The sequence below is a fragment of the Mesoplodon densirostris genome, chromosome 16, assembly GCF_025265405.1.
Source record: "Mesoplodon densirostris isolate mMesDen1 chromosome 16, mMesDen1 primary haplotype, whole genome shotgun sequence".
In the NCBI taxonomy this organism is placed as follows: Eukaryota; Metazoa; Chordata; class Mammalia; order Artiodactyla; family Ziphiidae; genus Mesoplodon; species Mesoplodon densirostris.
Genome location: NC_082676.1, coordinates 72,109,090 through 72,221,590, shown reverse-complemented (window position 1 = coordinate 72,221,590; position 112,501 = coordinate 72,109,090). Strand labels below are relative to the sequence as shown.

General features: G+C 50.7%; 3 protein-coding genes across 11 annotated transcripts; 1 reads left to right on the top strand and 2 right to left on the bottom strand.

Annotated features, from left to right (window-relative positions):
• The first annotated feature begins 15,877 nt into the window (after positions 1-15,877).
• On the top strand, positions 15,878-56,731 carry NAPB (NSF attachment protein beta). Of its 3 annotated transcripts, none has more exons than XM_060078659.1 (11): positions 15,878-16,095; positions 32,704-32,783; positions 37,323-37,439; positions 39,119-39,196; positions 42,348-42,514; positions 43,534-43,589; positions 43,761-43,845; positions 51,405-51,509; positions 52,451-52,519; positions 52,855-52,905; positions 53,823-56,731. In XM_060078659.1, exons 1-11 carry the CDS (start codon positions 15,998-16,000, stop codon positions 53,931-53,933), a joined length of 1,017 nt encoding a protein of 338 aa, XP_059934642.1. In that variant the 5' UTR covers positions 15,878-15,997; the 3' UTR covers positions 53,934-56,731. The 3 variants fall into 3 exon arrangements, with proteins under 3 accessions (XP_059934642.1, XP_059934643.1, XP_059934644.1); XM_060078660.1 differs by lacking the exon at positions 42,348-42,514 and adding an exon at positions 38,981-39,027 and having other exon boundaries at positions 15,879-16,095; XM_060078661.1 differs by lacking the exons at positions 15,878-16,095; positions 32,704-32,783; positions 42,348-42,514 and having other exon boundaries at positions 37,380-37,439.
• A 1,414-nt stretch (positions 56,732-58,145) lies between these two features.
• Positions 58,146-67,682, bottom strand: GZF1 (GDNF inducible zinc finger protein 1). 6 transcript variants are annotated; one of them, XM_060078307.1, is made up of 6 exons: positions 67,604-67,682; positions 63,800-65,219; positions 62,565-62,659; positions 60,989-61,156; positions 60,398-60,555; positions 58,146-60,075 (listed from the first exon to the last, which is right to left on the bottom strand). In XM_060078307.1, the coding sequence occupies exons 2-6, from the start codon at positions 65,194-65,196 to the stop codon at positions 59,740-59,742; spliced, it is 2,154 nt and encodes a 717-aa protein (XP_059934290.1). In that variant the 5' UTR covers positions 65,197-65,219; positions 67,604-67,682; the 3' UTR covers positions 58,146-59,739. The 6 variants fall into 6 exon arrangements, with proteins under 6 accessions (XP_059934290.1, XP_059934287.1, XP_059934292.1 ...); XM_060078304.1 differs by lacking the exon at positions 67,604-67,682 and adding an exon at positions 66,105-66,346; XM_060078309.1 differs by lacking the exon at positions 67,604-67,682 and adding an exon at positions 66,293-66,336.
• Positions 67,683-75,499: 7,817 nt separating this feature from the next.
• On the bottom strand, positions 75,500-78,503 carry NXT1 (nuclear transport factor 2 like export factor 1). 2 transcript variants are annotated; one of them, XM_060077754.1, is made up of 2 exons: positions 78,192-78,503; positions 75,500-77,880 (listed from the first exon to the last, which is right to left on the bottom strand). In XM_060077754.1, exon 2 carries the CDS (start codon positions 76,208-76,210, stop codon positions 75,680-75,682), a length of 531 nt encoding a protein of 176 aa, XP_059933737.1. In that variant the 5' UTR covers positions 76,211-77,880; positions 78,192-78,503; the 3' UTR covers positions 75,500-75,679. The 2 variants fall into 2 exon arrangements, with proteins under 2 accessions (XP_059933737.1, XP_059933738.1); XM_060077755.1 differs by having other exon boundaries at positions 75,500-76,161.
• Positions 78,504-112,501: the final 33,998 nt, after the last annotated feature.

Genomic DNA, 112,501 nt, shown 5'->3' with positions numbered 1-112,501 from the left:
CTTCAGTGACTGAGGCAAGTGGGATTTCTAAACACCCACCAAGGCGGGCAAGACCCCCTCGTTACCTTCACACGCAGGGAGGACAAAAGCCCCCAGAGCAGACCCCACAGGCAAGAATTGCTGGTGTATCAGACAGAGAAGGGCCGTTTGTGGGACTCGGGGAAGGCCATGGAGAAGGTAATGTTTGACCTGGGATGCAAGGAATCAGAGACACTGAACAGGATACATTCCACATTACCTACAGTGGGTTCCAGTCGTCTAGCCCGGCCATCCACTATTCCATACTTCTTCTAGACGCTGGATCTCTGCCACCCACTCACCACAGAGTTCTACTGTTCCTGCACCCCAGCGCTAGCTCTTACCATCTTGGTGTGACCCCAGCGGAGCTTTGTGAGGTAACCCCAGCCTCTCTGTGGGGGAGGAATGAGCTGTGGGCCTTATTCAGAGATTAATCCTGCAGACCCCTGAAGGTTAGGTGCTGCCCATATAGGGAAGGGAAATGTCCTCTCCCCTCTTTGGGTCTCTGGCTGAGCCTAAGAATTAAACTGACAGAAGGCAGATGAACAGGAGACAAGTATACAAACTTTACTGGCTTTGACATGTACATGGGAGGCTTCACAAGAGAATGAAGACCCAGAGAAGTGACCAGAACAGGGACCATTCATACTTTGTTGATAGGGACACAATAAATCTGTGAAGTTGCCAAGACAAAGGGGTTGGGCTCAGGGTGCCCAGAGGTAAAGGGGTAACAAGTTAGTTTAAGCAGCCTCCTTGGCCCTGCCTTCCCGTCTCTGGTTACCAGGACATCCTCTATCTTCATGTGCAGAGAGGGGACCTTTCACTTGGGGCATTTATCTCCTGCTTCAGGGAGGAAGGGCCAGTGGGAGGTCAGAGTGACCTTCCTGCTTCTGCCATTTTTTCAGACTCCTCCAGCTTAAGACAGTCCATAAGCCAAGGTGCCATATTTTGGGGTAGCATGTCCTGAACCCCATCACCTGCACCCAGAAGCCTGTAAGAGCTCCCTATTTTTTGGGGGGCGGGTACGCGGGCCTCTCACTGTTGTGGCCTTTCCCGTTGTGGAGCACAGGCTCCGGACGCGCAGGCTCAGCGGCCATGGCTCACGGGCCCAGCCGCTCCGCGGCATGTGGGATCTTCCTGGACCGGGGCACGAACCCGTGTCCCCTGCATCAGCAGGCGGACTCTCAACCAATGCACCACCAGGGAAGCCCAGAGCTCCCTATTTTTAAGACACTCATTAAGGTGGGATCCTGAATGGGGTTCTGCTCCAGAAAAAGAACATTAGTGGGGCAATTGATGAAATGTGGATAAAGTCTGTAGATTAATAGCATAATACTGCTGATACAAATAATCAATAACCAATCTGTAATAGCAATAGAAAAGAGTTTTATTTGAGCCAAACTGAGGACTGTAGCCTGGGACTCAGCCTCTCAGATAACTCTGAAGAACTGCTTCGGAGAAGCATGGTCTTCAGCACAGTTTTATATCTTGTCAGAACAAAGAACATCAACAAGTCAGGGATACATTCCTTCAGGGTTTCAAAAAAAAAAAAAAACCGGATCAGAATGTATACAGAGAGTCAGTACAGCCTTGGAGCCTGGGAAGGGAGTCTTATTATCAAAGGAGTCCTAGCATTGATGTCCCAGGAAGGAAGGCATTTATCTCTACCTTCAGACATTCTTTACTTCTGGATAGCGTGCCTTTTTCTTTAATGATTAAAGCAGATATGCAATGTATGTTTGATGGGCCACAAACAGGCTGTTTTAATTAGCAGAAAATTCAAGTCAAGTCGTGTATAAGCCAGCATGACTACCTCTTACCTCAATATGTGAACATTTCTTCCAATAGTAAGTAAAATCCCTGGTTTCCACCGCTGTACTGGAGTTATGCAGGACGTTAGCATGAGGGGAAGCGGGGTACAGGGTATATGAGTACACTACGCTATTCTTGTAATCTTTTTGTACGTCTGAAATTATTTCAAAATAAAGGTTAAAATGTTCAAAAATAAATAAATAGGATCTTGGACTTTGAGAAGCAGCACGATATGGCGGGAGAGGCACAAGCCTTGCAATCTGGCTTTCCTGGGTTTTCGCTGGGTTCTGGGAGAGTTGGTTAGTCTCCCCAGCCTCAGTTTCTTCATCTGTAAGATGAGAACAGAGAAAACGACTAATCTTGGATTGGGGTGGAGACAGTCAACGTAGGCGAGGAATCTGTTTCTCAAGCCAGGCAAGAACACCCTCCATGTTATTCTGCTGTGACTCTGAACCCACACGCCGAAGCCCGTGGCCTGCCGGACCCCAAGGGTCCTGGAATCCTCTGGCATGAAAGTCTGCTAGGACCTGTCATGGTGTCCTCCCTGACCCCACGGCCTTGCAGGGCTTGTCCAGCTGGGGGAGGTGGCAGCTTTGGAATACCTGAGCCCGGGCGGCCGGAGTGCCATTATGAAACAGATATGGAAGGATTGAGAGTGATGGGCCGGATGCTTGGGCCTGGGTCAGCTCAGCCCGCCCTGGACATCTGGGTGGACAGCCACCCTGGACATGCCATCAGACTGTGGACCTGAGGAGGGGAAGGTGACGTCCGTGAGCTGTGTTAGAAAACCCGTGAACACAGGGCGACACACGCACCAAATAGATCTGCTTAAGAAATGTGGGCCTTGGCGACGCCCATAAATTAAGAGAAAATGGGACTCTGGTGATTTCTATGGAATGAGAGGAAAATATAGACCCTGGCTATGTCCGTAGAATAAAACTAAAAGAAGTCTTGTCGTGTCACTCCCGGAGTTCTTGGGCTCGTGGCAGTGTCACTCCAATCCATGCCTCCATCTTCACATTGCTTTCTCTGCCTCCCTTGGTCTCAAATCTGTCTCATCTTTCTCCTATAAGAACATCAGTCTTGGAGCTTACCTGGTGGCATAGTGGTTAAGAATCCGCCTGCCAATGCAGGGGACACGGGTTTGATCCCTGGTCCGGGAAGATCTCACCTGCCACAGAGCAACCAAGCCTGTGTGCCACAACTACTGAGCCCGCGCTCTACAGCCCGTGAGCCACAACTACTGAGCCCACGCTCTAGAGCCCGTGAGCCACAATAACTGAGCCTGCCTGCCACAACTACTGAAGCCCATGCACCTGGAGCCTGTGCTCCACGATAAGAGAAGCCACTGCAATGAGAAGCTCATGCACCGCAATGAAGAGTAGCCCCTGCTCGCCACAACTAGAGAAAGCCCATGCAGCAACGAAGACCCAATGCAGCCATAAATAAATAAATAAATTTTATTAAAAAGAACATCAGTCTTATATAATCTCATCTTAACATCCTTTACTTCATTAGATCTGTAAAGACTCTGTATCCAAGTCAGTTCCCATTCACAGGTACTAGGGGTCAGGACATGGCCATATATTTGGGGGGTAACACAATTCTACCCACTGAAGCGCCCATGGTATAAGAAGAAAATTGAGAGCACAGGGTCATGTGTATTCGTTTCTGTGCCTACTATAACACAGCACCACCAACTTGATGCCTTAAAACTATAGAAATGTATTCTTTTGCAGTTCTGGAGGCCAGAAGTCTGAAGTCATTTTCACTGGACCAGAATCAAGGTGCCGGCGGGGTCTGTTCTGCCCCAAAGGCTCCAGGGGAGAATCTGTTCCCTGGCTCCTCCAGCTTCTGGGGGCTGCCAGCGTCCTTGGCTCGTGGCCTCATCATGCCAATCTCTGCCCCTGTGGTCACGTGGCCTCCCTGCTCCTGTCTGCCTCCCTCTTATGAGGATAGAGACACTCAGAGCTTCACTGGAGAATCCAGGATGTCTGCCCACCTCAAGATCTGGAACTTCATCACTTCTGCAAAGTCCTTCTTTACCGTTTAAGATTATGTTCACAGGTTCCTGGGGTTAGGATGTGAATATCTTGTGGAGCGGTATTATTTAGCCTATCACACTATGACTAGGGGAAAGTCGGAGGCTGATTATATCCATGGAACAAGGGGAGGACAGGGGCCATGGTCACGTCCCAGGAAAGGGAGAAGGGGAATGAACACATCTGAGGAAACAGGAGGAAATGGGAGGATAGGAGGCCCCATCAGTTCTATACCTAAGGGAAAAGTAGGAGTCCCGGCCATGCCTGTGGAATGAGGAAAAAGCAGGGCTACGGTTCTCCCCAGGAGTAAGGATGCAGCAGGGCATGATCATGGACTAAGGGGAAAACGGCATCCTGGTCCCGTCCATGGAAAGGGAAGAATAGGGGCTGGATGACATCCATGGGGCAAGATGAATCAGGCAGCAGTGCTCCATCCATGAATCAGAGAGAAAATACAGAGGACAGATTGTTTCCATAGTTGAGGGGGAAATGGGGCCTTGGTCATGTCCACGGTAGAAGGGGAAACAGGGGCTTGGTTAAGATCATGGAATAAGGGAAAATAGCTGGAACACGCTGCGGGGGAAGGCAACAACTTAATGTCCATAAAATAAGGGGAAACCGTGGACCTGTCCTGTCCATGAAATACAGTGGGAATAGGTGCCTCTGTCCACAAATTTAGAGAAAAATATTGAGACTGATAAAATCCATAGAAAGGGAGAGTATGAGACCTGATCGCTTCGTGGAGTCATGGGACAGTGGAGCCCTTGGTGTCCAGCAGTGAGAAGAAAAGAGAAGACATGGCTATGTCTGGGGAATAAGGGGGAACCTACGGCCTGGGCAAGTCCATGAAGTCAGAGGAAGGGGCCTGATCACATCCATTAACAGGGCAAACAGGGAACCTGGGCGTACCTATGGGATTAGGGAAAGGAGGGTCTCTGGACCTTTCTCGGGAAAGGGGAAAAACGGTATAAAGGAAAAACTCAGCTCTCCACCTGTGCAGGAAAAACCCATTTCTCCCCGACTGTGTCTTTGTTTCCCATGAATCTCCTTTACTACTCCCACTAAACACACCTTCTGATACTTCTGGTTCCCAAATAGGTGGGTGTTTTCCCCACAACAAGCAACTCCCTGTGACACTGGCTGGATGTCCTACAATTCAACTCCAATCCGACACCATCTACCTGGAGACGGCATCAGACCCCACAGGGTAAGGGTTCAGGCCTGCAGGACGCCCCCCACCCCACACTTGTAGGACAACCACAAGTCCAGGTCATCACCTGTGCTTCTGACCAACCGGCTGGAGATTGGAGGTCACCATGACCCCCTCCTCGGGTTCGATTAATTTGCTAGTGAGGTTTAACAGAACTCAGGGAACCATTTACGTAGGTTTACCAGTTTATTATAAAAGGATATGATAAAGAATACAGACAACCATCCAGATGCAAGAGACGCGTAGGGCAGGTGTGTGCAGAGGGGCACGGAGCTTCCACGCCCCGCCCAGGCGCCACTCTCCCAGCACCTCCATGTGTGCACCAACCCCGATAGTCTCTGTATCCCATACTTTTGGGATTTTATGGCAGCTTCATCATGTAGACATGATTGAACTCCATTTTCAGCGCTTCTCCCTTCTCAAAAGAAAGCAGAGGTAGGGCTAAAAATCCCAAGCTTCCGATCATGGCCTGGTCTTTCTGGGGACCAGCTTCCATCCAGAAGCCACTCAGAGTCACGTCATTAGAACAGAAGACACCCTCATCACCCAGGAAGTTACAGGGTTCAAGGAGCCCTGGGCCAGGAACCAGGGGCAGACACGAGTATGTATATTTTCTATTATCTCACAGTAGGGAACTTGGTTATGTCCATGAAATAATTAACAGGGAACTAGAGGCCCTGGCTCCGTATCTGGCCCAATCATGTCCACAGAACAAGGGGAAAATAGAGGAGTATTTATTTCCATGGAATAATAGGAAAATATGTTGCTTGGTTACAGCCAAGGGGTAAGAGGAAAATAGGGAGCCTGACTATCTCCATGGAATAAGGGTACACTCGATGGTTATGTTCATGAAAAGTGAAAAATGGGAACACTGCTCTTGTCAATAGAAGAAGGGGAAAATATGGCCTGGTTATAGCATGAAACCATAGCAAATATGGGGCCTGTGTATGTCCATGGAACAAGGGTTGGGAAGGAGGGAATGCAAAGGGGCATGAGGAAACTTTGGGGGGTAGATGTGTTCATTTTTATGGATTGTACAGATGATCTCAAGGGAGATTCGTATGTCAAAGCTCATCAAAGTGTGAGTTTAAATATGTGAGTTCATTGTACGTCAATTATACCTCAAAAGAGCATTTTGGATGGATGGATGAGTGGGTGGGTGGAGAGGTGGATGGAAGGACAGATGGATGGATGAACAGATGGATGGATGGATGCATGGACAAATGGATGAATGAGTAAGTGGACAGGTGGATGGAAGGACAGGTGGATGAATGGACAGATGGGTGGATAGAAGGATGGATGGACAGTTGGGTGGATGGATGGATGGATGGATGGATGGATGGATGGATGAGTGAGTGGGTGGACAGGTGGATGGATGGATGGATGGATGAAGGGTGTGCAGGAATAAGCACAGAGCTTCCTGTGGAACAGGCACTCAGACTGGAGTCCCCCTCCTGCCACCACCCCTTTCCCTGACTGGTACCCGGGCCACTGAGTGGGAAAGGGCTGCCCCTGCAGAGCCTTGTGGGGGCAAGGATGAGAAGAGTGAGGTCTGCACCTTGGCCCCTTCCACCTGCCTGGACCCAGGCTACCTTCTCGTCTGCTGCCACGCCACCCAGAGGAAGACAATAGTTGGTTCTTAAGAAAGAGGAAGCACCTTTCCCAAGAGTCCAACAAACCTGACCTCCTGACTCACAGGCTGAACCTGGTAGCAGAGCCATGGCTGCACAAGTCACGGTGGCAAGAGGGTGGGATTCATCTCAGATGAGCCCTTGGCTGGTTGTGTGTGAGTCAAGTAGCAGGGATCCAAGGGGGGCCCCTCTGTGAGCTGCACAACTTCCTGGTTTTGCTGTTGCCAACCAGGCTTGGGCTTTCTTTATCAGCTGCTCCCAGGGGAAAATAAGCAGGAAATGAAACTGCCTTAGCACTCAGCAGAAAGGCTCTGCTTGTGAGGCTGGGGTCTGGAGACAGGAGTTTCCTAACTGTGGCTTTTAACCCACTCCCTGGTGCTACCTTGGTCATTGCTATGTCCCCCACCCCTGCTGCCCTCGTCCCATGAAGTTCTCAGGGCCTGCACAGATCACCCTGGACAAAAACTCTGCTCGTCGTGTTACACCCTGCCTGGACATATGAAGTGGGGTGCCATTGCTCCCCAAAGTGGGGGGGGGGAACTGGAGGTCCTGTAGCAGGTGGGAACCCATGCCCTAGGGTGCCCGGCATGCTCCAGGACAGGTAGCCAGGTAGAGCATCCCCTGCCCAGCCAGGCTGGGTCCAGACATCCGGGCTGGTCAGTGGTCAGTCTGGTCTCACTGTGTGGCCTGGGCTGCTGTGAAGGGGGGCGCTGCCCAGCAGGGGCCAATGTGGGGCAGCCTCACCACTGTGGCTTGGCCATTGCTTGACCTCCTGAGTCTCTTTCTGGGACTGTAAAATCGGTGTCATAGGAAGCTGACTGTGAAAGTTAAATGATAAAAGATACAGAAGTGCCAGCATGGTGCCTGGGGCAGGGCTTCAGCTGTTTTAATAAGAAGGAGGAGGTGAGGCAGGTGGACTGGCCCTGGGCTTCTGGCCACTTCCTCCCTCCATCCCTCTGCCAGTGCCGGCCTGGGCCTGGGACACGGGTCACAGTGTCACGCTCTCTTAGGGACCTGCGTCTGCTCCCGAGCCTCTTCTCCTCTATCTGGGGGAACAAATGAGCCCTTGCAAACAGCAGGCTGGCTTCCTCTGGGTTCTTCTCTCCACCGTCTTTTTGTTTTGTTTTGTTTGTGTTTGTGTTTGACAAGCTCCTCCTTTTCCCCTAAATAGTCCTGATCTGGCCTGGCTGCTGACCTGGATGTAACCCAGGCAGGATGCCAATCTATTTGAGGCTCACCCTGCCACCAGAACCCTTCAAAGAGAGCCCAGCAAGGAGCAGCCCCGGGATGGAGGGGTGGCTGCCCCGCACGCTCCGGGCGGAGGCTGCAGGGGACACTGCCAAGCTGCCAGTGGCAGCCCTGATCCCTGGGCCGCAGCAGAAGGACGTGGCTGACCCTGGCCGGAGAAGCCTGCTGGTCCCGGGGAGCAGGCCAGCAGCAGAAAGCCAGCCGTGACGAGGCGGAGCTCCAGATGGCTTGGAGCTGGCACCATCTCCAAAGGCCCAGCAGACGTTTGCTTTTGCCAGACTAGGACACCTGAGAAACCATGGGACTCAGAAGGTCAGAGAGGTCACAGGGCCTGGCATTCTGTCTCCATGGGACTTCCACCTGGGGACCGAGGGTGGCGGGTTTGTCACACGTCGTTGTCCTCTGTCACATTGCTTTTCTGCAGACGGTGTCCATAATCCTGCAATGTTGGTTTACCAGTTCCTAAGCAGGCTACTCCACTTAAACAGCCATCAGGCCCCATCCTGAAAGCAAAGAAAAGGCACCCATGCCCCACAGGCCTCTGGCTACTTCCCTGCTGTCTTTCTGGTTTTCTATGAACAAACTACTGTCCTCCTGAGGCAATGAACAGCAAAAGCTGAAGAGGACCCAGACTTTGCTGTAACCTTCAGTTCTTCAAGTCCTTTGTCCATGTTTTCTATTTGGTTGTTTGTCTTCCATTGATTTGTAGAATTTCTTTACCCTTAATAATAATTATCTGAGGGCAAATGTGCTGCAAATATCTTTTTCTGGGTTGTGGTTTTGTCTCTTCGTTGGAGTCATGCAAAGTTGGTGAAAATAAATCTTTAATCTTAAGGGAGTGAATGTATCGATTTTTTGTCTTACGGTTTGCAGTTTTGGTGTCTATTTAGGAAATCAAGGTCATAATGCTTCTTTCCTGTATTTTCACTTAAAACTTCTTAAAGTTTTAAAGTTTAGCATTTCACATTTATGTCCATAACCATCAAGACTTTTTTGCATGGTGTGTTTGCTAATGTTTGTTTAAAATTTTTGTGCTCATGTTCCTAAGTGAGACTGGCCTAAAATGGTCCTTTCTCACACTGACCTTTTCTGGTCTGGGTTTCAAGGTTATACCGTCTTCAGACAATGAGCTGGGGAGTCTGTTTGTCAGGGTCCCAGCAGTAAATAGGATACAGTAGCAATAGGAGGGCTTATTTATGGGGTTATCTACAATGCTGCAGGGGCAAGGGAGCCCAGGGCATAGGGCCATCATTTGCTACGGGATGAGGGGAGCCTCAGCTGGCCACCTGGTCAGGGGATGTCCCTTACCTTCTGCCCTCCACCACAGGCTGGGCACCTTTTTGGCCAGACACAACAGGAAGTCAGAGGTCAGGGCCCCATTGATGGAGTCCGTACAGGTCAGCACCACAGGACAGACACCTCACAGACGGGTGGTGAGTGGAGCTGGGGGCAACGTGATCTGACATGGGGAGATTTCTCTGTCTTAATTCTCAGGAAGAGTTGCTACGTTTTTACTTTATCCATTTCTTTTAGGGAGTGGGAAAGAGAGATTCCTTGATCTGACTTCATTTCATTGTCTTTACCAGATACCCTCCTATGTAGTCAATTCTCATCATTCGAGGTAGTTCTGTTCTGTAAAGTCAGCACAAACCCTAAATTAACAAAGACTGAACCATCGCCATCCCAGGGTAACATAGGTTTGCTTCCCGTGAGTGTCTGGTCACCCATCAGTATGTCACCATCTTGTATATGAAATATATCGTTTTATTTGACATCTCATTGACTCATTAACAGGGACTCACGGCCAACAGCCTTGTAACTCGTGCCTGAACGAAGCTTATCCAACAGGAGGGCATGGCCCACCTTCTCCCCTGAGGACGCTAGACAGCACTTCAGCACCAGGCTCGGGGGCCGGTTTAAATAGTGAAATCGCCAACAGAAAGTACAAAATGTGAAAAACATAGCACTAAATAGACTATGAGAAGGACAGTCATTTACAACACGAGACCATCGTGTGGACTCGTCCTTGTGTGCATCGAGCACGCCAATATCTCCTGCTCTGCACACGTCTGCAAATGACCGCAAAAGTGCCTTGGGTGTTGACTTTGGTTACAAATAAATGTTAGGGAATAGGCACAGTTGCAGGCACAGAATCCTTGGACAACAAGCATCACCAGTGTCTCCCGATCCCGTCACCAGTACAGAGGGGCGGAGTGTGAAGAGTGGGGCGGGCACCACACCCTAGAGAAGCTGAGTCCATGTGACAGCTGCTGGGAAAACCCTTCTTGCATTTTGGGACGGCCCTGAGTGTTTTGGTAATAGCCAGATGTGACAAAACCCAAATATGCCATAATGGGGAACGGATACGTTAAATTCAGTGCAGTGAACTATTACCCATGAACAATCAATTACAAAGACTTGTAGCAATGTAGAAAATGCTTCTTTCCTAAACAAAATACAAATATACACCCTAATAATTCCTGCATATTTGTAGGTTTAAAAGATAAAGATTTAAAATTTTTATTTTATTTTATTTTATTTATTTTTTTAACTCTTATATTAGAGTATAGTTGAGTAATAATGTCGTGATAGTTTCAGGTGTACAGCAAAGTGACTTAGTTATATATTTTCCCATTTAGGTTGTTACATAATATCCAGCAGAGGTCCCTGTGCTATATAGTAGGTCCTTGTTGGTCATCCATTTTAAATATAGCAGTGTAAAAGATAAAGATTTGATAGGAAAACATATTTGTGAAAAAGAAAGTCTCAGGTAGGTAGAAATATGGGTGAAAATTTTTTTCCTAAAATTTCCTTTAAGGTAGCATTAAATAATAATGTGAAAGGAGGGACTTCCCTGGTGGTCCAGTAGTTAAGACTGCACTCCCAACACAGGGGTCACGGGTTCAATCCCTGGTCAGAGAACTAAGACTCAGTGCAGCCAAAAAACAAAATAAATAAATATTAAAATAAACAAATTCCATTAAAAAATAATGTGAAAGGATATCAGAACAGTCCAGGAAATAAACTATTTTTTCCCTTTAAGCCATTGTGCCTGTAGCTCAGAACCATAACTTTGAAAAGAATTATATTAAGCCGAGAGAAAAGAGAGGTCTTTGAACATATCATATGAATAAAAGTTGTGTCATCTTCGTTTTTATGCCTATTTGCCATATTTAAAAGCATCAAGTTAATTTCAAAACACGTTTTAGAGTTTCATATAGATTAATTAGAAGAATAACATTAACAACAATACTATTTTTTCATGAGTATTTATTTTAACTTAAAATTTTCTATGTTTCCTATAACAGATATTGTGTATTAAATTAATTTAACCTTTCCTAATTCTTTGTTCTAAATTTTATAAAATAATTTCTTAAGGAAATGTTAAATAACATTAACAAAGTTGCCTTTGGGAATATTTCTAGAAATTTTGACATGGTGTGAAATGTCTAAAACATACACATACCCAAATGTTGTTTCGAAAAGTAAAACAATTGTAATAAAAAACACAGATCCAGTGATTCCTCTGAAGCTCCCCATTCAATTGCTCTTGCGTTTTGCAAGTCCTTGAGGAAAATGAAAAGAACCACTGGAAATAAAGTAATTAAACGCTATCCTTAATGCTGCAAAAAGTACAGAAGCCCAACCTCATCAACAAGAACGGAGAACATTTCTCGTCCTGAATTCGTTACTTTGATGCTTTTGGATGAAGGGCCTTCTGGAATGGCTTCCTTTTCCCCTCTGTCTAAAGGGGCCTGGCTTTGACTGGCTGCCTCTGAGCCACTCACGCTGCAGATGGAAGCGAGGTTGAGATGTCCTTGGAGGAGGCAGCTGAAGACGGGGCAGAGCCTCTCAGGGCTCCAGGGCCCTTGGAGGCAAGGGCGGCTCCCAGCTTGGGGGCTCCTGCTTCCCAGCTTTGTCAGCACAACCAGAGTGGACCAGAGTGGGGACTGTCTCCCTGGAACCTAACTGTGGAGGTTTTAACATGTCTGCAAAGCCTTTGAGACCCTCCCCTTGAACACAGGTGAGTGATTTCCTTCCGGGAAACGGAAGTGATGCCTGGAAACTTTGGAGACTAGGTTAAAGGTGATGGGGCTGCTGCCTGGGTGCCGGCCCCCAGCACCTTTGGCTCTTTGGCCACCACGTGAGTCCAGAGAGAGCCTGCGAGGGGCCACATGAGTCTTCCCACCCCCGGCACCAGTTGAGTGGGAAGAGTCAACCCCAGCTCTAGCTACACCCTCACTGAGAGACCCCGAGTGAGACGCCAGGCATCCCAGGCAGCGCCTCGACCACGGGGGATGACAGTGACAAATGGCTGTTGTGGTTTTATACCACGTTGGAAGTGGGAACCAGAGCCCTGCGTCTGCAGCGACCCACAGGTGAGAAACTCGGCTGATGAACTTGTGATGAGCATGGGGGCCGGAACGCACCTACTGGTCCTCAGCGCACACTCTCCCTGTCCAGGCTGGTGTCGTCCCAGAAACAGACCTCGAGACAAGGATTCTAGCGAGAGCAGTCTGTGGGGAGGTGACACCACTAGGCAGCGCCAGTAGGGGTGTGGGGACAGGGCGGGGAAGGAAGCCAATGCAGGGCACCAAACAAGCTGCCTTCTCCTTTTGGCAACAGGGGCTCATTCCCACTGAGCACCTCAGGGGAGAGTGTAGGACATTCCTCAGCTGTCCCACCAGAGGGGTATTTATCCTCCAACTTCTAACAGTCATTGATTGAGGGCTGCTCCCAGGAGGCAAAGGGGCGTGAATTCCCCTGTTCATGAGGTTAATTACCTCCCCCTTGCCTCGCGCAGCATCCAATCAGAGCAGGCTGAAAGGGCAGAGAGAACCCTCAGGAGAATTGCTGGTGCTGGCAGTTGGGAGCAGCAGGGACAGGAAGATAGTCACCGTCAGAAGTTTCCTACTGACTTTGGAACCAGAGGGTGACACTAGGTGAGCTGTACCTGGCAGCTGCCGCCTGGCCACTGAGCAGTCAGAGGCACCCTGAGGCAGGCCGCAAGGGCGCCCGCTGCCCCCACAGGTGCTGGCTCCACACGGGACCCCCATGCTGCAGCCCCTCTGCGAGCACATGCAGACACCACACCTAGATTCCCACGTGGGTCACGTCCTGACCCGCCTTTCCTAGAGCTGCAGCTGTCACAGGGCCTGTGTCTGCCTTTGCAGACCACCTCTCAGGTGGGTGGGTGGACACGACATTCCACCTACTCCTGTGTGTCCGTCACCTGACCTGCTCACAGGGATAGGCCTGCAGCTTCTGCCTGGTTCCGTCTCGTTCGGGGTGAAGCTCCTCTTTTCCAGCTCCATCTTCTCAGAAGCTCTGAAGCCGTCTTCCTCTTTTCTTCAAAGTGTCCAGAGCTGCCGAAAGGCAAGGTATGCACAGGCCAGTGTTGTCCACTAGAACTCTGTACAGTGATAAAACGGCAGCCACTAGCTACATGTGGCTGTTCAGCAGTTGACATGTGGCGTGACTGAGGGGTGAAATTTACATTTCATTTCATATTATCTGATCTAAATTTAAGTGGCCACCATCCTGGCTGGCACAGGTGTGGGCCACGGCTCCTTCGGACCTACTCCAGGGCCTCCTCCCCTCCCTGGTCCACTACAGCTCCTCCCTCCTGCTTTGAGGATCCCTCCTCCGTCCCTCTGGTCAGTGCTCATTCTGAGAGGTCTGTCCCTCTGCCCTGCCGGGAGAAGAAAACACGCACTTGACACAACAATGAAGGTTTGATGTTTTTTTCCCACAGGGGTGTGGTCTGGGGGGAAGGCTGGGAGTGCCCGTGAGAAAGAAGAGACTGAGCGAAATACCCAGAAACATCAAAACTGTCCAGATGTCCCCCCGCCACCCATCACGGCAAGTTCTGGTTTAGAGAAGGCAGTCCATCCTGCCTCCTTCTCTGCTGACTACAGATTTGAGAATCTAGAATTGCATGCTTCAGAATAGTGGTGTTCCTCCTTAAACGCACACTTCCTAGACTCCAGCTCCACGAGATGCCAATACAAAGAGCGAGGAGCTCAGGGCTCAGTATTTCTTGAACATCCTTTGGGAACTGCTTTAATCAACACACTCACGCTGCACTTGGAGTTTTCGAGTTGGACCCTCCACCAAATCCCCACAGACTGCTGTGCTCCTCAACTGCTCGTGTCCACTTTTTGCAGTTTTTCTCTTTACTCCTGCATTTACTTCCTCTAATTTCCTGCTTCCTTCTTCATCAATACTGCTCCAGATTAGCTTTTTTGAAGTTAGAATAATGCATGTAGTAAAAGTTAATAAACTCTGCCTGAGGATCTGAGGCTTCCTTCCGTCTCTAGAGTGGCTGCACTGTAGGGACTCTGTGACATATGCTTTAGTGACCTTTCTTTTTAGGAGTTTGACCCTTCTTGCCTTGCTCTCTCGGTTCAGGCTTCATTTGCTTAGATGTATTTTGTGTGCCAGTGCCCACAGTGTATTTATTAATAGTTTGAAACTCACAAGTTCTCATTTGGCAGCGATTTTCATATTTGCTTCACCACCTCTGCTTTAGCATTACCAATGTAAATGGCCTAGACTTTGCATTAAAAAATAACTCCCTCTGTCCTTCCAGGACAGGCCTGGAAATCGTTGGCACAGGGTAGCGTCTATCTACGGATACTTCTCCTAGGAGATTTTAAGTTCCTGGCAGGCAGAACTGTGTCCCAGGAGACCCACTCCACACTATAGCCAGCATTATGTAAAGAGTAAGAGAGCTCGGGCTTCCCTGGTGGCACAGTGGTTGAGAGTCCACCTGCCAATGCAGGGGACACGGGTTTGTGCACCGGTCCGGGAAGATCCCACATGCCAGGGAGCAGCTGGGCCCGTGAGCCATGGCCGCTGAGCCTGCGTGTCCGGAGCCTGGGCTCCGCAACGGGAGAAGCCACAACAGTGAGAGGCCCGCGTACCGCAAAAAAAAAAACCCAAAACAATAAGAGAGCTCAATGGCTCACATCCATTGAAAAGCATTCAGTCAATAAAAACAGAGGATTATGCACATATCCCATATATGCAAGTCTTCTTTAACCAAGGAGGAGGACCGACAGAAAGTTACAATATGCGGAGACTGAAAAACAACTCTGAATTAAAAAAATAATAAATTTATTTATTTATTTTTGGCTGCGTTAGGTCTTCTTTGCTGCACGAAGGCTTTCTCTAGTTGCGGCTAGTGGGGGTTACTCTTCCTTCTGGTGCACGGGCTTCTCACTGCGAGCACAGGCTCAGTAGTTGTGGTCCACAGGCTTAGTTGCTCCACAGCATGTGGGATCTTCCCAGACCAGGGTTTGAACCCGTGTCCCCTGCATTGGCTGGCAGATTCTTAACCACTGCGCCACCAGGGAAGCCCCAACTCTGAATTTATATTGGGGCAAACGTTTCCTTCTTAAATGCCTTGCTCTGAAGATAAACGTGGCTCCTCCTGCTGCTGGAGCTGGAGGGTGGGTGGGCGGGGCATGGCAAGGTTATTGCAGCTTCGTCCCTGGACGCCTTACATCACGCTCGCGGAATTCGCGTGCAGTGAAGCTTTCCAGCCTGCCACCCGCCGTGTCCTCATCCACCCCGTTGTCCCCGCGTCCCCGTCCATCCCCTGGCCACGGTCGTGCTGGACAGAGACTCCTGATCCAACGTGATGCTTGAGTTTGAGGCGGTCTTCTCTGGAAGCCACGGGCTCTTTTCCGTTCCCCACATCCTTAGAAGATTAACGTTCCCCTTCGCAGAGGGCCCTACAGAGGGTCAGGACCCCCGCCTCGAGACCCCCGACGCCCGCGGGCTCTGCAGCCTTCTGGGTATGGTAGTGGACGCCTCGCTCGCTCCCGCCGCCAGAGTGCGGCCTGGACTACAACTCCCGACAGGTTGCACGCCGCGCCTCCGCGCCCCGCAGCTGCGAGAGGACGGCCCGGGCGCGGCCTGGACTGCAACTCCCGACAGGCTGCGCGCCCCGCTGCTGCGAGAGGACCGGGAGGCGCGGGAGGCGCGCCCGACCCGGAGAGAAGGTTGTGGCGGCGGTCGCGGCTGGCGACATGGACAACGCGGGGAAGGAGCGAGAGGCGGTGCAACTCATGGCGGAGGCCGAGAAGCGAGTCAAGGCTTCCCACTCCTTTCTCCGAGGGCTCTTTGGGTGAGCGGGGGACCGCGCGTGCCCTGAGCGGGGGTCTCCGTCCCTGGCCGGCGGCCCCCCCAACTTCCCTCGGGGGCCCCCAGAATGCCCCAGGGGCCCTCAACCCTCACACGCCCTCCAGAGATTCCCCTAGGGCCCCTCGGCGCCCCCTGGAATCCCCAGAACGCCCCAGGCCGCCCCCACACTCTAGGGACCTCCTAGGACCCCCGGAGTCCCCCACCTGCCCTCCAGGGATCCCCTGAAACCCCCGGAGCCCTCCCCACGCACACCCTGGAACCCCACGGCGCTCCAGGGGCCCCCATGCGCACTCCAGGGATCCCCTAGGACCCCCGAAGGCCCCCACCCCCGCGCGGTGCGGTGTCCCACCGGCCGCGCGGGTGTGCGTGACCCTCCCCACGGCGGCCACACCGGTTTGTTATTTAGCCACGAGTGAGCCCACGCAGCTCGGGAGACCCGTGTGGGCGTGAGGCGCCGGGGAGTGGCGGGTCCCGGACCCCCAGCGCCTGGCCCGCGGTCTTTTGGGGGCGTCGGGCTGGCGGTGGGGCCGCGGCAGCCGCATTCCACCACCCGGTGCCCGTGCGTCTTGCGCCAAGTACAGGTTTAATAAATATCCGTGGGAGGAATGAGTACGTTTTCTCAAACTGGTGTCTTTTCCTTCACTGGAGATTGATGTGATACCCAGGGCCTCCTGTTGGATTAGGGATAACGCAACTCCTCTAAGTCTGCGTCATATGGGAATCCCGTTAATTTCCTATAATTCTTCTGTGCTCTCCTAGGGAAGGTCTTAAATTCGGATTTCCCAAAAAGCAGAGCCTGCATTGACAGTCCTTGGAAGAATTCTGGGCGGTTGACTATGTGAATGATTCAGCTGTTTAGGATGAGAGAGGCAGAAAGTTCGTGGTGGTTTACTCTTTTTCCTTTTGGAAGTGAAAGGTCCTCGGCCAACACCCAGAGCATGTTTTTATTCTGAGAAGGACCGGGGGTCCGTATTTAACTGTTGCACTATTAGACGCAGTTTTATTTCTGTACAAAATCGGTTTGGAATCTGCTAGTCTTGCCACCTTCGTTCTTTTGGTAATACTTTACCGTTGTTGATAATCTCCAGGAAATGCTCATATGCAGGTTTCATGCAGTGCACGTACTGCAGGGTGCAAAGATGCAGAAAGGTAAGGTTCCTGTCCTCAAAAATCTCTCGGGGCATTTATCCCAGCTGGTTTCTAAATTTCTCATGTGATGTGTGGTCTGCATTGTAGCAGTGAATTATAAATTTGTTCCCCTTTAAAAGTTATGGCAATACATAAGGAGCACTGCATGTCATAGCGCCTCAAGTTGGGAGGTGATCCTAAAGGCACAGCGTTTCAAGTCCAGATGTGCTTCCCTGGAAGAGAATCTGTAATTGGCAGAGGAAAAAAGCCGAGAGCACTTGATGCTTCTCAGGGGCGTGCTCCTTGCTGTGAAGAGGTGTTGCGTTATTGTTTTCGTGAAAGTAGGCCAGATCTTGAATCAGTAATCCTTAAGGGATTTTAAAAAGGCCTTTTGTCTTTTTTCTCCTTGGCTGTTGATCACCCGTTTCATTGGCAGGCTGTATAGGAAGACTTCATCCTCACCATTCACACTCAGTTTGCTTGAAAGTCATTGCATCCTAGGTCTGACCTGGATCCAGCAGGTCAGTTTATTATCCTCGCTTTGGGACCTCGGGCAAGTTCCTTAGCCCCTCTGTGCCTCAGTTTCCTCGGCTATGAAATGAGGGTAAGAGAAGTCTATCTCATAGTGAGTGAGGGTTTTGTGAGTATATGCTTGTAAAACATTTAGTCATTGAAGATGGGGATTATGAAATATTAATTAGTATCTTCATCAAAATTTTCAGGCCCAGTTATTTATCAAGGAAGCATCCGGACAGATCAAGTAACTTTGCCAGGATTTCGGAGCCAAAGACCTTTTGGACTGTATCATTGGTCTTTTAATGAAATAAAGTATTTGAAAGAGCTTTGCACCATGTAAGGGTTATTTATACTATGGACGACTGTGTTTTTAGTAATACTTGGCTCCAGAAAAACTTGGGGAAGAGGGTACTCAGAGTTCTGTGAGGTTTAATAGCGTTACATAATTCTTTGAAGCCAAAAACCAGGCCTAGTTTCTCTGTCAGTGACAGTGGGAAGACAGATTCTGTATCAGTTTCAGTTGTTCAGAATCTGATGTTACATCTAGCATCACTTGCACCTGTCATCACCCTTCTAAGCCTGGATATATGTTACTCCACCCTGTCCCCACTCCCTTAGCCAGAGAATTTTCCCATCTACGTGTTTTCCTTTATTTAAACCACAGTGTAATCTATCTTCATGTCAGGCTCCTTAATTAACAAAACATACCTGCATCAGTATCACCGAGCCCATCTGTTTAAGAGCTGACAGTGCTTTAAAGGGGGCTGGTGGTGCTGTCTGGGGCTCTGGCAGCCATTACAAGGTGCTCAGTGTACTTTACTGCAGATGTTTCACACCACGGACTCATTATCCCAGCTGCGGGTTAAAACCTGTTAGAAGTTGGTCCCCTTCACTCAGTGTTGATCCACCACCCACGCTAGTTTTGTGGCAATGCTGTATTCTCACTATTGTTCTGTAGCTCTTCCCTTTTGGTTGCTTTCAGTAAAATTAGATGAAAATATGCATTGTGTATTCCCGAGAAAAGGTCAGTCATGCGTTCTTCTGTGTGTAAGGCACAAGTCTAGGCTTGTCTGCAAGATGTCAGTGCTCCTTCCCCGCGTCCCACTGCAGGAAAGGAGCTGCTGGGATGCAGCCATCACAAGAAGCCACTGTTGTGGTGGTCTTTCTGTTTGACTGCCAGTTAAACAGTGATGTGTTTTTGTAGTTGTGTAATGAAATTAAAACTTATTCTTTTGCTGACTGAGCTTCGTATAGCAAAATTAACACCAAAAGAATTGTGTTTTGGTTTCATTTGTTTCCAGAGATGAGCTATTGAACTTTGTAGTTAATTTCAAATTTTAATTTAGCATCTTAACTACTGGTATGATGGTTAGCTGACCTGGGTCTGACAGCAAGATAGCTTTGCATTTCTCTTGTTATAGGAGACCACACTGGGTACACTGCCCAGCGCACATGGAGAGAGTGGATTAAGACTGACCGTGGGAAGATGTTCTGGAGGGTTAATGCTTCCTTCTCATGTTCTTGAATGTTCCCCAGTCTCAAAGCTTATAAGGAGCTGTAAATCTGGCAGTGTTGAAGTAAATTTAATGAAAGGCCCCGTAGGTTTATCTTGAAATAACTATAAGTTTATAATTTTTTAGCTAGTTGTGAAAATTGGGAATATTTCTTAAGCATTATAGGCCATTATCAGTATTCTTCACTCAGCTTTATTTTGTCAAAGATTGTGTTTAAATTTTGCCAAAATATGGTGGGGGCATGTGAAAGCATTTATAAAGCATTTAGGTCTGCCTCAGTTACAGTAGGTATTCAAATGCAGATTAAACTTTTAAGAAAAACATTAAGCTCAGATTTACTCAGAGACAGGTAGTATAGTATAAGAAATATATATGTATATTTACTCTTTATTTCCTATGTAATAAGAAATAGAGGACTTCCCTGGTGGCACAGTGGTGAAGAATCCGCCTGCCAACGCAGGGGACACGGGTTCGAGCCCTGGTCCGGGAAGATCCCACACGCCATGGAGCAACTAAGCCCATGGGGCACAACTACTGAGCCTTTGCTGTGCTCTAGGGCCCTCAAGCCACAACTACTGAGCCCGCACGCCACAGCTACTGAAGCCCGTGCACCTAGAGCCCATGCTCTGCAACAAGAAAAGCCACCACAATGAGAAGCCCGCACATGCAACGAAGAGTAGCCCCCGCTCGCCGCAACTAGAGAAAGCCTGCGTGCAGCAACAAAGACCCAACACAGCCCAATAAAAAGAAAAAAATAGAATAACCTATATGTTGAATAATTATATATTATAGAAGGTATATTATGTATGAACCATAATAATATATACTATTATATGTAAGAAGACCAAATATAGATTCTAGTTTACTAGCTTGGTGCCCCTGGCCAAGTAAATCATATTTGGAGCTTCTGTTTTTTTGGCTTTTGAATGGGCAGGGGGAAAGAATTTACTTGTCAGAGTTGTAAGGATTGAATGAGGTGTCAGAATGCTTATTAAGCTGCACAGAGCTATATTACTGGTACTTATAATCATTTGGTTTCCTAATTTGAGTGTCAATGTCAAGTTACGGTTTGTATATCAAGTGATAAACTCTCACAAGATTGGCCCTTTTCTGTCTGCATTTTTGCAGTGTTCACCATATATTCTCTCATTCTTGTGAGCCCTGCGAGGTGCAGAGTGCTTTACAAGAAGTAGGGAGGACTGGGGTGGCCTGTGGCTCTAGGATGTAAGGTCCTGGGGCGTCTGCCTTAGTTGGTGGCTTTGGCCCAGCACCTCCTGCAGCACGTGGCTGTGGCAGGCATGTGTGGACTCTGGTGGATGTGGATACAGATGTTGATTTGTTTTCTTGTACTCTTTTGTCTAGTTTCAAGAGCAAAGGTAACAAGGAGCAGGGGAGGAGTTCATGTCACTTTCTTCTGTTTTCTTAAATATGTGTTTGTAGTAAATCCATATATGGTAGGAAAATGCAAGGAGCACAGAAGGGTTTCAGTTGAAAAGTAAAATTTTCCCTGAGTCCTCACTCTCCTAAATCTTACTCAGCAGAAGTAACCATTTAACTTTCTTTTTGATTCTTTTGATGGTTACTGCCATAAGTCTCAGTAATTTTAGAATACTTCTACTACCAGATTTATTCATTTTAGATAATATTTGTCGATCCTGCCACATAGCTTAAGTGGCAGTGCATTTTCTCCTTCACCTCTTGATTTCAGTTAATTCTCAATCTCCAAATTTTATCTTTTATATGTAAGTAACATTTAAATTTATAATTCTACTTTAAAAAATTTTCAGATAGTTCCCTATTTCTGTGAGTTATAGAGTGGCCGTGAGTATCATGTCTAAACTGGGATATTTTTGAGTTGCCAAGAAAACGGGTATAACCTAGGAGTGTCCCCGCAACCAGGACGGAGGATCATCCTAGTTAAAGGCGACTCTATAATCTATTTTTATGCTTTCACTTTACATTCATTTGATTAGATGATAAAATGGGTAAAACTTCCATACCTCAAGTATTTTCAGTTAGTGATGCTTGTGAGTGCACAGTAAGGAGACTTTGAAAATAGAATCTCAGAGTGTTAATCACGTCTGTATTTGAATAGAGCTTAACGTAAGTAATGGTAATTTAATTAAAATCTAACAAAGTAATAGATCAATTCTTTCTTGGGTTAAAATATGTTTTTCACAGTAAGGAAGTATCTTCCAATTCGGTTTTAATGGGTGTTTTCATTAGGGATTGAATGAGGGCCTTTTCAGTAACGTCAGGTAAGCGTGACTTTTTTTCTTAGTTATTAGTATATTAACTAATGGATAGCCTCATACTGAACTCTGCTTGCATCCCTTGAATAACCCCTCTGGATTATAATGTATTATTTTTACTATGGGATTCTGTTTTTAAATATTTTACTTCAAATTCTTTTATTTACAATTCTTTTGTGTATAGTCTTTCTCAGATTGAAGTATTGATGTCACAGGCAGTCATGTCACAGGTACTCTCATAAAAAGAATTTGTAAGTTTTTCTTTTTTCCCATGCTCTGGTTTTTGGATTTTTAAATAGAATCCTCTTACAGTGATATCATCTTGGGCTTTTTGGTGGGTATTTCTTTGATAACTTTCTCTTTTTTCCCTCTGGAATTTATAATGTTTAAACTTTCTATCTCTGCTGAGGTCAGTTTTGGTAAATTGTATTTTACAAGGAAATTATTCATTTCATCCAAGTTTTAAAATTTATTTGCAGAGTTTTGCAAAGTAGTCTTTTTATGACTTTTAAAATGTTATTGCAGCAGTTATTTCCCTCTTTTTACTTCTTACTTATGTGTTAGTGCTTGTCCCCCTTTTTGTCTTGATTCTTTTTCTTTAAACAACTGATATTTTGACTTATGAGTTTTACTAGTTTCCTGTTTTCTACATTATTAATTTCTCTTTTGCCTTTATTACTTTCTTTTGTTTTTTTCCCTTGACTTTTTGGGGGGTGAGGGGTGGTATTTAATTCATTATTTCTATTTTATTTATATGGATCCAAATATGCATGGATGAATTTTCCTTTAAAACTGTATTACTGTTTTAATTGCATCCCATAGATACTGATATATAGTGTTTTTATTTTAATTTGTTTCATCTTTGACCCAGGAGTTCTTTGAGGGTTTTGTTCCAGGTAGAAGGGCCTTTTTTGTATATTATTAATTTCTAGCTTTATTTCATTATGGTCAGAGAACGTACTGAGGTTTTCTTTGCCACCTAATGTGTGATTGGTGTTCCTGAGTGATCCACGTGCCCTTAAGAAGTGGGTTTTCTCTTTTCAGAGTGTATGACTTGCTAGAGATCCCTGAGATCTGGTTACTGATTATGTTGTTTAGGTCTTTCATGTCTATATTTTTTGTCCACTTGACCTGTTTTGGACTAAAAGGGGTATATTAATATCTCCTTTTATGAGTGTATTTCTGTCTTCTTGGATCTATTGTAATTTTTTTAGTTCTTTTTTTTTATTGTAAAATAACATAACATTTACCATCGTAACCATTTTTAAGTGTAGAGTTCAGTAGTATTAAAGTACATTCATATTGTTGTGCAGCCGTCACCACCATCCCATAACTCTTGTCATCTTGTAAAACTGAAACTCTATACCCATTAATAACTCCCCATTCTCTGCTCCCCCAGCCCCTGGAAACCACCATATACTTTCTCCGTGATTTCAGCTATGCTGAGTACCTCATATAAGTGGAATCATACAGTATTTGTGTTTTTGTGATTGGCTTATTTCACCTAGCATAATGTCCTCAAGCTTCATCCATATTGTAGCATATTTCAGAATTTCTTTCCTTTATAAGGCTGAATAATCTGTCATATGTATATACCACATTTTGCTAATCCATTCATTCATTAATGGACACTAGGGTTGCCTCCACATTTTAGCTATTGTGAATAATGCTGCTATGAATATGATTGTACAAATATCTCTTCAAGACCCTGCGTTTCATTCTCTTGGGTATACACCCCAAAATGAAATTGCTGGATTATATGGTAATTCTACTTTTAATTTTTTGGGAACTGCCATACTGTTTTTCCACAGTAGCTGTACCATTTTACATTCCCACCAACAGTGCACACAGGTTCTAATTTCTGAACATGCTTGTCAGCACTAGTTATTTTCTGTTTTTTTTTTTTTTTAAATAATGGCCATTCTGACAGGTGTGAGTTGCTATCTCATTGTGGCTTTGACTTGCATTTCCCTAATGATTAGTGATGTTGAGCATCTTTTCATATGCCTATTGGCCGTTCATATATCTTCTTTGGAGAAATGTCTATTCAAGTCATTTGCCCATTTTTGAATTGGTTTGTTTTTTTGTTATTGTTGAGTTTTAGGAGTTCTCTTTATATTCTGGATATTAATCCCTTATCAGGTATGTGATTTGCAGATATTTTCTCCCATTCTGTATGGTGCCTTTTTACTCTGTGAATAGTGTCTGTGATGCATAAAATTTTTTAAATTTTCATGAAATGCAATTTGTCTATGTTTCTTTTCTAAGCTGTGCCTTTAGTGCCATATCGAAGATAATCATTGACAAATCCAGTGTCATGAAGCTTTTGCTGTTTGCTTCTAAGATTTTTTTGTTGTCCTAAGTATCCCATTTAGGTCCTTGATCCATTTTGAGTTAATTTTTCTATAAGGTGTTAGGCAAGGGTCCAGCTTTATTCTTTTGCAAGTCAGTATCCGGTTTTCCCAGCACCGTTTGTTGTAAAGACTGTCTTTTCCCTGTTGAATATTTTGGCACCCTTATCAAAAATCATTTGCCCATATGTGCAAAGATTTATTCATGCGTTCTCTATTCTAGTCCGTTGGTCTATATGTCTTTTTTTATGCCTGTACCACATTGTTTTGATTACTGTATCTTTGTAGTAAGTTTTGAAATCAGGAAGTATGAGCCCTCCAGTTTTGTTCTTCCTTCTCAAGATTATTTTGGCATTTAGGATTCCTGTAATTTCTGCCGTAGAAAGGTGGCTGCCAGGTTTTGGTACATAGATATTCACAATGAATATAATTTCATTTGAATCGTATCTTTAGCATTATGAAGTGAATTTCTTTATTTCATTTAATACTTTTGAGCCCCAATTCTACCTTGTCTGATGCCAGCAATCCCTGCTTTCTTGTTACTTGCGTTTGCCTGTTTTAGAGCTGTGTTAGGTAAGAGGATTATACCTGATGCCTGTTGCCGTGTGGCCTGTGCCGCCTCCCCCCAGGGAGAGGGCCGCTCCCCTCCCCGTTGAGTCCAGGCGCAGTGGCCTGAGTCCAGGCAACGTGGCCCGGACTGACTTTGAGGTAGGAAGTGAGAGCAGAAGCTGCAGGGGTCATCTGTGCTTCCCTCATGAGAGGAGTACACCCGATGGGGGCCGCATTCCAGAACAGAGAGAAGACCCACGGGGAAGGAGCCAGCAGGGGCACAACCAGCACGAGGTAGCGTGAGAGAGAGAGAGAAGCTTTGGGAAGACTTGGGGATATTTCTTTTTTTTTTTTTTTCTATTTTTTTTATTAGTTTCTGCTTTATAACAAAGTGAATCAGTCATACATATACATCTGTTCCCACATCCCCTCCCTCATGCATCTCCCTCCCTCCCACCCTCCCCATCCCTCCCCTCCAGGCAGTCACAAAGCACCGAGCGATCTCCCTGTGCTCTGCGGCTGCTTCCCACTATCTATCTAGCCTACGTTTGGTAGTGTATATATGTCCATGCCTCTCTTTCGCTTTGTCACAGCTTACCCTTCCCCCTCCCCATATCCTCAAGTCCATTCTCAAGTAGGTCTGTGTCTTTATTCCCGTTTTACCCCTAGGTTCTTCATGACATTTTTTTTTCTTATATTCCATATATATGTGTTAGCATACGGTATTTGTCTTGTTGCAATAAATCTAACAAACCCAGGTTGACATATTTGGCAAACTCCCGACCAGCTCTTTATCTTGAGGCTTTCAGAATCGCTTTATTTTAGTTGTGTCTGTCATATTGAGCACAGAGTTGGGCTTGGTTTGTTTAGATGTGTGAGCAGATCTAAAAATCTTCAGCACATTTACATTATTGGTATGACTGGCATATGGATGATTTTTTTTTTTTTTTGCGGTACGCGGGCCTCTCACTGCTGTGGCCTCTCCCGTTGCGGAGCACAGGCTCCGGACACGCAGGCTCAGCGGCCATGGCTCACGGGCCCAGCCGCTCCGCGGCATGTGGGATCTTCCCGGACCGGGGCACGAACCCGTGTCCCCTGCATCGGCAGGCGGACTCTCAACCACTGCGCCACCAGGGAAGCCCTGGATGATTTTTAATTCTGTCATTTTGTTATATGTGTTATGTACAGCTGACCCTTGAACAACATGGGTTGGAACTGCGTGGGTCCACTTACACGCAGGTTTTCTTCAGTAGTAGGTACTGCAGTGCTGCCCAGTCTGTGGAATGCGAGGATGTGCGCGGGCGTGTTTGGAGGGCTGGCTGCACCAGGGTCAGCGCACCAACCCCCCGCACTGTTCAAGGGTCAACCGCATTATGTTTTATTTGCAGTTTTTCTTCATGGGATCTCTTTTCTTTGCTTTTTATTTAGGAAATTTCATAATTTTATTTTACTGCCTACCTTTATGCCATGAATCTTTTTTAATATCCTTCGCTCAGTTTCCTTACTTAGGCATCTAGTATTTTGTCTGCCCTGGAAAAAATCCATTACCTACCTATGTGCCACTCAGAGAGGGTGTTCTACTTACCCCTTTATCCAGGGTGTGTGTGTATCGGAGAGGTTCAGTTATTCTTCCTCCGCTTACAGTGGGGTTATGTCCTGATAAACCCCTCGTAAGTTGAAAATGTATTTAATACACCTAACCTACCGAACATGATAGCTTAGCCTGGCCTTCCTTCAACATGCTCAGAACACTTCCATTAGCCTACAGTTGGGCAAAACAATCTAGCACAAGGCCTATTTTATAATAGTGTGGAATGTCTCTTGCTAGTCATTGAATAGGTACTGCAAGTGAAAAGCAGCGTGGGCATCTGGGTCCAGAATGGTTGTGAGTGTGTCGGTGATCACATGACTGACTGCGAGCGCAGCTGGTGTCCCTGCCAGACCCATCACAAGAGACGGTCTACTGCATATCGCTAACTTGGGGAAGGATCAGAATTCGAAGCCTGGCCTCTCCTGAACATTCCGCCTTCTATCAGGACGTTAGTGCGGCTTCGTTGATGACTAGGGTCGTGGGGGTGGGTGGGGCTTGCTGCCCCTCCAGTTCTGCCTCCTCCCGTTTCCTGAGACCCTGAGTTTATTTCCACCTCCGCCTTCTTCCCTTCACTGCCAAGCCTCCTCTCCCCCTCCCTCCCGCAGAAGCACGTCTTCTGGAGTCTGCCACCTCTAGCCAGGCCACCCTTCCAGCCCCCCAGTTGCTTCAGGTCTCATACCTGCCTCCTTGACCCCACTCTGTGGCTCCTCCTTGCTGGGGTCTTGTCGTCTGTGAGCTGCTTTTGCTGGGACCCTGCCGCACCTCCTCTTGTGTCCAGGCGTCCCCTCCTGATTTCTAGCAGGGGCTGTGTCCCTGGCTCTGCTAGTTCAGGGTCTTTATTTTCCCAGCTTTATTTAAATGAAGTCTTGTTGAATTCTGTCTGCTAGTTTTGCCATGAGTGTATTACGGGTGGTTGTATCTGCTCCTTGTTGATCTGTGTGGTTCTGGAGGATGCTGAGGACGCGCTTGTATTTAGGCAGCCATCATTGTCCTATGGGAATTACAAGTCTGAAAGATAAAATTCAGTTTAAAAATTGAATTTTTATAAAGATTGAAATTAAATATGGAAACTTCTCTTGGCAAGTCATGTTGTGTGTGTCATTTCTGAGTTTATCCAGTAATTCCTATTTTTGGCTTCCTTGTAATATTTAAGTATCTTGGTTTGTTTTACTAAAAGGTCCAATCTATACATATCTCTTCTCTTCAAGAGAGGTGACTCCCCATATCAAGTCAAGGCCTTAGGACTATTACCAAATAAAGTCCAAGTAGCTTTCTTTGCTGTACCTGTTCTTGTAACTTTATTTCAGCAAGTTATGCTTAAATGCAGCTACTTTTGTCAGACAGTCTTTAACTGTCTCAGATTGTTTCCTGTGTCTGAGAATCTGTGATTATTTTTTCTTACATAAATGGCAATAAAGTGAGATGGTCTCAGAAGATGGAATCCCAGGGTCCAGGGCAAAGCACTGAGGCCACCTGTCAAGTTTGAGGCCCCTGCTTGTCTTTTGCCAGCTGCTCTGGGGGCGGTGCCCTGGGGCTTGGAGCTGTGTCTGCTCTTGGGGGCGGGGGGAGCCGATAGATGCCTGCGTTTGTTGGTAGGCAGTCCGACTGACTCCAAAGCCTGCGTGCTTGCACTACTCCTCCAGTTACTGGTTTGTGAAAAAGCAGAGGACGTCAGTCAAGCAGTTACAGGCATTTGGGACAAGAATTCAGATGAGCACTAAGGAAAGTATCTCCCTGGGCCTCTGCATTCCACCTGCTGCAGGCGCCCTGCTTCCTCATCACGTGGAGGAACAGACATATTAAACCCAGACCGAAAATAACCCTGAAAGGGTTAAGTTTATCTAGGAAAACTCCCAAGTTTTAGAATCTGTGATTACAGATGTGACGTATCAGATGAAAGTAAATTGCTCGTTGGAGGGTAAAAAGTAGAATAAACAGTTGTATATGGCTGTGATGTTGTGATATATGAAATATATATTTGTTCTCCACCCTGGGTTCCTGGCACGGAGCTGGTAAAGGCTTGTAAGACCCTGAGTGGTGAGGGTGAGAGGGGCGTCTTGTTATTCATAAGAAGCCCCTTTCAACCCTACCTGGGTTATGCTGATGAGGTGACTCAAGGTGGGTCCTGATGGCTTCAGGATGGGGGCTGGTTGTCAGAGGAAGCAGCCAGTGATTAGAGGGCTGGAACTTTCAGTCCCACCCCCGAGGGGATTGAGTCGGTCACCAGGGTAGTCAGTCCCTCTGCCGTGAGCCTTGTAAAAACCCTACAGGACAGGGCTCAGAGAGCTTCCGGGTTGGAGACACATGGAGGTGCTGCTCCCAGGGAGAGGGTGCTCCCGGGGAGAGGGGGGCTGCGGGCGCCCTCCCAACATGCCTGCCCTGTGCCTCTCTCCCGTTTTGCTGTTTCTCAGCTGTGTCCTTGATAAGAAACCAGTGATAGGAGTGTGTTTCTCTGAGTTCTGTGAATCCTTCCAGCAAATTATCGAATTTGAGGAGGAGGTTGTGGGAACCCCTGATTTGTAGCCAGTCGGTCAGAAGAACGGGGGACCCGGCACTTGCAAAGGGCATCTGAAGTGCGGGTGCTCAACCTGTGGGGTCTGTGCGGAACTGAATTGAGTCGCAGGACATCCCGCTGGTGGCCGCAGGGAATTGGAGAGTTGCTTGGCATAGAAAACCCACGTTTGGTGTCAGAAGTGTTGTGAATAGAGAAACTGTTTCCTTTAATGGTAGAGGTATTTTAAACAGACTTTGAATTTTTCACTTCTTTTCGGGATGCTTTCTGTATTTGCTTGTTGTTTTGAGGGGCACGGGGGGAAACTTGCAGACCTGTGATGTGGGCTGTTTCTTCCATGCAGACGCTGGGTCTCCAGCCTCGTGATTGAGGCCTGTGAACCAGGCCCTGTGCTGGACCCTGTCCCGGCATCGGCCTGGTGGCTGGAGTGGTGTCACTGGTGAACGAGGAGGAGGAGCCCCTCCCAGGCCCGGGAAACTCAAAGTGATCCCTGTGTTCAGTCTTTCCACACGGTTTGACAGCCCTTCAGGGTGTTCTGGTGATGAAGCTGAATTTTTTTTTTTTTTTTCTGTACGCGGGCCTCTCACTGCTGTGGCCTCTCCCGTTGCGGAGCACAGGCTCCGGACACACAGGCTCCACGGCCATGGCTCGCGGGCCCAGCCGCTCCGCGGCATGTGGGATCCTCCGGGGTCGGGGCACGAACCCGTGTCCCCTGCATCGGCAGGCGGACTCTCAACCACTGCGCCACCAGGGAAGCCCTGATGAAGCTGAATTTTGTCTCTAGTCCTGCTTTGGCGTCATCACAGCTCTGTGATTGTCACGCGGTAGGACACTCCTGCTCCAGATCTCGTGGGTTAAGAGCAGCGTTCTTTCCGCCTCAGCAGTTGCCCCGCTTCTCTGGGGCATATCTCTTGGTGTGTGTCATTGGTCCCCACGGCTCTTGATTTGGTGTCTCTGGCCCCCACCTGCGCACATGCTCAGTTGCAGTTTCCCGCTGCTCCCAGGTAGCTCTCACTTACCACGAGGAAAATGCAAGACTTTGGATGAGAGGAGGATTAATAGGCTGGTCTGCGTGTAGATGTCATCGGAGCTCTTTGGAATAACGGGCTGTGATTTTTCCCAGGCTGATTTTTTTTTCCTCCTAAGCATTAAAACGGGAACAGGTGGGGGCCGGGGGGAGGTAGTGAAGAGAAGCAGAGGCTCGGGCCCAGCTCTGCTGCTCCTGGGGGCTGGGGGAGGCGTGTGACTCTCACCCCATCTCCTTGGAACCTGGGGCGGGGATGTTAGACACCCTCAGACTTCTCCAGCACTGAAGTTATATACTCTTCTTGGCATTCTGACCTCCTCCTGGGTAAGGACTTTGTTTTCTTAGTGATTTCTGGCAGGTCAGTGCCATGTACTGTACTGTATCACTTTATAATGTAGACTCCCTCAATGAAACTTGTTTCTGTTTTTGAGGGTCTTCTACCTCACTTATAGAGGCTCTGGGTAACAATCAGTTGAATATGTGAATGTGAATTCTGAATATTTGTCCTTAAAACTTATAAAAATCAACGTTCATGGGTGTAGAACACAGTAGGCATTTGGAGTGACTTAAAAGTATGCTTTTTTCATGAATTCTTTAAGTTATGTCTGTTTATGACACATGAGTTCTCTGGTGCTTTTAACATGAGAATTTTTCTGGTGATTCTGTTTTAGGAGAGGTGAGGCAGGGTTCATTCATTATTTTTATAAACATCGCTAAACCCGTTATCAGGTGTCAGCTCCACCACTGACCTTGGCTGGATGACCTTGGGCAAGCCATTGACCTCCAGGTACAGTTTTCTCTTCTGTAACATGGAGATCTTTTGTGGTCGTTGTAATAATGAAGATGACGTAAGGCGTGTGGAAATGTGCAGCATAAAACCTGGCATAATGTAGGTGTTCTATTATTCCTAGCTGAACCTGCTTCTGAAAATAATAGGATAAAGTACATTTTAATTAAGCTAGTTTTATTTGGAAACCTTTAATAAGAACGATTGCACTGGACTTCCCTGGTGGCGTAGTGGTTAAGAATCCGCCTGCCAGTGCAGGGGACAGGGGTTGAGCCCTGGTCTGGGAAGATCCCACGTGCTGCGGAGCAACTCAGGCCATGAGCCGCAACTACTGAGCCTGTGCTCTAGAGCCTGTGAGCCACAACTACTGAGCCCACGTGCCACAACTACTGCAGCCCACGCGCCTAGAGCCCGTGCTCTGCAACAAGAGAAGCCACCGCAATGAGAAGCCCGCACACCGCAACGAAGAGTAGGCCCTACTCGCCACAACTAGAGAAAGCCTGCGAGTAGCAACGAAGACCCAACGCAGCCAAAAATAAATTAAAAAAAAAAAAAAAGAATGATTGCACTATAATTACAGTTCAAGATGCCTGGTACATGTTAGAAAAATAAGATACAGAAAGTGGCAAGCCTCTGTTAGCTCCAAGGAGCTGTGGCTAGGATTGAAAGCTTTCTCAAGTTGAGGATTTTCCATTGGGATCATTAGCTTTTTTTTTTTTTTTTTTTTAATGTAGCTGTGAAGTAGAGAAAAAGGAACATGAAGGTGTGAGTGAGAGAAGGCGTTGCCTGTTCTGATGCTTCATTTTTGGTGTGGTTTGTTGCCATCCTATCATTGGCTGTGTGACATAGCTTCCAAAAGGGTTTTTTTTTTAGAGGGGAGAGGAACAGCTTTATTGAGATATAATTCACATACCATACAATTCACCCGTTTCAAGTGTCCAGTTGAGTAGTTTTAAGCATATTCACCAAGCTTTGCAGCTATCACAACAAGCAGTTTTAGAACATTTTCATCACCCCAGAAAGAAACTCTGCACCCTCCCCCCTCATTTTTCTCTAGCACTTCCAGCTCTAGGCAACCATCAGTCTGCTTTCTGTCTTTGTAGATTGGCCTGTTGTAGACCTTTCGTGTGAATGGTGTGTCCTCTGGGACTGGCTCTTCACTTCACATGATGTTTTTTGAAGGCTCGTCTACCTTGTAGTATGATCAGTACTTCATTCCTTTCTATTGTCTGATCTCCTCTATTGTGTGTGTACCTCCTTTATCATTTGATGGACCTTTGGGTTGTTTCCATTTTTGTCTGTCATGAATAATGCTGCTGTGAACATTTGTGTACAAGTTTTTGTGTGGACTAACATTTTCATTTCTCTTGGGTATGTACCTAGGAGTAGAATTTCTGGGTCATATAGTAACTATGTTTAACCTTTTGAGCAGCTGCCAAACTGTTATCCAAAGTGGCTTTTTATACAATTTGCCACTTGTACCAGCAGTATATGAGGGTTCCAGTTTCCGTACATCCTCCCTAACATTTGTTAGATCTGTCTTTTGATTCTAGCCAGCCTAGTGGGAGTGAAGTGATATGTCGTTTGTGGTTTGATTTGCATTTCTCTGATGGCTAATGATGTTGAGTATCATTCATTCATTCATTCATTTATATTTTTGGCTGCGTTGAGTCTTCGTTGCCACGTGCTGGCTTTCTCTAGATGCGGCGAGCGGGGGCTACTCTTTGTTGTGGTGCACGGGCTTCTCATTGCGGTGGCTTCTCTTGTTGCGGAGCGTGGGCTCTAGAGCGCAGGCTCAGTAATTGTGGCGCACGGGCTTAGTTGTTCTGCGGCATGTGGCATCTTCCCGGACCAGGGCTCGAGCCCGTGTCCCCTGCATTGGCAGGCGGATTCTTAACCACTGGGCCACCAGGGAAGCCCTGGGTTTTGTTTTTACTTTTAAGTCTGAATAAACATAGTGCTGAACTCTTGGATATTAAAAGTGTCAAGATGTCTTTATCCTAATTTCCCTTGAAAAATATACTTCTCATTTCTCAGAATGAGAAAGTGAGAAAGTGCTCCAGTTTTCATGCATGGAAAAGACTCTGGTTGAGGGTGTAAGCCCTGGGTCCTGCCACATCTGTATTTGAGTCTCAGTTCTGTGGCATCCTTGCTGTGTGGCTACTTTCTTATGCCTCAGTTTCCTCATCTGGACAACAGGGATAATTAGAGTAACTCCTTTGAACAGCTGTTAAGGTTCTCTAATGCTGGTCTGGCACATAATAAGTGCTCATTAAATGTTTATTATTTGAGGGAGGAGGGGAGGATTAGGGATGTGGATGGTTGGTATAGTAAAACTTAACCTCATTTTTAAATTTTTCTCAGAGGAAACACAAGAATAGAAGAAGCTTGTGAAATGTATACCAGAGCTGCAAATATGTTCAAGATGGCTAAGAATTGGAGCGGTATGTATACAGTTTTTGTTTGTTTGCTTTTTAGGCAAATAACTTAAAATCACTTTGAAGGAGGAAATGACTGTCTGCCTTCCCCTTAGAAAAACTGCTGGCTGTGGACCGGGAGAGGGGGTCCTTGATCCAAGGGAACAAAGCTTGAAATCCTGGCTAAAGTTTAAGCGTAGAGGCTGTGTCTGTTTTAGTGTCTGTAAACCACTTCATACAGTGGGCATGTGGTGATTTAAAAGACTTAAAGTTACTTGCATTTAAGAATAGTAATCTTTGCTTCTTATTAATGTGCTTAAATAAATTCAGTACCACAAGGAATGAAAGTTGTAGTAAAACTTATTGAAAACAAGTAGGATAAACAGGAGAGTCTGCTTTTGTTTACCTAAACCTTGGTGAAGAATTTCTAACCATTCCTTACTCTGATAACTGGTTGTGGTCCACTGAGAAATGCAGCAGTGGGAGGTGTTATTTCTGTAAACCCTGACAGACTCGTCAGTTTCTAACATAATGCTTTCTACCGGGGGAAATTACACAAAATAAAATCAGAATTCTTTTCATCGTTTTGAGAGGGGATGGCTCTTTCTAACACTGATTTGAGAAACAAATTTATCCTCTGCCCCTGGAGAAAGAAGTTCTGTGCTGGGGTTTTTCTGTAGTGCAGGTGGAGACAGCCTTTGACGGGGCAGGACATGGGTCTCCAGCCCCCTCGCACCTGCAGATGACCTGAGGCAGGGCCTTGCCCTCTCTAAGTGTGTTTCCCCGTGTGCTTTCCCAGCTTGATCGAGATGTCAGTGACACATCACATTGTGTAAGCGTGAGGTGTGCGGTGTGACGATTTTCCCCCTTGCTTCTAAGGCTGATACTTTAAAAATCATTTCAGTGAAGAAAATGCTGTTGAACTAGATGACCCTAAAAGGTCTTTTCTGGCTGTGAAATTCTTTTTCTAGGTTTAGTTGTAGGTTAAAAAGGTATGTTCTGTTTCCAAAGTGCATTTATACCTGAATTATAATGTATTTTAAAATGGAGGAGAAAACAGTATTAGCATTCACATCTTTTGTTTGGTTCAGGTCCTGTAATCATACGTAAAAAGTGACCTTATCTAAAAAGACCCTTTATTTATTTCATCTTTTGACCAGATGTTCTAAACTTTGGAAATTCCTTTCCGAGGGGCATTACTGGTTATGTAACTGAGGGGGACGTGTGGGCACTCCCCACCCCGACCCCAGTGATCTCTTGCCTGGACCGTCACCTCCCTGCTTCTTCACTTTCCTAGTGTGTTTTAATGAGGAAAACAAAGTAATCCCGTTAAATCTTAAGTCAGGTCATGTTATTTCAAATCAGAGCTACAGTTCTTCATGGTGCCCTTCAGGATCTACTCGATCTCCCATCCCCTCCCGACTCTGGATGCTTCTCCTGCCCACCCGCTCCTTCCCCGGCTCTTTCCTCTGAGCCTCTGCCTGTGCTGTGCCCTCCCTCTGGCACCCTCTTGCCTACAGTAGGGCGTGGCCAGTCCCTGTTTTTTCCAGGTCCTTCTACAAATGTCATCGTCGTCTTAGGTCTTTCCTGGCCGTTGCTTTTAAAGATAGCAGTCCTCTCTTCTGGGAAGCCCCGTTCCCTTTTCTCTGATGCCCTTACCACCATCTAGCAAAAATAAATGAAGTACATTTGTTCATTTGTATTGTCTGTGCTTTTATTATGTGCTGTCCCTCACTAGAACATAAACCTTAGAAAGCCAGGGTGTTTCTGGGCTTTATCTCTGCCCTACCTACAGGCCCTGGACCAGTATGTGCAACACGATAGATACTCAGCCTATTTGTGTAGTGAATTAATAAGTATTAGGTTCTTTGAACTTGGGATTAACAGATACACACCACTATACATAAAATAGATAAACAACAAGGACCTATTGTATGGCACAGGAAACTATACTCAATCTTTTGTAATAACCTGTAATGGGAAAGAATCTGAAAATGAATAGATATATATATAACTGAAACACTTTGCTGTACACCTGAAACTAACACAGCATTTGTAAATCAACTCTACTTCAATTTAAAAAATGGTTAAACAATGAAATAAACTGAAAAAAAATCAGGTTCTTTGCATTTACTTCCATGTCCTAGTGGTGGTGATCACGACACACACCGCATTTGTTTATAGTTTTAGAAGTTCTTTTATAAACGAATTCATCTGCTCCTCCGATTTTGAGAGGTCATCCTGGCAGGTATTAGATGTTTACAGTTGAGGAAATTGGGCCTGAGAAAGTGTGTAACTTTGTCTTTAAAGGAGCATGTATTAAACCACTTCCAAGTTCGGAGAGATGGAGCTGGCATTTGTTAATGATGGTGGGAGTGAGTGCTCAGACTGCAAAAGTGAGCCCGCACCTAGTTTTGGAAGGTGGGAGCGTGAAATTGTAAAATCAAAGCTCTTAATATTGTCTGGGGGAGGACTTCCCTGGTGGCGCAGTGGTTAAGAATCCGCCTGCCAGTGCAGGGGACACGGGTTTGATCCCTGGTCCGGGAAGATCCCACATACCACAGAGCAACTAAGCCCGTGCACCACCACTCCTGAGCCTGCGTGCCACAACTACTGAAGCTCGCATGCCTAGAGCCCATGCTCCACAATAAAGAGAAGCCACCACAATGAGAAGCCCGCGCACCACAACGAAGAGTAGCCCCTGCTCACCGCAACTAGAGAAAAGCCCGCGCGCAGTAACAAAGACCCAGCGCGGCCAAAAAATCAATCAAATCAATCAATCAGTTTATTAAAAGAAAAAAAATCATCAGGGGAAGTGGAGCCAACATGGCAGAGCCTGGATGCCCTGCTGTTACCCTCAGCCAGGGAAGGATGGACCACGATTGGTTCTGGGACGGCCAGCACAAATAAACTTTCAAAAACTAAATTATTGGTGGGAGAGGGAGGATTTGGTTGTAAGAGAAACGATGACATTTAAACACAGCAAGGCACAGGTGTTCTCTAAGGACAGATTTACGTGTGATAATGACAATGGCCAACACGCATGCACGTGCCTGGGGCCAGGCCGTTCCGAGCGTTTTGCCTAGAAGGTCCAAGTGATGGCTACACGCTTCTGAGGCCGAGCCCACCAGAGCCACTCTTTGGCCGCTACGTTCCTGAACTGCCACCGGGAAGTTCACAGCTGCCCGGAGGACCTGGGTGCCTGCCCACCACCCAAGGGGCTTGGCCCCTTCTCTGGGCCTCTGGGTTTGCGGTCCACCAAGGTAGGGGTCAAGGCCTGGCGGGCAGGCTTCTGCAGTTCCAGCTCCAGCCGCAGGCCAGTGTCTGCTTGGACTGGCAGGGCCCAGGCCACGCTGGTGGGTAACTATTTTCAGAAGTGCCTGGGTGCTCTTTTGTCTTGCACAGAGCAAGACGTGAATCTGGGCAGGCTGGCTCAGGGGATTGTGCTACCTCTTCTCCCTTGGGTGAAGGTCCAGAAACCGCAGTGGAAATTACGTAGTTTCCTCTGGGAGTGTGGTTGGGACACGGAGAGCCACTGAAGCTTCAGTGGAATTGACTGTTCTGTTTCTGAAAAGAAACTTAAAGTAAATGTTTAATACCATCAGGGTTCTTAGGCGTCTGTCACTATTTTTTATACTTTTCTGAATGTCTTTGAAACGTTTATGACTGAAAATTTTTTTTAAGTACCAGGAGGTTTTGTGATACTCTTGGTCGTGCCTTTCCTAACGGGGCGAGCTCTTCCCCCATCCCTGCTAGTCCTGACTTCCGACTCCAGACCCTCATGAGCCGCCCCCAGTCCTGGTTCTCCCCTGCACTTGAGGACCTCGTGGTGAAGTGGGTTCATCCTCGTCCAGGTCCCATGCTGACCTTCACAGCCTCCTGGGCGGGCCTGACCTCTTCCGCCCCAGCCCAGTCCTTCCTCCTTCGTTCCTCCATTTCAGCCACATTTCCTGATCCAGAACCTTTTCTGGAAAGGCTGAGCGCGTGAACCTCTCACGCTGTGCCCCCAGGCCGCACCCGTGTGACTGCGGGGAAGTGTGCCAGTTCCACACCAAGTGGGACATGCACAGTTCAACCCCATGGGTCTCTGTCAGACTTTGTCATAAACTTAGGAAAGAGCTTTGACTTTAGAGATTGTGGGCCTCATCTTCACTCCTTTTGAGCCTGCTCTACCTGGGTGCCTTTGTCGCTGTTTCTCCGGTGATGCCAGCTGAGCCAGTGGACACAGAGAGATGGGCGGTGCGCATCCTCGCCTGTGGACCCTCCCGGCCTCACGCCTCTGCGGAGATGCCCTGTTGGTGCGGGACCTGTGCCAGGGACAGAGCTGAACACCCGCCGCTGGGCAGTCAGTGTGGAAGGAGGCCTGGGGCTCAGAGGAGCCCTTGTTGCTGTCCCCCTGGGTCCTGGGCGTCTTCGTGGCCACCCGAGGTGCACTGGGTCACAGGCACGTGTGCTGCTGTCAGGGATGGGGCCTTCCCCAGGCGGACGTGGGCCGGGCTCCTGGAGCAGGGCCGCTCTGCAGGGTGCTTGCTCCTCTGTGCTAACTGAGTCATTTGTCTTCTTCAGCTGCAGGAAATGCGTTTTGTCAGGCAGCCAAGCTCCATATGCAGCTGCAGAGCAAACATGACTCCGCCACCAGCTTTGTGGATGCTGGGAACGCCTACAAGAAGGCAGACCCCCAAGGTGAGCCGCGCTCTGTCCCATGCCCCCCGGACCTCCCGCAGGTTGTGCTGCCAGAGCGAGATGCTCGCGCTTCAGGACGGTGGAGATTTGGGGATTTTTACCTGCAATCATCTGAAGCTTTTATGAGGAGAAAATCTGTTAAATTGATCCAGCTTAGTTCTCAACACCATTTTCTTGAACTCCATTGTGGAGTTGCATTGTGGACAGTGTTTTGGAAATTAGCGTTAATTTTATCTAAGTCTTACCTCAATTGTGTGAGTGTGTACGTCGCTCACTAAAGGAAACGAGTGTTCCCTCGCTCCCCAATAGTGTGTGTGGAGATCCAGTTAATGGGAGGTCGTAAAATCCTATAGTTGAAAACAGCTTATTCACACGGCATTCATGTGACTTCTTTAAAAAGTGTGTTTCAAACACTAGGTTTTGAGGAAAGAATGATCTTGGGTATTTGAAGAGGTGAAGTTTTGCAGACGTTCTTTCTTTTTGAGTTAGAGGAGTGCACACTTAGCGATTGAAGGCCTCATCTCCTCCCTCCACACGTGCACTGGTGGCCATGGAACCTCCCTCCTTGTTTCAGCAGCCCGTTTTAATACAGAAATCCCAGCTCTTGTGAACATATCACACTGACATAAGCTATTTCAAGGGCTGTGGTATAAGGACTAGCCACAGTTTATTTTCCAAAGGGGAAGAACTGGGCACAGCCTAAATGCACCGTAGAATCACCTCACATCAGTATTTCAGAGTGTGTTGCAGGCACTGAACCCCTGGCTTCAGGGCGTCTCACTGACCTGGGAAATGTTCTCACGGCAGCTGAGGAACCACGGAGAGCCGAAATCTGAAATTCACAATACGTCAGTGCTCATAGAAATGCATCCAGAAAACACAGGGAGAAAAAGTGCATCAAATTCCTAGCCGGAGGTTTGAGCGGGTTTTGTGGGTAGCTTTCCTATTTTTCTGTAGTTTTAAAGGCCTAACAATCCGCATTTCTTATGCAGCTTAGGGGGAATTTGCTTTTATTTTCACTAATCTACTTATCTTTCTGATCCTTCGGTCGGGCCTTTTTGCTCTCTTGCCTCTTTAGAGCAAAAGCAGTAAACTTGGAGCCGCCAACCGCTTGCCGGCCTTGTAAACGCCACCGTGTGGTGGGGAGCTGTCGGCCCACTGTTTCAGAAAATGAGTGTCATCAGCACTCTCGTTTATTAGATTTTTTTCTTCCTATTGGTATTTGTTAGTACACCGGAAGTTAGCGTCTTTTAACACTGTACAAAAAGTACTGTCTTTCAAAATTAATACATACACATGATAGCAGCGAGGAGTGCGCTGCACTTAAGGTTTTAGTGGATAGGTTGACAGGTGTTGATGACACTTCCGTGAACAGGCTCCCCGACGGGGCTGGATGTGTGTTTGCTTCTTGCCAACCACCCTGCCCCCGCCCCGCCCCAGCGGGGCCCCTTAGCCGTGTAGAAGCAGCCAGGAAGACAGGCTCAGCGAACCCTCTGACTGAATGGATTTTTCATTGTCTTTCTTGAATGCCTTCGCTTCAGAGGCTATCAACTGCTTAAATGCAGCCATCGACATTTACACAGACATGGTAAGACACGCCTTGCTTGAGCGGCCGTGGGGTGGAACCCTCGAGATAGCTCACAGTTAACCGGGATGTGACTGCTTTGTTTCCTCCCCAGGGAAGGTTCACGATCGCGGCCAAGCACCACATCACCATCGCGGAGATCTACGAGACGGAGCTGGTGGACATCGAGAAGGTGTGTGGACGGGGGGAGGCGGCGGGCAGGGACCCCAGGCGCCCCTGCAGTGGGCTCGTGAGGGCAGAGGGATGCGTGCGCAGACAGGGTCACGTGGAGACCTCGGGCTGGGGCGGGAGGGAAAGCCCTGCCAGCTCCCCAGGCTGCCTCCCTCCAACTGGGGACGGCGTTTATGTAAAACCGAGCGCCGTGGGAAGCAGGCGCGAGTCAGGGAGGAACGGCTTGCACGGTCTGGGGCGGACGCTGAGCTCTCAGAGGTCACCCTTCACCCCGTGCCTGCTGCTCGCGCTGGACCGTTGTCACTCTTGTCTCTCTTCCTCTCCCGTTTCACCTCTTCCCTCGGCCTCTGGAGCATGGCCCCCGCTTGGTTCTCTGCCCCCCACCCTCGGCTGGTTCCTCCTCTCTCCCCTTGGGGCTGGGCCCTCGTCCGCTCTCACTGCGCTCGCTCCCGTGGTCCTGTCTGTGCTCACGCAGCACCGCAGCTTGAAGGGTCCCGTGTATGCTGGCAACTCGCCATCCTCGTTCGCAGGAGATCAGATTGTTTCTCCGCTGCTTCCAACCTTGCAGGCGGCCTCCTGCGCCCCACGGATTGGCCCCTCACCCAGCGCCTTCCAGGCGCCCCTCTTCCTCGTCCCCCCTTGCTCTCCTGCTCCCCCTGCAGCAGCCACCCTGACCTCTGCCGACCCTCGCACACGTGGGCTCTGCCTCTGGGTCTCTGCGCTGCTTGTCCCTGTGCCCTGAGCTCTTCCCCCACACGTCAGTTGTCCTTCAGAGCTTTGCTCATTTGTAACTGTGATGAGAACTTTCACAGCCTCCTAGTTAAAATTGGGACCTCAGCCCTCGCGGGGACACACCCAGACGCCTCCCCCACCTCAGTGGCCCCTTGCAGGCGCTGTGATGGCTGCTCTCCGGCCCTGTGTTGCCGTCTCCCTCCACTGGAGTGGGTGCCCCGCGTCAGCCCGAACCTTCCTGTGGTTTACTGGTGTGTCCGAGAGCCCAGGCTCTGATGAGTGAGCACAGGATGCCCTCACTGTCACACTGCACCTGCCAGAGCAGACGGAGTCTCGGGCGGGGAGGCCCTCTCGGTACTGCAGTCAGACAGGCCTTGTTAACGTCTCCCTTTGACTTCATGCTGATGCCCCTTGTGGTCACGCGGCTCAGAACTCTCTGGCTCGTTTCATGGACTTGGCTTTGAGCCGTTTTTGTCATACTGTGCCGTGCTCTTCTGAGGCTGCCCTTAGACCTGGACTACATCAGGGCCGTATGCCCCGTCTCTGTGGGGAGCTTTTCTGCAGACCCAGGAGGAGGTGATGAGCCCCAGACCCGAGCCCTCCTTTGCCCCCGGGCGCAGAGTCGATGGCAGAGCAGGAGGAGCCGAGTCCGGGTGGCTGGGGTGGCTCCACATCTGTACTGAGCTGAACCACCTGGCGGGGGTGAGCGCCGCTGGGCAGAGCGTTTCTCCAGCCGAGGCCGCTGCGTCCGCTCCTGTCCTCGGTGGTCAGTCCTCTGTCTTCCAGGGTGGTCTTGGGCAGCCTCTTTACTACATGCGTCTCCAGAAGATTCAGGGCGGGTAAACGACCTGTGGCGAACTCTTGTTTTCCTTCTTGAACAAAGTTGACGGTTTGTCACGCACAGGAGCTTCTGCAGCCTGTCGCCCGCGGTGTTCCTGCCATTCTGCAGGTTGCCCATGGGCAGCACCTCCTGGCGCTTACGTGGGGCGTGTCACGGTGCGTCGTAAGACCCACATCACTTAGCACATGCGTGGGGCTCAGCTCATCTTGTTCCCTCATGTTTGGGCTCCTGTGTCTAGAAACGTCCTCACCCTCGCCTCCCTGGCGGGACTCTCCAGGTTGTGTTGGTGGCGCATGATGTTTGTTTGAAAAATCAGTTACACTGAGGCATCTTATATCTGATTCATTATGTTTCTTCCCAGTTAATGTGGCCACGATGTGTTCCCTGGTTCACTCAGATTTTAGCTGGTGAACAAGGAAATGTGAAGTTCTGTAAACTCACGATACTCCTTTGACTTCCAAGTAAAACATTAGTATAATAATAATCAGTAATATTCAGTGACCCAGAGGAGCTCTGACTCGTGTCCGTCTCAGCCCCTGGAGAACGTGATTTCGTGTTGTCTGTTAAAGTGTAGGGTAAGTGTCTATGGCAGGTTCTCAGGGTGTAGGTTCTGAAAGAATGATCCCATCTGAAGGCTGTTTAAGGCTGTTTGACCTACAAAGTGGACTCTTGAGCTTGACCCTTAGCTGTTGCGTTTGCCTTAAGACTCTGGTGGTGACCGCAGTCCTAGAGTCCAGTCTCTGCCTTCAGGGCCCAGTGTTCTCCAGCACCGTGACGCTTACCAGACTCCCCAAGGAGGAGTATTGTGATTCCTTTGTCACGCTACCCAAATTACAGGATAATAACTGATTTTTGTGTCTGGATTTATTGTTACATGTGCTGTTGTTATTGGCGGCTGTGTTCTACTTTTGATATTTATTATCATCCTTGAAATTGTAAGATACTCTGGGCTGAATTCTAACGTGTAAGGGTCGACTTGTGCCTGATTAATGTCACTACATGTTAAAATTCCACACTAGTGTGAACATCCAAAGATAACCCGTGCCCAACCTCTTTTCTCTGAAACTTCTCTGTTAAGCGCTAGGTGAGTTTTTTTTTCAACTGTTTTCTGTCAAAACTTGAGAATACCATGAAATTTGATGAGTGGTTTAATTAGCATTATTAATTATTAAAACCCAAACAAAATTTTTCTTTTACTATGATAAATCTAGCTGTAGTTTAGGGCTATAACGTCTTGATGAACCAGTGTCATTATTTACTACGTGTCAGGTTAAACCATATCATCCGCATTTGGCCTTTTTTTTTACCCTCCAAAACAGCAGTTCCACATGGTTCATTCAGCCCAGCACCGTTCCCTGAGTTCTGGGCGGTAAGAGCCAGGAAGGTGAGTAGTACGTACGCTCCCTCCCTGGGAAGAGGTTGTCCAGCCTGGTACCCTTTACACAGTGATTGGGTATTGTTTCCCATACTTAACCCCATTATTACGATGGGAAAGGGTGCAAAGTACTTCAGAGGATGAGGACAGCTCAGAGATAATGTTTGACTAATCAGAAATTCATGGGAAACCTTTCTTTGGTAGGCATTCCCATGAGTCGTGATGGTGCTGGTGGTATAATCCGGACCGCCTGTGAGATGCATCTGCCCACGTCCCCTCTGCACCTGTTTGCTGAGCACCCGCTGTGTGACAGGCGTCGCGCTGGGCTTGGGAGCAAAGCCATGTGGGCCTGCCTGCCCTCAGAGCTAATGGTGTAGTGGGAGAGTAAAGCATGTGTGCATGTGTGCGTGCGTGTGTGTGTGTGTGTGTGTGTCTGTGTGAGGGCTCTGACTGTGCTCCAAAAGGGTGGATTCCAGGTGTTTCCTCCACGTGTCTGGGTATTTGTATATACTCTTTTCTGGCTGTTTTGATTTACCATTTCATGAAGAACTTTCGTACTGATACTTTGTATCATTATTCTTCATCTTAGCCCTGGTAGCCCATTATGTTTAACCATGGGGTCACTGTTCCAGCAGGCACGATTCTGCTTTCTGAGCTGTCAGGTGCTTGATTTCACTAAGTCTTAAGCCACAGCATGACCAGGGCTTCTAGCTTTCCAGGCTGCAGCCTGTTTGCTCTCCACTTGATTGTTCACAGCTCCCCCCGTCTTAGGTGGAAGGCAACACCTTTCTCCTGGATGACCCTTGGGTATCCGTGAGGAACGTCTGTGCTGCTGCAGCAGGCCGTAGATTTGAATGGAATAGGGCCTCACACGTCTCTGAAATAACAGTCCACTGTCACTGCTTGGGGTTTGGCGGTGGTGGGGACATCGCTTGGGAACCAGGCTGACAGAAGAGCTGCCGTCTTCAGTTTGCGGCTTCCAGCATCACTAGACGTGGCCCTTGCCTTCCAGCTCACGGGAAGGGGACAGGCCTGGAGAAGGCTGCAGAGTCAGATGTGTGGGCCACATCTGGAGGTGGCCCACAGCGTGTCTGCTTACATCCCATTGGGAAGGACAGGTCACCTGGCTGCCCCTAACTGCAGCAGGCCTGGGGAGACGGGGTGGCAGTGCATTTGTCGGGTGGGAGGTAGGGAAGAAGAGATTTTGTTGGACAGCAAGCCATCTGCTGGAAACGCATGCTTTCTTGTGTTCCCAAAATAAAGCAGGCCGGGTTGTGAAAGATTTGCTGCTGGAAAAGGTTTATTTATAGGAAAAATATCTGTGCAAGTGTAGTTTTTAAATGCAACTCTTCAAACAGATAGTTTGAATAAAATGTGTGTGTGTTTGCAGGCTATCGCCCATTACGAACAGTCAGCTGATTATTACAAAGGGGAAGAATCCAACAGGCAAGTATTATTTTTCTTGATATAATTCAGTGGGTTTTGTTACATGTAATAAAAGACAGACCTTCACTCTGCTCTGGGAGCCCCTTGCATCATACCACGTGAAGGTGCACTGAGATGGCTTGTCATTTCTCTTTGGGAGTGTTTTCTCTCTGCTCTGGTTCTCGGTTTCAGCTCGGCTAACAAATGTCTGCTGAAAGTGGCCGCGTACGCCGCCCAGCTGGAGCAGTACCAGAAGGCCATTGAGATCTTCGAGCAGGTGAGGCTGCTGTCTGTGCAGCTTCTGGCAGAAGGCATTCTGAATCTTCTTTTTAAATTCAACGTTTTATTTAGTAATGATTTTTATTGAGATATAATTCACGTATCATGTAATTCAGCCTCTTAAAGAGTACGCATCAGTGAGTTTGCATATATTCACAAAGTTGTGTAATCAGCACCACTGCCTAGTTCTAGAATATTTCCATCATCGCACAAAGAAATCCCATCCTCCCCTCCTCCCAGTCCTGTGGTGTGTGAGTCCGTGGACATGGAACCTCGGATATGGGGGGCCGACTGTGGGATTTGAGCATCCATGGACACTGGTATCTCAGTGGTCCTGGAACCAGTCCCCCTTGGATACCACGGGGTGACTGTAATACTCCACAGTTTGGAGGGGTGACTCCAAACTGGATACCGAGGGGTGACTGTAATACTCCACAGTTTGTTTAACGGTTTATCAATTAATGGACATCTGGGCTGTTTGCATTTGGGGGTATTATGAATAATGCAGCTAAGAATATTTGTGTTCAGGTTTGGGGGGCATGTTTGCGGTTCTCTAGTTTATATACCTAGAATTGGGATTGTTGGGTCACGCATCAAGTCCCTTTTTAACTATCTGAGGAACTGCCAAATTGCACCATTTTACATTCCCTCTGTCAGTGTGCACATGTTCCAGCTCTCCATGCTTCACAAACACTTGTTTTCTGTTTTAACAATAGCTACCCTAATGTGTGAAGTGATACCCCATTGTGTTTTCGATACCATTTCCCTAGTGATTAGTGATGTTGGGAATCTTTTCATGTGCTTATTGGTCATTTGTATACCTTCATTGTAGAAATATTTGTTGAGTTTCTTTGTCCTTTTTTAAAAAAACAAATTTATTTATTTATTTATTTTTGGCTGCATTGGGTCTTCATTGCTGCACTCAGGCTTTCTCTAGTTGCGGCGAGCGGGGGCTGTCTTCGTTGTGGTGCACGGGCTTCTCATTGCGGTGGCTTCTCTTGTAGCGGAGCACGGGCTCTAGGCACATGGGCTTCAGTAGTTGGGGCGCACGGTCTCAGCTGCTCCGCGGCATGTGGGATCTTCCCGGACCAGGGCTCGAACCTGTGTCCCCTGCATTGGCAGACGGATTCTTAACCACTGTGCCACCAGGGAAGTCCCTCTTTGTCCCTTTTTGAATTAGGTTGTTTTTTTCTGTTGAGTTTTAGAAGTTCTTCATATATTCTGGATATTAATTTCTTATTAGATATGTGATTTGCAAATACTTTCTCCCATTCTGTGGGTTGCCTTTTTACTCTGTTATTAGTGTCGCTTGATGCATAAAGTTTTAAGTCCTGATGAAGTCTAATTTGCCTGCTTTTTCTCTTGTTGCCTGTGTTTTTCATGTCAGATCCAAGAAATCATTACCAAACCCAATGTCCTGAAGTGTTTCCCCGTGTTTTATTTTAAGAGTTTTATAGTTTTAGTTCTTAGGTTTATGTTTTTCATCCATTTTGAGTTAATTTTTGTATGTGGTGAAGGTAAAAGGTCCAACTTCATTCTTTTGCGTGTGCATGTCCAGTTTTCCCAGCACTGTTTGTTGAATACACTGTCTTTTTGCCATTGAAGGGTCTTGGCACCCTTGTTGAAAGTCATGTGGCCATACAAGTGAGGGTTTATTTCTGTGCTCTCTATTCTGTTCTGCTGGTTTTCTGTCTTTATGCCAGTACCACACTGTTTTGATTACTGTGTCTTTGTGTGGTAAGTTTTAAAATCAGGAGATGTGAGTCCTCAACTTGGTCCTTTTTTTCCAAGATTGTTTTGGCTATTTGGGGGTCCCTTGCATTTCTACATGAATTTTAGGATCAAGCTTGTCAATCTCTGCTAAAAAGTCAGCTGGGATTTTGATGAAAGTATTGTCATTTTGACATTGTCTTATAATCTGTGAATTCAGGGTGCTTTTGCATTTATTTAGATCATCTTTAATTTTGTTCAACAATGTTTTAGAGTTTTGTAGTGTGCAAGTCTGGCATTTCTTTGGTTAAATGTACTCCTCTAAGTATTTTATTCTTTTTGATGCTATGTAAATGAAATTGTTTTCTCAATTTCTTTTCTGATTTTAATTGCTAATTTTATATACTGCAACTTTGCTGAACTTGTTGACTAGCTCTAATGAGTTTTTATGGATTCCTTAAGATTTTCTTTATACAAAATCATGTCCTCTGCAAGTAGCGATAGTTTTATTTCTCTGATCTGTGTGCCTTTTACTTCATTTTCCTGTCATTTGCTCTGGCTTGATCCTCCAGAACGATGATCAGTAGAAGTAGTAAGAGGAGACATCCTTGTTTTGTTCCTGTCTTAGAAGGAATACATTCAGTCTTCCACCATTGAGTGTATGTCAGCTGTGGGTTTTTGCAGATGCCTTTTATCAGTTTGAGGAAGTTCCCTTCTCCCAGTTTGTTGTTTTTATCATCAAAGCGTATTTGTTTTTGTCAGGTGCTTTTTCTGCATCTTTTGAGATGATCATGTGGTTTTTGTCCTTTATTCTGTTAACATGGTGTCTTTCATTTGGTTGATTTTTATCTGTTGGCCCAACCTTCCATCCCTGGGATAGATCCTGCTTGGTTGTTGAAAAGTTTCAGGGTCTCCAAGAGCACCTTCAGGTTTGATAATTCTCTGGAAGGACTCACAGAACTCAATGAAAGCTGCTATATCACAGTTATGGTTTATTATAGCAGAAGGATGCTGACCCAAATCAGCCAAAGGAAGAGGTACAGGGAGGAGGTCAGGAGAGCCCTGTGTGTGAGCTTCCTGTTGTCCTGCCCAGACTGGGACTGTGGAACTGTGCAGACAGCACTGACTTCTCCCAGCAGTGATGTGTGAAAGCATGTGTAGGGTATTGCCACCGGGGAAGAAACTCACCTGAACATGGTTGGCCTTATTCTGCAGTCCCTCCATAGGTTGAGCTAAACTACATGGTCTAAGACCCCTGGGTAAACAAAAACACTCTTTCAGGCAGGACATTCCAGGGGCTTAGAGATTATCTACCAGGAATCATGGGCAAAGGCACTTTGGACAAAATTAATCCTTTACTATATAGTTATGGTGTGTAATCCTTTTTGTAAGTTGCCGGACTTAGTTTGCTAGTGTTTTTGTTCAGGATTTTGCATCTGTATTTGTAAGGGATATTGACCTTTAATTTTCTCTTGTAATGTCTGTCTGGCTTTGGTAGCCAGGTAATACTGGCCTCAGAATGAGTTAGAAAGTGTTCCCTCCTCTTCCTTTTCTGGAAGAGTTTGTAAAGGATTGGTGTTAATTCTTTAGACATTTGGTAGAATTCAGTGATTTTGCTCCATCGTTCTGTTTTCAGTTTCATTAATTCCTCTTGTTATCCTGATTTCTATCCTATTTTCTTCAGATTTATTTTGCTCTTCTTTTTTAGGGCACTGAGGGTAGAAGCTTAGCTAATTGATTTTCCTCTTTGCTGTGTGGGCATTTTTAGTGCTTTCAATTTCCCTCTAAGTGCTGCTTTGACTGTGTCTCACAGTTCTGTTACACTGTTTTATTTTTATTTTATTTATTGATTTCCATGGATTATTTATCAGTGTTGTGTTTAATTCCCAAGTGTTTGGAGGTGTTCCTGTTATCTTTCTGTTGTTGATTTCTAGTTTGATTCTGTTGTGGCTGGAAAATACACTCTGTGTGATTTCAATTCTTAGAAGTTTGTTTTATGGCCCAGAATATGGTTTTGGCATATATTCTGTGGTTCTGCTGTTGCTGGGTGGTATGTTCTATAAATGTTGATCAGCTCCTCTTGGTTGATGGCGTTGTTGAGTTCTTCTGTATACTTGCTGATTTTCTGTCTATTTCTGTTGTTGAGAGTGGAGTGTTACAGTCTCTAACTGTCACTGTGGATTTGTTTATCTCTCATTTCTGTCAGTCTTTGCTTCACAATATTTTGCAGCTCTGTTTGGTGCATACATATTTAGGATTGCTGTGTCTTCTTGTTGGGCTGACCCTTTTATCATTATATAGTGTCCCCCTCTGTCTCTGGTAATTTTCTTTGCTCTGAAGTCTGTCTGATACCAATATAGCCTCTCCTGCTTTCTTTTGATTAATGTTTACATGATATATCTTTATGCATCCTTTTTCTTTCAGCCTGCCGATATTGTTATAATTGAAGTGCGTTTGTTGTAAACAGCATAGAGTTAGGTCATATTTTTAATCTACTCTGCCAGTTTCTGTCTTTTAATTGGTATGTTTAGACCATTCACATTTAATGTAATTATTGATGTATTAGAACTGAAGTCTGCCATTTTATTTTTTTGTTTTCTGTTTATCCTCTGTGTTTTGTTCTTCTGTTTCCTTTTTCCTACCTTCCAGGGGGTTTTTGATTACCTATAGTATTTTTGGGTGTATCTCTTTAAATAGCTTTTGTAGTGATTGCTATAGGTATTATATTTACATAAAGTATCACTGGCTAATGATGTCATCATTTTTTCAGTTTCAGTGAAATACAGAAATCTTATCTTACTTTCTGTTCCTTTATCCTCCCCCATTCAATATATAATTGTCTTTAATATTTCCTCTACACACTTTTAGAAACACATCAGTCACTGTTACAATTTTTACTTCAATCATCCAACTTAATTGAGAAAACTCAGGAGGAGGAGAAAAGCCCATTGTATTTTCCCATATTTTGCTTAATGTGCTTTCTTCCTGATGTTCCAGGATTCCTTCCTGTATTTTGTTCTACTTAGAGAACAACCTTTTGCTATTCTTTTAGGGTAGGTCTGCTGGCTAAGCATTCTCTTGATGTTCCTTCATTTGGGAATGTTTTGATTTCCCCTTCATTCCTAAAGCATATCTTCCCTGGGTATACAATTCTGGGTTGACAGCTCTTTTCTTTCAGTGCTTGAAAAATGTGCCCTTACGACCAGCGTGGTTTCTAATGACAAGTTTGCTCTCATTCAAGCTGTTTTCCCTATAGGTGAGGTGGTGTTTCTTTCTGCTACTTTTTTTTTTTTTTTTTTTTGCTGTGTGCGGGCTTCTCACCATTGTGGCCTCTCCCCTTGCGGAGCACAGGCTCCGGATGCGCAGGCTCAGCGGCCAAGGCTCACGGGCCTAGCCGTTCCGCGGCATGTGGGATCTTCCCGGACCGGGGCTCGAACCCGTGTCCCCTGCATCGGCAGGCGGACTCTCAACCACTGCGCTACCAGGGAAGCCCTCTTTCTGCTACTTTCAAAAAGTTTTTCCTTGGTCTTCAGTTTTCAGAAGTTCATGTGGCTTAGCATGGGTGTCTTTGCTTTTATGCTGTTTGGATTTCAGTAAACTTCTGGAATCTGTAGGTTTATATTTGTTTCTTGCCAAATTTAGGAAATTTTCAGCCGTTATTTCTTCAAGTGCTTTTTTAGGCACTCCCTCTTTCTCTCCCCTTCTGTGGCTCAGACAGCCCAGCTGTTAGGCTTTGTTTTATCATCCGATATGTCCCAATGCTCTGCTTCTCTTCTCTGGGTCTGTCTGCTCTCTGTTGTTCAGACTGAGGAATTTCTGATGTTCTACCATCAGTTCACTGAGTCCTTCCTCTGTTCCATGGGATCTGCTGTTGAACCCATCCACTTTTTATGTCAGTTATTGTGTATTTCAGTTCTGAAGTTTCCACTCATTTCTTCTTTGTATCTTCTGGGGTTTCTTTTTTTTTTTTTTTTTTTTTTTTTTTGTGGTACGCGGGCCTCGCACTGTTGTGGCCTCTCCCGTTGCGGAGCACAGGCTCCGGACGCGCAGGCTCAGCGGCCATGGCTCACGGGCCCAGCCGCTCCGCGGCATGTGGGATCCTCCCGGACCGGGGCACGAACCCGTATCCCTTGCGTCGGCAGGCAGACTCTCAACCACTGCGCCACCAGGGAAGCCCCTTCTGGGGTTTCTTACTGAGAATTTTTCTTCATTGATGCTTTGGTTTTCCTCTGGTGTCAAGCAATTTTCTAATGGCTTGTGGAAGCATTTTAGAAAGGCCCCTTTAAAATCTGTTAGATAAGTCTCACATCTCTGCTATGTGACAGCTGTCATTTATTAGTTGTCTTTTTTTTTTTTTTTTTTTTTTTTGCTGTACGCGGGCCTCTCACTGCTGTGGCCTCCCCCGCCGCGGAGCACAGGCTCCGGACACACAGGCTCCGCGGCCATGGCTCGCGGGCCCAGCCGCTCCGCGGCACGTGGGATCCTCCGGGATCGGGGCACGAACCCGTGTCCCCTGCATCGGCAGGCGGACTCTCAACCACTGCGCCACCAGGGAAGCCCTATTAGTTGTCTTTTATTAAATTTAATTTTATTTATTTTTTTTATACAGAAGGTTCTTATTAGTCATCCATTTTATCCACGTCAGTGTACACATGTCAATCCCAATCTCCCAATTCATCACACCACCACCACCACCCCACCGCTTTCCTCCCTTGGTGTCCATACATTTGTTCTCTACATCTGTGTCTCAATTTCTTCCCTGAAAACCGGTTCATCTGTACCGTTTTTCTAGGTTCCACATATATGCGTTAATATACGAGATTTGTTTTTCTCTTTCTGACTTACTTCACTCTGATTAGTTGTCTTTTTTTCATTCGACTTGAGATGTTCCCTTTTCTTGGTATTGCAAGTGAGTTTTAATTAAAAACTGGATATTCTCACATCGTGTTATAAGACAGGGTCTTGTTTAAACCTCCTCTCTCAGCTGGTTTGCTTTGGCACTGAAGGGGTGTGGCCTCGCTGCTGCCAGGTGGAGGTAGGGTTCGAGCTCCCCACCCGACCGCCTGGTTACCATCAGGTAAAGGTGAATCCATGCCCGCTGGGAGATGAGGGGGCCTCTTTCCCACTGGGAGGAGGTGACGCAGTCCCCACGTGGTCTCCAGTGCCTCTGTGATGGGGGCACAGGCTGGCTCCTGCTCTGGCCTCCTTGGCAGGAGAGTGGGGCTCTCCCAGGAGGATGGGTGTCTTGTCTTCCTCTTTGGCTTTTGCTGCTGTGAGTGGGGTGGATCAGAGCAGGTGTCATCTAAATATTTTCTGTCTTGCTAGCTGCCCCTCTCCTGGTCCTCTGGCTGGAGAAAGCAGGCTTTCATCTATTCTCTCTCTTTCTTTCGCTGCACCCACCGGCATTTATGGGTTGCTGGCTTTTTCTGTTCCAAGTCAGGGATTTATGCAAGAAAAAGAAAAACCAGGGAACTCCCTGCTGTGTTTGCCCTGTGTCCCTGGCTGGTCTGCTGTTCTCTCCACCTTTCAGTCTCCCTGCGTTAGTTTCATATCAAAGATCCAGGGCTTTTAGTTGTGCTTAGCAGGAGGGATAGAGGACAGCACGTCTGTTCCATCCTCCTGGACGTGGAATTCTGCTGAGTCGTTTCTAACAGGTCAGCACTTTATGTCTTGAATATTGGTTTTTTGTCTAGTAACATTTCTGGTACATGGCTTTGGGTTAAAAGAATGGATTTCATAGCTTAACTAACCTAAGATGCAGAGTACTTGCTAAAGAGTAGCTGAGGGTCAGCATGCCTAGTGTAGGAGGGCAAACCTTTTCACTCTGACCCCACTTTCTGTGCCTAGGTTGGGGCCAACACCATGGATAACCCTTTGTTGAAGTACAGTGCAAAGGATTACTTCTTCAAAGCTGCTCTCTGTCACTTCATAGTGGATGAGCTGAATGCCAAGGTGAGGGGCCCTGCGATGTGGGTTCTGATGCGCTTCACCCCAAGCACAGGTGCCCAGCCGTTGTCCGCGATACCAGCTCGGAGCAAGACTGTGCTGCGTACGTGAAAAGCAACATGGAGGGTGATACTCTGGCCCTGTCCTGGCTGTACTACCGCAGCTGGAGTGACAGCGGCTGAGGCTCTTCTCTTAAGTGAACGCCCCCTGGGGACCACACTTCCTTCAGTAGTTTTGGTTTAAAGAAATTAGGGGCTGAGGGGAGACAGTAAAAGCAGAATCGCATCTTTTTTTTTTTTTTTTTTTTTTTTTGCGTTATGCGGGCCTCTCGCTGTTGTCACTGTTGTGGCCTCTCGCGTTGTGGAGCACAGGCTCCGGACGCGCAGGCTCAGCGGCCACGGCTCACGGGCCCAGCCACTCCGCGGCATGTGGGATCTTCCCGGACCGGGGCACGAACCCGTGTCCCCTGCATCGGCAGGCGGACTCTCAACCACTGCGCCACCAGGGAAGCCCCAGAATTGTGTCTTTTTTTAAACTCAGGAATGGAGTTGGGGTGAGGGTTGGGAGAAAAGCAAAGAGAGAGCTGGAGGTGGAGGCAGGGACAGGGCAGCCTCGGTGTCCTCGGGGTCAGGGTTTAGGGCCCCGGGCTCCGGGCAGAGCCTCCTCCAGCGCGTGAAAGTAGACGCCTGCTCTGGGAGGTCCGAACGTTGGATCTGGCTCACGTGGTCTTCCCCACAGCAACCTCATTCGGAAAAACTGGTTTAGAAGTTTATTCTTAGCTGAAATTGAAATTCACAATCAACAGGTTTGATCAACACAGGTTGATTTTGATGTTGAGTCTGATAATTAAGTAGGATGTAAATAAATCGTACTGAAGTTAGTAGAATGTCAAAGCTTCGTTTCCTGGTTCGGTGACTCAGATGTTAACGAGTGGTTTTCTTTCCCAGCTTGCTCTGGAGAAATACGAGGAAATGTTTCCGGCGTTCACTGATTCGAGAGAATGCAAGTTATTGAAAGTAAGTAGGTGGGGCTGGGATACAGTGACGTTTTCGTCCTGTGAATCTGCCCACTGAGCCGCCCCCGTGCCTTCCTGCTCTTGCACACTAGGCCTCAGGTGCCGTTAGGGTCAGGCGCGCACTGCTCTTAACCTGGCGGGTCAGGCACGTGAGCACAAGGCTGGATCCCTGACTCGGGGTAACTCTTGACTTGTATTTGAAAATTTCCCCAGTTTTGTAAGTCATTTGGCAACATCAGTTAGTGTGATACGAAGGCTATTTCGTATTTAAAGTATCCGTTCACAGATGGAACTTTTTAGCCTACCAAACTAATTTTTCTGTATTTATGTTCCCAGAAACTTCTAGAAGCTCATGAAGAGCAGAACAGTGAAGCTTACACGGAAGCAGTACGTTCGCTTTTGGGATTTAGCATGTTCTCTGAAAGTTTACTTTACAGAAACAACTCCTTGTCAACATTTATTTGGACATTCTTGCACCACACCTACGTTGTATTTTCCAAAGGCGTGTTTTTAGATCCCACCAGCCTTCACAATTAGACAGTTCTATGAGCTCTGCTGAATTTAGCTGTGAGGCAAATATATATCACATAATGTTGTGACTTGTTTGGATGTTTTCTGTGGAAAATAATCTGATCCATAAATAAGTGTCAAGTAAAATCAGCGAAATCTAATCACTTAAATTTAAAACATAAAAACAAAGCAATGAGAGTTTGTTATATTCTTGGCATAAAGTAAATGGGAAAATTATTTTTACATTCATCAATTTCCTGTTTTCCCATCTTTTTCCATCTTATGTTTATAATCAAGCGAATTTCTTAGTGTCCTTCATTAAGTCATTCATCCTGGCTTTGAAGCAATAGTGGAAAGGCGAGGTTTCCCCTTTAACTTTTGCTGCCAAACCCTTTTCATCCTATGAAAGTCCATTCTTCGATAACTTGTGGAAATGAGTTAAAGGAATTCTGCTTCCACATGTTCCCTCGCTGCAAATACGTTTGTTTGAGTTCAGTGGATACTGGAGCCGCATTAATTTTCCATGTCCCCTTGTTCTCATGCAGGGTCTCATGTCCTTTGTCACGCTAAACGTGCTCTTCGTCCAGTAGGCTGTTACGGAGTTTTGCCGTTGCATGTTAGCATAAGAGCAATATAAAAAAAGGTTTGAATGAAGAAAGTTGTAAACTGGAATGAATGATTTTAAATGAAGAAAGCTAGTGGATGTGTAAATGTTTCAGCAGTGTGGGGCAGTGTAGCTCCGTGTTTGATTGTATTTCCATGGGATGATTCCTGTTCCTCTTCCCTTAAACCAGGTGAAGGAATTTGACTCGATATCCCGCCTGGACCAGTGGCTCACCACCATGCTGCTGCGCATCAAGAAGTCCATCCAGGGGGATGGGGAAGGAGATGGAGACCTCAAGTGAAGCGCTATGTCTCCGTGGCATGCCGCTGAGTCCTCTTTAGTTTCGGGTTAGGGCCAGTGATCACTATGGGATGCCCATTCAATGGCTTCATTTTCTTGCACACGAGCCTGATGATGTGTGAGTGTTTAAGCCGCCACGTTGGTCACCATGCGGCGGACGGGTGGGCAGCTCCTGTATGTGTTGCGAGTGTGACAGGCTGTTTCCCGCTTGTCAGTCCCCAGCGTTTTCCGAGAACTGCTTCCGGATCTTACTCCTGCTACTTTGATACGTGCAGAGCTCCTGTTTAATTTTGCCACATATTTTTATGTCCTTTTTCCTGGACCTGAGTACCCAACCCAGTTCTAATAGATGCTTTGCATGTTCTCCGTGAACTTGCACCTGGATGGACTCTCTAAATGTGTGTGTTTAGTGTAGGATCGTTGTTAGGAATGCGTTTAGGACTTTCCTCGTGAGAAATTATTTATCCTTTTTGTCATCTTGTGATTCTTTTCATGGTGCTAGTGACCAGTTTCTTTGCTTTTTATATCGTTCTGTAGGTAATGTGCATGTGAGAATTCAGATCAGCCGGGCCTGCCAGCCGCTTACAGTGGGAAAAGAGGGAGCTTCCTGGCACTGCCTGGTTATGTGTGTGGACGCGTGTGGAGGTGGGTCTGATCTCACATACAAGTGCACACACACATAAGATCTAGAAGACTTGGGCGTTTTCCTTTCCTGGAGATGGTGTCCACTTTTAGTTGGGGTGGGACCCTTGCTTCACCTTCATAGGAAGGTGTTTGAACTGGCACATCCCTTTACTACTGTGTTCACACACTTTTCCACGCTGAGAGGGCACCTCGTGTGCCCTCTCGTGTACATGCTCACCGGGGCTGGGAGGTTATCTCAGTCGAAGCTTGTGTTTCATTAATTTTAATTTTTAATTGTGTGTCGTATTCATTTTATCCATTAATTGGATGTGATGGGCTTGGTAGGCTGAGTACGGTACAGAGGTTTACTGTGCTCAGTCAGGAAAAGAACCCCAACTAGCTTCTGAGGGGACCTGCGCTTAGCTGATGGAGTTGTCTTAGCTTGTGTGTTTGAATCCTGTCCTGTTATTTTGGCTTATACATGTGCTCTGTTGACCTGTGAACTTGATCCCTGCGCATTAGGTGATGTGCCGACATCGTACTTTAGACGTGATCTTGTGTCCTGAATCTCCTGTGTGCATATTTTTAGGCGTAAATGATCTATGTTTGATGTGTGTTAATTGCCAGGTAATGACAGTGTTGACGGATAAGTGGAATTTCCTGTGTCCTGTCAATGTCAGCTGGTATTTGAATGGTGTTTGCATTTTTGGATGGTCCTCGACTGGCATTGGTAGCTGCTGTTGGGCAGAAATAGCGGGTGTGCCCAGGCTGAGGGCGGAGCGGGGAGGAAGGCTTGGGGATGGGGAACAGGTCCGTCTGGGATGAAGCGGAAAGTGGCAGGAAAGGAGGCTGAGAAGGGCCGGCTGGGACCCGGTCATGGAGCAGCCCTGTGGGCAGCCGTGAGGATTCGGTGGCCGTAGTTGCAGGGTCACTTGTGCAGGCTGGGCTGGTGGAGAGGCAGGGCAGTGATGTCACAGTGTTGGCTGAGGGCAGCGGGAACGGACCAGGAGACGCAGGCACTCTGACCTTGGGCCCTGGCATCCGATGAGGATTCCTTCCTTCCTTCAGAGGTCTGGGATTCTTAAAAGAAAGCTGGCTGTCAGTTACGGTACATTTTGGGATGGAGCCGCTTGGTACTTCTTCACTTCCCGTTGGAACTATGAAAAAACGCTTAGAGAGAAAAGTGGGGTGTTGTTGCTCTACCTAATCCAGTGCCAACCGGCCAGAAGCACTTGGGTGAGATGAGCGTGGGGCCTGTGTCCTCCGGCCGCAGATCTGTCCCACCTGAGGGGCTGTAACCCTTGCCGCCAGCGTGTGCGCTCTGTTGTTAGTCTGGAAGGTTTGTTCCCACTTGTGAAAGGAACCTGGTCTGACCATGTAAAGTAAAAAGCAAGTGATGTCTTTTAAGGCAATTTGTTTATTAGCTTTTCATCCTGCACCCCTGACAGAAGACCTGTGGTTTTGAGAAATTGTATTGGCAGCGTTTTGTCACATCAGTTAGAGTTGTTTGTGTTGAAATGAACACTGGGATCAGTGCCTGGGTTAAGATGTTTTTGTTTTTAATATTTCACGTGAAAAAGAGTAAAATGTAATTGTAATGGCTAGAGCAGACCTGCCAGAACGTAACAGGAAAATGAGCAGAAAAAAGTCCCATTAACAGTATCCAGACTTTCTCCCTTGAAATGTTCCATCAAAGTGGGCAGTGCTGTGACTCAGAGCCCGGGTCAGGTTTCCAGGACTTTATATAGATCGTTATTTATGAACAAAGTATAATGACTATTTATGTTACAGTCCTTGTGTTTTAGCAGATCGTGTTTAGTTCATTGTCAGAATGAGTTAAAATTTCTTACAGGAAAGCTTTGCTTTTTGTGGCAACGTTTTTATAGCTTACGTGAATTCCTTTTTTATTTAATGATTTGAAAACAGTATTCTTGCAGTCGTGACCATGTGTGATGACGTCCCTGTAAACATTTATTGTTTCCTCTGATACTGTGCATTTAAGATGCCCAGAGGCAACCCCCGTGGCTTTCTCAGGGCCTGTGGCACGCAGCCTGCCTCCCGGGGCCCCGGCCTGGCGCGGCCTCTCCTCCCCCGCGCTGTCGGGGAGGGTGTATTATGAGAACTCATCCTGTGATGATAAATCCACCTTCGCAAAGAGTCTGTGTGTTTCATGTGAACCTGTACAGTAAATAAAGTCGAAGTTGTGAACGGTACGGTGAGTTTCCTGGTTGGTTTGCACAGGTCGGGAGTGGCTTCCTGTCCTGGAAGGTGTCCCCCCGGGTTCAGGGCAGTGGGCAGCAGCCGTCCGGGCTCTGCAGGCTCCCCGTTCCCATCCCTCCTGCTGCCTGGTCGGGGATCTCACTGGCAGGCTTGAAGGAGGAGTGGCCCCTAGGAGCCCTCAGAGTGGGAGGCCGGGGCCCGAAGCCCCATCTCCCTTCGTGGAGCCACGTTGACTTGGCGCTGTCAGAGGGCCTTGTTCAGGTCCCTCAAAGATCATTTGAGGCAAATTCAAAATGAATGGTCGAACAGGCCGTCCCATCTAGGAATTCTGCCAAGTTGTTGATACTCAAGGTTACTTTCTCATTCAAGTGTCTCTTCCGTTTCCTAACAGAAGCTCCCGTGGTGGGTTTTGCCAGCCTCGGTGAGGGGCCCCTGGTGAGGGTCCCAGAGGCCCGTGCAAACTGGTGGAGGGAAGTGGGCGGTTCCCGGGGTTCAGCTGGGGGGTGACGGATGTGCCAGGCGGCCCTGTGCCCGCATCCATCTGCCCATCTTGGTGCCTGTGGACAAATGGACTTTCGCCTGAAATAATGTTACTTAGAGTGACAGGAACACCATCAAGTTCAGTTAAGCAGACAGGCACTTGCTTGGTCTCAAAAAATGTCCCTGTGTGGCAAGATATACAACAGGTTAGAATTAAATGATAACTTACACTCAAATCGGTCAGTTTAGATGATCACCTTTGGCAAAACCACATTTCTGTGAAGGTCACCTTTAATAAAGGTTTTACCCCACCACCTGGCCAATTTTGTTTTCAAACTCTGTACAACAAATTTTGGTTAAAAGCAGAGGCAGGGGAGCTTTGGAGTCTGGGCCGAGAGCGTCTCCCACACGATGGTTGGAAGGCGCCCAATCGCCGCATTGGTGGCCTGACCTGAGCGTCTGGGGCTGACAGTCACGTGGCAACACAGCACCGGGATGGGGAGGAACGGAGACGCCCCACAAATCCCCGAGATGAGATGCATCTTTGGCAGGGTTTGGGGCGGCAGCCCTCCTGTCCCCTCCCGGGAAGCAGAGAAGTGACCGTAGATGGAGGAGCCTCTGAGGCGCAGAGTCACCGTGGCTGCGATGAGGCTGGGCCCCTCCGCGCCGCCTGGCACCAGCTACCGAGGCCGAGCGCGTGCAGGGGCAGGCCTGTCACGTGTCAGGAACACACGTGCAGTGCATGGAGGTGGCGAGACTCCAAGGACCAGGGAATTAAAGCAGCTACCTGTATGAATCAGGAATCTTATTTCTGTAGAACCTAAATTCTAATAATGGAAATAAACTTAGACTTGCAAAACTATTTTTACAAAACATTTATTAACACATTAAAGTTTTCTGTAGAATTTCTAAGGAAACAAATTCAACACAAATTATTCCAATAGGTAACAAAATAAACTATTATTTAAATTTCTTCTCATTAAGATGACTTTACCCTAAGAAACGGTTCATTAGCCAGGCAGGTTCCTTCTCCTTTCGAGAGTAAAATGTGTGTGAGTCACTGTTTTGTTCTGTGAACACAAGTGGGCGATGTTGTCACAGCTGGAGGTGGATTCGGTACTGCCGCCTGCAGCCCGTGTCAGCACCTGGGACGCCTTCGGCACCTTCGGTGTTGACGTCACCGCCTCACGGGGAAGAAAGCGTCCTCGGTCTTTTTCTGGCATCCCGTGCAGCTGTGTCTTCATCCCAGACAAGTACCCTTCCTCTTAGAAAACGAGCGTTTTCACAGCAAGTGTAATAAATTAAATGTAAGAAAAAGAGCAACTAGTGACAATTCCCCTTTATTACCTGGGTCACGTGTGAGTCAAAGCACTGTGTGCACGGCGACCCGCCCTCACCACTGGATCAAGAACCAGGCTGGGTAAGGACAGCAGAATTACCAAAGGCCAGCACGAGACAGAGGCACATTTAAGACGAGGTTGGCAGTTCCATGGTCCACTCTTAAGGTTCATCAGAGGAGTGTACGGAGGCTTTTGGTCCCCTTTGCCAAATTCGCTCATGCTCCCGGGGGAACGTGTGCGCCAGTGACTTGCCTGTGTCAGCAAGCGTCTTGACATGTTAATAAGAAATGCTGGGTTTCGGAAAATCACAGAAATTGTCAAAAAAACCCAGCAAAACTACCAGTACTCTGTGTTCTTAGATTGGCTACCACCACCTCACTGCTACTCGTGGATGAAATAACTACACTATGATTCAAGTGTTCTCAAGCCCCTGGCTTAATTTTTCACACCTCTTTGCAAAAACTACTATGCTGTTTTCTGCTAGTCTTTGGTAGGACAGCTTTTTTAAATTGGATTTTTAGAAATGAAACCTGTAGCCACATCTCAAGTCATTTTATGACAGACTTCCTAGTTGCATGTGTGCTGTGAGCAGCTACTTTACAAGTGTTGAGTTTAGTGCCTACGAACAGGGGGGTGGAAGGGGACAAGTGCAGTCATCTGTCTCTTTAGCCCCATTCCAGGGTCCCAGAGCACCTCTGACTGGCTTCAGTTCGACAGGAAAGAAACAGCTGAAAATAAATACACGGTCCCAGTTTTACTTCAGGTTGGTAGAAAAATAGCTTTAAAGCATCAGAAATAAACTTCCACGAAGAAGCTGAGCAGTAACCCCAGCCTCAGGAATGTCAAGGTCATCAAGCATTAGGATGATTCCACCAGAATTAAGTGAGGTTATGTTAAGTGCCTTGTTTGCTGATAAGGTGTGGCTGAGACCATGCAGATCAGGATTTCTAAGGGGAAGCATGAGAAATGGTTTGATAGAGACGTGCAAGTTAGCAGAAATTCAAGAAACTCTGGAAGCCATCCTTGCCCACTTCTTTGCCCACAGTTCTTGACCCCTGACGAACGCTCGCGTCCAGCCCTTATGCGTGCAGGTGCAAGGCTGGGACCGCGGGGCAGGTGACCCCGCGCTCCAGTCCGTGTGAGTCAGAGAGTGGAGCTGTGTGGGCCCGGGTCCGTCTGCGGCGTCAGCTCGCTAAGCTCGTTGATGGTGGTGGCCAGCAGCGTGTCCTGGGACCCCACAGGGCCGTCCGACTTACAGGCCGGGTCCGCAGGACTGTCATCGTGCACGACAGGCATGCTGCCCTGCACGGTGGCCAGGTTGTGAAAATGGCCATTTTCTGCGAAAGACAGCAATTTATCAGAGAGTTTGGATGGCGTGTACTCTTCATCGGGCTGCTCAGTCTTGTGCCCGTCGCCGTTCTTGGGAGAGCTGTCCACGATGACGAGGAAAGACTTCCACGGAGTGGTCTTATCATGGATCTGCGGGCCAAACGCAGAACAGAGAGGTCACCCACTGTGTCCCTGACCAGGATCTGCAGAGCCCCCAAGTCACAGCCACTCGTTACCAAGTACAACAGCCTTCTCCAACCGTCAGACACGTGTCTGCCACTGCAGTCCCTGCCAGAAAGGACTCAGCGTGCCCCGGGCCCTGCTTCACGCCCCCCTTGGCTGCCCTCGCTGCAGGGGAGGGAGAGCCCCGCCTTCCCCTGGGACCCCCTTATGGACTGAGGGCCTCAGGGAAGGGGGGCGGGCGGCTCTGCCGTCTGGCGGCTGTCCGCGGGGGGCCGGCCTGGCCGCTCACCGAGGTGTGCCGCCGGAGCGTGGACTTGTCGGTGAACGTCCGCCCGCACGCGTTGCACATGAACGGCTTCTCCCCCGTGTGGATCCGGTGGTGGCGCTGGAGTGCGTTGAGCTGCGTGAACTGCTTGCCACACTGGTCGCAACAGTAGGGCCGCTCCCCTGGGAGGGAAGGGACGGAGGACATGAGAGCTACCGGCTGCTCTGGGCCGCACGGCGTCCCGAGCCGCCACAGGGAGGGCGACACGGGCACGAGCAGCCGACCGTGCAGGAGCCCCAGGGGTCCGTGGCCTCACCCACAGCTTTCCAGTTGTAAGTGACCCTGCGCGGGTGTAAGTGTTTACTAGCATGTGCAGATCATCACCCCTAATTCTAATCTCAAGGTGTTCAAAGGTTCACACGTCCACATCCATGTTCACACATTCGTACCTTTCCAGTTTGTCAGAGCCAGAAACTAGACACTCAAAGATGTTTAAATGCTATTAGGACGCACGACTTAAAGCTAAATTCCAAATCATTTTCCAGAAAATCTAAAACCTTCGGGATATTTTCTTGCCAAACTGACCTCCCTTCTCTGGCAACATTCCGGCCATACCTGTGTGGACTTTGATATGCTGGTAAAGCGAATTCCGCTGGGCAAAAGTCCTGAAACAAACTTCACATTTAAAGGGTTTGGACCCAGTGTGGATCCTGTTGTGATGTTTTAAATACTCCTTGGAAGCGAAACTCTTGCCACACGTTTCACACATGAAAGGCCTCTCACCTACACGAAGACACGAGACACGAAGTTAGAAGTGACACGGGCGCTAGAACACGCGGAGGATGGGGCCCACCCTCCCAAGTGCCCTGGCAGGCAGAGCGTTCTTTTCTAGTTAAAACTGTCATAAAATATCTTTGTGTCCAGTGCTTGCTACCTGCTGAAAGCTGGTGTAAAATGTCCCTGGAAACCCCAAGAAAGGTTCCAGTAGATTAGAATTAAAGAGCGCATTCAGCCAGCTCACGTTTGGAAATTCAGTCATCCCAAACAAGAAAAACAGTTTTGACAACTGGTTTGGTGGAACTGCTGGACTTTTTCACAGGGCTTCTGTGGGTCTCTATCACAACAGAAGCCCCTCCTGAAGGGAGAGGAGTGTGTGGTGGACACGCGGGGCTGTCCTGGAGCAGCTCCCAGCCGCCCGGGGTGGGGTCAGGGCAAGGAAGGCGTCCACCCTTCACGCTGTGCAGCTGGGGCCCTGAGGGCCCACAGACCAGACTCCTGTGTCAGGCGTGCCCCGATTTCTCAAACATCAAAACTACTGGCTTTAATAAAATCCAAATATATTAGCATGTTCATCAAATAACCGATTCTAACTTAATCCTTCGGTGTGGCCTGACCTCCCCCGACCCCAGTCTTCCATCAGACACCAATTCTGCTCATTTTAGTCTATTAATTCACGTCATTAAGTGGCTCATCTATCTCACCATTTGAACTTGAGGCTCACAGGACAGTCAAAGAAATAAAAATCTTTAAATGGGAGCAGGAAAGAACTGGGTTAGCGTGATAAGCCCAGTACCCGACAGCTAGACTCCACACGCCCCAGGGCTGAACCCCAGGAGCACTGCACAAAATCAGAACAAAGAGCTTAAATGTTCTCCCTCACCTGATGAAATCGTACCACAGAAATTCTGAAAACCTCGTAATTCCACCACCTTAACACATCATGTAACTATATTTCTGCAGGTTTCCAATGAAGCTGGATTCACTGTATGCTCAATTGTGCATTTTTCAAGTCGACAGCCAAACACAGGTGTTTTTCATAATATTCAGAGACCTTAGTCAGAAGGGCCTGGGACGGGACAGGGTGGATTTACCCATTTACTGAACCACTTCCCTGGGGTTGGACAGTCAGGTTTTTTCTAATACTCTGTTCTTAGAAATGGCAAGGAGCGGGATAACAGTGTATAGCTTTTCCCATATTCTGAGCAACTTCTTTCAGAGGTCATGGCCACAAGCACACAGCACTGGAGGCAGCGGGCGTATTTTATTCATTTACTTATGCTCACTTATGAGACGGAAGAGCGTATCAGGGCTTTAACCTAAACCACTTGGCAGATGCCAACTTCTAAATGAAGAAAACTGCAGTTTTCCTCCTACAGCCAGGGAAGACATTCAATCACAATGGAGTATTTACCTGTGTGACACCTTTTATGATAAATCAGCATGTGGTTCTGAGTGAATCTTGCACCACATTCATCACAGACAAAAGGTTTTTCCCCTGTGTGAATTCTGAAAGCACAACATTCAGAGGGTAACTCAGGATGTGTCAAAGCTCACTCTGCATTACCATATCCTCCCTCACCTGGGGAGACACTTTGCTCCAGGAGCCCGAATGCGAAGGACTGAAAGGTGGCGAGGCCCAGGACTCTCACCCCCAAATCAGTCTCTGCCCGAGTCAAGACCGCCACATCCCCGCCAGACATGCTGCCCCCAGGTGCTGGCACAGGCTGTGCCTCTGCAGGCTGTTTACAACACCAAACAGCACCGTGTGGTATTTATAAAGCTCCCTCATTGAGAACAGTCACCCACAGACACCTCAGGAACCATGGCTGACAGTGTACCACGTGATCAAAATGTTTACATCCTTTCCTAGTTTGACGTAACAGTCTAGAAAGAACCGTTATCAACACATTAAGCCAGCCGGTCCCTGGGGTGCATGCGTAAGCACTGCATTTCAGGGCGAGGATGGAGTGGCTGTCACCATGTTTACTGAGCCCTTCCTGAGCCGGGCTATAAATGACAATAAAAGGACAAGCAACACCCAGCTCCCACCCCTAGACTGGCCCAGGACAGCGGCCGATCTAGGGGAGAGTAGAAAACTGCTCTGTCTGGATTTCAAGCCTAAGTACTGAGCACTGGAAGGGAATTTATTTAAAAACTGAATGTCACCCACCTACACTTCAAAAATCAGTAACTGGAGTCCCTGTCCGTCCTAATCCTGGAGCTTAGACTGACTGGCGGCAGGCACTCTCCAAGCCCAGAGAAGTGTCGCCCTGCTGAGGTCTTCAGTGGGACTCGCCACCCAGCCGCTCACAGGACTGAGTCCCAAATGAAGGCTCAGGAAGGGGGACGGGGTCGTTGGCCCCACTCGGCAAGGACGGCGGGACGCCTCAGCACCAGGAGCGGGAGAGGCCCCTGCGCCTGAGCGGGAGGCGCGGGTCCCCATCAGCCGGGCCCGCGCCCCGAGAGCGCCATGCCCGCATCTCTGCCTCAAGAGAGAACCCAGAGGCTCAAAGCAGCCCCCGGCTTTGAGAGGGAGCGAACTGAAAAGTGACCCATCCCGCGAGGCAGCCACACTGGCCGCCTCCTGGCACGCCCCCCCCCCCCGTCTCCACGTGCTTTCTGGGGTTCGAGGCGGCCCGTGCCTACCTCAGGTGGGTCTTGAGGGCCGAGGGCTGCGAGAAGGTGGCCGGGCACTCGGTGCAGCCGTAGGGCTTGTGGCCCGTGTGCGTGCGCTCGTGCAGCCGCAGCGCCGTTTTGGAGCTCAGGCCCTTGCCGCACTGTTGGCACTGGTGCCGCTCGCCGCCGCCCTCGTGCACCTGCACCACGTGCCGCTTCACATCCTTCTTCCTCTTGAACTTCTTGCCGCACAACTCGCACGGGAAGTGGCGCTCGCTGCTGTGCACGTGGCGCTGGTGGCCCTTGAGGTTGCAGCGGTTGGCAAAGGTCTGGCCGCAGGTGTCGCAGCGGTGGACCACCTCGGTGGCCACGCCGTGGTGGTGCCGCACGTGCTTCAGGAAGCTCTTCTCGTACAGAAAGGCCTTCTCGCAGCGCGTGCACCGGAAGCTGCTCCTCCGCCTCCCCGCGCCCTCCTCTCCCTCCTCGTCCTCGTCCTCATCCTCGTCCTCCTCCCCCTCCCCCTGCCCCGCCTTCGGCAGCACTGCCTCCACCTCGGCCCCAGCCCCGCCGTCCTCCTCGTCTTTCGTGACAGTGACCAGCTCCTTCACCGTTCCCCCGGCGTCCGGGCTGGGCTCCCGGGGGCCCCCGCGGTCCCCGGCGTCCTGCTCGGCACTCTTCTGCTGCTCTCGGAGTCGTCGAGTGTACTTCTTTTTAGGGATTTCCACGAACACCTTCCTCCCAGCCAGCCTCCCGCTAGCCCTTCTGAGCTTGGGGTAGGGGGACTTAGCGATCTCTTTTCTCTTGTCTGGCTTCTCCCTGGACTTCCTCGAGGGCAGATCTGGCAACAGGCTGTTGCCGATTCTTGCCGCTGGGGGATCCAAGGAACCCGCGACGCCGTTGGCCAGAGGGCTGTCCGCGGCCACACCTGCCCGAGCATCAGGGGCAACAGCAGCAGAGACCTGGGAGCCGCTGCTCCCTTCTGCCTCCTGAGCCTCCGAGAAATTCTGCAACTCCAAAAGGACCGACTCTAACATCTGTTTCTTCAACTGAAAACAAGTTTCAGATAAGTCCAAACATTTCAGCTTTTCTGCCATTTCCAGCATTCGCTGCACCCGATCTTCCTCCACCTGGACCTTTGCAGTGTAGACGAACTCAAGAAAAGAAGCGAAGTCAGCCACCTGCACCTCGTCTAAGTAGACGTTAGTCCTCGTGCCGTCCGCAGTCTTCTCGTTAAGAAACACTTCCTTAAAAAACTTGCTGGTGGCTGCCAGCACCGCCTTGTGGGCCATGAATTCCTCCCGGACGCCCTGGTACTCCACGCTGACAGTCACGTCGCACAGGTGACCCAGCAGGCGGAGCTGGTGCATTTCATGCAGAAGATTAAGCGGGGAGGACTTGGATTCCAGCAGAACTGCCCCACTCTCCATGTTGCTTCTTCCCAGGAACAGCTCTGAAAACCAACCAAGAATTATTCATGCATGAGCAACCTCCGAAGTAGAAGGATTAAAAATTATGAGGATTATATCAGTTCTTTAGAGGATATAAACTGATTAACGACCTACACCTAACTTTTCTCATGTACAGATTCAAGTCACGCGTCACTTCTTAGCATGTTTCTGAAGCCCTGATGCACCTTCATGAGATATTTGCATGAAAACAGACGAAGACTGCCCTAAAGATAAAGTGATGATTAATGAAATACATTCAAGCAGTAATTGGCTTCTCTAGGTCATTTTGTAATTTACTTACAGACCCAGACCCCCAAGCTAACAGAATTTATAGCAACAATAAATAATGCCTACTACTTTGATCAGGAAACCAAATAAAACAAAATATAATACATGGCGGCCACGGATGAGAGCAAACCTTGTCTACCTTTGAAAACAACCAACTAAACTAATTTATATGAAGAAAATTTCATGGAAAGTAGCCCACAATTCACAGTCATTCTCCAACCTCGTTAAGTCCCTCCTACTGGAGTCACCGTCACTGCACCGAAGCGATGCGGGGCACGGCGCCGGGCAGGGCCCTCAACACCTCCGAGCCGCAGTGGCTCCCGTGCTGGAGGCTGACAGGCCGTCATGAGGGCTGCAGCCGCGCCGGCCGTCCCGGTGACTCTCGAGCAGGCGTCACGGGGGAGGCGCTGACAAGGTCACAGGGCGGCCGGGCCGGACTCGGGCCTCCCCGCGCGCCACCTTCCCGCCGCCAGGCCCGGACCGCCCGTGGCTCCGTCCTCCCGGACCCGGCGCGGACGCTTCCCCCGGCGCACCCGCCTTTAGCTCCCGCATCTCCCGCCCGCCTCCAGGCTCGGCCGGGTCCCTGAGGCCGGCCTCACCTGCCCGGTCCAGCTCCTCAGCGCCCGCCGGTCGGAGGGGCAATGGCCGCAGGTGGCCGCCTCTGCCCTCGTCCGCCGACAGCTAGGCCCGCCCCGACTCCCCGGCGGCCTCCCGGCCCGCGCGTGGCCCCTGAGCCCGACTCGGAGCCCAGGCCTAGCGCCCTCTGCCCCGCGGGCCGCGTACGCACCGCCCGGCCCCCGCCGCCGCCGAGCTTCCGAGGACTAGGCCCCGGGACGGACAGACTGCCCGACGGACGGGGGGCGTGGCGCGGCGCCGGCGAGGGCGACGCCGATTGGCCGCGGTGGGCCTGGCCCCGTCCCTCGCGGGTAGGGGAGGACCTGCGCATGCACGTCCCACTGCGGAGGCCATTCGGGGAAGTTACGTGATCCGACACACGCTGCCGCCGTACGCCCGGCCCGCTGCGCAGGATTGCGTCACCCGCCGCGAACCACGGTCTGCGCCTGCGTAGAACACTGTGCCGGCGGCTCTGCGCTTCTCGCTACCCGGCGGGGGCAGGGCCGGCCCACCCCGAAAGTCACGTGACCTGAGGGGCACGCACACCATCTCGCGTGGGTCCCTCCCCGGCTCCAGCGCATGGGCAGTACAGCAGGTGGGCGGGTCGCCGGATGGGGTGGAGCCCCTGGAGGAGCGGGGCGGAGAAAGAGGGCAGGGAGGTGGAGGGGCGGGGCGCTGGAGGAGGCAGGAGGGGGCGGGGCGGCGGGAGGAGGTTGCAGGAGAGGGTGCGTCTTGGGGAGAGGGCGCGGCGCTTCCCTGTGCCGGAAGAAGTGGTTGTTGGATCCCCAGCGGCGCCTTGCAGGGTCGGCGGCTGAGTTCGTACTGGGCACGCGGCAGGCGGGCGGGCAGTCAGGAGCTGAACCGGAGGCCGTCTGTGCTCCGAGAGCCTCAGAGCCTCGGGCTCCGGCCGCCGCTCCCGGGTGTGTGCACGCCGCCGGCCGTTCGCCGGCGACCCCAGGGTACGGGCCCTCGCGTCCCAGAGGCTTCACGTCGCTACTCCGAGCCTCCGTTTGTTCTCATTTCTCTCAAACGCCCAGCGGACCCTGGGCCGATCTCTCATCCGGTGTCTTCTGGTTCAGTTTATGCAGTGTAGACAACGTCCAGAAATGAGAGTTTTTTTGGAAGACAGTTTTTTTTTGGTGGTGGTGGGGTGATGGTTCAGGCAGTAACGTGAGCGATGAGGAGCTGCATATGCAGCTTTGCCCGCCGCTCACCTCCTGCTGTGCGGCCAGGTTCCTAACAGGCCGTAGACCGGTAGTGGTCCACGGCCCGGGGGTTAGGGACCCCTGATCTAGAACAACCCCTCTCTTACTGTCTCTGTCATAGCCTGTAAAGCATCTGTCTGAAGCGGCTGCAATGCAATGTGGACACGGGGAGCAGGGCCGGGGTGAGAGGGTCCAGGCAAGGAGGTCTCGGACAGCAGCCTCTTTTCCATGCTGTCACGGGGGGAGGAAAGGGAGCATTTGAAAATAACTGTACTTACCATCCTTCAGCGTCTGTGTTTAGGGCTATAAGCGCTTCCACAGCGTGGGAGGCCTTGCCCTGATGGACCCAGTGTCACTGGTAGAAGGAGCCCGGGGCCAGGAAGCCTGGAGGCCGTGTGGCAGAGGATGGTGCTCAGCTTGCCTGGGCCTGGCTCCTCCTCCACGCAGGACACATGCCACCCGCCCTCCCTGCCACCTACGGTGACACCTGGCACTGTGCCCACCTGACCTCCCTGGGTGTAGTCAGCGCACAAGCCAGACCTTGGGGAAGTGGGTCGGCCGCTGTTAACAGTGGAGCCCAAACAGGACAAAGCAGTTCTACCATCTTTCCCGCCCTACTTTCTAGCTTCTGATTTGTACAAACCCATACAATCTCTACTTTCTGCTGCAGCTAAAAAACACGGCAGGACTCTGCTGGTTCCAAAACAGCCCTGCCCTCCTCACACACCTATGGGCTCTTCCTACCTCTAGGTGCACCCAGACGTGGATCCTGCTGTCGCTCCCCATCTCCGGAGGATTTCCAGAAGCCATCCCAGTTCCTGGAGGCCGGGCTCAGCCCCAGGTGCACACGCTGAATTTAGTCTTTCTCCAGCCTAGGACTCTCCTGCCCTCCCTCACTTGGGGCCCCGACTTCCTCCTGCAAATGGATCTCCTCCCTGCAACTTCCCCCAAACTGGTCCCAAGTCTCAGGATAATAAGAACAGAATGTGTTTGATGGTTACAGAAGGTGGGTCACTACTACCCACCCCCAGTTACTGGTATTAGTCACTTCTCACAAAACTCTGTGGGGGGGGGTAGTATTATTACCCCCATTATACAGATGAGGAGACTGAGGCACAGGGAGGTTAGCCAACTTACTCAAGATCACACAGGGAGCAAGACAGAGCCAAGGTACAACCTCCACTGCTCAGCTCTGTGCAGACCACATGCCTCCCCAGCTACAGCAAAACAGAGCTGTCTCCTGTCAGATCAGGTAAACGTCCAAAGGGAACTAGAGAGGGTGTGATTAAATAGCTCCTAGAAATTCCATGTCTGGTTTGCATGAGTCCAAAAGTGAACACTGAGAAGTTGTGGTTTCTAAGATGCTGGGGGGACATGGGAGGACTTCTCACAGAAGCCCAGGGATCTATGGGCTTCCCTGGTGGTGCAGTGGTTGAGAGTCCGCCTGCCGATGCAGGGGACACGGGTTCGTGCCCGGGTCCGGGAAGATCCCACATGCCGCAGAGTGGCTGGGCCCGTGAGCCTGTGCATCCGGAGCCTGTGCTCCGCAACGGGAGAGGCCACAACAGTGAGAGGTGCGCGTACTGCAAAAAAAAAAAAAAAAAAAAAAAGCCTAGGGATATAGGCCTACTGCTTGCCTGGCCGCATCACTTCCATCTCTCATCTCCGAGCTCTCCGGGGCCCGGGCCTGGGCACGGGTCTGCCAGTGGCCGCTATGAATACTGGTGTACAAGTATCTGAGCCCCTGCTTTCATTTCTTTTGGATATGTATCTAGAAGTAAAATTGCTGGATCATATGGTAATTCTGTGTTTACCATATCTGTTTTCCATAGCAGCTGCACCATTTTCCATTTCCACCAGCAGTGCACAAGGGTTCCAACTTCTCCACATCCTCACAGATGGACTGAAACAATTTTAAGCAAGGGATTTTTACAAATACACAGTGTCTTCAGCATGATATTTATTAAAACCCTAAATAGTTTCAAAAAATAGTCCTCAGTCTTCAGGATGTGAGCCCAAATAAAATGTCTCCTCTAAGAATAGCCTATATGATAATTCATGATATGAGATGGGAAACATATGAACAAATAGCACCTTATTTTTGGAAAGAGTTCAGATTCCATTAAAACATATATGTTTTAAAAATACATATATCCTCTTATCATGAGCATCACATTTGGATAAACTTAATCTGGCCACAAATGCTTTGAAATCAACTTTGCTTCAACACAGAATGTCAAAATAGGTGATGCACTGCTTTTTATAGGACAATTTCATATAAAACGTAACACCACTGCAGTCTTACTTTGTCACTAACAAGGATCCTGTCTACGTGTTTAAAAGAGCACACGAAGTATTTAGAATGTGTTAGAAGTCCAAGTAGACGTAGAAGCAGCATATGTGGAAAAGAGCAGCCAGGATTCTGTGTTCTGCCCAAGTTAGTTAGCGTTCAGTGCTGAAAGGACTTCTTTATTTAGGGTCATAATAGCTTTAGTGATTGACCAAGTGAAGAAACTGGATATGATTATTACAAGTTTTATCTTCAGTTCCCTTTAGAAATGCTACCTGATCAGGTTCCAAGGTAGGAAGTACATCAGGCTATTCAAAGAAGCTTTGGAAAACAAGGAAAAAAACACCAACAGCCCAATGCAAAACTAACAAAGAACAAAGACAACTCACAAACGTGTACACATGGCAGGGACAAGAGAATACTATAAAAAGCAATGATAAACCAATGAATACAACAAATTGACCCGAAGTTAAACATAATCTGTGATGTCGCAGAAGTTTGCATGGGAAATGCAATTTCAGGGGCAGTTGGAATAGATGTTTATCTCCAAGTAACACCCTGTAGCCATCCTGAGGAAGTGGAGTGAACAACTTTCAGGTAATTATGTTAGTGAAAATTTGGAAACCATCTACTCGCCCAAAAGGAGACAACTGAATAATTTATAATATATCCCTGCACATTTAAAAAAATGTTTAATGGAACTTGTGGTAATCATTCCACAATGTATATGTTTATCAAATCATCATGTACACTTTAAAGATAGACAATGTGTCAATTAAAGCTGGAAAAATGTTGAATTGTTTGATGCAATGCTCACTATATTATAATGAATAAAGAAGGTACGCTATTTTACCCAGGAAATGATCTGATTTAAAAGCAAATCTATAGAACCAGACTGGAAGGAACTCACCACATCAAATTCTAAACTGCCCAGGGAGGGGCGGAGAAGCTGTGCCCCGCCCTCCGGCGGCCGCCCCGCCCAACCGACGCTGAGGAGGGGCGGGGCTGGGGCCTCAGATTCCGAGATACTCACCGCCCACTGGCTGGCATAATCTCAGATTGTCACAGTCAATCTTCCGATTGGTCCTGGGCCGTCGCCTGATGATGATGTCAGCCGCCTTGCGTGCGCCCGGAAGCGCGCCTTAGTGGCAGGCGGACGCACGGAGGCAGCTCCTGCGTCCAGGCCTCGGGCTGCTGGTCGCGTGGTTTGGGTGGGTCAGCCTGGCCTTCCCTCCAACCCTCTGGGCGGCGTCGCGGCGGCAGGTCGGGCGAGGTTTTCTTCCGCGGTCTCGGCTGTGCGGTCCACCGCGAGGTCAGGTTCCGGTGCGTCAGGCCAAGCGTATTAGGGCAGCTGGGGCTCCATCAAGAGTCTTGAGTTTGGGCACGTCTTCACCTGCCTTCAATTTGGGCAAAATATCCGGACTTTACACTAACTTCTCAGAAGCCTAGGTGGTGATTTTTAAATGTTTAAAACATCCATTTTTGCGAGAACTCAGGGTGTTTCAAAGCAGCATCTACTTGGAGACTTCACTGGTCAGGTCAGGCACAGGTCGGCCACTCTGTGGGGGAAAAGGCCACTCCTCGAGGTGCCCGCAACTTGAATACCCCTTACTTCTGGCTGCGAAAACAGAGTCCTGATTCTTAGGTGAGCTTTTAATTTAAAAAACAAGATGGGCGCACTGTATAAAAAATGAAGTCCAAGGACATTCGGCAGCAAATGCCTTGTCTCCACGTTAAAACCCTAGAACCCAATCCCTAAGGACAGCTGTCCTTACGTTTTTGCCAATCCTTCCAGAAAGTCCGTGCAAACAGAGCAAGCCTATATGGAATCTTTAAAAAAAAAACACACACAAAGCAGTTTCCTCATCTGTAAAATGAGGTTGAAAAGTACCTTGGGCAGTTCTTGGGATGTTCTCGCTGCCTGTGACAACTGTTGTTATTATTCCACAAAGTGTTTGAACTTCCTTTTCTGACTACCAAAGAAACTCAAAGATTGTTTCATATTCGTATCACGGACAGGTCTGCCTCTTCTTTTCAAGCCCCCTTCTGAGGGGCTGCGAGCCCCTGCTGTGCTGAAGTGCAGGCCTGAATGCTAGCTTTTAACAATCTTTTTCTTTGCGCTATAGAAGGCCCTGGTTATGAAATTCTGAATAAAACCACAACAGGCTTGTGTGTTTGGGGTTGGCTGGGGGAGTGTTTGAGGGAGGGGACACCTGGTGGGAGGGGAGGGCCCAGTTGCCTTGGCTGGGCCTGCAGGAGAGGAGCGCAAGAAGAGCTGCAGCAGGTGTGCACACACACATACGTGCACACCATTCCTTACAGGGGCCGTGAAATAGCTCATCTTCAGGTTAAAGCAGGAGATTCAGGCTAAAGCCGTGTCCTTTCCCCTCCCACCTGGCCTTAGTTAGAAGGCAGTGTTCACACTTCATACAAGTCACAGTAAATAAGCCGACTGACCCATCCCGTCACACCTGCCTCTCCGAACCGGGAGGCGACAACTCAACAGTAATTGCGAGGCCGCAAGCAAGACGGTGGCAGAGGACAGGCAGGGATTGTCTTCATGTCTGGATCCAAGTTGCATCTATATTTACTTTAGGGGGTTTTCCCGGAGAAGTTTCAAGCCCATCTTGTGCCTCATTTCAAGGAGGAAGCAGGTGAGATCCTGATGTAAGCAGCTTTTGGCAGGAAAGAGCTCTCCGAAGGGGCACCCTTTTGTCTTGTCACTTTAGCAAAGCTATATTGTCACTAAACTTAAACTAGGCGCCCCCATGCTCTACTCATCTCCTGCCCTAGCACACCTATCGAATTCTGATCACACAGTACTTTGCCTAACCTGTTGGTTCTTTCCTTAGATCAAAGAAATAAAAATGAAGAATAATTAACAGGTGTACAGATCTATTCCCTAACTTCCCCTCAGTAATGGCACAAATAAACTGTGAACAAGACAGCATCTAAAGAAAAGATCACATTGGGAATCCCTTGGTGGTCCAGTGGTTAGGACTTGGCACTTTCACTGCCGGGGCCTGGGTTACATCCCTGGTCGAGGAGCTAAGATCCTGCCAGCTGCATGGTGCGGCCAAATAAATTTTTTTTAATGAAAAGTAAAGATCATGAGGAGTTGACAAGCCTGCACACTGTGGGAGATGGCTACGAGTCTGATACCCTAGCTCCAGGATTAACTGACATTACGTCCCCTTTTCCCTTTAAAACTTTCATGGCAGGGACTTCCCTGGTGGTGCAGTGGTTAAGAATCTGCCTGCCAATGCAGGGGACGCGGGTTTGATCCCTGGTCCAGGAAGATCCCACATGCCGCAGAGCAACTAAGCCCATGTGCCATAACTACTGAGCCTGCACTCTAGAGCTGGCGTGATACAACTACTGAGCCCACGTGCCACAACTACTGAAGCCCGTGCACCTAGAGCCCGTGCTCCGCAACAAGAGAAGCCACCGCGATGAGAAGCCTGTGCACCGCAACGAAGAGTATCCCCCGCTCGCTGCAACTAGAGAATGCCCACGCACAGCAACGAAGACCCAACGCAGCCAAAAAAATAAGTAAATAAAAAATAATTTTAAAAAAAGAATTAAAAAAAAAATGTTTCATGGCGGAGCAGCATCTTTAGAGGTGGATTTCCAGGACACGAGTCTGCCTTCTCCCCAGATTGCCATCTTTCTGATCAAAACAACATTTTCCATTTCTACCAACACTTCCCTCTTGAGTATTGATTTTCAAGCATTGGGCATCTGGAGCTGAGTTCAGTAACACTGATGTGCTTGGGAAATCGAGGAACAAGGTCTTTCTGGCCTCGCCTCCTGATGGGCAGGACAAAATTCTCTCCTTAGGAGACGGCAGCGGGGATCTGTGCTTCATGTCAACCTGGTCAGTTCTGAGGTCCATTCCAGCTAAGAAGGGGCACATGTCCCCTCTGTCACCTGGGCCTGCGCCTAGGCCCCGGCCACACTCATTTCCGGGTTCCCAGCCACCTGTCTCCGGACCAGCATTCCTCTTTATCTCTGCACCAGTACAGTAGGGACCAAGCACCATGGTTATTCAAGTTGAAATTAACTAGAATAAAATATAAACCCAGTGTCCCAGTCACACGAGCCACACTTCAAGTGGCTGGGAGACATGTCCGCTCACCAGCCCCAGTGGGGCAGCCTGATGCCCTCCTGCTCCCAGCACTAATGGGCCCACCCCGCTCCGCTCCTCGCCTATTTCTAGAAGCCACCGTACTGTTTAGAGTTTTCTAGTCTATGGCAGAAATTGGGCTGAGGGTAGGGTAACCAGCTAGTTCCAGTTTTCCTGGAACTTTCTTGATCATAGCATTGATGGCCTCATCTGGGAAGCCCCAGTCCTGGGCAAACCAGGGTGCTTGGTCCACCCACAGAGCAAGTGATGTCTGACCGAGCTCTCAGTGGGATGGGGTCAGGGCAGTTTATGCCCTTCGGTGGGGACACCCTGATGACACGTGCTCACTTGTAGATAAGACAGTCCTGCATTCACCTAAATACCCACGAAGCCTCAAGTGTTAGAAGGCTCTGTGCCTGGACCCCCTCAGCCGGGCTGGAGCCCCTCTGGCCCCCTGTGCCCACCTCCGTCACCCCTGAGTTTCTCAGTCATGAGCCTTTGGAAGTGAGCATTCTGTAAGAGGAGTTGGCTGTCTCTGAACCTGGGATCTTTTCTCTCCTGGGGCACTGGAGTGGGTTTTCTGAGGCCCCCAACACTGCTGAGATCTGGCCTTGGAGAACGGACCTCCTGCTCTTGGGGGGGCTCTTGCTCCCCTAGCAACTCTATGAATCCTGAGGACCATGTCCGCCTTCCTCTTAGCCTCTCCCAGGGGCCCAATCACCCAGCGCCCGAGACAAGCCCCAGGCAGAGCTCCAAGCTCAGGCCTGCATCTCAGCCAGGGAAACTGACCAGGGCTTGCCCTTAAGTACAAGCTGCCCCCCGTACATCAGCCTCTGTCCTGCCTCCTGCCCTGTTCCTGTCCCACCAGCTCTCCGTCCAATCCCCAGGGTCAGGCCCCTTTTGCTCTATCAGAGGGGAGGGAGATCCTTCCCGACACAGCAGCAATGCCCACCTTGCCCAGCCATCCCCAGTGGACGCCACAGCCCGAAGCTAGAGGTCCCTGCTATCTGTGCAGCCTACACATCAAATTCCCCCATTCCTAATCCTAACCCACACCCCTAGCCCAACCTTTTGCCACAGATTTACCTGGGGAAGCCACGTGTCCACAAGATCTCATCTATTAATCAAAGGATGATGGAAACTTCTAGTTTTTTCTTCTCTTTCTTTACTTTGGAGAAATGCAGTCAGGGTTGGTCCTCAGGGTCAATAAAACCAGCATCCAATTCTAATGCCCCCCAGCCCCACCTCAGTACTTCTTCCTCTTAAAAGCAGTTCTCCTCCTTCTCTTTGTAAGGGAGTAGTCAATGTAGCTGCTTCACTTACAAGCAATTATTAGCTAACTCCAGGTATCTCACCTGTTCTCATCCGTGTAACTCCCAGCGCAGGTGCTAAGGGAGGGCCCAGCACCTCGTCGGGATTCTGATGTGCTCTAAAGTGTCCTAATGGACAGCTAGGTTGTTTCTGTAAAATGCCAATGCCAGCCCCACCCTCAGATATTCAGAAGTAGATATTCAGTAGTAGGTCTGGGATGTGCAGCCTGGTGATTTTTCAAAGTGTCCCAACGGATTCCTGTGTGTGCAGGCTGTGAGCCCGGCTCCCGTACACCTGTGTGCACACCTGTGCCTGGGGCAGGTGCTCGGCCCTGGACCTCAGCCCCTGCAGTGCCTTCTGCTGAGCTTGGCGCCTTTAACCCTCCTTCTCTTGCTCCCCCTCCCCAAAACCTACCAAACACATCAGGCGAGGGGAAAAGAAGCAACGTTCATATTGTCGTTTTATTCGTCAGAATTTCCAGAGACAGAGTCTCTACTGGGCAAGTAGAAAAATAGAGAATTTTACTACTTTGAAAAGGCAGCTATGACAAACAAGTGTACGCCGAGAAAAGGGCCCCTGGGGCGCGAGGGGGCGCGGGGTTCAGTCTGGGGGTGTCTCCCCACGCCACTAGCAGGCCCAGTCCTGGAACCGGAAGCAGTCGCTGGCAATCTTCCACACCGTGTTGCTGGGCGAGGCCTGGGCTGTCAGGATGAAGTTCTGGTTGAAGTCCCGCTGTTTGTTGCCCTCAAACTTCACTGTCCCACAGATCACCACGAGGACCGTGGTCTGGCTCGGGGTGGCTTCATCGGGAACGGGCTGGCAGTCTACCACGTTGATTTGGAACTCACTGGAAGGCAGCATCTCAAAAAACTCACTCAAGGACTCTTGTCCCGAGACGGCGTTGCCGTTCCACACCAAGGTGGCCGTGCCCATGTACAGGCGGGACAGCAGCCGCCGCCTCTTGTCCATGGTGGTGTAGTACACGTTCACGAACTCCTCAGCGGCGCGGCAGGCCTGGTCCACGTAGGTCTTGAAGTCCACGGACGCCATCTCTGGCCCCGCTGAGGAAGGTCTCCACCCAGGTGCTTCCTGTACCTGGGGGAGCCGGGCTGTGGGGCAGGAAGGTGGAAGAGACCCTGTGTGAAGGCCATTGCCCATCCTGCCGGACAAACGAATACTCCTCCTCCTCTGCTGGTGGCAGAACAACTACACATGGTGGAGAGATGATTCTAGGCGCACACTGTTGCTGATGCCTGGTCTGACTAGGCCTCAGTTCGCTCACTTTAAACGGGACCATCCCCAGCTGTGCATAACAGCAATGTTGGATGAAAAGAAGCCGTGTACACCTCGTGCTTAGTTAAAAAGCCTGAGACCCACATGGTCCGCAGTGGTAGCTATTACTATGAATTTTAACAGTTTCGTTTTATAAGCTATAGTACATCTGATAGTGGAAGGCCACTTTTTCCTGGAAGCATGGAACAGCTGTGACTGCCCTAGAGGAGAGGGTAAAGGGACTTTCCTGGTGGTCCAGTGGTTAGGGCTCCAAGCTTCCACTGCAGGGGGCACGGGTTCAATCCCTGGTCGGGGAACTAAAATCCCACATGCTGCGTGGTGCGGCCAAAAAAAAAAAAAAAAAAAAAATTACAGAAGCGGGTAAAGACGCTGCACCCTGGGGAAGGGAACAGTGGCCCAACAAAGGCCAATCAGTCTATCCTCAGCTCACCTACAGGGTCTGTGAGGGAGGAGGCAGGTTTCCTAAGAGGGTAAGAGAACAAATGCCATGAGCACAGGACGGGACCAACATGGTGGCCACAGTCCTCATGACGGGCTCTAAGAAGCTAAGCTGGTGCTGACTGGAATGAGAAGCTAAGCTCGTGCCGAGCTCCTGGGAGCACAGGGGAGCCCCGTGAGCCGAGGAAAGACAGGCCAGATGGAAGAAATTCTATGGGGTGCGGGGTGGTGGCAGCAAGTTAGAATTTCAACTGTAGCCAAAATGTCACATTTCCTTAAAAAAAGGTCCAAAAGCACAAAGAAAAATTATTATTACCTTTTCTCAGGGTATGGTACAGCTATTATAGCTGTATTCTTTTTTGCACGATTATAATATTTCACTAAACAAAAATCCAACACAGGACACCATTACTAAAATAGTGGATGGGTTTAGATTTACAAGCTTAAATACTGATTTTTTTAAAAATTTCAACAACCTTAAAAAAAAAAAATCATCTTATGAAAGAGATAAAAGATCCCAGGCAGGGTTGCGAAGGAGTCAGGCACTCTTAAGGGCGGAGGAAGGTGCAGGCCTGAGCCTCCAGGAGAGAACTAGCCAGGCTGGGCGGGAGCTCCCACCTAGAAAGCAGCGCTGGGTGCCCAGCGCTGATGCAGGGTCCTGCCACCCCCTCGGGACCTCAAGTCCAGCCTCGCAAACACTCACTCCAAGCTCCTATTTCCTAGTGCTTTACATTCGTACACCACGTCCTTTAATGGTCACCGAGAACGGATGAGGGTGTTACTGTAACAACGTCACTAATGAGAAAAGAAAACTTACGTGTGGATGGAGGTCACACCCCTGATCTGTCACTACAAGAAATTGTTGCCGGGACGACGCGGTCCTCTCACTGGCTCCTGCCCTTCTAGGGTCCAGTCTGGGGCTCAAGGTTCCAGGACAGCAGTTTGTCATTTCCCGCTGCGGGCCCGTCTCCCTCGCTGGACTCCCCATCAACCGGCGTCCACGCGATTCCCCAGCACCTCGGGCCTCCGCCTCCCGAACGCAGCTCAACCAGCTGCCCGCCCGGGCGTCCGCAGGGAGAGAGGTCGCTCCTGCGGGGCTGCGACCGGCCCAAGACCCGCTGCGGGACCAGCCGGCATCCCCACCACGCGGGGGCCACCTACCTGCGCTGGGTGGTACCGACCTACGCGGGGGTCACCTACTTGAGCAGGGGGCACTTACCTGCACGGGGTCATCTACCTGCGGGGGTCACCTACCTACGCGGGGGTCATCCATCTGCGCGCGGGTCACCTACTTGAGCAGGGGGCACTCACCTGCACGGGGTTACCTACCTGCCCGGAGGGCACCTACCTGCGCTGGGTGGGGGTTACCTACCTGAGTGGGGGGCACCGACCTGCGTGGGGGACCTACCTGCACGGGAGTGACAGCGGGGCGGCGGCCCTAGTCAGCACCGGACAGCGTGGGCCTCAGTCAGCTGGGTAGGCGTGGGCGAAACGACCCTGGTCGGCGCAGGTCGGCGTGGGCGGCTCCGGTCACGCGGGCCGCGGCACAGAGGACTTTCGGGCCGGGCCCGCCGAGGCTCCGCGCTCCTCCGCTGCTCGCCCGAGGCGGCCCAGTAAAAGCTGCCTCCAACGAACCCCTTCCTCCCAGCAACCGCCTGATCCGGTCAGCGTCTCAGCGGGCTCCCGCGCTCGGCCCGCCAGTCCGCGCAGACGCAAGTGCACGGCCTTCGCCCCCGCCCCGTGACGGGCAGCTGTGCCAGCCAGTGGGACGGCGGACCGCAGGCTAGCACCGCCCAGGTGTGTCAGAGGCGAGGCGGCTTCCGGGAGAGACGCTTTCCCAGAAGACCACGGCAAATCCGTGCTCGAGACTTCATTGGTCAATCTGGGTCACCGACTCCGGCCCGACGTTAGGTGGGGCCTCTGATTGGGCGAAACTTCGCAAGTCCCGTCCCCGACTCTCGGGGTGGGGCTGTCTCGCGGGTGCGCGAAAGCCGCCGGGCATGAAAAGTTTATTGATGGCGCCGCGTTTTCAGAGTGTGTGTGTTGCCCCCAACTTGGCTACGCTAGGGCGCACCTTTGCCTGCTTTCCTAAGGGAAACTTGCTCTCAGTGTTCAGGACAAGTTTAGAAACTGGGTGGGCTCTTCCATATAGGCGACCCCTCCGCCCCCAATGAAAAGTGTGGATTATAAACAAATAAGTTGCAGGCTAAGTAGAAAGGTGAATTGAACTCGCATCTTTGGAGCCGTATTCACACTTTACAAAGCCCGAGCCAGTGAAATTGGAGTTTAATGTACAAAACTCCGAATCTCTAGAATGAAAATGAGAGTTGACCTGCATGTCCACTGGGTTGGATGTCGCACTGCTTTTAAGTTTCCTTATGTTTCCCATGTAAACTCTTGTCATTTCGTTCTCATAGCTTCGGGGGAGGTATCATTATTCCTGATTTTATAGACGAGGAGGCCGAGAGACAGAAGTTAAATGACAGCCTGGAGTCACAGAGCCACTTCAGTCCTAGAAAAGCTGGTTAGGAGGACATTAATCCAGCGCCAGGTTCTGGTGAAAACACAAGGCTTTAAGCCTGAGAGGCAGCAGAGCCAGCAGCGGGAGGATGGGAGGGCAGGAAGCTTTCAGATGTGTGGCGCCAGCATCTAAATTGTGCCTGACCCACAGCAAGGGCGCGATAAATACTGTTTGAATGAACAGACAGGGCTGGGTTCAATTCATTGCTCCACAACATTCTAGTTGTGATGACTCCTCTCTAACATTTAATCCATTGCTCTTGGAAGCAAGCCTGTTTTTTACTCCCCCTGTGGTCCTTGAGCTTGGGAGGTTAGAGACACCGCTGGCTCCAAGGGCACAATTCCGGAGTGGTGGGATGCCTGGTTAGGGCTACTGAGCCTAGAGAAGGAGTTTGCCAGGGGATTTTGGAAAAGATGATGTTTGTCTTTCTCCTGGACATGTGATGTGTGCTGCTGCAGCCATCTTGCCACGCTGAGGGGGGCGCCCTTGTACCATGGGGCAGACCGGAGAGATGGGGAGGAATCAAGAGTTTGATGACTGTTGGGAACCGAATCAACTCTGAAGTTTAGACTTTCTAATTTCAAGAGCCAGTAAATTCCCTTTATTTTTTAATACTATTAAAAATTGGGCATAAACAAACGTATTTGTAAGTTAATTAGTGTACTAGCAGAGTGCGCTAGCAGAGTGATTGTGCAAGTGAGTTAACCTACCTGAGGCTCAGTGCCTCACCTATAGAAGAGGGATAGTAATGCCATCATTTCCTCGGGTTGATGTGAGGAGCTGATGGAGGAGGCTGTGGTCAGCGCTTAGCCCAGGGCTGAGCACAAAGCAAGCATCCAGGAAACGTTGGTGTATTTTGACATTTTGCATCGACAGCAGCTTCCTTATTTGCCAACAATCCTTCCAACAACTGGCTTTTATTTATTTATTTTTTGCAGTACGCGGGCCTCTCACTGCTGTGGCCTCTCCCGTTGCGGAGCACAGGCTCCGGACGCGCAGGCTCAGCGGCCATGGCTCACGGGCCCAGCCGCACCGCGGCATGTGGGATCTTCCCGGACCGGGGCACGAACCCCTGTCCCCGGCATCGGCAGGCGGACTCTCAACCACTGCGCCACCAGGGAAGCCCAACAACTGGCTTTTAAACTTGGGACAAGTGTACTGACAAATTGGTAGGATTTGTCACCAAATCACTTGGGCGCCTTCTGGAAGATGAGCCTGGCTTGAGCAGCCGTGGAACCAATGGCCCATTTGCCTCGTGGAGTCTCTCCAGGGACTCAGCTGGTCAGATACGCTGAGCTGCTGGCAGCTCTGAAGACAGGCTGGGACCTTTGGGTCTGTAAACACGGGGCCGAGCGGTCCGAGTTGTCAGCGTAGTTCTCTGGTGCAGTATCTGATGACGTTTGTTTGCTGCGAGGGGCTGCGTGACTTGGAGCTTATCTCCGGGGGTCTACGGTGATGGCTGGGCAGTTGTCCCTCCAACACGTTGCCTCCAAAACAATCATGTGTTGTTTTTTCCCCTGCCTTAGAGGAATCATCTGAGCCGCTGCTGGACCAGGGTGAGCTGGGGCTGCAGTTCTGGAAGGTCACTTGGGACGAGACTTTTAGGGGAGATTCTGGGAAGGCAGGGAGAATGGAGGCTCGTTAGCTTAGGAGCTGAGCTGTGGCCGGAGCCCAGAGGGGAGATGTGAGCAAGAGAGAGGGAGGGACGGAGAAGGGCAGCTGGAGTGAGGTACGTGTGCACACACCTACACACTCACACACACACACTCACACACGCACGTACACACACCCCAGAGAGGAAGCAGCTGAGCTTCCCCAATAGCCAGCAGTGGGGCAGGGGGCTGCCTTGGAAATAGACCCTCCAGTCCTGGTCGGGCTGCCAGTGCTGGTGTGGCTCAGGGCAGAAATGAGCCTCCCTGCCAAGCCCTGCCCCAATGGATCTCAGATTCCCGAGCAAATAAATGGTCGTTGCCTGGTTATGCACCGAGGCTCCTGTGGTCTGTTGTGCAGCACCCTCGGAGCCCCGCTGAGGCCCTGTCCTGAGGCCCCAGGAGAGCCTCCAGCCCAGGACCTCCCTTTTTAACTTACACCTGTATGACCTGGGTGGGCCACTTGCTGTTAAGGGACCCTGAAGACCCCACCAGGTCTTCCACTGGGACACGGCCTCGAGGAACTGCCCGCAGTCCGAGGCCGGCTCCCTCCTCATCTCGAAAATCAAGCCCTGAGAGGGAGATTTGTTCATCTGCAGCCAGAGCCAGCGTCCCAGGGGCTGGAACACCCCTCCCTGCTTTGAGACTAGCACGTTCTCGTGTGAGCAGGGTAGGTGGGAGCCACAGCAATGTGGATGGTGTGGGTGGGGTGCGCCGGCTCTGGAGCAGTGACCAGAACAAGGAGAGGCAGTGGACGATATGATCCCAAGGGTCTGCGTTCCCAGCAGGGAACATGTCACCAGGGGGACCAGACAGAGTCCCATGAGCACAGCTCCTTCCAGCAGCACCACCCACATTTGCCCTGTGAGCTTTCCCACCCTGCTTCAGTGTTTCCCACTTGGCTGATAGATCATAGCCTGGCTGGCCCGGGCCTCGTTTCTCTTAAGGATGACGTGGACCCTGTCTGCGCCAGTCAGTGCCTCGCTGACTGAACTCTCAGGGCCGTCTGATTTCTCTGCTTCTCGGCAGCATCCCTGAATGTTGCGTATGAATTGCTGGTGTGTGGCAGATGCAGAGCAGAGATTCAGTGCAGATTGTAGATTTGGGAGGTGTGGGAGCAGTGCTGGGGAAGAGGGCCATTGAGACAAGGTGAGTATGATACTGTGATTTACAATAAAAGGTACAGATTTGGTCTGCATCCCCTTTCTGGCATAGAACTCCGAAAACCCTTGGAATTTCCTAAGTGATAAGAGCAATAAAGTTGTCTTTTGTTGTGTTAATGAGGTGACTTTGGGGACCACACCTAAGGGTGGGGCTGGTTTGCAGAAGAACCAATCAGGTGATGAGAGGATTAAAGGGTAGAACTTTCAGACCCATGCCTGGACCTCTGAGGAGGTGAGGGGCTTGGAGGTTGAGTTCAATCACCAATGACCAAAGATTAACCAATTGTACCTGTGTAATGAAGCCCCCATAAAAACCCCAAAGGTAACGCATGTACGTGGAACCTAGAAAAAGGGTACAGATGAACCGATTTGCAAGGCAGAAATAGAGACACAGATGTAGAGAACAAACGTATGGACACCAAGGGGGGAAAGGGGTGGTGGTGGTGGTGGGATGAATTGGGAGATTGGGATTGACATATATACACTAATATGTATAAAATAGGCAACTAACAAGAACCTACTGTGTAAAAATAAATAAATAAAATTAAATTTAAAAAAAATACCCACAAGGACGGGGTTCTGAGAGCTTCTGGGTTGAAGAACACCCAGAAGGAGGAGGCTGGGAGGGTGATGAGCCTGGAGGGGGCATGGAAGCTCCACACCCTTTCTCCACACCCTGCCCTGTGCATCTCTTCCATCTGACTGTTCCTGAGTTACAACCTTTTATAACAAACCCGTGATCTAGTAAGTAAAGTGCTTCCCTGAGTTCTGTGAGCCGCTCCAGTGAATCACACCTGAGGAGGGGGTCGTGGGAACTTCTGATCTACAGCCAGTTGGCCAGAAGCCCAGGTGACGACCTGGACTTGTGACTGGCATCGGAAGTGGGGATATCTTGTGGGACTGAGCCCCCAGCCTGGGGGATCCGACACCATCTCCAGGTAGATAGAATTGTGTTGAACTGTTGGAGGCCGGTTGTGAAGACTCTCACTTCAGTGACCTCAGGGATGATGATGTGGACCTTTTCTGACCCTTGTGACTTCAATCAATCAACTAAAGCTTGGAGTCTGTGCACCTTTGCCCTAATTCTATGCTGAGGTCTCCTGCCCAAGCCCCTTCACGAACATGCATATACCCTTAGCTTAACACTTCCCCAGTCTTGCTGCTGGGGAGACGCTCCTTTGGGAAAGATCCTCCGTGTTCTCTTTACTTCCTGCAAGTAATACATCCCCCTTTCTCCCGCTCTTTGGCTTGGTTGTGTCTTTTGGCCTGATACCCACCAAGAGGTGGACCCAGTTTTTCAGGTAACAATCCCACCTGGAGGCCAGAGAGGGGGATAGAGCTGAGGTGTCTGCACCCAACTCCTGAGGGTCAGGGGCTGAGGGGAGGGCGTCATTTCCTGGTACCATGATCTAAGGCAGGCGTTGTAAGGGGTGGAGACCCCCATGCCCAGTGTCCTTCACAGGACACCCCTTGCGGGCACAGGGTGCACCTGTGAGGTGACTGGTGCCAGTGTTATTGCCCCCAGACACCCAGCCGAGTGTGCTGTGTCCCTCCTTAAGCCATGACTGCTCTGAGCTGACCACCCTGGGAAGAGCAGTGCATTTCCTGGTCCCTGCCTTCATGAGCTGACCGTCAGCGTGAGGTCCTCAGGGAGAGGTGGCCTCGTAAAACTGCCTGTCCCCTGGGGCCCCACTTCACACCCACACCCACAGCATGGCCCAGAGTCCACGGAGACGTGTGTCTAGAGAGGCAGCGCTCTACCTGGAGAGGCCGAGGTGTCCAGGGAAGACGGGACCAATGCCAAGGAAGTGAATAAGGAACCAGAGTCTTAGAACTTTCCTTCCCCCTGGCAGCCTGGGGAAGCTGCATAGAGCCGACAGTAGGGGTCTCCATGCTCTCCTTCCTGGATGAGGGTCCTCTGGCCACAGACTCCAGCCTCACCCCAGGGCGGAGCAAGACACCCCGGGGGTCAACACCCCAGAGCTGCCCTCAACAGTGACAGATGGGGGCTGGAGGATAGATAGCCCAGCTCCTGAGCCCCGGGAGGGACGTCTCTGAGGATGCCCACACTGTCCCCAGTTGCCCTTGGAGCCGGCCTGTCCTCAACCTTCCCACGCCCAGCACGTGCGTCCTGTGGCCACCTCCCCATTGCCCCACTCGCACGGGAATGATTGTTGGGGTCACTGCTGGGGGAACCCAGCCTCAGCAGTGAGAGAGAAGACAAGACTGTCTCGACATCAGATGTCCTGGGGAGTCTCCAGGGGGTCCTCCGGGCACCTTGCAGGGTCAGTACCTTGGCTACCAGGTATGTTGCAGCAACAACAATAAACAGAAATAAACCCAAACATACCTAACAGACCACAAGCATCAGGACCCTCTGGAGGGCTTGTTAACTCACAGAGGATGGAGCCTTTGCCTCGGCTTCTGCCTCAGAAGGACGGAGTGAGGCCTGGGCTTGCATTTCTAACTAAGTCCCAGGGCTTGCTGGAGCCGCTGGTGCTGGTCCAGGACCACAGGGAGAACCACTGCCCTGACCAGAGGACAGGGCCCGGGGATGGAGCTCCGAGGGGCTGCAGGGTGAAGGCTGGGAGAAAAGCCCCTTGAAGCGGAGGCTTCCTAGGTTCTGCTGATGGAAGTAACCCCGCAGCCCACACCTGGGATTCTTGTGATTTTAGCATCTTAAATCGGGCATTACTTTCCATCCCTCTGGCAGTTAGTTCAGACCTGACGACGTGCGTGGTTTCCCCACCTTTGACGCTGGCTGAACTTTCCTGCCCTTGGATTCCGAGCTGCTATTCAAGCAATGGCCACGAGAGTGTGGTCCAGGCTTTGGAAAGAGCTTCTGCACGCACGTCTGCTCATCTCAGCTGCTCCAGGGCTGCGAGGACAAAGCAGCTCTGTTTTTCCCAGATCAAACCCGGGAAAATGTGGCAAAGCCCAAGACTAGCTCTTGTGGCTTGGCAGGGGGTGTGCCGAGGGGCTTTGGGTTTTTCTTTACGGGGAGGAAGTGTTGGGAGCCTTTGGGAAAGCGGATGCCCTGTGCCCTCTGGAGCTGCAGAGCCGGTCCCATGAGGTGAGATCAAGCAAATGGTCCACCAGGGCTGGGGTCCGCTGCCTCCGGGAGAAGGAGGAAAAGGTGTCCCCAAGGGAGAGGGCCTGATGGTAGACGGTGGCCGGCTCACTGGGCCACAGCTTATTGTCACCGGCACAAGCCCTTCACCAGAGAGATCTTCCCACAGCCCGGGATTCTCTCTGTTCTCGTCAGTTTTTCTTGAAACCTGTGCTCGCTGCTTAGGAACGAACCTTGCCATTTGGAAGTCAGATCAGATGATGCTTCACTTTAAAGAGCTGTGCAGAAGGATTGCAAACTTATCATCACTCACTGTCAGGGTCTTGACTGGCAGCAGCTCCCAAATTGCAGAGATTTTGTGCGGGGGAGGTGGGAGGGGTAGACGGGGGAGGCAAACAGATGCTCCATACCGAAAACTGTTTTTCAGGATTCTGAGTGAGAAGCTGTTTTTACTGTCCCAAAGAATAACTACTTCCATCTGTGTATGGCTTTATCCAGAAAGCTCCGCAACAATTCTGTGAGGGAGGTTTCATGATTATTTCCATGTTATAGAGGAGGAAACGCAGGCTGGGAGGGTGAGGTACCAGTCAGCTTGGCCGCTGTAACAAAGTACCATGGACTGGATGGACTTAAACAACAGAAATCTATTTCTCCCACTTGTGGAGGGATGGCTGAGACCACTTAAGAGCTACTCTCTTAGCAACCTTCAAGTGCACAACACAGTATTAACTACAGTCGCCATGCTGTACATTAGATCCCCAGAACTTACCCAACTTATAACTGGAAATTGGTGCCCTAGACCAGCGTCTCCCCATCCCTGACCCACCTCCAACCTCTGGTTCATCATCATTCACTCTCTGTTTCAGTGAGTTTGGCTTTTTATTTATTTATCTATTTTTCTTTAAAAAGTCTTTGAATTCTTTTATTTCTTTTTAAATTAATTTTTATTGGAGTACAGTTGCTTTACAATGTTGTGTTAGTTTCTGCTGTACAGCAAAGTGAATCAGTTATCCATACCCATATATCTACTCTTTTTTAGATTCTATTCCCACAGAGGTGAGTTTGGCTTTTTGAAATTCCATATATAAGTGGCATTATACGGTATTGGTCTTTGCCTGACAGCGTAATGCTCTCAGGGTTCAGCCATGTTGTGGAACATGGCAGGATATCCTTCTTCTTTTATGGTTGAAAAATATATGAATATTATTTACATTTAAATAAATTTATAATTTATATAAAATATAAAGCATCTCCTTTGGTTCCATCCTCCCCCTTGTTGTTAGCTTACGAGTCATGCGTTTAGAGGAATGGGGCAGTCGAAGGAGAGGAGAGGATGGGAGTGGAGTGAGTTCAGATACAAACAGTTTGCAGAACAAGCCCACTGTGAGTGGCCCCTGCTAGGTGCCCATGCCATGGGCTTTCGCGGCTTCCCAGGGAGGCTCGGGCAGGTGATGTGAGCGGGTTTTCACGCTGGGCTTGGAACACAAGAAGAAACACTGTAGGGACGTCACGGGCCGTCCAGAGACACCGTTCGGGTGGGGTGCAGGGTCAGACATGCAGGTTTGCTTAAGGTCCTCATCTGCAGGCAGGACCTGGCCCCCGACAGCCTTCTCTCCTCCAAACCTGCCTGAGGCCTGTCCGGCATCCAGCGAGCACAGAGAGGTCTGGGAACCCGAGGACACTCGCAAAGTATTTTGGGAAGGTCAGTCGAGAGGGTGGGGCCCGAGCTCCTGGCAAGGCTAGGAGAGGAGGGTGCCTCCAACCTGGTTATATGATAAGCATGGAACATTTTCCTTGGGGAAAACAATGCCCGCAATGCAGCTTTGCATTGGGAAGAGTGGAAATGCAGAAGGAGCCGGAGAAGCCCAGCCCCAGTTCTGATTCTTTGTCTGTTGACTCCTCCCTCCTTCAACTGTCAAGTCTACTTCTGAGCACTTTTGAGGGGTGAGTGGAAGAAAGCAGGCAGGTGCACAGACAGGTAGGGCCTTGGTTTCCCCATCTGGGTGGCACCCGACGCTGCCTGGGTGGCCTCTTCGCCGCCAGTGGATGCCCATCCAGGTGCTGGGGCTACGCTCAGCTTCCTGGTGTGTGACCTGGGCCGTCACACAGGGCCCTGTGCTCAGAAGGGCCCCGAGCTTGGTTCCATGCTTTGCGGTTGTGTCTTGGAATCTTAACAACTTCTGAGCAGGGGACCCCGGGTTTTCAGCCTGCACTGGACCCAGCAGATCACGTAAGCATTCTGCCTGGGGCTTTGGTTTTTCTACCGGTGGAGGAAGCAGGGATTGGATTGGGCCTGAGGCCCTGAGAGAGAAGGGCATGGCATCTGAACTCAGCGCCGTGGACGGGCTTGAGCAAAGCCAGAGGCCAGGGATGCTCCTCAAGAGAGGAACCTGTACGGACTGTGGGCAAAGACCCAGCTGCTTCGGGGGCCAAGTGACCGCATGTGGGATATGGTTGGAGAGAGGGGCCCCTCATAGCACAGGCGCCCAGGGCTGCTCTGGCATCCAAATAGTGTGGGAGGCCTGGAGTGGACTGTGGGTGCTGGCCAGGGCTCTTCCCAAGTGGCAGGTGGTTTGTGAACAGCAGAAGGAGACTAGGAATAGAGGGGACGAGGGGCATAGTGGGAAGATGCTGTGCCCCACGACCTGTGGGCCACGTGGGGCTGTCTGCTGTGTGCGCGTGTGTTTGTGTGTGTGTTGCGGGGTATTTGAGCCCTTCTACTGGCACATGGGTACGTTGGTACCCTGAGAGCTTTGAAGCCCAGAGACTTTGGGGACAGGTTAAGGGAGTCCGGGGCTACTGGCTCATGATCGCTGGGGGACTCAGAGCCTCAGTGTTGAGATTAGGCAGGAGCCAGGCTTTGTAAATACTCAGGAAACAGGAGCTGCCGTGACGACTGCTCTGCAAAACCTGGCCGTGATCCTACAAAGCTGACATCAGAGCTAGGAGAGCCTGGATTCTCTGCAGCCAAATAGGACGTAAGACAGGACCTTCAGAGTCGTCAGGAAGAGCTGCTCCCTTACATGGAGGGAACTGGGGCCCAGAGCTATGTGGTGTCATTCCCGGGCATCCCGGACAAAAATCCCCACCTCCTGGCCCCAAAGGGAGCTCTTCCCCGCACCCCCGTCCACCCTCCCCCACAATGAGGGCAAACTAGGCCACCGAAGTCACTTTTAGGCCTGCAGGCCGGTTTTCTCTTGTTACAAAGTCCAGTTTGGGGGTGCTAGTGGGCAGGGCTACTGGGCAGGCCACTCGGGTTCATCCTCAGATCTTGGCTCTGGGATCGTTAACTGGGAAGCTTCCCTGAGCCTCTCAGCCGCCAGGTGGTCCTGAGAGTAGCACGTGAGACCACCGTTCTCCGCTTCCCATCTGTTCCTTGAGCTCTGGTAGCCTTCCACGAAATTTCCCCTTTTGCCTAATTTGTCCGGCTTCAGATTCGGTTGCTTGCAAATCAGACCCCTGACTGTTTCCAGTGGTAGGGAGGGCCCTGGAGGGGGCGGGTGTGCGCGGGGTTGGGTGTGCGGACACGCAGCAGCGGACTCGGCTGGCGTGGGACCTGGGGCTGGAAGCGCGGAGGTCCGGCAAGGGAACCGTGGTGAATGTGGAGTCCGTCTGTGACTGGCAGGGTGCTGTGGGCTTTGGCGAGCCTGTCTGGGAAGCGGGGCGAGGTCCCCGATCCTGTAGAATTGTCTGGTTGGGGCTCAGAGGTGGCGATGGATGTTGCTTCTCACTTCCTCGCCAGGTGGCACGAGTTGTCAGGAGGGGTGAGTCTGTGCTGGTCAGACCTCTGGCTCTTCTGCAAGTTTGCTCAAGAGTCTTGAGCAATTTTCCCTGTGGACCGAGCCTGGAACCAGAGCGTGAAAACGCTCACTCCAGAGATCAATCTGCAGAGGTAGGAGTTTCTGGTGCACCAAGAACAGCGTGTTTGAGCGGGTCAGCCAGGGTCCGCAGGCGCCTGGGGTGGCCCCATTCTCCCCCTGAATATCAGGGAATGATCTGACCCTCACCCCAGAGCCAGGCCAGGAAGGCACACTTTCTCATAGACCCGTTCACTGGGCAGGGGGCTGACACCCCCTGGCTGGGCCGAGTCTCCTGGACCAATGCGTTTGCAAGTGCACTTCTGAGCTATGGAGTCTTGGGCGAAGCCACGGGAGGTGCCCCTCTGGCCCTTGGCTCAGGAGTTTGAACGAGATGCTAACACGCCTGTGAGACGCAGGGCAAAGGGGTGGCTTTGACATTGGGCCAGGCTCCCCTCCAAGGTGTAGCGGCCCATCCCCTGGGCACTGGAACCCTCTCTGGGGACATCTGCCTTCCTATAAACCTCCAGCAGAGCGCCACACGTGCTCTGTGCTCTGCTTGACACGAGAGATGTGGTTACGATGAGGGCCCAGTGAATCTTGGTGAGTTGCCGCCTTGTGTCCACGCGCCTTTGGGATGTGGCACTGCTCCTCCCCCCCTCAAGGTAGGGGCCTGTTTCTCTGTCCCCTCAATTTGGGTCACCGTGATCTGCTTGGACCAGTAGAACGTGGAGGATGAGACACTGGGTAAGTTCTGGAGCCTCAAGGACCCTGACAGCTCTGTCTGTTGCTCTCCTGGAGCCCTGAGGCCTCTAGGGTGGGAGGATGCCTGGTCCAGAGAGGCCATGTTGAGGAGGCTGAGTTGCCCCGGCTGACGGCCAGCACCACGTGCCAACCAGTCCAGTGTCAGCTGGATGGAGCCTCGCAGGTGAGCCCACGCGTTAGGAGAAATAGCAAAGCACTGTTATTTTAAGCCACAAAGTACTGGCTTGGTTTGTTACGCAGCAGCAAAAGATACACACTTGACTGTCTTTCTGAAGAGAGGCTGGAAGGTTCCATGTGGTCATTTTTTGTACTTTGAATGTGGCATCAACTGCTGTATATCTATCACAGGTGAATAAACCACAGTCTACCTTTACACAGAATTACTCAACTCGTGAAATTCACTCTCCATATCAACACTCGATAGTTTTTGGTTTTGTGAAACTTAAAAGTTTTGGACCAAAGATCCAGTTCCTTTCACATGTTCTTTCTGAATCAAGGATGACAATGAAGAATTTATTTTTACCGGAATCAGTTGTTGACATGTCTTCATGCCAAGTATTTAGGGGTGACATATCATGACATCTGGGCGTTGCTTTATATATTTAGTAATTATTTAAGAAAAGACTCCACTGCGTATTCTACAGTTATCACAAGCATTAAAATCGCTTTTCAAGAGTTTATGAACATCTGCTAGATGTGATGATGATGCGAAGGTTATTGTGATTTGGGGGCCACACTCCCCGAATGTCCTCTCCATCTCCTGGGAGTGTGTTCCCTGTGAAGGTGCCGTAGCCTGGAGTTTAGGAGGAAGGACAAAGGTGGAAAAGAAACTCACCCAACAACCACTCCGGTGTTCCCGCTTAACTCTGCGTGAAGGAGGCCTTAGCCTCCAGGGCTGCTCGGTTCTTGGACCTGCGAGGTGACGGCATCCTCACCTTCGTGCCCTCACACCTGCCCCGGGTCCCGGCTGGGTTTCTCCTCACAGATGCTCGGGGGACCGCGCTGAAGGAAAGCGCTCCCCAAGTTCTTGTGAAGAGGAGACGTAACAACAAATAAGATTGAGTCTCCGCTGAGCGCTCTGTAGAGAGAAGGTGAGAGACCCTGACAGAGGCGAGGGTTCCTGCAGACGCCAGTCCTGGAGCCGAGAGGACTGGGGTGGTCCACTTAACCATATTCCCCGTCTGCCCAACCCTGAAGTCACGAACCTCCACCCCAGATGGAATTTTCTGAAGCCCTCCCCTCTGCCTCCACCCTCATGGCCCTCGCTAACCCTGCAGGCAACGCCAACTCCACGTACAGGCAAGTTCTTGGAGAGCAGGGGGTTGTCTTGGTCACTCCTGTTTCTCAGGCTGGAGCTCAGTGCTTGACCCAAGGCAGGTGACCCAACTTGGAGACGTTTGAAGTAGCTGAGGAAAGAGGTCACAGTGTCTGGGGGAGGCCGTGGCAGTGAAAACGGGGACAAGGGGCCATGGGTGAGGTGCATTTGGGAATCATACGGACAGGACTTCCTGATGGGCCAGGATAGGGAGGTCTCAGGGTCTCTGCTTTGGAGGAAGCGAGAGCCCCATCTGAGCCCGGTTGGGGCGTGAGGTCCATGGGGCGCCCACATGGTTGGTCCCGAGGCAGTCAGACAATGAAAACTGGAGGTCGGGGGAGAAATCGGCCCTCAGTTCTCATGGTTAACAGGGTTATTCCCATTCACAGAAGTAGACTAGCTTGTCTGTAGTGGGAATTTCAAGGGGTAAGAAAGAGTGTTCCAGGTGAGGAGGATGAGGGGCAGCTGGCTTCTGGCTGAAGCTCCAACTGATGGAGCAAATAAGCTGGAGGGGAGGGGTCCAGGCTGGGGCACCCGAATTAGACTCAGATGCAGTTGAAGTTGTGGCATGGAAAGCATCCCAGGGGGAGACTTCTTTCTAGAAGTCACTTCCTTGTCATCATAATTATCCCTGGGGAGATGGGTGCAGAGGCAGGGGCCCCCTCAGGCCTCCCATCTGAGATGTTGTCTCTGATTGGGATCCTGGACCACATCCGGCTGTGGGACCACAGCTGCAGGGACGCCGAGTCTGGAAACGACATAACCAGCTGCACACGGACCTGCAGACTGAGGGGGACAGCGCTGGGCCTGGGAAGCGGGGCCTTCTGGCAGAGGGGGCAGGGAAGGGAGGGGCAGGGAGGGGCCACGGGGAGGAGGCTGGAGGGGCGGGGGTGGGGTTGGAGCTCGGAGATGCTTGCTGACCGTCTGCCCTCTGCCCAGGAAGTTGTCCATTACCACATAACACATCCCCCCAAACCTGGGCTTTGAAACAGCAACAACCCTTTACTGTCTGCCACGGTATCCCCGAGTCAGGAATTCACACTTGACACAGCAGGACGGCTTATGTTTGCTCCAGGATGAGACCTCAGCTGGGAGATGTGAGGGCCAGAGACTGGAGTCACCTGAAGTCACCCACCCACAAGCCCCCAGGGGCTGCTGCGTCTCAGCAGGGGCCCCATGGTGCCTCCATGTGGTCTGGGCTTCCTCACCGCATGGCCAGCCATTCCCACAGGTGAGCCTGGGGGTGGGGAGAGAGATTGAGAGGGAGAGAAAGAGAGACAGAAAGAGGTTGAGAGACAGAGACACAGAAAGAGTGAGAGCGAGAACGAGAGAGAGAGAGAGAAAGAGAGAGGGAGAGAGGGCATGCATCTCTGCAGGGTCCATGGGAGGTTGGGGTATGTGTTGCCTGGGGTGGGGACACTTGGGTTTTCACTCACTGGTCCTCGGCTCCTGGAAAACCCATGTCACTCTCAGGGTGGGGTTAGATGGCTGATTGGGGGTGTTCTTTCCTTCTGTAGCAAATGCGTGTCTGGAAAAGACCTGTCAGAGGATACCACTAAAAAGCAAAGCCTTTTGTCATTTTTCAATACTTTCTGTAATGCTGTGGTTATACAGTTTTCAGAATAAAAAGCTTGCCGTACTTTTAAGTCCAGATTCTCCCATGTAAGAGTCACACAGTCTGGGACGTCGTGCTGATAAAGGGGGTCCCTTTTTCTACCCCGTATCACGGCTCCTTGGCTTTTATGTGACAGGGCTAGGGCACCGTGTTTGGATCAGTGCATCAGTGAAGCTGCTACTGCCGATAAAAATCCAGGCCTGATGGGCCACATGGCTACCCCGCATAAAATACAATAGTGAAGCAACCGACTCCCCTGGGATTTGTTGAGGAAATTTGGATTTTTGTATGTTTCAGATATTTTGCATAGTTTTAATATATTTTGCAGTGATGGTGAAATTTCCTTGGACTCTGGTTCTGGTTTCAAGGCATTGAGTGGATATGCAGTGATCGCCAGGGATCTGTAGGCTTGGAGTGGGGAGGGCCATGGTCAGCTGGAAAACTAGTTTTAACCACAAACAGTCGGTAGAATGAGGCGGGCTCGGGTGGTCCCTGACTTCTGGAATCAGTAGCTGTCAACAAGAGTCCACAGGGTTCTGTGGTTTCGTAAACATTTTCAGGCGGCCAAGGGTTTCCACTCAGGATACAATGTGTGTGTAGGGAGATGAGTTCAGGGTCCCGGTCGGAGCCACACCTTCTGTCTGGCTTCAGCTGACGGCACGAGGGGCCCCGGCGAGGAGTGGGGTGTGTTGGGGGAGATCCCTGTGCGTCATCACGAGGGCTGCAGCGTGAACCCAGGAAAGTGTGAAAGTGAGTATTAGGCTGAAACGTGAGAGGAGCTATTGGGGGAATCATGGGTTGGATACAGAATGAGAACAGCAGCAAGGGAGATGCCCGGGAACCCACAAGTGGGCACCAAGGAAGGGACGTGGCAGTTTGGTGCGTGGATGCTGCTCTCTGCTCGCCCCTCCTGTCCATCCCCGTCCTGCCCAGTGCCCAGCAGACTGCAGCCCATGTCCCCTCCCTGCCTGGTACCACGCTGCATAGTGGCTGCACCCTTGTGGATCCAGTCCCATGGGGCTGCAGGAACAATCCCCGCTTCAGGCTTAGGGTGTAAAGAGTTTCAGGTTTGTTGGGGGAGCATCAGGTGCCTCATCGGCCCTAGTTTGTTTCCTCATCCCTACATGCATCTCCCTCCACTAAAGGTTCCATCTGAACCGTCCACGTGGAAGTCTGCTTTCTGCCAGCACTGCAATCAGATGATAAGCAAGCTCTTTTCATCACGTCAAAGCAGAGGAGGCTTCCTTGTGAGCTTCTGCAGTTAGAGAGGCTCAGGGTGAACACGGGTCGTGCGTCAGCTCAGGAAGCAGATGCCAAGACTGGGGAGCAACTTGTCTGTAGAGGAGGTGGGACTGAGGGGGCCTGTGCACCGTGGCTCTGGCACCCATGAAAGGTGGGAGGCTCGGGGACATGGACCCCTTTCCCTGCCTCGCCTTGAGGTCCTCGCAGTTCTGCAAACCTGCTTCTCAGCAGAGCCATAAACACGGCTTCTCCTCACCCTGTTGGACTGCAGACGTGGCCCCTGGGAGATGGTCTTTTCAGGGACCCTGAGGTCTTAGCTGCCACTTCCTGTTGGGAAAACTCTCCTCCTTCCTTCTCCCTTCAAGCTCTCCATCATCCGCCACGTGATTTGTGCTATTTTGTTCTTTTAAGGTAAAATCTGTAGGGTAAGGAATCAGAGGTCCCCCAGGCATTTTGTCCAAACATGGTTCTGCTGCCCGGGTGGGTCAGCTCCCTGGAGCGTGCTGACTCCCCAGCCCTAATCTTGGGAGGAAGGGCCTTAACATCTGTTGGAAGATGAGCCCCAGGGTCATGGTTGGCTCTGAGACAGGCAGGATCCAGTGTGGCAGCCCTGCCCACACGAGGGTGGGCTGGTTCAGGCAGAGCAGGTGGGTGCGCGCCCACCTCGCTGTTGTCTTTCGTGAATGCAAAAGTGTGCAAAACACACGGACTGAGCAAGACAACGGAATCCCTGGACACGCCTGGAGGTGGTGCAGTTCTTGTTAATGAGAGTCCCTGGATGCGGCCAGACTGTAGGGGTTTCTGGCTCTTTCACCCCTTCTGTGGCCCATTCCTGTTTAACAGTGTTTCCATGAGGCTACATCTTAGCTCATCAAGTTTCTTCAAGCGTAGTTCATGTCCCTGGACCTTTCCCTTAAAATAGCTATCCCTCTGTGCCCCTGGGGGCCGGCCCCTTTTAGGTCCCGAGTGTGGAGAGCCTGTCCTCGGGGTGGGAGTGGATTCCTCCCGTCTCCTCTGACCTCGCTGTCTTTCTGTCTTTTCTGCCAACAGCAACACTTACGACACAGCACAGACGCACAGAACATGCAAAGCTCGTGTGGCGGATGAGAGACGGCTGGACACTCTGCGGCTCCTTCCAGTGAGAGGTGGGGTCTGGTTCCCCTCCCTGGACTCTGGGCTGCTGGACCCACAGATGGCAGCATGTATTTAAGTACGTTTTAGGCATGCTTTAGGTACATTATGCACATTTTGCATGATTAGAATGAGAGGCTGTTGGCATCCAAGACAGGCCTCTTGCTATGGAAATGTGTCAGAGAAAGTGACAGAAACCACTTGAAATCATAATCGGACAGGTATTTTTGATTCAGAGAAATATGGTTTACACAGCTTCCCTCAAAGTAAAGCACAATGGAAGGCTCCTTCTCCCACCCTCCCAGTGGTCCCCAGGGACTCAGACGTCATTTGCGGGGGGCGCATTGGACAGACACCGGGGTCCTTTCCCAGGGAAGAGAGTGGAACTCTGGTAAGTTCCTGTTCAGATGCTACCTGCCAGGGGAAGCTCCGATCCTCAGCACTCCGTGACTCCTGGGGCACAAGTTGTCCAGAGGTCACGCCCTCCACATCTGACTGGGGGCTCATTGCAGGTCTGCGTTAGCTTAAACACACCTCATCTTTGGGCTTCCCTGGTGGCGCAGTGGTTGAGAGTCTGCCTGCCAATGCAGGGGACGCGGGTTCATGCCCTGGTCCGGGAAGATCCCACATGCCGCAGAGCGGCTGGGCCCGTGAGCCATAGCCACTGAGCCTGCACGTCCGGAGCCTGTGCTCCGCAACGGGAGAGGCCACAACAGCGAGAGGCCCGCGTACCGCAAAACAAACAAACAAACAAAAAAGAACACACCTCATCTCTCAGGGACTTAAAAAGTGGGTTTCATCACAGATTATTATTTTTTTTTCCAGTATATGCTTCCAAAAGCTAACTGCTTCTGAAGGAAGAAATCATTATTTCCTTGGAGCCTGGCTGGCCTCCGAGCCCCGTCACCACCCTGTCCCTCTCCACCAAGAAAGCTCCCTCTGCGCCGGTGCCCCGACACCTGGATCCTCTCTGCACGGCTCAGGGGTCCCCCCTTTCTTCTGTCTCCAGTGCCCTGCAGCCCAGGGTGGAAGGGCCGGGCTGAGGCCTGTGTGTGGGCACCCGCCCAGGGGCAGCACGGCTCCAGCTCTCCCAGAACAAAGAGCCTTTCATCTGGCTTCCATCACTACCAGCTTCCTCATCCACCAGGCCAACAGCTGCCCCAGGCTTGCCCCCTCTGATTCTTTGCTGGGGAGTTTCTCTGAGGGGTGGTGGGAAGCGAGCAGGTAGAACCTTGGTGACCCCGCACGGAGGCCAGGCAGACTCGGGGGCAGAGCTGCTGGAGGATTCAAGCCAAGCGTCCCCGGACAGCCTCAGGGATGGGCACCCAGGTCGGGGCCCGTCTCCTGGCTGCATGACCCATCCGAAAAGATGTGCAGGGGCTGGAAACCGGACCCCTCCCGGCCCCTCCTTGCTGTTCCTCCTCTGGGGCTCTGACAACCCCCTGTGGCTGCCCTGACTTCTCCAGTTGGGCCCTGATCGAGGGGGCCTCCCCGTCCCGGTGGGGCTCTTCCTGTCCAGGCTGGCCCCTTAGCGGCACACGGAGACCAGACCTGGCCTCTCCTCACCTGGTCCGGCTCCTTTCATCATGTGGGTGAATCGTTGCCCAAAGCTCCAGCTCCAGCGACGGAGGCAACGCCCCAAGTCTGCCAGTTTGCTGGCAGGAAGGTTCTGGAAGAAGGATTGAGAGTGACAGAGAGAGAGAGAGAGTTCTTGTTTTGTAGAGTGGCTTCTGGGGTGCTGTCCTGGGTTCAGAGCCCCAGTGGGGAAGCTGTTCTACTGCTCTCGCTGCTAGGGCCGGGTCAGGCTGGGTTAGGGTCCAAGGCGGAAGGCAGCACCTAGGAGGGAGCAGGGGGCTGGTGGGATTCGGGGCTGGATGGATGTACAATCAGGCAGGGAAGCTGGCGGAGAGCAGGCCCAAACCTAACCTGTCCCGGAAACAGGGAACCTTGCCTTGTCCTCCGGGGTCCCCTGGGAAGGGGACTTGGGCTCTCAGATCCTGTTTCACCAGGTTCCTCTGAGGAGTGAGGGTACCTGCTGAAGGCCATGGGCAATTCTCATGCGACACACGTGACATGGTGGCCATAATGGGTCCTCGTGGTCGGAAGCAGAGTCCCTGTAGGGGAGAATGTTCTTTGTTGAGGAAACGCTTGAATCAAGGCTGAAACCACCTCTGTCCCTGTGATACTGTGATTTATCATAAGAAATACACGTTTGCTCTTCATCTCCCTCCTGGCCCAGAGCTCCTAAACCCCTGGAATTTCCTAAGAGATGAGAGAGATACAGGTGTCTCGCCATGTTAATGAGGAGACTTTTGGAAACACCTAAGGATGGGGATCCAACCACGTGATTGGGTCCTGACCTCTGACCTCAGGGAGGGAAGACAGGCTGGAGGTTGAATCCATCACCGATGCCCAATGACTTAACCAGTCATGACTACATAATGAATCCTCCATGAAAACCCAGAAGGACAGGCTCAGAGAGTTTCCAGGTTGGTGAACACGTGGAGATTTGGGGAGGGTGGTGAGCCTGGATGGGGCACGGAGGCTCGGCACCCCTCCCAACACCCGGCCCTGTGCATCTCGTCCATCGGCTGTTTCTGAGTTACACCCTTTTATAATAAACTGGTCACCTAGTAGGTGAAATGCTTCCCTGACTTCTGTGAGCCACTCTAAGAAATTAATCAAACACAGGAGGGGGTTGTGGGAACCTCTGATCTATAGCTGGTTGGTGAGAAGCACAGGTGAGGACCTGAAGTAGAAGCAGGGGCAGACGGTGGGGAGTGGGGAGCGTCCTGAGGGACTGACCTACTCTGTGGGATCTGATGCCGTCTCCAGGTAGATGGCGTCAGAATGGAGTTGAATTGTAGGACACCCTGCTGACATCGGACAATCGCTGGGATGTGTTGGGAAGAAACCCGCACGTTGGAATTGGGTGCGAGATATTAGTCCCCTTCCCCAAGGCCTGGGGGTCTGCTGGTTCTAAGACTTCTAAGCAAGGGAAAGGAGTCTGGGAGGGTGGGATGAGGGGGTAAAGGGAGGGCCAGGTGGGAGGGCCTGGGAGACAACCCCTGCGTGCGAGCGCTTAGACCCCCAAACCTTTTCAGAGTCCTTTAAAATTTTGTCCGAAGACTACAGGAGGGGTCCACAAGCACGGGAAGAGGTGCTCACTTTCCTCAGACATTGGGGAAATTCAGTTAAATCGCAATGCAGTTCCTCCACATGCCCGCTGGCACAGCTCCAGCTCACAGGCCGGTCCACGGCACCACCGCAGAGGGGCCTCCCCCACTTTGCACCCTCGGCCCAGCCTGACTCGGACAGCACTGATCAGTAGCACCCCGCTCTCCACACTTCCCCAGCTGGGAAGAGCTCCTCAGAGAAGAACGGTGGCCGTGGTGTCCCAGGACCGGGAGACGTGGCCGCGGTGCAGATGAGGGTCCCCTGGGTCCATGTTCTGGGCCTAACGTGAGCCACCTGCTTTGTTTTGTTTTTCTAAAGGGAACTTTTTATTTATTTATTTATTTTTGGCTGCGTTGAGTCTTCCTTGCTGCATGGGCTTTCTTTTGTTGCGGCGAATGGGGGCTATTCTTCGTTGCGGTGCGTGGGCTTCTCATTGCGGTGGCTTCTCTTTTGTGGCTCACTGGCTCAGTAGTTGTGGCTTCCAGGCTGTAGAGCACAGGCTCAGTAGTTGTGGCGCACGAGTTTAGTTGCTCCGCGGCATGTGGGATCTTCCCGGACAGGGGCTCGAACCCGTGTCCCCTGCATTGGCAGGCAGATTCTTAACCACTGTGCCAGCAGGGAAGCCCGAGCCACCTGGTTTTCCTGTGACCCTGGAGTGGCCAGTGAGCCTAGTATTATTGAAGTGGACTTTGTGCCTGGCTAAGTGAGGTGGGGGCTGGAGTCAGACATAAGTATTTGAGAAAATAAAGCCTCTGTATTAGTTTGTAGCTGAGTAGAAATACCTCAGAGGACAGACAGGAAACAGGTGGTCTCCAAGGAAGGGAACTGGGTGCTGGGGAGCTGGAGAGGGAATTTTCACTGTGTAGCTTTTTGAACGTTCTGCCATATAAATGCATCACCTATGAAAAGATCAAGGCAATTAAAGTTAAAACGAAAATAAAGAAACATGACTTTTTTTCACGTGTACCTTTCTGGGCGTAAGATGTGAACCAACCACACGAAGGCTGGGCCTTTCAAATGCCTGCTGGAAGCGGCTACCAGAGCACCTTTAGGAAGTCCTTTCCTTTCCTTTTTTGTGTTTGCAGCACATGACACTGTGCCTTACACACAAAATGGGCGGCATTCAATCATAGTTACGGGGTGTACATAAAATCCTAGTGTCTCTCAGCTCCTCGGGGGCAGAACCCCTTAGCAGGGGGGCTCCTGCAGGAACCCGGGAGGAAATGTCTTGTTGAATGACTCTCCACACTGGTCCCCGGCCCCCGTCTGCCGGTGTGGAGCTGGGTGCTAACATCTGAGTGCTGGCAGGGAGGAGGGACAGACGACAAAGAGGGACGTAGGCGAGGCGTGTGTGAGCCGCTCAGGGACACAGACACCGAGGGGCAGGTGGAAGCTGTGCAGAGCTCACCGGGCAGAGGGGGCACGGGGGAGCTGTCCGGGGCGGGAGGGCGGACACAGAGGCCTGGAGCCTGAGCCTGGGCCGTGATGCAGGGAGGGTGAGAGGGCGGTGGGCACACAGCCACGGCGAGGGCGTTGGGAGGGGCAGGATGGCCATGGGCTGCAGGAGGAGGCCCGCGTGCCCGCTCAGCTTGTACACCTTTGGGTTGTTCAGAGCTGAAGGGAAGTAGAACAACTCCATGAGGGCTGCTGGGCCACGTGAGTTGTCTGGCTGGAGACAGCCAGTTGTCTGGCTCCTCACCATTTCCTAGGAAAGGCTGGGATTCTGCCCAGGATGAGGCCTTTCCAGGACTTGTCAGCTTCCTCTTCTTGGGAAAGTCAAGTCATTTGTTGATGGTTTGGAGAGCATCCTGCTGCCTTCCATCTGCTCAGCCCTGGAGGCCCCAGCCTCCTGGCTGAGGTCCTGGAGACCATCGGACATTAGAAATCTCACGGGAGCAAGGATGCCACCTCTGGGTGGGAGCAAGTCTGTAGGGGGACGGGGACGGTGGTGGAGGCTGGGATGAGCCCGGGAAGGCCAGGGCAGAAGGAGCTCGTTTGCTTCCAACACAGCATTAGGTGTCCACGGGGCAGAGGGGACGCTCGGGCACACTGCCCACGCTGCGTCCCTCTGGGACACATGAGTGTCCCTCCCACCCCACGCTCCCTAGACATTTGCCAAAGAACAGACTTCTTCTTCTCCTTCATTTTTTTTTTTTTTTTTTTTGCAGTACGCGGGCCTCTCACTGCTGTGGCCTCTCTCATTGCGGAGCACAGGCTCCAGACGCGCAGGCCCAGCGGCCATGGCTCATGGGCCCAGCCGCTCTGCGGCATGTGGGATCTTCCCGGACCGGGGCACGAACCTACGTCGCCTGCATCAGCAGGCGGACTCTCAACCACTGCGCCACCAGGGAAGCCCTCATTTTTTTTTTTTTTTTTTTTTTTTTTTTTTGCGGGTCACAGCTCACCCTGTGGGTTGGGAAGGGTACTATGGCGCGGGGAGCAGGGTGGGGAGAAATGTGCAGAAGACACAGTGTGGCTTCATGACAAGCCTTCCCCTCCCACAGTTGGGAGACAGGAGGTCGAGTGGCTGGCTGCACCTGGGGTTGGGTGGGTGGGTGTTTGCAGCCATCCTGACACCGGGGGCGACCGTGTCTCACTTTCATGTCAGCACTTGTTGGCCAGAGTCAGGAACAGAGAGTTTCCTCAGCTCAACACTAGCCTGCAGCAGTGTTTGGCACGTGGCACCGTCTCTCGCCAAGGACTTTCTGGAAGTGAGTGACCTGTAAGGCCAAGGGTCCCTGGTCTCCCTGCCGGCCTGGTGGCACTCCCTCTCGCCATGGTCCGTCCCCACCTTCCCTAAGTTCCCGCAGTGCTCCTTCAGCCCAGGAGGAGCCTGAGGGGGCACAGACCTGACAGGTCTCAGTCCGTGGAGCTACCTCAGCAAAGAACCTTCTGGCCGGGGGGTGACCAGGTCTCCTTGATGGGGGGACCCTGCGGCTGTTTTCAGGGTCTCTCCTGAGAGGAGGCCAGGAGGACCCATGCTGCCTTCCTCACCCAAGGTGCAGCCCGTCCTGGAGTCTCACTGAGCCTATAACAGGACCCAGAGGAGTTATGCTCCCTCTTAGTAGAAACCGAGACTAAGTTGAAGCCACTCGATTTCAAAAACCAGAAATTCAAAGAAGAGAGAGAGTATCTGTCCAGCCCCGGGCTCAGGGTCCAGCCTGCAGCAGGTGCCACGAAATGCCAGTGTCCCCTCTTTGTCAGTTACCAAAATGCTGCCAGAAATAAAATTCTCCCAAAGTTAGAAGCGGAGTCCACCCAGGACCTCACACTTTCTAACAACGATAATCCATAATTGAATTATTATCACATTTGATAATTGACTTATCAGGGAAATGTACTTAAAAAATTTTTTTTTATTTTATATATGTTTTTTATTGAAGTATAGTTGGTTTACAGTGTTGTGTTAAATTCCAGTGTAGAGCACAGTGATTTCGTTATACACACACGCACATTATTTTTCAGATTCTGAGAAATGTACTTTTGAATTACTGGGGCAGTTCTAACAAATTTTACCCAGATTTTCTAGAGTTTTCGGTTAACTAGATTGAATTTGTCGCAGCCTCGTGGATGGCAAATAGATGAAGTTTTGCCATGTTCCCCCAAGCAGCACAGCCCACTCATCCACTGCCTAACTCTAGAGCAGGTCAGCTGTTTCTTAAAAAGCTGGAAGTCAGTATTTTCAGCTTTGCAGGCTGCTGGTCTCATCACAAGGACTCAGCTCCGCTCTGGGTGATGCATCTTCAGACCTGCCGCAAGTGCGAGGCCAGGGCTGTGGTCCAGCAAGAAGGGGCTTCCGGTCGTGGCTGTATTGCTGTCTCCTGCTCCTAGGGAGGTGCTATTCAGTAGGAAGATAATACGAGCCACCCAGGTAATGGAACACTTTTCAGTAGGCACTTTAAAAGCAAAAAGAAAGAAGTGGAATTAATTCTAATAATATATTTTACTTAACCCAGTACATCTCGAGTCTTATCATTTCAACACGTAGTCACTGAAAATGAGATATTTCACACCCTTCTCCAGCACAGTCCTCAAAACATGGCGTGTGCTTTACAGGAAGGCACATCTCATGCTGGAGTAGCATCTACGGGTAGAATGTGTGTCCAGGGGACCATGCTGGACAGCACAGCCCAGCCTTGGAGAGGACACTTCACAATGATGTGAGGCTCATCTCTGCTGGCCAAGTCTCCCATCAGCTCTCAGCTTCTTTCTGGTTGGAAACACATTGCTAGGGGCTTCTCCACATGGAGGGCCAAGGGGGTGTGCTGGGGTGGGGTTCTGTGTGTGTGTATGTGCGTGTGTGTATATGTGGGTACATGCATGTGTATGTGGGTGTGTGCATACACCTGTGTATGTATGTGCATGTACGTATCTATAATATGTGCATGTGTGTGAGTGTGTATTTAGCAACCATCTCCGTAGGAGGCAGGATAATGAGGACAAATCCCTGAGCCCAGGGAGTTACCAGGATACAAAGCGGGGTGGAAGGAATGCTCATAAAATACAACCTGAGGCACGGTGCCTAACGGGAAGGGTGGGCAGGGCCGCGGGGCTACAGAAGTGAGAGGGAGCACCGGATCCGGCAGCAGCTGTGTGTGCAAGTTGAGGCCGGGCCTGGGAGACCACGCTGGAGGCTCCTGGGCAACCCAGCCAGCCCAGGTCTCGAGACCTCGGGGAGGAGAGGGCAGGAGAGGTCTGATCAAGGGGCAGGTGCAGAGCAGGTGGGCCGGGAGGGGCGGGGCAGGGTTGGAGAGACAGGTGCGTGGGGGACGCGGTGCTTTTCCTGGAAGCAGACCATTGAGAGGATGGGGACGGGTCTCGATTTGGCTCCGTGGAGGTTGACCCAGTTGGCACAGATGCGTGGTTCCTCTGGACACGCACCATGTCCTTAGCTGGAGGAGGGACGGAGGCAGAGGGAAGACGTCAGTTAAGCTCCATCGGTGAAGGAGAGGGCGGGCGCCGTGGGTAGGAGGGAACTTCGCCTGAACTCCTGCTCCTCAATGATGCGACTTCGATTTAATTTAAAGGTCATGTTAGATTCCTATTAATGAATGGAGATTAATTCCTGTCTCTTTACTTAACATCCTGGCCTTTGTTATCAGGCACCTTCCTCTGACATTTTCTAAGGTCAGATGAATTTCTAAACTTTCTCGGGTACTGCAAAGTCTTCTCCAGATGTGGGTATATTGCAATATCCCCTTTCCTCACCTGCCTCATGGTTTAAATAGGATTGTGCAATTACATTGGGTAGGATTTTGTTCGAAGTCTGTGATGGGGGCGACTTCATCCACTGTGCTGTCCTTTAAGAAGCGCTGTCGGTCAGTCTGGTCAGTCCGAGAGCAAGAAGTCTCTGGGATGGTTCCCCGCCAGTGGCAAGCTGTGTGTTGGCCAGGAACCCCTGGCTTTGCTGGTCTTTTCTGAATGTGCCAAATGGGGGTGGGATGTAGACCCTGTCACCGGGTTGCCCCCTCTTCTCCACGGACAGAAGGCTGAGGCTGGTCCTTCATGGAGGGGGTAGGCTTTCAAGAGGCCTCTCTCCCTTCCCCCTTAAAACAGAGAAGCACCCAGTTTGGGGTTCTATGTAAAGGTTAATTTGGGGGAAAGCAAAAGTTTCATCATGTGACAGCCAATTCTCCTTTTCTTCCGGTAATAGCATGTGGATGTAGAGGCAAGTCATGCCAGGTTGTTGAAGCCTGCTCCACCCTCCCACCTTTTTTTAAAATTGTTTAATTTGTTGACACTGCCACGTGGCACGCAGGATCTTGGTTCCCTGACCAGGGATCAAACCCCCACCCGCTGCAGTGGAAGCATGGAGTCTAGACCACTGGACCGCCAGGGAAGTCCCCACCCTCCCATCTTTTGCTGCGGCCATGGCAGCCACGGAGGAAGCTGGGGATGCAGGGGGGCACAGACACACTCCCCTGAATCGTTGGGTCACTGCTGGAGGACAGCCACCCGGAAGGCTGTGGGAGGAGAAGCAGGAGGTAAGTGCCCTCTGTGTGAGGCCCCGGGGTCTGGGGCATTTGTCTCTGCCTCATGGCTTAACCTGGTCCACCCCTAACACTGATGGAAACCACCCTACTGGGGCCAGCGTCCCTCCCAGCTCCACGGGCCTCTGACATTCAACTTCCTTTTCCACAGACAGCACTGCTGTTCTTTGGTTGCAAGTTGAGAGACAGCCCAGGGCTGTGAAGGCAACACAATGGTCCTGACCAGAGGCAGCAGATCCAAGAAAGCAGAGGGCTGTCAAGGCCGGGTGGGTCGTCCGAACCGGTCCTCGCTGAGGAGGGTCGGGTGGAAGAGGTCAGAGGGCCTGGGAGCGGTGAGAGGGTGGCAGGGAGTCAGCGGCAGGGGGTCTGGGCCTGGGGACCAGTTTGCAGCAGCTTGTGCTGGGATCCGGAGAAGAATGGGGGAAGGCAGGTGGGGCTCCACCCATCAGTGACTGGTACCAGGCCTGGCCTGCGGGGCTTCCTCTCCCAGGACAGGGGAGTGGTGATGAGGCCTAGAATTCATAATGGTGTTTCCTGTGGGCTAGGGGCTTCACCTGCGCCGTCTCCTTCAGCCACACATCCCTGTGAAGTAGGGAGATTATCTATTTTGCTCATAAGAGAAAGGCCACTTGGCGGGGTGAATAATTAATGTGGGTCCCTTTCTTCCATGCCAAGCTGCCTTTCCAGGGACGGACCCCCAGACAGGGCGGGGTGGAGGCAGGTCGGCAGCAAGATGGGTTCGAGGGTGAGTCGGAGGTGTCCCACCAGGGGTCTCAGCTCTGGGACACCAGGTGGGACTCTTGTCGGTCCTGGCTTCTCTGGCTGGGGCTTTGGGGCTGAGCCTGGCTCGGGGGTCGCCGTCTCCTGTTGACCTGGGGCTTGAGTGCAGTGGTGGGGAGCTGGCCCCATTCACCATCTTTTGATGGAGTAGAAGCTCCTCCATTGGAGCAAGGGTGCAAACTAAGAGACTGAGCAGCACTGGGACCCCTGGAGGCCTCCCCTCCCCCAGCCCGGGCTCCCCCTCCCCTCCCCCGGCCCGGGCTCCCGTTGCTCAGAACCTCCGCCTGCAGGTTCACTCTGTTCCCTGGCTCCCAGCCCTCCCCTGCCTCCGGTGCCGGTGCCGTTGCCCAGTGCTCAGAACTCTGAGTGCAGTCCCTGCGGGTCAGCTGAAGCAGGGCCACGCCCAGTGTGCGGGGCTCCTCCCCCTTCTGTCCTGTCCGCCCTCCCTAAGGTGCTCATGCTACTCCCCTCTGGAGGGCTCACCTCCATAGGAGCTTGGGCGTCTTACTCAGACTCCCTAAGGCCTTGGACTCTGGATCAGTCATGCCAGAAGAGTCCATCGAAAATCCCAACAGGCCCTCAGAGGGGACCGCACGTGTGAACACCCGATCTCTGCTAGTGGTGAGGAAGATGCGGAGTGGAGATTTCCAGATCCTCCTCCAGCTTCAATGAAACGTCTCATCTTTTTTTTTTTTTTTTCCTTCATTTCTGCTAGAAATGTGCAAGCACTGTTGGATGGGATGAGGATGTTTAAAAGTTCCTATCACAGCTCAGCACGAGCCCTGCAACTGCCCAGAGCAGGTTTGAGACATTACTCTGCTCATCACCCTGTGACCTTGGACCACCTGTGACCTTGGGGACTTTCTAACCTCTGTAAGCCTTGGGTCCCTCATATGGGGTCCGGGAGGCTCATTGTCCACACTCTGCTGTTGGGTTCATGAGACCAGGTACCCGCTAGCTGCTCCCTGCCCTTGCCGACACCCTGACATCCCGTTACCCTGCCCGGGTAACTCTCCTTGGAAGTAAATGTATCAGTGTGTGTCTGTTGGGGCTGTGGAAACAAAAGACCGCAGACTGGGACTCAAACAACAGAAAGATATTGTCTCTCAGTTCTGATAAAAATTAGAGTAGAGAGGAATGAAGCAAAGAAAAGAAAAACAATGGAGAAAATCAACAAAACCAAGAGATGGTTCTTTGAAAAGATCAACAAAATTGACAAACATTTACCTGGATTGATTACGAAAAAGACAAGACTCAAATTTCTAAAATCGAAGTTAATGTGGGGACATTACTACTGATTCTACAGGCATGAAAAAGATTATAAGAGGGTTTTTTGAACATTTGTACATCAACAAATTGGATAATCTAGATGAGATGGACAAACTCTGGAAACACAAACCTACCAGGCATGAACCCAAGACACAGAACGTTTGAACAGACCTATAAATAGTAAGATGATTGAATCTGTAATCAAACATCTTCCACAAAGAAAAGCTCTGCCGCATTAGGCTTTACTGCTGACACTTCATGTATTAAAAACTGAGTTGGTAGCCGGGGAGAGAGATTCGGGTTAGGAATTAAGAGGTGAGACACCTGTGAAGGAGGAAACTGGTCGGAAGATGCAGAAAGCCTGAATCCCAGTGTGTAGCCCCGTATCTTGTTGAATCCATCTCTCCGTCCGGGATAGGTTGGTCCAGTGAGACCGCTGTGTCTCATCTTGGTGGCCTGCTCCGCGCCCTTCCTGATGCTCCCATGGTGATGACGCCACGTCCGGGCAGAGCTGACAGCTGGGCACCACCATCAGTGACTTCGAGTGGCTGCCGGGCCTGGAAGAATGTCCCAGGGCACCGGGGGGGCGGGGGGGCGCCCAGCACCTCACGCCTCTGGAATGAAGACATGATGTCACCCGACCCTGCTGTTGTTGCAGACATGTTTTCCTGCTGATAAAGGTGCTCAGTCCTGATATCAGGGAAGCATGTGATGCTTCAAAGCAAACCCGAGAATGAACCCCTGGGTGCCCACTCTCTCCGGGGCCCCTTCGCCAAGCGGTGCCACACTGCGTGGGAAACATCCAGGAACAGGATCAGGCTTCAGGACAGAGCCCCGGGGCCCCTGCTCTGTATCCCAGGCTTCCAGGTTAGTGTGTTTTGTTTTCCTAAATCTCTTGACAGTATTGGCAGAAGGTCTGCAGCCTGGAAATGGCACAGAATACACGGTGTCCCTCCTTCTCACCCTCTCTCAACCCCACAGTTACTCCTCAGCTGGAGAGTGGGGAGATGTTTTCTCAATCCGCCTCAGGAGGAAGAGAAAAGCAAGGGCGGAAAACACACATGGCTTTCTTACTCCAAACACGGCCTCTGAGGGGCCCCAAGGCAGGCCAGTTAGCGCCACACAAGGCCTGCCCTCCCCCTGCCCGAGGCCCATCACCTGGTCTCCTCCCCGCTGGTCCCTCGACCCCTCCCTCCATCCCCAGAGCTTCAGGCACCTCTGCCCCTGACCCTGGGCTCCATCCCAGCCCCTCTCGGAGGATTACTTTCCTAATCACTTTCCCCTGATTTTATTGTCACACACACCATTTTCTTAGCAGGCCTCTTTCTCTTACAGACGTTTAAGAGCAGATTTTAAGTAAAATGGATTTGGAATCAACTGCACTGTGGCCCCTTCATGGGTGTGCTGCCCCTTGTTCATGGTGTCAGGAGTGCGGGCTGCTGACCGGTGCTTGGGGACCCCGTGGGGGACAGATCAGGAGTCCCCCCCGCCCTAGTGCCTGCACATATGCTACAGGGGGCTGGGCCAGGAGCGCCTGAGCACTTCCAGAGCGCTCAGGGTTAGCGCTGCTTAGATAGTGAGCGCCCATCACCTCCCAGTCCCCGTGAGCAGGGTACCCTGCCCTCCAGGCCATCACGTCTGGCCTCTCTGTGTCTTGTACCTTTATAACAGGCCTGGGGGGAGCAGTCACAGGCAGGCTCTGTGACAGGTGTGAGTGAGGCCAGGCAGGCCCTCAGGGCAGAACTGTTCTCTCTCTGAGATGGGGCTGTTCTGGGGGCCTTGCAGTTGTGGTTATGATTCAGAAGGACCTTCCGGTGGGGAAGACACCTCCTACTCCCAATGGCACGGCCCCATCACCAACCCCACGTACATGTTCGGTGTCTTACTCATCTCTCCCTGATGCTTTCCTGGTTTACTGTCTGTCTGCTTGTAGATGGTCCCCCCACCTCCAGAAATATAAGTTCTGGGGAGGCAGGGACCTTGTGCTTTTCCCTTCGGCTTCCCAGTGTCCACGCTGTGCTGGGTCGTCCCTTGCCCTGGACGGCATGACCTCAGCTCAGGCACGTCTCAGGGCCAGCTTTTCGAGAAGCCGCAGTCCTGCTCAGGGACAGCTCAGGGCTGCTCTGCAAGAGGCCTGCTAGCGTGACTTGTCCCCTCCGCCACAGGTCAGCGAGGTCATAGCCGAGACCGTGGACGACATGAGGCTGGACACTCATTGACACCTGGGTGGAACCAGCCGGGCCGCGACAGGTGCACAGCTGCTCCCGCTGGGCAGTCCTGACGTTGAGTACTGAAGACACCAGGCTCCTCCACACGTCACTTGTGCCCGTCTGGGTCCCGGCTCCAAAGTGACTGCAAATCTCGGAGGACCACTTGGTCCCCTGGCCATGGTTGCTGCCCAGGGAAGCAGGAGGTGAGCCCAGAAGGGGAGGCTCCTCCCTGGGTGGGGGCCGGCCTGGCTCCGGGACCCCTGGACGTCCAGATGCCGTCTACACAGGCAGGATACCTCCCTTCTGTCCCCGAGTCAGTGGCCTTGAAAGGGCTTGGGCGGCCAGAGCCTGTGGGTAGGAACTCTTCCCCAAACGTGGGCGACTGGCCACTTGAGGTAGGAGGGGGACTGGGGGAGAGGAAGCGGGCCTGATTGAAGCCCCTCGTCTGGCAGTGGCCGTGGGTGAGTTCCCGCACATTCAGGGCAGATGCAGCGGCTACGCTCACTCTACCCCTGGGGGTGTTCCGGCCGTCGGTTCTGCTGTCGGGTGCGGCCACCAAGCCCCCGTCTGCAGGGACCGCTTGCCATGGTGGCTGAGTCAGGCCTGTCTCGCTCACACACCCTCACCTCCGCGGTTTGGGGGGCTGCCGGGGAGGAGAGCTTTCCAGAACAGAGCCGCGTCAGCAGCCTGGAGCTGGGCGGTGGTTAACCCATGAGCAGGCACGCGTGTTGTGTGAAGAGATAAACCCTGGAAACACAGACAGGAATAGAACAAAGCTCAATCCAAGCCCACTGCAGCCCAGGAAGCTCACAGGAAACGAAAAAGTAGAATTTCCTGCCTATAAACAGAGTCCAAAGGAATGTGTCGGGTTTTAGAAAGAAGGGTGTCTCTGATTTCACCAACAGGAAGAAATGGTGGGGGGGGGGGGGTAAGTGTGCGGTGGGCAGGGAAACCTTTGACAAATGCAAGCGTGATGTTACAGGATCAAAGGTCAGAAGGGCAGGGTTTAACTCTTGGCCTCATCACTCCCAGGTTAGGTGACTGGCGAGTCACTTACCATCTTAAAATGTAGGCGGGGCTTCTTGCCCTACCAGCCACCTGCTTTGTCTACTACCTGCCCTACCTGCAATCTGTCTTACCTGCTACCTGCCGTATCAGCTACCTGTCCTATTATCTGCTCTACCTGCTACTTGTCCTACCTACCACCTGCCATATCTATTACCCTCTGTTTACTACGTGCTCTACCTGCTACCTGTCTTAACTGCTTGGTCTACCTACCACCTGCCCTAAAAATCCTCTGTTCTCTGCTGCTCACCCCTCCCTCCCTCTCAACCCCTGGCAACCACCAATCTCTTTTCTGTCTCCATGAGTCCGCCTCATTCAGAGTGCCATAGAGTCGCAATCACAGTAGCCTTTTCAGACTGGCTTCTTTCAGTTGGAAATCTGCATTTAAGGTCCCTCCATGAATTTCGTGGCTTGATAGCTCATTTCTTTTTATCACTGAATCATGTTCCATTGTCTAAATGCATCCCAGATTACCTATCCATTTTAGATGCTCTTTATTTCCTTTTCCCCCAGCCCCCCAACCCAGACTGAGGTCTGGATCTGGTGCAAAGCTCCATCCAGCACCTTCATCTGACATTTCTCCTGGGACACCCACCCCGTGTTGGACTTTCTGCTTCTTGGATTCCAGGCTCCATTTCTTTGATTCCATGCTGTGAAGCACAAACTTCAATAGCTTTTGGGAAAGAGAAAAGGGAAGGAAATTCCTGAGGTTGTGCACATTTGAAAATGTCTGTATTCTACCGTCATCCTCAATCGATTGGCTAGGTATAGAATTCTCAGTTGGAAACTATTTACTTTCAGAATTGAGAAGGTGTTGATTTCTGCTCCAGCTTCTGGAGTGGTGGTGGAACAGTGGATGCTGCGTGACCCTGTTCGTGGTGTAAACCTTTACGGTTTCTCCCCAGGATGTGCAGGGGCTTTTGGCGTGGGTCCGCATCCATACTCCATGTCAGTCTCTCGGCTGGAGCGAGTGCTCCCTTGGTCTGGAAGTCCCTGTCCTGTGGCCGTGTCTGAGCCAGACCAGCAGCGCTTGTTCCACGAGTATGTGGCTGTGATGCAGCTGGCCGCTGCCCCGTTCCTGGCTGATTGAGTTGGCACATTTGCGCTGTGACCGCCTGGGTCCTTGAGGAAGTTGAGTCACTTCCTGGTGCAAATCACAAACTGTCAAAAATGCTGTGCTTGCAAATGAACTTTCCACATATTTAAAGTAATAATGGCTTCACGGGAGCCAAGACAACACCCAGGCTCCGATGACACTCAGTTGTGCTGACGAAGGAGCTGCTGAAAGACGGGCAGGCTGGTGGGGATCCACTCCAGGCTGGCCCAGGTCCATCCTCGCAGCCTAAGCGAGGGCTCCGGACTGAGCAGTGGAGTCAGGGACAGGCTGGCTGGCTGGGATTCTGTCAGCTGGCATTTTGGATTCATCAGTCATCAGACACTGAGGCTTCTCACAGATGGAGAGTTGCCTTGAATTCAGGCCAACTTTTGTCTCATCAAGGATGTGGTCTTTTCTCCTCTGAAGAAAGGCTTTTGGTGTTTGATGGGTAACAAGGCTGCTGCTTGCCGAGAGGAATGGCGTTGGGCAGCAGCAGTGCTGTGCTTTTCCCCCTGCACCACGATGCTGGACAGGTGTCACTACCCGCCCCTCCACCCCAACTAAGATGAACGGAGCCACATCACTGCAACCCAGCAGAGATCAGACTCACGTCCAGGTCTTTTTCGATCCAATCCCCATCTCTCACCACTGGGCCACACTGCCCCCGATCCTCAGATGCAAATACATGTGCTGACATATGAGAAAAACTATGGGAACCTGTGAGGTGATCCTTGGGAGGGGAGTGTGCTGGTGGGACATTTCTGCAGGGAAGAATGGCCACGTCCACGTCCGACCAAACCCCGCAGCATAGAAACTGCTCCTTAGGTGGCATGGGCCACATGAAGGTGTGCCGAGCCCGGATGAAGGGCTGGATCTGAGTCCAGGCTCCGACACTTAGTGGGGCCTCCCTGGTCAGCTGCTCCGAGCCTCAGATTTTCCATCTGTAGGTCAGGGGTGAAAATGTGGCCTATTTAGGGTCACGGAGCTCTGTGAGAACCAAGGGGGAGTATGGTGTCTGCTAAGCATTTTAGAAACTGTGAAGCAACACTTGCTGGTGGCCACGTGGACACGAGGATGGCTGTCCCAATGGGAAGGCTGTTCACTTAGGTAGCCGGGTGCATTTTCTGCCAACATAAGTGACAGGACTTTTCCCTTTTGCTGTTGGGAAGGAGTGACCCGCATTTCCTGGGACTGACACTGGGACCCTTGCCTCTTGGGGAAAGGAGAAAGGCATGTCTTGGAGCCCAGTGTGGAAACGAGCTTCTTCCCCTGGGAGTGGGTGTGGTGTGCATTGTGCTCTGGCCAGCAGGGAGGGCTGGGTCTGAGGAAACAGGAGGGGCTGGGCCCATGTCTTCTTCCATCGCTGCCACGTTTCACTGGTGGGAGAGACCTCTGTTTCTGTATCCATGAAGTCTGTGCCCCCAGGGTCAGCAATGCCTTCCAGGTACCATCAGCGATGAGTGACAATGGGGGACCTGCGGGGGGCGAACGGACAGAGAGCGCTTTGAAGGAGCAGGCTGGAAATGTCTGGAATAAGCCTTCCAGGCCTAAACTCTCAAATTCGTTTTCCCAAGTTGTTGTTACTAATGGCAAAATGCGGAATGACCTGCATAAGGTACAGGTTCCTGGGAATTTTCTGCAATACCCTTCCCCGTGCTGGGCCTGGAGAGGACAGTCCGTCACCAGGGATCGAGCACTTACTGTGCTCACCTCTTTCTATGCATGACGAATGGCGTCTTCATTTCAAGGTGAGGAAACCAAGGTTTAGAGGGATTGAAGGGGAATTGACAAAGTCAGACAGTAGTTGCCAAGTGGCCGGACTGAGGTTGGAGGCTGGGGGTCGGACCCAGGGTCCTCACTGTT

Coding starts and splice junctions, on each gene's coding strand:
- NXT1 (XM_060077754.1), bottom strand. CDS start 76,210: ATGGGCAATGGCCTTCACACAGGGTCTCTTCCACCTTCCTGCCCCACA.
- GZF1 (XM_060078307.1), bottom strand. CDS start 65,196: ATGGAGAGTGGGGCAGTTCTGCTGGAATCCAAGTCCTCCCCGCTTAAT. Junction 62,660..63,799: donor GCCCTCAAGACCCACCTGAG/GTAGGCACGGGC, acceptor TTGTGCTTTCAG/AATTCACACAGGGGAAAAAC. Junction 61,157..62,564: donor TCATAAAAGGTGTCACACAG/GTAAATACTCCA, acceptor GTCTTCGTGTAG/GTGAGAGGCCTTTCATGTGT.
- NAPB (XM_060078659.1), top strand. CDS start 15,998: ATGGACAACGCGGGGAAGGAGCGAGAGGCGGTGCAACTCATGGCGGAG. Junction 16,096..32,703: donor TTTCTCCGAGGGCTCTTTGG/GTGAGCGGGGGA, acceptor AATTTTTCTCAG/AGGAAACACAAGAATAGAAG. Junction 32,784..37,322: donor GATGGCTAAGAATTGGAGCG/GTATGTATACAG, acceptor TGTCTTCTTCAG/CTGCAGGAAATGCGTTTTGT.